The following is a 122,360-nucleotide window of genomic DNA, read 5'->3' as shown; positions in this document are numbered from 1 at the left end:
TAAATACAAATAGCACACATAACAAATATATAAGATTAAATTCAAATATTTAAAAAAGTGTAACAAACTCAATCTTTATTGCCCTCAGTATATCAATTTTCCCCCCTTATTTTTATCCTTTAAAAAAGATAATTGATGGGAGTGAGTTCAAAATCAGAATATATATAACAAACACAATATGAATATATGTCTAACCTTTTTTTTTCTTTTACCTTTAAAAAGTGTAACAAACTAGATCGAGTATATAAATACTATATAAATAAAATATAAGATGTTGGACTAACTTTTTCATTATCTCAATTATATCCTAAAACAATTTTTACTATAATAATGATTGTTGCTGATATCATTAAAAAGATAAGAATTTAGATTATATTTTTTTGTTATACTGTTGGTATCATTTAAATAGATAAACATCTTATTGTTGGTTTGTTATAATTTGAAAGTAACAAACCTTTAATATTTATACTTTTAATCAAAATCAAATTTTCATATAAAAAAATCTTATAACAAACCATTCCTTCAAAAAAAATCTTATAACAAACCATAAACGGTGTCTTTCTAGGAAATTTCCTGCTTCGGTCCTATATAAATAGAGGTTCACTTGCTTTCGAAGTTGTCACATAAAGAAAAAGAGCAAAACTTTGGTCTTTTGAAATCAAAATCAAAGGTACGTAACACTCTTTTTTTTTTTTTTTTAAGGAAGAGTTACGTAACACTCTTGTTATGATTGTTTTTCTTCAAATTGTATATGCTTATTATGTAATTATCATCATCACATAAAACTGAGTATTGACACGGGCTATTAGTTAAGCAGGGTTTCCTTAAAAAAATCTGAATAGGGTTTCCATGTTTTTAGTAAAGTAGGGTTTCCTTAAAACAAAGATAGTTAAGTAGGGTTTTCACCGAATTAATATTTAGGTTTTTTAGTTTGTGTTTTTTTGTTCAGAAATACTATATATATGAATATGATTATCTCGTCATGTTGGTATTTTATTTACATGTTTTTTTTTTTTTTAATGTTGTAGGTAAAAGATGAATCCTGCTGGTGTTAGAGTTCAATTTGATAGTCAGCCAAAGGAAAGGAAGAGAGTGAAACTTCTTTCTTTGGGGAGAAAAGATGACAATGCTAGCAAAGCCCGTCTTGCAAATGTAAGTATGGATTTCAAGTTTTTGTTTTAACAATTTTAGGTTGTATATTTCCTTTCTTCATAGTATAGATTAGTTTTTATTTTTATTTTGTGTATATGTGTTATTTCGATGGTTGTAACTGTTGATATTTATTTGTAGGTGCGGAAAGAAATTGACGACTTAAAAGACAAGCTTCTAAATGTGTGCAAAAGGATGAATATAGTAAATGTGTACAAAAAGATGTGTGCAAAAGGATGTGACAAAAACGTGAAGCAGGAACGCAAAGCTTTGGAAATTTATGGTCGAGATTTGGTTGAAGAGGCAGGGAAACTTGATCCTGTTGTCGGACGTGATGAAGAAATAATTAAGGTTTCGAGTATTTTGTCACAAAGTAACAATATTGTTCTTATAGGTGAGACGGGTGTTGGTAAAACAGCTGTTGTTAAAGGGTTGGCTCAGATGATAGGTAAGGGAAATGTTCCTTGTCTTGCTGAAGTTAAGTTAATTGCTTTGGATACGAGAGCATTAGTTTCCGGTGCTGAGTGGATAGGAATACTTATAGGGAGGTTGAACGCTGTTTTGAAAGAAGTGGAAGATGCTAAAGGGAAGGTTATTCTTTTCATTGATGAATTTCATCTTGTTCTTGATGCTGTTATTTTTTTGAAACCTATGTTTGATCGAGGTGAAATTAGATGCATCGGTGAAACAACACCTGATGAATATAGGAAATATGTGGAAAAGGATACAGCACTTGAAAGGAGGTTTCAACAGGTTTATGTTTCTGAACCTAGTGTGTCTGATACTATTAGTATACTTCGTGGACTACAAGAGAAATATGAGGTTCGTCATGGTGTTAGAATTCAAGACCGTTCAATTGTTGTTGCAGCCGAGTTGTCTAGTCAGTACATATCTGGTACGTGTGCTCATTGTACTCTCTTGTTTGATGTTTCTTTCTTTTATATTAACTATTTGTGGATGTATTGGATGTGGATGGTTTTGGTGACATGATATGTTTGTGTTTTTTGTTTGTCAAGGGCGTCATCTTCCTGACAAGGCAATTGATTTAGTTGATGAGGCTTGTGCAAGGGTTAAATTTCAACTTCATAGTCAGCCAGAGGAAATTGCTATCCTCAACAGGAAGAGAATGCAACTAGAAGTGCAACTTTATTCTTTGGAGAAAAGGGACGACAAAGATAGCAAAGCTCGTCTTGTTGATGTAAGTCTAGATGTTGAACTTTTGTTTTAACCAACGACCTCTTAATTCAAATTTGTCATCGTAACATCAAATTTGATGATGTATTTGACGATTGAAATTTAGTGACTGATCGATCTACACTACTAAATAACTTTGATTCATCAAATATTATTCATTTAACCTTAAGTTTATAATATCTTATTATTGTGCTTCTGCAATTGTAAGGTAGTGGTTTTAAACTATATTTTTTCATAGCATACTAGATTAGTTATGATTTTTTATTTATTTTGAGTTAGTTGGAAGGCTCTTATAGTTGATATTATTTATAGGTGCGGAAAGAACTTGACAACTTAGGAGACAAGCTGGAACATCTGAAGATGAAGTTTAGTAAAGAGAAAGAGAGGATTGATGAGATTCGAAGGCTGAAACAGATACGTGAAGAGCTTGTCTTATCTCTGGAGGAGGCTGACAGTCGGTATGATCTAGCAAGAGATTCAGACCTACGATATGGTGCAATTGATAAGGTGGAAAATGCAATAAAACAGCTTGAATGTAGCACTGATGGGGAGAACTTGATGTTGACAGACTCTGTCGGACCAAACCAAATAGCTGAGGTTGTTAGCCGATGGACTGGTATACGGGTGACCTGGCTTGGCCAAAATGATAAAGAAAGGTTGATTGGACTTGGTGACAGGTTGCACAATATAGTTGTGGGACAAGACCAAGCAATAAATGCTGTAGTGAGATCTATAGCTGGTTTTGGAAGACCTCGATATCCAATTGGTTCCTTCCTATTCCTTGGACCAACTGGTGTCGGTAAAACAAAACTTGCTGAGGCACTTGCTGAACAACTATTTGATGATGAAAATCAGTTGGTGACTATGTACATGTCGGACTACTGGGAACAACACTCTGTGTCAAGATTGATTGGTGCTGCACCAGGGTAAGTTATTAGGTTAGCAGCAGAATTTGATTATACTAAAAGATTAAACACACAAGTGTTTGGCCCATGTGAAATAAAAGTTACAAATTTTGTCTTTAAATATTTCAAATGTCGACGTTTGAATTTTGGTTTATCATACTTCGTTGATTTTTTTTTCCAATTCTAGTGTAGACTATAGTCTTTCACTTATCTCGTGTTTAAAATATGCATCATTGTGAATTGAATTGTTAGGTATGTTGGACATGAGGACGGTGGACGATTAACTGAAGCTGTAAGGAGAAGGCCACACAGTGTGATACTTTTTGAGCAAGTGGAGAAAGCACATATATCTGTATTAAACACTCTGCTTGAAGTCTTAAATTATGGGAGGCTAACTGATGGACAAGGCAGAACTGTGGATTTTAGGAACACAGTCATTATCATGACCTCAAACCTTGGATCCGAGCATCTCATAAGTGGACTTTCAGGAAAATGTACCATGGAAGTTGCTCGAGATAAAGTAATGCAGGAAGTGAGAAAGCATTTCAGGCCACAATTGTTGACTCTGCTGGACGAAGTTGTTGTATTCGATCCTCTTTCTCGCGAGCCATTGAGGAAGTTTGCAAGGTTGCATATGAAGGATGTAGCTAATCGTTTTGCTGAGAAAGGCATCGCTTTGGCGGTAACAGATGCAGCACTAGATTTTATACTTGCTGAGAGCTATGATCCTGTATGTGTATCTTATATATATCATCTTAATCATTTTCTTATAGAATAATGCTTTGGAAAAAACTATATTATATCATCATCTTAGTAACTTTCTTATCGAAAAAAGTGTTACTTACAACTAGTTTATATTTTTGTTGTATTGTAGGAGTATGGTGCTAGACCAACTAAAAAGTGGATTGAGAACAAGGTAGTGTCAAAGCTGGCTAGGATGCTTATAAGGAAAGAAATTGATGAGAATACAACGGTTTACGTTGATGCTGGTCCGAATGGAAGTGGTTTGGTATACCGTGTAGAAAATAATGAAGAGATTGTTAATGCTGAAACGGGGTGAAGTCGGATATTTTGATGCAGATAACAAATGGACCAGAAAGCTGACGATGTTTTAACGTACTATCTATCCAAACACCCTAAAGATAACATGTTTGAATAAATTTTATTAGTTTATGTTTTTCTTGAACTTTAGTTTTGTTAAAGTTGTGTGTGACAGGTGGATGAAAATTCCTCAATTTTTTCTCATCAGTAAATTTAGTTTTATGTTGTTTAATTTGTGGTTTCTCTCTAAGTTAGATTATGTGAACATTAAAATATTGGTAAAGCCACTTTTGACTTTTGTTCAAAATGGCAATATACTTTCGGTGCCAATATCAAATTGGTTGGCATAATTGTCTGCCATTCCATGAATAAAAAATGGTTGAGGCATGTATTTTGCAGGCTATAAATAGACGTCCCTTGCAACAAGCATAATCATCCCAAAACAACAATCAATAACTACACAAACAATAAACATAGTTTGTGAGAGAAAAAAATATAGAGAGAAAAATTAGTTTCTTCTGTGAGGTTTCTCCTAGTTTGTGTTAGTTAGTATTCTCCTATTTATAAGAGAGAGTGTTAATTGTACTCTCCTTGTATTTAGAAAGAATGATCCTGTAATTTCTTCCACTTAGTGAAAGTTCTCTACTCTTGCCCCGTGGTTTTTTCCCCTTATTTGTTGAGGGGTTTCCACGTAAAATATTGTGTGTTCAGTTCCTCTTTTCTCGTCTCTTATTTTAGCTGTGTGATAATATTTTGTTACTCTGGTACCCAACAGTGGTATCAGAGCTACTGGTTCGTAGTTGTTGTTCCGCTGTGATAAACTAGTGGTGTGATAAGAAAAATCTTAGTATGCTCTGTGGTTGCGGTGTAAACCGATCTTCCACATCAGAAAAGAATTCTTATTATTCCGGTCTAGTTTGAAGAAAAAAAAATATGTTTGGTGTAAAAACCATGGCAGCAAAATTTGAGATAGAGAAGTTCAACGGGAGAAATTTTTCCCTGTGGAAATTGAAGATAAGGGCAATTTTAAGAAAAGATAATTGCCTAGACGCAATAGGTGGCAGACCTGCAGATATCACTGACGAAAAGTGGAAAGAGATGGATGATAATGCCGTTGCCAATTTGCACCTAGCAATGGCAGACTCGGTATTGTCAAGTATTGCTGAAAAGGAAATAGCAAAGGAGATTTGGGATACTCTAATAAAATTGTACGAGGTCAAATCACTCCACAACAGAATATTCTTAAAGAGAAGGCTCTACACTCTTCGAATGGGTGAATCCACATCAGTAACGGATCACATCAACACCCTGAATACGCTATTTTCTCAACTCACGGATTCTGATTTCACAATAGCGGAAAATGAGCGTGCTGAACTTCTACTTCAGAGTTTACCAGATTCGTATGATCAACTCATCATCAACATTACAAATAATAACATAGCTGACACTCTTCACTTTGATGATGTCGCCGGTGCAATCCTTGAAGAAGAATCCAGGCGCAAGAATAAGGAAGAAAGGTCAGAGAGTTCAAAGCAAGCAGAGGCTTTGACGATGACGAGAGGCAGATCAACGGAACGTGGCCCCAGTGGGAGTCAAAATCATGGTAGGTCAAAATCTCGAAGAAGGAAGAATATCAAATGCTACGGTTGTGGCATGAAAGGGCACGTAAAGAAGGAGTGTTGGAATATCAAGAAGAATGGAGAGAAGAATTCTGAAGCTTCAACATCTCAGGGATGTGTTGCAAGTACCTCAGATGACGGGGAAATCCTGTACAGCGAAGCAGCAACCAGTTCTAAAGGCGGCAGACGACTCAACGATGTCTGGATAATGGATTCAGGTGCAACATGGCACATGACTCCACACCGAGAATGGTTTTACTCTTATGAGCCTATCTCAGAAGTATCAGTGTACATGGGAAATGACCATGCCTTAGAAATTGCTGGTGTCGGTACTATCAGATTAAAGATGCATGATGGTACTGTTCGAAAAATACAAGGAGTGCGTCATGTAAAGGGGTTGAAGAAGAATTTATTGTCTGTTGGACAATTGGATGATCTCGGGTGTAAGATCCACACTGAAAGTGGAATCTTGAAAGTAGTGAAAGGCAATCTTGTGGTGATGAAAGCAGAAAAAATCACAAGTAATCTATACATGCTTCTAGGAGATACATTGCAAGAGGCGGATGCATCAGTTGCAGCGGCAAGCCAAGAAGAGACAACGATGATGTGGCATCAAAGACTAGGCCATATGTCAGAACGTGGCTTGAAAGTTCTTGCGGAACGAAATCTTCTTCACGGGCTCAAGACAGTAAATTTACCATTCTGTGAGCACTGTGTGATAAGCAAGCAGCATAGATTGAAGTTTGCTAGAGTAACTACTAGAAGCAAACACATACTAGGCTTGATACATTCTGATGTGTGGGAGTCACCAGAATTATCTCTGGGAGGAGCAAGATACTTTGTGTCATTCATTGATGACTATTCCAGAAGATTATGGGTGTACCCGATCAAGAAGAAGTCAGATGTGTTTCCAGTATTCAAGACATTCAAAGCACAAATAGAGCTTGAAACTGGGAAGAAGATTAAGTGCTTAAGGACAGATAATGGAGGAGAATATGTAGATGGCGAGTTTCTAACATTTTGTAAACAAGAGGGTATTGTAAGGCAATTCACTGTTGCACATACACCTCAACAGAATGGTGTGGCAGAGCGGATGAATAGAACTCTCCTAGAAAGAACAAGAGCTATGCTGAAAACAGCGGGAATGGCCAAGTCGTTCTGGGCAGAAGCAGTGAAAACTGCTTGTTATGTAATAAATCGATCACCATCAACAGCGATTGATTTGAAGACACCGATGGAGATGTGGAAAGGAAAGCCAGCAGATTATTCTTCTCTACATGTGTTTGGTTGTCCTGTGTACGTAATGTACAACTCCCAAGAAAGAACGAAGTTGGACCCAAAGTCCAGGAAATGTATCTTCTTGGGTTATGCTGACAATGTTAAGGGGTATCACCTGTGGGATCCCACTGCCCGCAAGGTTGTTGTTAGCAGAGATGTTGTCTTTGCAGAAAATGAAATGCAAAGTGAGCAGAAAAATGACAGCACTTCAAAGGAGACTGTTATAGTGCAGTTGGAAGAAAAATCCAAAGAAAGTGATTCTTCTGAATCTGAACCGGTGCACGAAGAACAAGAACTAGATGAGGTCAATAATGGTGTTCGTCGATCAACGCGTCAGACGCAGAAACCAGTTTGGCAATCAGACTATGTTATGACAAGCCATGATGCATATTGTCTTATAACCGAAGAAGGTGAACCTTCAACTTTTCAAGAGGCGTTGAACGGTTCGGATGCTTCTCAATGGATGACAGCAATGCATGAAGAAATGGAGGCCTTACATAGGAACAAGACATGGGAACTTGTTGAACTTCCAAAGGGTCGGAAAGCCATTGGAAACAAATGGGTATACAAGATCAAACGTGATGGCAATGATCAAGTGGAATGGTATCGTGCAAGACTGGTGGTAAAAGGTTATGCTCAGAAAGAAGGTATTGACTTCAATGAGATATTTTCTCCGGTTGTCAGACTTACTACTATCAGAGTAGTGTTGGCAATGTGTGCTGCATTGGATTTACATCTTGAACAGCTGGATGTAAAGACTGCTTTTCTTCATGGGGAACTTGAAGAAGAAATTTATATGCTCCAACCGGAAGGATTTAAGGAACAAGGAAAAGAAAACTTGGTTTGCAGGTTGACCAAATCTCTGTACGGTCTAAAACAGGCGCCCAGATGTTGGTACAAGAGATTTGATTCTTTCATAATTAGCCTCAATTACAATCGGCTGAGTTCAGACCATTGTACGTACTACAAAAGGTTTGATGATAATGATTATATCATTTTGCTGTTGTATGTGGATGACATGTTGGTGGTAGGCCCCAACAAAGATCGAGTCCAGGAATTAAAGGCACAGTTGGCTAGGGAGTTCGATATGAAAGACTTGGGACCAGCAAACAAGATTTTAGGGATGCAAATTCACCGAGACAGAAAAGACAGGAAGATTTGGCTTTCTCAAAAGAATTATCTAAGGAAAGTCTTGCGCCGCTTCAACATGCAAGACTGTAAGCCAATCTCTACCCCACTTCCTCTGAATTTTAAATTATCCTCAGGTATGAGCCCTAGCAATGAAGCGGAGAGGATGGAAATGTCTCGAGTACCGTATACATCGGTGGTGGGAAGCCTTATGTATGCCATGATATGTACAAGACCAGACATTGCACAAGCAGTGGGAGTGGTTAGTTGGTTTATGGCGGATCCGGGTAAAGAGCATTGGAATGCTGTTAAAAGAATCATGAGGTACATTAAAGGAACCTCAGGTGTTGCGGTATGTTTCGGAGGATCAGAGTTAACTGTCAGGGGTTATGTTGATTCAGATTTTGCAGGTGATCTTGATAAAAGAAAATCTACTACTGGTTATGTGTTCACGCTTGCTGGAGGAGCAGTCAGTTGGTTGTCCAAGTTACAAACTGTTGTAGCTCTGTCAACAACAGAAGCTGAGTACATGGCAGCTACCCAGGCGTGTAAGGAAGCTATTTGGATGCGAAGGTTAATGGAGGAACTCGGGCACAAGCAGGAACAAATTACTGTGTATTGTGACAGTCAGAGTGCCTTGCACATTGCAAGGAATCCAGCTTTTCATTCAAGGACAAAACACATAGGCGTTCAATATCATTTTGTTCGAGAAGTAGTGGAGGAGGGAAGTGTGGACATGCAAAAGATTCACACCAATGATAACCTAGCAGATGTAATGACAAAGCCGATCAACGCTGACAAGTTTGTATGGTGTCGATCCTCATATGGCCTATTGGAAACGTAGCAACTGAAATTGGCAAGGTAGAGAGGTTTCGAGAGCTCACAAAAGGTGACTTTAAGTGGGAGATTGTGAACATTAAAATATTGGTAAAGCCACTTTTGACTTTTGTTCAAAATGGCAATATACTTTCGGTGCCAATATCAAATTGGTTGGCATAATTGTCTGCCATTCCATGAATAAAAAATGGTTGAGGCATGTATTTTGCAGGCTATAAATAGACGTCCCTTGCAACAAGCAGAATCATCCCAAAACAACAATCAATAACTACACAAACAATAAACATAGTTTGTGAGAGAAAAAAATATAGAGAGAAAAATTAGTTTCTTCTGTGAGGTTTCTCCTAGTTTGTGTTAGTTAGTATTCTCCTATTTATAAGAGAGAGTGTTAATTGTACTCTCCTTGTATTTAGAAAGAATGATCCTGTAATTTCTTCCACTTAGTGAAAGTTCTCTACTCTTGCCCCGTGGTTTTTTCCCCTTATTTGTTGAGGGGTTTCCACGTAAAATATTGTGTGTTCAGTTCCTCTTTTCTCGTCTCTTATTTTAGCTGTGTGATAATATTTTGTTACTCTGGTACCCAACAGATTATAGCTTGTTTAATTTGTTTTATGTTTTTCTTGTAGAAAGATGTTCTAAGTAAACTGTAAATTATTCAAGTATAAACTGATAAATGTTGCATCTCAGGGCTGCATAGTTCGTCACAACAATAATATAATCACTTAAAATAGATTTATAATCCATCCATGTCTTGTATCAACATTGGATTGGAAGAAGAAAAATGTCCTAACTTTCATTTATTTTTCAATAGATGATAAAGCTAACCAAGTTAATCTTTGTTAAGACATTGTCAATCTTAGATAAACTTTTATTAATTTTAATTTTGAAAAACTATGTTCCACACAAAAGTAACATTTACAGAAGTTTTTAACATTTTTGTATGCATTTGTAAAAGAATCAATTCTTTTTACATATGTCAATTTGTGTATCATTTTCTACTTATATATAAAAAGTCAATCACAAAATCAACACTTCTATGAAAACCAGAAACCTTAAAAAATTGCTGCTACTAGTTAAAAATTTAAAATGTGGAGCCTAAATACAAGGGTTTTAGACTTTTAGTGACCTAAAGAAATAGAGATATGACAGAAGGGAGATGTAAAATAAAAAGAAATATAATTTTCTTTTTATAGAAATTTCATGACAAGGGAAAAGACTTTTAAAAGCTAAAAACTTGTTAAAAAGTTCATCAAAATCCCATATTTTATTTTAAACAAAAGTGTGTATGCTTAGTTTAAAAGTTTAGAAAATCCTAATTGAATACCACTAAATTTTTTTAAATTGAACAAAAGTCTTAATTGAATATAAAAAATATTTTCATTGTAAAAAAAACTTTTAAATTTCTTTCAAATCCTAATTGAATACAACCCAAAGAAGAATGATCATTATTAAAAATTATTTACTATTTTCAGGGACTCAGTTGTCCCAAAGATTTGATGTAGGACCTAAATGCTCCCTTATTTTTTTTTAAATACTCGTAGACCATTAATTTTATGACACGTGGACTGTCATGATTTAAAAAAATGAAAAAAATCCTATTAGAAAATCTTTTTGATATAGGGATTATTTTAGAATTTGGTAATTTTTTTGTTTTGATTTGGTAGTTGGATTAGTGGAGTTTGGTAGTCTTCCGATTTTCAAGGAAGATGACCATAGTAACTCTAAAGTTTGATCGGAGAAGGTTAAGACTGGAAATGAGTCGAGTTGAGTTGAAGTTGTCTGAGCTCAACTTGACTCGATAAGAATTGGTTCGGCGTGAAATTCAACTCGAGTTCGATACGAACCATTTTCTTAACTCGAGTTCGGCTCGATTAAAGTTCACGAACAACTCGGTTCGACTCGATAGGTTCAACTCGTTTGCTTGAGGAACACAATTCAATTATTTTTTTCTTTCAAAAAGGTATAACTTGACCTTTTAATTCATTAAAAATAAAACTAAAATTTTTTTGAGGAAAAAAATAAAACTAAAATTAAACTAATAGTATAAAACTGTGGAACATGTTGGTCTTAAGACCACTAAGGGTCCGTTTGGTTCGAGAATCAGGAGGGGAGGGGAGGGGAGGGGAGGGGAGGGGAGGGATTTTAACGGAGGGGAGGGGAGGGGAGGGGAGATATTTTTAATTAAAATTGTGTTTGGTTCACGAGGGGAGGGGAGGGGAGGGATTTTAAAAGTATTTTACCGTTTTACCCTTAAACTTAATTAAATAAAAGAAACTGCTTGTTTTTACGATTTCTGAAACCGACAAAAGACAAGCACACATCTAAGCCGCTATTTTATCTCAAACTGGCTCATGTATTTTGCTCCATGCATCATATATTTTTTTTTGTCTTTTTTATAGGAGAAATTCTTTGTAATATATTTTTTTTATAAGAGCAATACTTTGTAATCCTTGCATTTTTTCCCAATTACTTTCGTAAAAAATAGCATAGCTCTTAAATATATGACATAAGAATTTTCAAAATCATGGATAGTGCTTATTAATTAACAATTTTAAGATAAATGAAATTTGTTGCATATTTTTTTTTTTGATAAGCCAAGAGCAAAGTGACATAGAAAAGAATAGTGTCCAACTTAGTTGGTACCCTACTCTAATCTATTGCCAATTACTCATATATATTATTAAAAAAAGGAAAAATTACAAAATAAAACTGGGGGGACATAAGACCTGACCCAGTCGACAACCCTAACGGGCAAAATAAAACAAAAAAAAAAAATCCACAAAGTGGATTCAACCCTAAACAGTTGTAACAATTAAGCACGGGTCTAAAGTTTGACAAGTGAATCGATCGTCAACACAAAATCGAATCACTTGCCATCAACTCCCTGCAACAACGACAGAGAGCATTGACGACTCTTTCCAGTCCAAACAGTCCCATGTGAAAAATGCTTGAAAGTGGGGGGTGAGTTCGACCGCCAACACGGTAATTAACGAATCCACGCGCACCAACTAAATTGCAGATTAAAAGCAAACAAACTATCGCGCACCAGTGTACAAATTTGTGATGTTTGCAAGCACGGAACATAGACTTTGAGGGTGGTGAGGTAACCTGACCGCCAACACGGATAACAAGTTTACTCACCGGCAACCCACTGCAACAAAAACAACGAGCATTCATGGCTATTTCGAGCCTAACAGTCCATTGTCAAATTAATATTGACTCGGATAAGACGACGACAATGTTGTGAATCCGTTGAGAAACAGAACCACCAACCAAACACAATCCATGACTACACCTTCGAAGGGTCTGAGAGAACAACGTGGAGGCAGAGATCTGAGATCTGATGTATCCTACCCGAAAGGGTCTGAGAGAACGACAGTGAACAAAAAGAACACCGTTGCAGCCATCGACGGTGACGGCAACCATAGAACAGCAAAACGACGAGATCTGCTACGGAACAGCAAGCATGTCGTGACAGAGGACGCCGACGACTGCTTGTGACGATGGTGGCGTCGCGGCAAAAGAGGAGCCGATCGCACCACCGTGAGAGTTAGGCTACATCTCGACGGAAAGTATGGGTAATCAAGGAGAAGTGGAAAGAAACGGTGGTGGTTTGTGGAAGGTCGGCGAGGATTGGGAGAGGAAGAGAAAACGGTGGTCTCAAGTCACCGAAAGTCAAAGGGGAATTCAAAGGAAATTTGTTGCATATGAACAAATAAGACACATGAAAGTGACTATCAGTAACTATTAACAATTTCTCCATAAAAAAATGATAATAAAAAACAAAATATTTAGTGTTCCAAATATTCAGAAACATTATAAAGTGCAAATAAAATACTCATAAACATCCCCTAAAAAAACTAATAAACATCATAACACCATCATAGTATGATTAATCAGAAGAGTCAAAGACAATTTCCATTATCACTGCTTTGCGTGCTTCGGGTGGACACTGAAGAATCGTTCTAAGTATGTCTACATCTTTCATGACAGTACGATATATCTTAGGCAATGAATTTGGGTCACATCCACACTCCTTTAATCAATTCCAAGTTTCTTCTCCTCAAATTGGAGGCAACTCGTATTTATGGCGTTCTCTCATTATTTCATTTCCTTCCCGTATTGCAGCATTTCCTTCTCTGAGTGCCTCTGCAACCACTTTCATTGACTCTTTAAGTTCAATAATATCATTGTATGTCTCTTTATTCTTAGCCACTTTCAATTTCTTCCTTTTTCTACCACTTGCCATGGTTGAAGGATCATATGATTGTGTTTCAGGTAAAGTAAAGTCATAATCAGGAGCATCAAAGCTCTCCAAAGTTACCTCATTCCGAACAACACGGTCATCAATATCTTGATTAGTTTCAACAAAATCTTCCTCGGTGATCGATGCCCCTCGTTTTCTGGTCTCTTTAAAAGTTCCAGATTCATCTCTATCAGCTCGGTTAGGCGCATGAAGTATTGACATCTTTTTATAGTTTGGAAATGAAACAACTTTCCAATGTGCTGCTTTTGGTTTCGACTGAAAAGTAAGTTTGACACAAGTTGTAAAAAAATTTATCAATCAAAAAATATTTCAAAATACAAGATTTACAAAATTTACCTCAATTAGAGCATCCCAAACTGGTTCTTCCGCATCCCATAACTGTGTAGTTGAATTCCAAGAAAACCCACTCATACCACCTTTAAAAATTTCGCTATACTCACTGTAGTTTCTTTTCAAAGTTTTCCAACGATTTTGTATCTTCACCTTATCAATTTTGTCACCAAACAATCTCACGAGTTCAACTGTAACATTGTTATATGCTATTGACGTAAAGGTACCGTTAACTTTGTTACCTTTTTCAAATTCTTGCATGAGAGCATCAACAAGAGCATCATCCATGGCTTTAGTCCACGTCAAAGCCCCAGAATTACCATTGTTGGTTGACAATTGCTTTTTCGATGTCATAATCTATGAAAATGGTCAATTATAACATAACTACATTAATAAATATAAATAACATGAAGTTCCAATATCATTCACTTGACATCAATTTGAAATAAACATTTAGTCCAAACACACACATATATAATAAACACCATAATTTAATAAATTCAGTACTACTTCATCAAAGAACAACCAAAATCAAAATAATAATATAAATTGCAATGTAATCCATTTAGGTTTGACCATTATTTTCATAATTTGACCACATTTGATGCGCTACACCATTTTTTATAATTCCACCTTGAGCGAATTCATCCATGATTGTCTCATGATTGTCATGGGATGCATTTTGATTTGCAAGTCCGGCATCTACTTCAGCTATAAGGTCTTCATTTGGTTCTGCGCCCATTAGATAATTGTGAAGAATGCAACATGCAAAAATGATTAATTTATGAGCTTTGACTCCATAAGCGGGTTCTGTTGAATTTGATAAAATCTCAAATCTTTTTTTTAATACACCAAAGGCTCTTTCAATTGCATTTCGTAAAGACGCATGCCGAAGATTAAACAATTCTTTATAATTCAGGGGTGGATTTCTTGCCGAAAATTCTTTCAAGTGATACCGAACTCCTCTATAAGGCGTAATAAGTCCACTTGTCAACATGAAACCAGCATCAACTAGATAATATTTTCCTATAGTAAAGGTAAATAATAAATGTAATAGTTTGAAGTATATAATATAAGTAATTATAACTTTATGTTGATTCTTATATTACCTTGAGGAATTTTAAGTTTATCTTCTCGTGTTAATGCATTCTTTATTATTCTTGAGTCAGAGGCGGAGCCTTCCCATCCCGCAAGCACATAAGTGAACTTTAAATCAAAAGTGCACGCTGCTAAAACATTTCGTGTTGGATACTCTTTCCTGCCACGATAACGCGGGGCGTCTTTTGCAGATACCTTGACTCGTATATGTGTTCCATCTATAGCACCAACACAATCCTGACACAATATAGTATTTTTCTATCAATATATATATATATATATATATATATATATATATATATATATATATATATATAATCTATTCAAGTCTTGCTAATATTTTATTAATATAAAAATGTACCTTAAAATATGGGTAGAATCTAGTGCTACTAGAAATTTCCAAGGGGATTGTTGATCCATCAGGTTGTACAATAAACTTTTCTTCCAATTCAAGAATAGCTTTCAACACTTGATGGAGATGACGGCTAATTGTCTCACCCGAACGACGAAACCAAAAGTTGACTTCACGATTTTTAGCATTATGGGTTAGTATGTAAAGTGATTTTGCAACTTGTTCTTCCACACTTGACCATCTTGTAGGTCATAAGCCCCCTTCTCTTTCTAACATATCGCATAACTTTAAAAAAGTTTGAGGACCCATTCTTATTATATTTCTACTAGTTTCACTATTTCTAAGTCGATACATTACTTCTTCACGCACCCTTTCTCTCTGAGAGCTCATACTATAACTTTTTTTTTTTTTACGAGAGATTCGAAAATAACAAAAGACAATAGCACACATAAGTTGAGCTACAACTCTTCGGCGCAAATCAAACCATTTATTGACAGCAATTTCCTGATCTTGATGATCCATCTAATCGCAAAAAATTAATTTCTTGATTATATAACTCTTATACTACAATTACATATAGACATGTAATAAACTACAACAAACATATATATATATATATATATATATATATATATATATATATATATATATATATATAACACTGCCATGATCAATATATGGAAGAAAAAAAGCATATAGAAAGACAAGCATAACGTAAAAAAAGAAAAACAAAATCATGATTAATGCATAGATATATGGAAGAAAAAAAATGAAACAAAGCATATAGAAAGAAAAGCAAAACGTCAAAAAAGGAAAGAAAAACAAAGCATGATAATGTATAGAAAAATAAAGCCAAGATTTTACACAACAAGACATGGATCGGTGAATTAACAGTGGAAAAAACAGCACTACTAGGTTGTGATTATCCTGTTTTAGCTAGCTTTTTAGCTATTAATGAAGTTATTAATAACTATCAGTTAGTTTATCAATTGGTTTACCAAACAGAGCCTAAACTGTACTCTTATTTTAATCACAGATTGTAAGCTTGGAGTTGGAGGTAGCAGCTTACTTCATCTCCATGTGCGGCCGTTTGGCTTTTCACAGGCATCAATTTGGTTCTCTGGTGTAAAAACTCAATGTCACCAAAGGGCTAGAAAGTTATAGGCCACTATCAAGATGCTAATTATTATAGAGGTAAGCACTAGTCGTATTGTATGGTTGTAATTCCTTACAAGTGAATCATGATTCATGATTATTTATTTTAGGTTTTCATAAGTTTCTAATTGTTTTTGTAAGTAAAATCTTGTAGTTTATTTCTGTAAACCCGATCATGGTAATATTTGTTATTGTTGGGGGGATATTCGTGCTGTAATATTTAATTTGTCATGTGTATCGAAGACATGGATCGGTGAATTAAAACAAGATAATAATAATAATAATAATAATAATAAAGCTTCAATGATTCCAAAAAGAAAAAAAAAACGTCAACGATTTGAGCAGTGAAACAAAAAAAACACTCTCGAAGGAATGAATCAATACCATAAGAAAAAACACACGTACGAAACAAGCCACCATAAGGATAAAACAACTATTTAAACAATAAAGCCCCAACAACGATAACGATAAAACAAGGATAATAAAGCAGCGAACCAATAACGATGTAATCAATAATAAAACGTTATAGACAATAAGATGATGAAATTACTCACAATTCACTTTGGAGAGTAGTAGTGAGAGTGGTTTGTACATGTAACAAATAAGAGTGATAAATATATAATAATAAAAGTTGTTACAAAGAAAATATAACAAAATAATAATAAAAATTGTTACAAGAATAAGATAACCTAATAATAATAATAATAATAATAATAATAAAATTGTTACAAAAATAATATAATAATAATAATAATAATAATAATAATAATAATAATAATAATAATAATAATAATAATAATAATAATAATAATAATAATAAAAGTTGTTACAAGGTTAATATTGAGATTTGAAATTAATTTAAGGATAATTACGGCAATACAATAAAATTTTAAAGAGATTTGCTCCCCTCCCCTCCCCTTCTAAAAATTGAACCAAACACTTCAAATTAAAAATCTCCCCTCCCCTCCCCTCCCCTCCAAAACTCTCGAACCAAACGGATCCTAAAGAAAAAAGTAGGAAAATTGTTGTTGACACATTGCATAAGGCTATGTCACACATGTAAAAGACGAAAATACCCCTGCGGCAGTTAACTACCGAAGTTTTGAACCGGCTGCAGTTAACTACCGAAATTACTTTGGCAGTTAACTGCCGATGAAAAAATGAAAAGAAAAAAACCTCGGCACTTAAGTGCCGAAGAACTCAGATATCTACACCACCAACATCCTTCAAAAACAATGGCATAATCATTCACGGTTCTTTTTCTAATCTTAAAACTTGACAGAAATTGCCGAGTTCTTCTTCGTGGATACAACTCCTTTTGTGGACAAGTGCTTTCTCAAGCCAAAGGATCACAAGTATGATTGGAGAGGTGTACTTCCCAGGAAGAAATATTTATCAAACCTCTTGAAGGTAGTTAATTCTCCTCATCACAAAAATTATTAAGATAAAAGATGATTTAATAGTTCTTTTTTGCATGTGTGTGATTCTAAACGAAGGATCTGGAAACAGCACTAAGAGATTCAACTGCCAAGTGGAAGATTGTTGTGGGACATCATCCAGTGAGAAGCATAGGTAACCACGGCGACACCAAAGAGCTCTTAACACACCTCCTGCCAATTCTTGAGGTCACTCATTATATATAACTAAGCACTCAAATTAAAAAAATATTGTCTTACTAGTTATAAAGATAAGGTGCATCGTCCTTTATACCATTGTTGGCAGTGTGATGAGTTCTTCGGCACTTAAGTGCCGAGGTTTTTTTCTTTTCATTTTTTCATCGGCAGTTAACTGCCGAAGTAATTTCGGTAGTTAACTGCAGCCAGTTCAAAACTTCGGTAGTTAACTGTCGCAGGGGTATTTTCGTCTTTTACATGTGTGACACAGCCATATGCAATGTGTCAACAGCAATTTTCAAAAAGTAGTAGCAACCTTATAATTACTACTGCAATGTTGTGCTATCCGTTACACACAAGCTTCTCTTTTATAATGACTCCTCCTCTCTAATGTTTTTAAACTCACCGATGTGGGATTAAGTTATACTTATGTTTGGTTAAAAGCTTGCACAAGTATATTATTAGCTTCTTTTTTTCTTTCTCTCTTTTATTATAATTATTGTTAATTCTTAATTAAATTAATAATTATTCCTCTAAAAACAAAAGTAATTAAATAAAGAGGAAGCTTGTAATAAATTAGATATTTTATCTTTTGATATTTAAGCTTGTACTTTATTAACTTATACAAAATTAGTATATTATCGAGTCAGCTCATGAACCAACCGAGTCGAGCTATATACAACTCAAGTTCAGCTCATTTATTTAATGAATTTAATTTTCAGCTCAAGTTCAGCTCATTTGGTTCATGAACCAAGTTCAACGAGCCAATTGTCGAATCGAGTTCCGAACTATTATCGAGTTGGTTCGGTTCATTGACAGCCCTAGAGAAGGTAAATAAAATGTGACAAAAAATTGTTTCGCCATTCGTAGTTGGTGGATCTCATTAATCATTTGAGCTTAATTAACTTGATTGTGGAATTTCCTTTTTAAATAAATTAAAACAAATATACTATTATTAAATGATAGATACATAGTCAATCAATTTTTCATTTTTTTTAGGAATCCAAGCAAACATCATCGTTCCTCATTTTGTCAAAAAATAAAATAAAATAATTAGTCAAGATCTCGCATGAGAATTCTCAGGGCTTTTAATTGCCTCAATCCTAACCTGTTCATGAATTGAATTTCCTTGTTCAATCACGCTGTCTCTTTCAACTCTTGCCTTAAAATAACAACAAAATTATAAAAAAAAAATGCATTTCATAGAACCATAATTTGAAAAGATTAAATATACATTTTAATCCTTCACAATTTTTGTATAAGTCAATTTAGTTTTCTATAACGATAAAACTCAAACTAATGATTTTTAATAACAAAGACAAATTATTCTATTGATTCGATGTAACAAAGAGACTAATTTGTGGTGGTTTTGATATAAAAATAGTATGGACTACCTTGAATTTAGTCAGGACATGTTACACTGAATCCCCTACACCTTGCATCCACTCTAATTTCTGATGCTAATGGTATATTTTTCCAAGCAATTTCCAATGTTGGTGGCCAAGAATCTGCACGTGCTGTCGAAAGACTTATAAATCAGTCCTTGAAGAAATTGTCTACTCAAACTCCTCCACCAGATGATATACCTGCAAGCTCTACCCTTATCAAAGTCATCAGGAGAGCACAGGCGGCGCAAAAGGCGCGCGGCGACACTCATTTAGCAGTTGATCAATTGATATTGGGAATTCTTGAGGATTCTCAAATTGAAGAATTTTTGAAAAAATCTAATGTGGATGTTTCTAAGGTTAAATCGGAGGTCGAAAAGCTTCGCGGTAATGAACGGAAGAAAGTTAATAGTGCTTCTGGCGACACAAATTATCAAGCTTTGAAAACTTATGGTAGAGACTTGGTTGAACATGCGGGGAAACTTGATCCTGTTATTGGTCGCGATGAAGAGATACGAAGGGTTGTGAGGATTTTGTCAAGAAGGACTAAGAACAATCTTGTTCTTATAGGTGAGCCAGGCGTTGGTAAAACAGCCGTTGTTGAAGGGTTGGCTCTGAGAATGGTTAAAGGAGATGTTCCTAGCAATCTTGCTGATGTTAAGTTAATTGCTTTGGATATGGGATTATTAGTTGCTGGTGCTAAGTATATGGGAGATTTTGAAGAGAGGTTGAAGGCTGTTTTGAAAGAAGTGGAAGATGCTGATGGGAAGGTTATTCTTTTCATCGATGAAATTCATCTTGTTCTCGGTGCTGGTCGAACTGATGGAGCAATGGATGCTGCTAATCTTTTCAAACCTATGCTTGCTCGTGGCCAACTTAGATGCATTGGTGCAACGACACTTGATGAATATAGGAAATATGTGGAAAAGGATGCAGCATTTGAAAGGAGGTTTCAACAGGTTTATGTTTCTGAACCTAGTGTGCCTGATACTATTAGTATACTTCGTGGACTAAAAGAGAAATATGAGGGTCATCATGGTGTTAGAATTCAAGACCGTGCAATAGTTGTTGCAGCTGAGTTATCTAGTCGGTACATATCTGGTATGTGTGCTCTTTGTACGCTCTTGACTGATATTTGTTTCTTTTGATATTAATTATTTGTGCATGTATTGAATGTGGATGGTTTTGCCGTTTTGGTAACATGATATGTTTGTGGTTTTTGTTTGTCAAGGGCGTCATCTTCCTGACAAGGCAATTGATTTAGTCGACGAGGCTTGTGCAAATGTTAAAGTTCAACTTGATAGCCAGCCAGAGGAAATTGATATCCTTGAAAGGAAGAGAATGCAACTGGAAGTGGAACTTCATGCTTTGGAGAAAGAGGACGACAAAGCTAGCAAAACTCGTCTTTTAGATGTAAGTCTAGATGTTGAGTATTTGTTTTAACCAACGACCTCTTAATTCAAATTTTCCATGGTAACATCAATTTTGATGATGTATTCGACGGTTGAAATTTAGCGGCTGATTGATCCACACTACTAAATAACTTTGGTTCATCAAATATTATTCCTTTAACCTTGAGTTTATAATATCTTATTATTGTGCTTCTGCAATTGTAAGATAGTGGTTTTAAACTATATTTTTTTTCATAGTATATTAGATTGATTAGTTATGATTTTTTATTTATTTTGAGTTGGTTGGATCATAGGTGCGTAAAGAACTTGACGACTTAAGAGACAAGCTTCAACCTCTGAAGATGAAGTATAGTAAAGAGAAAGAGAGGATTGATGAGATTCGAAGGCTGAAAAAGAAACGTGAAGAGCTTGTCTCATCTCTGGAAGAGGCTGAGAGGCGGTATGATCTACCAAGAGCTGCAGACCTACGATATGGTGCAATTGATGAAGTTGAAAATGCTATAAAACAGCTTGAAGGTAGCACTGATGGGGAGAACTTGATGTTGATAGAAACTGTTGGACCAGACCAAATAGCTGAGGTTGTTTGCCGATGGACTGGTATACCTGTGACCCGGCTTGGCCAAAATGATAAAGAAAGGTTGATCGGACTTGGTGACAAATTGCATAATAGAGTTGTGGGACAAGACCAAGCAGTTAATGCTGTTGCTGAGGCTGTATTGAGATCGAGAGCTGGTTTAGGAAGATCTCAACAACCAACCGGTTCCTTTGTATTCCTTGGTCCAACTGGTGTGGGTAAAACATAACTCGCTAAGGCTCTTGCTGAAGAACTCTTTGATAATGAAAATCTGATGGTGAGAATGGATATGTCGGAATACATGGAACAACACTCTGTATCAAGATTGATTGGTGCTCCACCAGGGTAAGTTATATGATTAGCAGCTGAATTTCATTATAGTGAAATCCTAAATTTATACTTGTAGATAAAGTACACAAGTGTTCAGTAAAATTAGTCATTTATTAAGTTTCTATTAATTTTAATTTAACCGACATTTGAAATTTTGTTTTTCAGACTTAACTAGTCGCAATGTTTTTCTTCTTGTTTTGTATTCTAGTTTAGACTATAGTCTTTCACTTATCTTGAGTTTTAAATAAACATCCTATGTCCCATTCACTTATTGTGAATTTAATATGCAGGTATGTTGGACATGAGGAAGGTGGACAATTGACTGAAGTTGTTAGGAGAAGGCCATACAGTGTGGTACTTTTTGATGAAGTGGAGAAAGCACATACATCAGTATTCAACACTCTGCTTCAAGTCTTAGATGATGGCAGATTGACTGATGGACAAGGCAGAACTGTGGATTTTAGGAACACAGTCATTATCATGACCTCAAACCTTGGTTCCGAACATCTCCTAAGTGGACTTTCAGGAAAATGTACCATGGAAGTTGCTCGCGATAAAGTAATGCAGGAAGTGAGAATGAATTTCAGGCCAGAATTGTTGAATCGGTTGGACGAAGTTGTTGTATTCGATCCTCTTTCTCACGAGCAATTGAGGAAGGTTGCAAATGAAGGATGTAGCTAACCGTCTTGCTGAGAAAGGCATCGCTTTGGTGGTAATGATAAGTGCCAAGAAGTGTTAATTTAATGATATATTTCATGCACTTTTTGTTACTTGTTTTACAAGTTATTGAAGGAAAAGCCGAGAAATAAGTGTTAAATGCCTTATTACGCTTTATATATCTTACTCTATCCTTTCATGCAGGAATTAGCCTCAAGACACTGATCAAAGACCAAAAATCATGAAAAAGTACTATTTGGGCAGAAGCTGATCCAGGAGGCATGCAACTCGCACTCAAATTCGTAACTGCGAGTGCCAATGCGAGCAGCTCGCAACTGCGAGCTCCCTTACTCGCAGCTGCGAGTTAGGGCGGTTTGACCTCCTCATTTATGACGTGGCAGCATCTCATTGGACTAGAAGAATCACTCGCATCTGCGAGTGATGCTGCTCACATCTGCGAGCTCAAGCCGAACAGAGACTATTAAATGCCCACTTGCTATTCCTTGAATTTATTATGTTCGGATCTTAGCTTGATATTTTTCTTAGTTTTTCTCTTAGGTTTTAGTCCTAGATATTTTATAGAGAGAAATAGGGTAGATCATATAGAGTGAGAGTGGTTTTGGAAGTTGGATCTTTATTCCTTTGCTGAGACATCACAAGTGTAATGGTTCCTTCCTTTTCAATCCAGCCTTGCAAGGCTTCCATGATGATGTGTAGCTAAATACCCTTTGTTGGGATGAGAGGTACTTGATCCTTGCTAAACATGTAATCTTTTGATCTTGCAATATATGGTTCTAGCAATTTATATTCAATATTGTTGTTATTCTTGTGTTAATGCTTTCAATGAGATTCAAGATGCTTTGGACACAAACTCTTGAATCTAGAGCTAGAGTAGCAATATATCTTAGGTTAACTTACTTGACATCTTTGTTAATCTTGTGATAATCACCATAATCAAGAGTTAAATGCTTTCGGATACTTAATCAGGCTGGACATGGTCGATTAGGTTATTTGATCGACTTTGTTATCGTTTAAGGGATTTGGACACGAATGTTTAAACGATATCTTAGAGTTAATTATATCACTTTGGACACGAAGGATAGTTTAGAATTGATTGTGATAATGTTGTTTATAAAGCAAGAATTGGTATGGATCATTAGGTTACGCGTGACGCTTGGTTAAGGAACGCTACTCCTAACAAGTTTCAATCCTTATTTATCTCAACTTTTACTTTGTGCAAATTAGTTTAGCTAATCACATTTCAAACAAACAAGTACTCTTAATACTTGGAATGATAATTGATGTTAAACTGTCCTTGATAACGCACTATTCCCTATGGAGACGATACACAAATACTTATCTTGTTTGATGCAAAACTACTTCATCAAAATGGCGCCGTTGCCGGGGAATGGTGTTTAGTTATCATAGATAGAACGATTGATTTATCATTTTAAGCATTCGTACATAATCCGTAAATAGTTTTCATTTCTTGATAGTTGTTTGTACTAACCCCTTGTTGATAAACAAAGAAAAGTTTATTGTTAGTTGTTTTCGTTTTAGGATCATCACCTAGCCACAATCATGGCTGATCATGGTTATAGCAACTTCTATACTCCACCCGAGTATGAATCCTATCAACAATATCCTCAACATTCTTATGAAGATGAAAGATATTCGGTGATAGAAAATACTTTGAATATCTTCATGCAACAATCCATGATAAACATGCAAGATACCAACCAAAGATTGAAGACTTTATCACTTCAAATTGGGTTGATTCAAGGACAAATCATGGATAACCAAGCCAACAATCAATCCACTCTTAGAGAACAAGAAAATAATCCAAACATGTTTGAGAGAGTCGGAGAGATTGTTGAAGAAGTTGTTGTTCAAAATGAGGAAGTTACAACTGTTGATATTGAAGAAGTCATGGTGGTTGAGAAAAAGGAACGGTTACTAACCAAGGAAGATTTAATGGAAGCAAGAGGGAAGAAAGTGAACAAGGTAGAAATCGATCGGGTAATTGATGAAATTTGCACCTTGTTCAATAAACCAAAGCTAGGGAGGTCATGGACTCCAAATCATTTGTTCCTAAAGTTCATGGAATTCCTACTAAAACGTAGGGTTTCGAAAAATGATGTGCTATCCGTTTCATTTTGGCCACCCTAACGGAAAAGGCGTCGAGCTAACGACGTTAAACAAGCGCTTGTTGGGAGGCAACCCAATTTTGTAAGTCCATTTAGTGTTTTAATGCATAATTAGATATTAGAGTCATGTGCATGCATCAAAACATCCAAAAACAGAAGCCAAACAGAGAGCAAAAGTCTGAACCATAAGTACTCGCAACTGCGAGTAAAACAGCTCGCAACTGCGAGCAGGTGGATTTTGACTGCGTTGACTGCCAAAACGCTCGCATCTGCGAGTAGCTCTGCTCGCACCTGCGAGTAGCTGCAGTTTTGGGCAGTTACGAAACCCAAGGCCACCAATTCTCATTAACTCACAATCAACCACCCATTATCATATCATTTTCGGTTTTAGTTTCTCTCTCATCAAAACAAATCAAAAAAATTTCTCTCAACTTTGTTTAACCAACGTGAAACAACAAACCCTTAGAAGCAAAATCAACTTGCATTCAAGTCAAGCTTTAGAGTTAGAGCATCAAATCTGCACTTGCATTTCTTCATTTCTAACTAACAGGTGTGTGTTGTGATTCCATGCCTTTGTCTTTCTTTTTATTGTATGCCTGAAACCCTAGGGTAGATGATTGTTCTGTTGATTCAAAAGCCATGCGAAATTGTTACCCATATGATGAAATTGAATCTTGCATAATTTGTAATGTTTGTCACTCTAAGCCACATTTGTTAAATAACCCTTTTGTAAATTTTGAAAATAAAATAAAATTAGGGGTTTTGTGGCACAAATTCGATTTTCTGAACCAATGCATGATTCATTTCATCTAAATTGTCAAACAAGGGTCGTAAATGCTTTGTGTAGGTTTAGAACATCATGGCACTGAGAAAAGTTTGAAAAAGATGCGTTTTTGCCAAATTCTGGGCAACTCGCATCTGCGAGTGAACCAACTCGCAACTGCGAGTGCATCTGCTCGCAACTGCGAGTTGCAGCAGAACTTGCTGCATGTGTCTGTGATTTTCAACTATTTGAACCTGCAATTGTTTTATTTTGTTCCATACTGATTTTAATTGTATATTCTATGTTGTATGGTATTTTTCTGGTTGTTTTGCAGGCACGGCACCTAAAAGAATTAATACGGGTAAGAGAAAGCAAGGCGAAACATCCGCAACCCAACCCCCACCCCAAAACCAGTCCTATGATCAGGAGAGATTTAGGTCTAGGTACCACCAGAACAGATACAATGCATTGCTTAAACAGTCCTTGTGGACTGAGAGAGTTGTTCAAATTAAACCGGATGGACCATATGGCAACTTTCACAAACTTTTCCTTGAGCAAGGGTGGGCCAGACTCCTAAACCCCATAACCAAAATCAACGAAGAGTTGGTGCGTGAGTTCTATGCCAATGCCCTTCCTCAAAACCCTCAAACCGACCCTTTCACTTTTGAAACCTTTGTGAGGGGTAGGACAATCAAGTTTGATCGTGATGCCATAAATACATTCCTAGGAAATCCCTTCGACCTAGATGTTGAGACTGAGGATGGGATTGATGATTTCCATAACAAGCAAAACCTAGGCCATTTTCTCCTTGATGAGCACCACAATGAGATTAAAAAGTTCATTATGCTAGAGGGGGAAACCTATGACAAAAGTGATGCAGGTAGAGAGCACATTGCCCAATATAAACTGATGAAACCACCGGCCAAACTTATCTTTCGGTTCATCTTACACAATGTGAAACCTAATAGTCATATGCTTGATTGCACCGTTGATGTTTGCCCCTTAATTTTTTACATTCTCAAAGGCATCAAGGTAGATATAGCCCGAACCATTGCTTGGCAGCTAAAAAAGGTTGTGCTTCAAGGCCTTGGTGAGCCAAAAACTCGTCTATCTTTTCCTGGTTTGATCATGGGTTTGATCAAAGACACCCACATGAGGATGCCCACTGATTATCATGAAATAATCAAAAACCCCATTGATGATGCCTTCATTACCCGTTACATCATGGGTGAATCTAAGAAGAGTAAGGGTAAGGGTAAGAAAGGTACCGGAGCTTCCTCATCACACCAACCTCAAGCTCCAACATCAGCTGATGATTTCTCACACATGGACCCAGCCCAGAGGCAGTGTTTTACTTACACTTGGGACTACCTCGATGCTAACACGAGGGCGATGACTTCATTGCATGATTCTTTGTACCGGATGCAGCTACATGCCGGTTACCCACAGGTAGCAGACCATCAGGTTCCTTTGCCAGAGGCTTTTCAGGCTTATTGTGCTTGGCCTGGGGACAGGCCATTTGTCTATGGAGGGGGTGGTTCTTCAGATATGCATGTTGATGATCTAGGTGGTGATGGTAATAAGCAGGATGATCCAGAGATGGTCCACAGTGCTACTTCAACCCCCCATGGGTCAGATGATGATGACATGCAGTCTTGAGGAGGAAAAAAAGATTTGAAAGCTAGTCCTTTTTGAGTGATATTTTATCAAGCTTTCAATCAATTCTTGCTGTCTTCCTTATTTTATTTTGCTTTCTCTTTTGTTGGCTTTGAACAATATTCTGTTGGTTATTTTTATTTTAGCACATGAACTCGTACTTTGTTACTTTATCAGTATTTTGTTTAAGTATTTTGGATATTGATGTATGGTGACTTTTGTTTCGTTTTAATTAATATTGTGATGTTCGTATCGTTTAATTAGTATTATGGTTATATGTTAGCACTTTTGGTTCACTTTTGGTTCCAATAAGTACTTCATTTAGTTTTAATTTAAAAATTGTGGAAGTTTCTTGCGTATCACTCTTGCTTAATTTTCAAATCTCAGATGATTGTTAATGATTCATAGTTGTGATCAAAAGCGCAAAGCCAAGGTACAAGTTTTCAGTTTTTCTAGGTTTTTACTCGAATATGGAACGAGTACTTGGTACAAATTTCATTTCATTTAGTTTTTCGCAATAATTTATTTATTTGTGAACCACTTAGTTCTAGCCTAAAAGTGAGGAAACCTCAAGTGTTTGTACATATGCAAGGAGACCGGAATTCATTGTTTAACTCAATTGTGTTATTTTAAATCCAATAATTGTTTTAAATTGTGTGAAGGCATGGAAGTGATCAAGGCACATTTTTGTTAATGAGTGAAACATACTTGACCACAAATAGCCTACCTTGTGAGAAGAGCGAGTACTTGCTAACCCACTTGAGCCAAATAAATCGGAGTCATCAATTATGAACTGTCAATTCATAAGCACAATGCTTGATGAAGTTGCCTTTAAATTTTTCAAAATTCAGTTCATCTTTGACGCACTTTAGGACTCTGATATGTTTTTAATTGTTGAACCCTAAAATTTCATTGTTTAATTGTCCCTTTTGCCTTAGAGTAAGGGAACATTCAAATAGGGTGTATTTTGATTCAAGTTGGGGAGAGAAGGTAGATGTAAATCTTATGTCAAGTATAATGGTGTAATTTTATCTTTGATCAAGACAACATGTTGTTGTAAATACAAAAAGAAAAGAAAAAAATGTGTACATGAAAAGAAAAAGAGAAAAGGAGAAAAAGAAAGAAAAATCCAAAAATAAAATAAGTTGTCAAGATCAAAGTGCTTCATGTTTAAGCACCAAGGGTTTGTAATGATTGGTAGATAAGATTGTGAATTTTAATGGTTAATACAAGGAATGTTCCTCTTTGATAGGCTTTTTGATTTCAATTGCCCCACATATGACATTTCTTTTGTAGCCAAGCCAAGTTATAACCCTCAAAGACCTTTTGATCCATGTTTTTATGCCTTTTGAAATGATATTTGGATGGACACATAACTTGATTGGAATGTTAACTTGATTTCCGGATGTGTGTTCATAACCCTCATTTATATGTTTTCAATTGTTTATCTACTTTCAAAGAAGTGTGTTAGGTGTGGTTCGTAAATAAATGTATTATTGTTTTGAAATATTTGACATGAACTTTGTACTTAGGACTCATCTCATGTTAGTAGTAGAATTTTAGATTAGTTGGAAACTTAGACTTGCCTGCGCATTCACTTTCAAATCACTCATCTGAAATAATTTTCAAAAGCCTTTTGTACTTGTGTCTTGTCTTGTTATTTTGTTTGATTTTCAATCTTTTGTTTGAGGACAAACAAAGAGTTAAGTTGGGGAGAGTTTGATAAGTGCCAAGAAGTGTTAATTTCATGTTATATTTCATGCACTTTTTGTTACTTGTTTTACAAGTTATTGAAGGAAAAGCCGAGAAATAAGTGTTAAATGCCTTATTACGCTTTATATATCTTACTCTATCCTTTTATGCAGGAATTAGCCTCAAGACACTGATCAAAGACCAAAAATCATGAAAAAGTACTATTTGGGCAGAAGCTGATCCAGGAGGCATGCAACTCGCACTCAAACTCGCAACTGCGAGTGCCAATGCGAGCAGCTCGTAACTGCGAGCTCCCTTACTCGCAGCTGCGAGTTAGGGCGGTTTGACCTCCTCATTTATGTCGTGGCAGCATCTCATTGGACTAGAAGAATCACTCGCATCTGCGAGTGATGCTGCTCACATCTGCGAGCTCAAGCCGAACAGAGACTATTAAATGCCCACTTGCTATTCCTTGAATTTATTATGTTCGGATCTTAGCTTGATATTTTTCTTATTTTTTCTCTTAGGTTTTAGTCCTAGATATTTTATAGAGAGAAATAGGGTAGATCATATAGAGTGAGAGTGGTTTTGGAAGTTGGATCTTTATTCCTTTGCTGAGACATCACAAGTGTAATGGTTCCTTCCTTTTCAATCCAGCCTTGCAAGGCTTCCATGATGATGTGTAGCTAAATACCCTTTGTTGGGATGAGAGGTACTTGATCCTTGCTAAACATGTAATCTTTTGATCTTGCAATATATGGTTCTAGCAATTTATATTCAATATTGTTGTTATTCTTGTGTTAATGCTTTCAATGAGATTCAAGATGCTTTGGACACAAACTCTTGAATCTAGAGCTAGAGTAGCAATATATCTTAGGTTAACTTACTTGACATCTTTGTTAATCTTGTGATAATCACCATAATCAAGAGTTAAATGCTTTCGGATACTTAATCAGGCTGGACATGGTCGATTAGGTTATTTGATCGACTTTGTTATCGTTTAAGGGATTTGGACACGAATGTTTAAACGATATCTTAGAGTTAATTATATCACTTTGGACACGAAGGATAGTTTAGAATTAATTGTGATAATGTTGTTTATAAAGCAAGAATTGGTATGGATCATTAGGTTACGCGTGACGCTTGGTTAAGGAACGCTACTCCTAACAAGTTTCAATCCTTATTTATCTCAACTTTTACTTTGTGCAAATTAGTTTAGCTAATCACATTTCAAACAAACAAGTACTCTTAATACTTGGAATGATAATTGATGTTAAACTGTCCTTGATAACGCACTATTCCCTGTGGAGACGATACACAAATACTTATCTTGTTTGATGCAAAACTACTTCATCAGGTAACAGATGCAGCACTGGATTATATACTTGCTGTGAGCTATGATCCTGTAAGTGTATCTTATATATCATCTTAATCATTTTCTTATAGAATAATGCTCCATAAAAAATGTTATCATATCATCATCCTAATAACTTTCTTATAAAAAGTGTTACTTATAACTAGTTTATATTATTGGTGTTGCATTGTAGGTGTATGGTGCTAGACCAATTAGAAGGTGGCTTGAGAAGAAGGTAGTGACAGAGCTGTCTAGGATGCTTATAAGGGAAGAAATTGATGAAAATACAACGGTTTACATCGATGCTGGTCCTAATGGAAGTGGTTTGGTATACCGTGCAGAAAATAATGAAGAGATTGTTCATGCTGAAACCAGGGTGAAGTCGGATATTTTGATTCAGATAACAAATGGACCAGAAAGTGATGATACTAGGCCTACGAAGAAAATGAAAAGTGACGATGTTTTAATGTTAGAGTACCCGGAAAAGAAAAAGAACATGTTTGAGTAAATTTTATTAGTTTATGTTCTTCTTGAATTTTAGTTTTGTTAAAGTTGTGGATGAAAGTTCCTCACTTTTTTCTCATCAGTAAATTTAGTTTTTGTTATTTAATTTGTGGTTTCTCTCTAAGTTAGATTATAGCTTGTTTGTTTTATGTTTTTAAAGCTAGAGATATGTTTCTCATGTAGAGTTTTTGTGTACCACAAATATACGAGAAACTTAGCTGAAAATAAAATGAATTATATATATATATATATTAATTTTGATGGGTCGGTCATACAATTTTCACAACATTCAATTTTACAATTGTTGTCCCTACTTAAACCATAAGACAACGGATATATTACAATGAATTTACTTAAAAAGACAACAATCTCCAAAGTTGTTGAGATCCCTTAAGCTTTGAACTTCCTTCCTTCAATATATGACATGGCTTTTGTCAACACGTTTTTCCCGTAGATATGACTCTGAAGCGCTAGATGATGGGATTTAACGAGACTAGAAAACTTTCGACGCATATGGCCCTGCAATAAATACAACAAGAAAAAATTTGATAACAAATTTAAACAAAAACAATATCTGAACCAAAACATCAATAGACCTGAGTGCATTTGAGTGCTCTTTGAGCAACATAATTCCCAAAGGGATCCTGAAGAACTTTCAAGAAATTACGGCTTCTCATTATCTCTTCAACAATAACTTTAATGGCACTCTTCCACTACATTGCTGGCATACTTGTTCATAGATAGTCTGTCAAATTTGTTCTGAAACTCTTCTATTATCCATTCCTTTGCTAATGGAAACTTCATTTTAATCACATACTGCAACAAATAGTTTCTGCAAACATAGAATAAATATATAAATTATCAAATAGTTTAACCTTTCTATTAATTAAGATTAAGGTCATGAATGCACTTGCTTAATCTATATGCAAATGATCAACATAAAATAGATCAAGAGTGTGGAATCATACCCGTATGGATCTTCTGCTAGGACCATAGCATTTGAGATGATTTGTGTCAGCAGTAAGTCTATGGCTGTTCCCTCGCCATGTTTAAGGCATCTTTTAACAGCCAAGCATCCAATTTTGTTAGTTGCGATATTACGACAGTTTCTTGCAACTTCATCCAAGATCATCTGCAAAAATTTCAAAACAAGACAAATTGGCCAAGATATATAATTAGTAAGACATTAATAGATGATAATAAAAAATAATGACAAATATTTATAGCATAACATCTGATTTGAATTTAATATCTCTCTTTGCAGAAAAATATTAACACATGATAAAAGATTAAAACAAAGAGAGTCTCACAATAGACTTGAACAATAGTTACTAGTATAAACAATGGTAATTCTCAAGTGTTGAGTTTGATTCAAACTTTTAATATTAAGAAACAAACTCTAGCAATCACTAAAAAAACAATCATATATACATAGTATCAGATGTCAGGATCATAAGCATTAAGCAATATAGTCAAAAGGAGAACGCAAAAGACTAGGATGCGCCATTAATTACCTTTTTGAGTATGGATGGGAAAAGCTTCACACATTGCACAATTACATGACTTCCATTAGTATTTTTCATTAATGCAGTAGTGTTACGCTTGATGGTATACGCAACCACGAATTTCGTGAATGGATGCCTAATATTCTGCAGAATCGTCTGCATAACCCGAGTTCTGTAACAAAAAGATTAGAATTTGATTAATTACCTATATATAAGAAAAATTTCAAGAGAATAAAATTTGAATCCAATAGTTTGTAGGACTTTGTAAAAATAACATGATCATAGTTTAAAACCTTATAAGATTTACATACCCATATATAATAATTGATGCACACATTCCAAAGCTTTCGATCATTCGAGAGGATCAAGTAAACGATAGAATCCATCTGCTCCATGGTCATACCCTTCTTTGCTTCAAAAATCTTTTTAATCAAAGTGCTTCCAGAACGATGAATCATGAGCTCATGTAAACAATCCTTCACTTCTGAGAGTATAATGGCAGCATTTGTCGGGTTACCCTCATCGATCATCGCGTGTAGATATTGACAATCACGCTCAGTAATAGCCATGGAAACGACGGACCCTCTCCACGGCGGTGAAGGGATGTTGTTACTATAATGACAACCACAAGTATGAAAACGAACTATGCTCTCAAGAGAAGCCCTATGCCTCATCAAATCAGGCATATAGTGAGCTAAAACATAAACATCCCCAGTACAAAGCCCTCCCATAGCATAGTTGATTTCTTGAATCTTATTTATAAAACCATATTGAAAGGGTTGAAGTTGTTGAAGAGTACGAAGTCGTTCCTTCGTACGTAGACAGGTGTCGATGTCGAAATCAACGATAGCAGAACATGAAGAAACGATGTTCTTGTCGTACCCCATACGTAAACTAGATGCGGCGAGTAGTTTAGGTTTAGGGCAAAATAGTTTTTTTTTTTTTTTTGGTAGCAAGTGGAAAATAGGTTTTTATAGTTAAAAAGTAAAGGATAATTCCATAAATAAAATAAATAATTTTTTTACGTGATTTATGGTGGGGTTGTTTCCAATTTTTCAGAAAAAAATATCTATTTAAAAAAAATATCTAAAACTAATATTTTATTTGACACAAATATCTCAACAAAATTCATATGTTACTTTGTTCTTATCAACTAAATATTTTATTAAGTTTTTAGTTTACTTTGTTCTTATCAACTAAATATTTTATTAAGTTTTTAGTTTATTTTTAATATTATGTAGCATAATTATCTCAACAAACTTTAAGTTTTTAATTTATTTTTAATATTATGTAGCATAAACATCTCAACAAACTACTCATCATCATCTATACTTCTATACTACGGCCCTATTTGGATTGAGCTTAGTTTGAGCTCATAAAAAATAGATTACGTAAATAAATAAGCTTTTATGTTAATTTATAAGTTCTCAATAACAAAAATTATATATCTTCATAGATTGTTTTTTCATAAACCACCTTAACAAGCTTATAAATAATACATAAAAGCTTTATTTGTTTGCACAAGTTGTTTTACATAAGCTCTAAATTAAGTCAATCCAAACAGACATAAAAAGAATAAGGGGTTTTGGGATGACTTTTTTTATTATTCCAATTATACCCACAAATAAATTTTTCTATAACGATGTTATATTGTTGATATCATTAAAAAAAATAAGAATTTACACAAAAAAAAATTATCATTTGTAATTTACACAAAAAATTTCTATGAAATATTGATAATCTACACGCGTTAGCGCAATAAATAAGGCAGAAAGACGGGCACGTGAGTATTAATGGATATTTAACAAAACTCATATTATGTCGTTGTCACATTCGTGTAAACAGGCGTTAGACGAGTGTTAATGGATATTAAAGTGTTTATAAATATTTGCAAATATTAACGAGTAAAATGATTTTTTATACAAAAAAAAAAAAACAAATGCATAATTATAAAATAATTGAAATTATGTAGAATTTATCCCTTAAGTTGCATGTGAGATTTGAACAATTTCTCTTGAAATTACGAAGTCACCGTTGATTTGACACCTCTTAGACTCGTTCCTTCTATTTTTATAAGACAAAAATATTATACCACACACTTTCACTTTGAAAATAAATAAAACAAAAATCGTCAAGTAGGAAATTTAGTTATATTTTATTTCTGGCCAAATATCACTTTTGGTCCTTTTAGTTTGACAGAATTCTCAAGTTAGTCCTTTAAGTTTCGAAAGTTTCAATTAGGTCCTTTTAGTTTGACAAAATTCTCAAGTTAGTCCTTTAAGTTTCAAAAGTTTCAAATAGGTCTTTTTAGTTGATAAACTATTTCACCGTTACTCCTGTTGTCAGTCTCTGTTTAACTGATGTTGATGTAGCCTTTAAGTTGTTGACTTGGATCAAAATGTTGTCTTTCAAAATGCTATGTTTAATGGTCACAAATGAGCATTTATAATATTATAAAGACAGCTATTTACAACAACAAATGTCTTTCTAACACTATTAAACGACATTTATAGTGCTAGAATGATCTTTTGTGACGATTAAACGTAATATGTTGACACCTTAGAGTTTTTAAAAGGCAGCGTTTTGATCTAAGTCAACCATTTATATGTTTTCATCATTCTCATTTTGTTTAACATAAACATCTATTTTGTTTGGAGCATTCAAATCTAATATATGATTTGTTTAACTATGCAAATGAATTACGTATTAGTCTTCAAATTCATATTAGTTTATACAAGGATGAGGATAAGATAATAGTAATTTATTTAAAATAATTCATTGAACTTTTGGAGCGAGTAGGGACCAAAACGACATATTTGAAGATATGAAAAATATCTAAGTAAAATTCAATGTCAGCTTCATCTTCTTCTTTCCAAGGTGCATCTCTCCACTGTATTCAACTTCACATATGATCTCGCTACACCGAAACTATGAATAGTGTTCAGGTTCAAGGCATACATGCATGTTGGTGTTTGTGCTAATAATAATGAAATTGGTACATACATACATATGAATAATCCAGGTTCAGGGCATGTTTGCATAGAATAATGAAATTGGTTAGTCAAGTTTTCTATATTGTGATAAATTAGGTCTTCAATATATGGCTATAGCTATCCCCATCCTAGCTACATTCTTTGTTTGTGAAAAACAAAAATGTCTTGTTTTTCTTATCTGGATTTTGGTCGTAATGATAAGTGATCGAACGTATAAGCGATTAACTTTTAGGAGCAATAAGCTTCGACTCAACGTTAAAACTGGAAAAATATAATAACGTCGTAGGAAATAGAAAAATACAACAAATAATGATGTCATGGGGATGCCTACAAAAAGCCTCAATATTGAATCAGAACAACAAATCAAACTTATAGAATGAATTTATGGCAGCTAGAATCCAAAGTCTTGCAAAGAGAACTTGAGTCCCACAATATAAAGAAACTGAGATAAGAACTGAACTAATATTACACAAAATGCTTGATTCAAACTAGAGCTTATTAAAGACTGTATGTTGATTAGATACAGGAGTGTTCCTCAAATAGAACCACACACAACCATACAATAGTCCACTGGATGTAGTGTAGGCTGTAGCAGCAAAATTTTCAAAGTTTAATTGAAAATAATATTTTGATGAGGTATAGCTGCATAAAAAAGAAGTTATTTATGAAAAGAAAAAACAATTTTTACCACATAGCTAGGAACATTCAATTTCCTAAGCAATATAGAAGAATTATTGTCTTCTTGTTGTCCCTACTTAAACAATAAACCAACAATTATTGTATAACAACATTGATGAATTAACAACAGTCACACTACAATTTCCTCAACAAACTAACAATCTTCACAATTCACACAAAACAAGCTCAAAAGTGATTGTGATCCCTTAAAAGTTGAACTCACTCGCTCCCTTCAATATATGCCATAGCCAATGTCAACACATTTTTTCCATAAATATGGCTTTGTAGCGCTAGGCGATGGGATTTAATGAGACTAGAAAGCCTTCTACGCACATGGCCCTGCAAATAAATAGAACCAAGCATCAAATTTGATAAGAATCAAAACATCAATAACCGTTAGGAATGCAATTCAAATTTTCGCGAAAAAACTATTTTAAACACCCCTGACAACAGATATAAAGCAAGTCAAACCTTAGTGCATCTCAGTGCTCTTTGAGCAACATAATTCCCATAGGGATCTTGAAGAACGTTCAAGAAATTAGGGCTTCTCATTATTTCCTCAGCTATAACTTTAACAGCATCCTGGTTAGAAAAGCTCAGTAGATATTCCACTACATTGCTGGCATACTTGTTCACAGAAAGTCTATCAAATTTGCTCCGAAGCTCTTGTATCATTTGTCCATTTGCTAATGGAATTTTCATTTGAATTACACGTTGCACCACATAGTTTCTTCAAACATACAAAAAATATATATATATATCAAATATCAAATGCTAACATTCAAGCCGAAGAAATATATCATATTTAAAATTTGAAAGTCAAACATTTATAGGAAACTATATCGAAGGATACTAATGTATTATACCAGATAAATTCAAATTCCCTAAGATGTCGTGTTTGTTATATATAAAAGCGAGCCTATAACATAATATTTCAATGGTACGTAATGACAAATGACTTATTTAAACTTACTATTTTTTACCGAAAATTGATGCTTGTTTTCTTACCAAAACATAAGTCTAAGGGCAACCCCTCTTCAATTAAGATTGTTACTAAGATTAAGTTTAACTTCAATTAATTAAGATCTAGTTTAAAGTAATAATGCACTTGCTTAGTCTATTTGAAAATCAGTAAAAATAACAGAAACATAAAAAATCATCATGAATCCACAATAGCTACTGGTAAGTTTAAGCAAGTGTAAAACATGCAACATATCAATGCATTTTCAAATATGGGATGCAATAAATTGCATACTAACAGCCAAATGTTACAATCACTTCATTAACTTAAAAAAAATATAAATATAAATATAATTCAAGAGCGTGGAATCAAACCCGTATGGATCCTCCGATAGGATCATAGCATTTGAGATGATTTGTGCAACCAATATGTCTATGGCTGATGTTCTCCCACCATGATCAAGGCATTTTTTAACAACCGAACATCCAATTTTATCAGTTGCAATATCAACACAGTTTCTTGCAACTTCATCCAAGATAATCTGAAAGAAAGTTATCAATTAATTGATGAATTTGTTTTGTATTATTCATGTTTACTTTTTCAAGCAACTCATCTTGCAGCTAGATGAAGGAAAATGTGAAACACAGATATTTCATCATATCCGGTGAAGAAAAGCAAAAAAATATCATTCTAGTTAAATCTAAGAATTTCAAAACATGACAAACCGATCAAGATATAGAAGTAGAAAGACATTAATAGTGATGATAAAAGATAATGGTAAATAACTGAGATGGAAAAACATTAACACATGACATGAGAAAAGATACTCTACACTTTAAAATGAGTGATCTAATTGATTGTTTCACATGAGTTAATTCATAATTTTGACCTTTAATATATTTAATTAACTATTAGCAAAAACTATAAAAAATTATATTTTGAAAATATTCATCGAGACAAATCCAATAACAACTTATATTATATATTAGGAGAAAAATATGATCAAAATATGTTATGGTGCACATAATCAAACTAGGGCACTTATCTTGTGACGGGTGAGTATTAACAATATGAGTCTGAGAGTAGACTATGATACGACTTGAGCCATAGTTATTAGTAGGGTAGTGTTAACTTGTGCCCTCAGGGCACATGTTAAGAATTTAAAAATGGAATTAAGTAATAAATTTTGTCTAGAAAAGATAAGATTTCAAATTTCAAGAATATTGAATGCACAATTTCCAACAAAATATTTCTATCTTTGGCTTCTTAACTTGTGCCTTGAGGGCACAAGATAACATTTTCCTTATTAGTATTAGTGATGGTAATTCTCACTCTAGAGTTATCTTTTAGAGTTAAGTTTGACTCAAACTTTTAAGTTTAAGAGACAAACTCCAGCAATCACAATTTAAACCATCGAACAATCACATATACATAGGATCAAATGCTTTTTAGAAAAAATAAGTAGGATCAAATGTCAACATCATTAGCATTAAGCAATATAGTCAAAAAGAGAATATCATTACCTTTTTGTGTTTGGGCGGGAAAAGCTTCACACTCTGCACAATTACATAACTACCATTAACGTTTTTCATCAATGGAATAGTGATACGCTGTAGCATATACACAACCACATATCCCGTGAATGGATGCCTAATATTCGCAATCATTGTCTGCATAGCCCTAGTTCTGCAACAAGAGAATTTGAATTACACAAATTATCAATAACAAGAATTTCAACAGAATAAAATTTGAATCTAATGGTTTGAGGGTTTGATAATAAAAAACCAAAAAAAAAAAAAAATTGTGACTGCAATTTAATTCGTGTGCCAAATCAATTTGGCGCGCAAATTAGATGTGGTCACAATCTATCTTTATTATATCGCTGCCACCTTGATTAAGATTGTATCAACTATATTTGAATTAAACTAATTAATCTCTAAAATATCAAAGATCATGACCACAATTTAAAACTTTGATAAAATTTACATACCCGTAATGGTCCATACACACATCCCTCAACTTTCGATCATTCGAGATGATCGAGAAAACAATTAAATCCAACTTTTGACAGGTCATACCCCTCCTTGCTTGAAAAATCTTTTGAATTAAATAGCTGCCAAAACGATGTGTCATGAGCTCATGTAAATAATCCTTCACTTCTGAGAGGATCATCGTAACATACACCGGGTTCCCCTCATCGATCACAGCTTGCAGATATTGACATTCACGGTGATTCATCGCCATGGAAACCACAAACCCTCTCCATGGCGGTGAAGGGAAGTGGTTACCATAATTATCAGTGTAAAGAAGTGGCAAGGCGGCCTCAACAGAAGCCCTAAGCCTCATTCTATTAACATCAAGATGAGTAAAAAGTCCTCCCATGGCAGAATAAATTTCTTCCATGGTAGGATTGTTATTTATAAAACCATAATCACCACGGTGGTGCTGGTGGTGAAGATTACCTTGAAAGGGTTGAAGTTGAAGAGCGCGTAATCGTTCCTCCACGTGGCGAACGTTGTCGTCAATACCAACATTAGAAGAACAAGAAGAAATGATGTTCCTGTTGTCCCCCATAGATAAACCAGATGCGGCTAGTAGTTTAGTATAGGGAACAAATATGTTTAAATATTTGATACACTTTTTTTTAGTTAAGAATTGATACACTTTATTCATAAGCAACTATTTCCATATTTATTCTACATGAATGCGCCATTACGATTTGAGTGAAGGACTCTGTTTGTTATTATTTAATGACTTAAATATGTTATTCGTCCCTGCAAATAAGGGTCGCTTAAAATTTCGTCCCTGCAATCGCTAATCCTTTTTTTTTGCCCCTGCAAAGTTTAATCAGTTAAAAATTCGTCTCTTGACCCAGTTAATGACTGCCACGTCATCAAAATTACCATAATGGCATGGGAATTGACGAAAATACCCCTGGGCTAATTTTTTTTTTCCTTCAAAAAAAAAAATTTCAAAATTTTGAAATTTTTTTTTTAAATTAAAAAAATCTGAAAAAATAATTAAAAGTCAAAAAAAAATTCGGAAAAAAACTGTTAAAATTAAAACTGAAAAATTTTTGGGAAAAAATCGTAAAAAAAATTCGGGAAAAAACTGAATTTTTTTTTGAAGGAAAAAAAAACAAAAAAAAAATAAGCCAGGGGTATTTTCGTCAATTCCCATGCCATTTTGTTAATTTGATGACGTGGCAGTCATTAACTTGGTCAAGGGACGAATTTTTAACTGATTAAACTTTGCAGGGGCAAAAAAAAAGGATTAACGATTGCAGGGACGAATAACATATTTAAGCCTTATTTAATTTGTTACAGGTTAGTTACTTGTGTGACAAATAGAAAAAGATAATCTGAGTGACAAAAAAAATAATATATTATTAAATTAAGTTGACCAGAAATTATGTAACAGAGACCGATATTTCCTCAATCTAAAAAAAAAAAGGAAGGATAGCTACAAACCTGAGGAAAAAAACAAAAAAAAAAAAAAAAGTGATGATATGCCCTCAAAGAAAAAGAGCCTTTAAAATAGGAACGGATGATCAATTTTTTTTATTGACAAAACTTAAAGTGAGTAATTTACTTAAGAGTGAAAAAAAAAACAATATTTTGATCGTTAATTACCGAATTAATTGCAGATATTTTTATTAAAAACATTGATTATAGATATTGTAGGTATATCATAACAAAATTATGATTTGGTTGAATATAAAAAAATATGAGTTTTTGTGGGTTATAACTAGGGATGGCAATTAGACCCAGGTCTGATGGATACCCGCAAAAAATACTCACAATGGGTAGTGTAAAACCCCGCTTTCATGGGTCCGGGTTTATGTCCGGGTATTACCCGCCAATTTAAATGGGTATGGGTACGGGTAAGGGTACTATACTACACAGCCCCGCAACCCGTATATACATATTTATATAATATGATAAATAATTTATTTATTTTTGGTGTATAATAAATTAATTTATTTAGCTATTTAAGCCTAAACATAAACCTAAAAACTACTTATTTGAAGAATGTTTTGGATGTTATTTATTTTGTTAAATACTACGATTCGTACTATTTTATTAGTTGATTTGAAATTTTTGGAAACATAATTTTATTTCAATTGTGATAGTTTTATTGTCTTTTCATAGTTAAAGTGCGGGTAATGAGTGCGGGTATGGGCACTAAGGTACCCATAGGGTATGGGGAAGTGTATTAAAGTTGTTGCCCACGAGGGTATGGGCTCGGGTACGAGTATTTATTACAAACGCGGGTATGGGGAAGGGCACTGTAGTACCCTACCCATAGGGTACCCATTGCCATCCCTAGTTATAACTCTGTTGATAAAGATATTGTATAATGTAGGGTCAAGGTTCAAACTCTGGACATATCATTTATTCACCTTAAAAATGAATAACTTGTTATTTTTAAAATTAGAATATTAATTTATTTTATCCATTTTAAAACTATTTTTTGATTTTTTAAAATTTAAATTTATAAAAAAACGCATTTGTGTTTTTAAAGATAAATTTGTAAAAAAGAAAATGTGTGAGCATAATTAATAGTTACTTTGAGCAGGGGCAAAGGGCTTCACAACCACGGGGTATTATTGGCTACCCCAAAAAAAAAAAAAATCTTGAATATTTAACTTAAGTGCATACGTAGCTACCCCATTATGATATTATTTGGTTACTCCAAATAATTTTGTTGGTTAAAACAAAGATGATATTATAAAAATATTGATAATCTATTTAGTTTAGTGTCAATGAATAAATGATATTATAAAAATATTGATAATCTATTTAGTTTAGTGTCAATGAATATATTTGACTTCTAAAAACTCCTTAAAGCTCAACTTTTATAAATAATTATTGTTAGCTTTTATTTTCTTTATTGCAGTTTTATTAATTATGAGTAAAATAGTGCTAGCTTCGCCATTGACTTTAAGGGTGTCTTTTGTATTATGATGATCATCATTTGACGTGTTTTTTATTTGAGAGGATCATTTGACGTGCTTGTTTCTTTGTATTTTTGTTGAGTGTTTTTGTTATATTACATTTATTGTGTAGTTAACATCTAAATTTAAGACCACCTCAAAAAAATTGTCATGTTACTATTTTACTAACATCTTAATTATAGTTTTTCTGTTCTCTTTTATCCCTTGTAACCAAAAAAACATCTTAATAATAGTGATTAAATTGACATTTTTATATACAGTAAAGACCTTTTATTTACATTTGTAAGGGGAAAAAAAGGCTATTTATGATATTTATATAGTTTATGAGATAAATTGATCATTTATTCTCTCAAAAAAAAATTGATCATTTATTTAAATTTAAATTAGGATTAGTTATTTTTGATTCGATTCAAATTTAACTATATTAATCAAAAAATTAAATAGTAGACTAGAAGAAACGATGTTCTTGTTGTCCCCCATTAGAGAAACATATGCAGTCAGTATTTTAATTAGTATATGAGAAAATATATATATGTTTAAATACTTTGATACACTTTTTTTTAGTAAAGAATTGATACACTTAATTTTTTTTTGAAGAGGCTAAAATGCAATATATTACCACAACAAAAATGGCCTTCCTAGCACAAGGTGTGCCACAGAAGAAACACCACAGTACAAAAAGTATTCGTAACAATATTTACAAAGGCAAAAGCCTACCACCAAAAAGCGAAGAAAGAAAAAAGAACAATTAGCCTATTCCGAGAATTGAAAAAGGACTTAGCCACCAGCCATGATAATTGAGGGGAAGACTGACATAATTCCCCTTCAACCACATGTAAGTTAGTGACTTGATTTTGTCCACCACCTGTGAAATAGAGCAATTCATGTTATTAAAAATCCGATTGTTTCTTTCTTTCCAAATCTCCCATACTGTTGCAAACCAAATAACCTGTATAATAGAACGGCGAGACAAAGCCACACCAGCGATATAACTAAATTGATAATAATGACTTTGCGCATCCAAAGGCAAAACCGCAATACAGCCCATCCACCTGAGAATATGATTCCAAACTGACCCAAAAAGCTTACAATGAAAAAGAAGATGCGAAGATGATTCCACTTCCCCACACCCTCCAATACACAACTGAGCATCAAAGTTAATAACACGGCGACGGAAAAGATTATCTTTAGTTGGTAACCTGTCTTGAAACAGACGCCACACAAATAACACTACCTTCAAAGGTACATGCTTCAACCAAAGAGATGAAACAGATAACACAGGATCAACATGAACAGAAGCAGAAGAATTAATAAAATTATAAGAGCTCCGGACAGTATAACCTAAAGATGGTTCCAAACGCCACATCCACCTATCACTCCTATCCACCTGCAAAGATACATTAAGAAGCAAAAGCCTAAGCTCTCCCTCTAACTCCTCTTCCCACGCAAACAACCTACGACGCCAACTCCAAGCCGCCCCATCCTCCCCCCAACCTCGCAAATGCATATTAAACACTGATTCTCCCTTGAACTCAGACAACTCATATAATCTAGTAAATCTATCTCTAAAACAAACTCCACCCAGCCAATTGTCCGTCCAAAACATTGTATTTTTACCATCACCCACTACCTGACTAATATTACCTTGGAACCACTCCTCCGACCGCAAGGCAGAGATAGCTCTCCACCATGCTGAAGCCTCACGGCCACCCTCCCTCACCCGGCCGTCCTCCACACCATATCTAGCCGACAACACTCTAAACCACATCCTATCGCAATCCACCAACAGTCTCCAACACCACTTCCCTAAAAGAGCTATGTTAAAGTCCCTAATTCTCCTTACCCCCAATCCACCAACCTCCTGACTCCGACAAATAGAATGCCAATCAATCCAAGAAATTTTCATGTGGTCTACACTCCCCCCCCCCCCCCCAAAAAAAATTATTAAAAATAGATTCGATAGAGGATACAATACCTGACGGAGCCTTGAAGAAGGAAAGGGCATAAACAGGCAACTATGACAGGACAGACTTCAACAGGACCAGCCGGCCTCCCAAAGATAAAAATTTCGAACCCCACACTGACAGTCTAGATTTGATGCTCTTAATAAGTGGTTCCCAAAAAGCTAAGCGACGTGCATCTCCACCAATAGGCATACCAAGATACACAAACGGAAAAGATCCAACCTTACAATTCAAAACCAATGCTGCTTCAGCTAACCAAGAACTATGAATATTCACCCCGACAAGCAGGCTCTTTGAAAAATTCACCTTTAACCCGGACAATTCTTGAAATAGGATAAGAACAGCCCGCAAAGCACGAATATTAGCCCACGATTTTTCACCCACTATAAGAGTGTCATCTGCAAACTGGAGATGCGACACCAAAACTGTATCCGTCTTGCCCACCTTGTAACCGTTGAATAGTTTATTAGCTGTCAAGGATTGCATTAAGACATTAAAACCTTCTGCAGCCAAAAGAAAGAGAAAAGGCGAAAGAGGGTCGCCCTGTCTCAATCCCCTTTGTAAAGAGAACTCATCTGTTGGAGACCTGTTCACCAGAACCGAAGCAGTGGCTGTCCCGATACACTCATTAATCCACTTACGCCACAAAGTCGGAAAGCCCATTTTAACCATCACCTCATCTAAATAATTCCAATCTATAGAATCAAATGCTTTTTCAAAGTCCACCTTGAATAGGAGCAGCTCCTTCTTGCATTTACGTGCTTCGTCAACAACCTCATTAGCAACCAAAATTCCATCAAGAATCTGACGACCTTTAATAAATGCCGACTGAGAATCAGAGATTACCGACCCCATGACCGAGCTGAGCCTATTTGCAAGAGTCTTCGCCAAAATTTTGTACAAGCTACCCACCAATGAAATAGGGCGAAAATCATTCAAACGCTGCGGATTAGAAACCTTAGGAATAAGAGCAATGAAGGTACTATTAATTCCTTTGGTCAATTTGCCATTCCTATGAAATTCCACAAGAAACCGCATCACTTCATCTTTCAACATATCCCAAAAATGTTTTATGAACCCAAAAGAGATACCATCAGGGCCCGGACTCTTGTTGCTATCACAGTCCCACACTGCTGCCTTTACCTCCTCCAACGAAAACGGCTTAATCAAATTATCCCCTTGACGACAAGATAACGACCGAAACACAAGACCATCCATAGACGGCCTACTCTCACGGATGGACTGAAAATGAGTAGCATAATGAGAGAAAACAGCCGCACGAACCCTCGAAACCCCTTCAATCAACTCCCCATCAATCATAAAAAACTGAATAGCATTTCTGCGGCTTCTACTAGACATGATACTATGGAAGAATTTTGAATTCGCATTTCCATCACGAAGCCACTGCATCCTCGATTGTTGCCAACATATACTAGAGTTAATGCGTGATAACGAAAACATTTCCGCAGTATACCCATGCAGTTCTTCTATTTCTTCATCCAACAACACCACTGATTCGGCCTTCAATTCAATATTAGAGATACGGTCCTTCAAGTTAGAGATTTTTTCCGGTAAATTGTTAGTGTGACGCTTATGCCACTCTTTTAAATCTGATTTGATGAGCTTGAGTTTCTCTTTTAAAACAAACCCACCCCATCCTTCCAACTGATAACTACTCCATTTTCCACGAACAAACTCATTGTAACCTGCAAAATTCTCCCAACATTTCAACATCCGCAAGGGTCTAGGTCCCCAATTTTCTTCATCAATACTAAGCTGAATCGGACAATGATCAGAGAGACCCCTCAATGAAGCTAATTGGAAACAATTTGGCCAAGAAATACACCAATCTTCAGATAACAAAAAACGATCGAGACGGCTCATAGACTTACCATCTCCCCGGTACCAAGTAAAGCAACGACCTCGTAACGGTAAATCAACCAAATGATTTGAGACGATAAACCTATTAAAGAAATCACTCCCTGCATGATAAGGGGCATTCCCCACACTTCTGCGTTCATCCATGCTTCTAACCGTGTTAAAGTCTCCACACACACAAAAATTACTACCCAATAAAGATGACAATCGAGTTGAAATATTATGCCAAAGAACCTGCTGACCAGTACTATCACACGGTGCGTAAACATTCATCAATGTGAACACCTCCCCAGACTTCAGAAACCTACCTTGAATCCCTAAAACATGAGCAAACTGAAAAGATGCCCAGACCTCAACCTGAGTAGAATCCCAAAGTGTAACCATCCCACCAGAGGCTCCCCTCGACGATTGAAAAGAAAAATCAACATTTATATCACTCCAAATTGATTTACAAGCCGACTTATCAAAAACAGCTAGCTTCGTTTCTTGTAAACATAGAATGTATGGATTACACTTTCTCACCAATTGGCTAACCTCTCTTCTTTTTTCACAGCCACCTAACCCTCGAACATTCCAAGAGATAATCTTCATCACTAACACCCACACCCCCACACCAACCCCCACCACCACCTCCAAACCCTCGGCCTAACACTATTTCCCTCCTCCATCGGATTTTTTCCTTCCCACCCCTGACAACACGTCAAACATATTATTTTTATCTCCTTTAAACTTCAACCCCATCGTTGTACCAATCCCCCTAACATCAGCACTTTTCTCTTTTTCACCACCTCGCAAAAGTAACCAATTGGACCAATCATTATTAACTGAATCTTGAGAACCATTTGAAGAAGAATTTTCAGCTTCCTTAACCGTATCCTTTGAAATCGTTGTACTCCGTTTACGCCTTATATGTGTCTTATGTAAAGCCCGGAGAACCTCTTTGCTGTCCTTCTCCGATAACCTTGCAATACGCTTCAAGTTTCGAGCACAATGTTGTATGTAACCATTTCCTTTCTTCTTACGAAAACGGTGCCCAGCAGTTGAATGTGAGTGATGTATCTGTGTTTCACGCTGCCAATCCGCTGAATTGACACCATTCTTGAACCTGTTAACCCACTCCAAACTCCACGGACCAGCAGTAACAGAGTTTACACGACCTGGAGGACAAGAATTTGTTCTTTTTCCTGTATCTTTATCGCAAACAGAAGTCTGATCAGACCTGCTACCACGTGGAACAAATTCTGCCGGGTATTTTGCTTTCGGAACCGCAACAGATTCTGCCTGGTTGATTGCCTTCGAGACAGCTTGCTGATGAGTAAAATTAACACCTGATTACACCTGTCCAGAACTGACATTCTCTGATACAGGCTGATTGTTCATCAATAAATTATTGTTTTCATCACTAGGAACCGAAATCCTTTCCTGTGTGTCCAGTTCAAGATTCTGTCCAGCTGCTGTGTAACGCCCTCCTTTTTATTTAATTATTTTAATTAGTTTTAGAATATATTTATATGATTGGTATGATTTACATGATTTATGTGATATTTTCTTATGTTATATGTTGGTATTTACTAGCATAATATAATTGTTATTTGGTGTAGAAATATATTTGTTATTTGTTATAGATATATTTGTTATTTGGTGTAGAAATATATTTGTTATTTGTTAGAGATATATTTGTTATTGGTGTATTATTATTATTAAGTGAGGGTGAGACTATCTTGCATTAATATTAAGTTGTTAAATCATTAGATTGCATCTAACAAGTTGGGGAAAGTTTGTGAGAATTTGAGAATTAGGGTTTTGAGAGAGATTTGATGATTAGATGATGAAAACTTGTTGAATTGATGTAGAAATTGTATACAGTCCTTAGATAACCCATATGACGATTATTGGATGTAGTTTTGAGGTTAGAACCATGGAATTGGATGAGATGTTGGTGAGTTTAAGAATTAGGGTTTAATAATTGTAATAGGTTGTTAATAGATTTGAGAACCCTTTGAATTTGCATACAGTAAGTTGATGAATAATTAGTGTTCTAATGATAGGGTAATCATAGGGTAATGATTAGGGTCAAGTTTGGAGAGTATTGGATCGAATAAGAAGTGGAAAAGATTTCCCCAAAGCGAAATCGCAGCTGAACTGCGATTTTGCTGTCAATGTGCAAAACGCGTTTTTATTGTCTCAGTTTGACAAGTTTAAGTTCCGAACTGGGTTTAGGTGTAAACACGAAAGTTGTAGGTATGGATGTTAGCTTTCTAATGCCGTTGGTCTAACATCAATAGGATTTATAGAATTTGAGTTATGGTCAAATTACTGCACGTAGGTCACAGTGAATTTTTATGGACTTTCAGCACAACTTTTCCGAATTTAAAATAAAAATTGGTACTGATCGGTACAGAATTGGTCTTAGGCGTAAACATGAAAGTTTTAGATAATTTTGTTAGCTTTCTAGTGGCTTTGGTTTGACGTGAAAATGATGTTTGGTCTTTGAGTTATGATTAAAATACTACAGGGAGGTCTTTGCAAAATTGTACGGTGACAGCATTCTCTGTTTCATGTTTTTGCGTTTTGTTCATATGTTTCTGTTTTGAATTGATCTTTGTTGTAAACATGAAAGTTGTTGATATTTGTGATATCTTTCCAGTAGCTTTGGTTTAACATAAAAATATGTTGTGGATAATTTATTATGTGTTTACAAAGATACATAGTGAATTATTGTTGATGTTTAAATACGATGTTATATGAAGTTGTTTATGATTGATGAATATGATGTTTTAAGATGTTGTTTATTATCATTTGATATTGTTATATTATGATATGACATGAATTATTTATGTGATCCATATGTTGTCAAAATGCTAAGATGTTAAGACGTTAAGATGATAAGAGTTGTATAAGTCGGTCTAAGTTGTCATGATTTAAGAAGTTGTCCATTTTAATGGAATTGTATAAGATGTTCACGTTGTTGTCCAAGCTGTAGGAAGATTGTGTTGTTGCATAGTCAGCGATGGGGGCTTAATGCCCGACAGGTTCTTGATGACCTTAGCGATGGGGGCTTAATGCCCGACAGGTCCAAATATGACCTTAGCGAAGGGGGCTTAATGCCCTGGTGGTACCACATGCATATTGAAGTTGTCGAAGTTGTCTAAGTTGTTGTCGAAGTGGTCTAAGTTGTTGTTGAAGTTGTTGTTGCATTGTAGAGTCGTCATAACTTATATTTAATGATGATTTGATAAGTGATGTTCGATGATGATGTTTTGTTTATGTTTTGATGATGATGGTTGTTTATGTTTGATGATGATGTTGTTTATGATTGACGATGATAATAATATGATATTAAATGAATATTAATGCTGATGTTATGATGTCTTGAATTATTGAATATATGATGATACTTGGTTATGATTTAATGATGATGTTTGTTTAAGAAGTTGATTATGAACTTAATTATGAAGTTGTTTTCGATAAATGATATGCTTTGATAATGATACTTATGTGAATTACATGTTGATGCTTATGATTGATATTGATGCTATGTGATGATTGTTGGTGACTATTATTTGATGTTATATAATAATGTTTAAGATTAGTAATTGATGATATATGAAGATGTTTATGATTAGTGTTATGATAGTTTATGACTAATGTAGGAAGATTAATGATACTAGTTAAGGAAGTTTAAGTTGTTAGATATGATTAATGAGTTATAAGATGTTTAAGTTGTTGAATGTACTTTATATGATTTATATGTTTAATATTTTTGTTTTGAGAAATCTCACCCCTCTGCTTGGAAATGTTGCTCTTCGTATGGGTAACTTGCAGGTAATCAAGATTAGAGGCGTCGTGAGTGGACTCCTCACATGTGTGTCTAGGTGCTCTGATACGTAACGGGATGCGATTATGTCTTTACTTTCTGTTCCTTACGTATTACTTTATGAATCTTTCAAGAATTGATGTTGAACTAAGTTTTATGAAATTTTATATTGAGGCCCTTGTGCCAAAGATTATTTAAGTTGTCAAACTATTCCGCTGCGAAGTTTTAAAGATTATGTTGTTATATTTTTGAAGGATAAATTATTATTCCATTTACGTCTTTTTTAGAAATGTGACATTCCGTTTTATGATGAAAAACTCTGATTTTATTTAAGAAATTTTTACGCTGGGAAAACGGGGTGTTACAATTGGTATCAGAGCAGTTCGGTCCGTTCGGCCAAGTAGAAGAGTCGTTGTGTCGTGTCGTCATGTTTTCTAGTTAGTAGTTATGTTTTATTATGCGATCATGTTTAACTGACTAACATTGATGTGGTTTTGTGATTTGTTTGAAGAAACAATAATTAAATTTATTTTTTCTTGTGCTTGAATTTCGAGGACGAAATTCTTTTAAGTTGGGGAGAGTTGTAACGCCCTCCTTTTTATTTAATTATTTTAATTAGTTTTAGAATATATTTATATGATTGGTATGATTTACATGATTTATGTGATATTTTCTTATGTTATATGTTGGTATTTACTAGCATAATATAATTGTTATTTGGTGTAGAAATATATTTGTTATTTGTTATAGATATATTTGTTATTTGGTGTAGAAATATATTTGTTATTTGTTAGAGATATATTTGTTATTGGTGTATTATTATTATTAAGTGAGGGTGAGACTATCTTGCATTAATATTAAGTTGTTAAATCATTAGATTGCATCTAACAAGTTGGGGAAAGTTTGTGAGAATTTGAGAATTAGGGTTTTGAGAGAGATTTGATGATTAGATGATGAAAACTTGTTGAATTGATGTAGAAATTGTATACAGTCCTTAGATAACCCATATGACGATTATTGGATGTAGTTTTGAGGTTAGAACCATGGAATTGGATGAGATGTTGGTGAGTTTAAGAATTAGGGTTTAATAATTGTAATAGGTTGTTAATAGATTTGAGAACCCTTTGAATTTGCATACAGTAAGTTGATGAATAATTAGTGTTCTAATGATAGGGTAATCATAGGGTAATGATTAGGGTCAAGTTTGGAGAGTATTGGATCGAATAAGAAGTGGAAAAGATTTCCCCAAAGCGAAATCGCAGCTGAACTGCGATTTTGCTGTCAATGTGCAAAACGCGTTTTTATTGTCTCAGTTTGACAAGTTTAAGTTCCGAACTGGGTTTAGGTGTAAACACGAAAGTTGTAGGTATGGATGTTAGCTTTCTAATGCCGTTGGTCTAACATCAATAGGATTTATAGAATTTGAGTTATGGTCAAATTACTGCACGTAGGTCACAGTGAATTTTTATGGACTTTCAGCACAACTTTTCCGAATTTAAAATAAAAATTGGTACTGATCGGTACAGAATTGGTCTTAGGCGTAAACATGAAAGTTTTAGATAATTTTGTTAGATTTCTAGTGGCTTTGGTTTGACGTGAAAATGATACAACTTTTCCGAATTTAAAATAAAAATTGGTACTGATCGGTACAGAATTGGTCTTAGGCGTAAACATGAAAGTTTTAGATAATTTTGTTAGATTTCTAGTGGCTTTGGTTTGACGTGAAAATGATGTTTGGTCTTTGAGTTATGATTAAAATACTACAGGGAGGTCTTTGCAAAATTGTACGGTGACAGCATTCTCTGTTTCATGTTTTTGCGTTTTGTTCATATGTTTCTGTTTTGAATTGATCTTTGTTGTAAACATGAAAGTTGTTGATATTTGTGATATCTTTCCAGTAGCTTTGGTTTAACATAAAAATATGTTGTGGATAATTTATTATGTGTTTACAAAGATACATAGTGAATTATTGTTGATGTTTAAATACGATGTTATATGAAGTTGTTTATGATTGATGAATATGATGTTTTAAGATGTTGTTTATTATCATTTGATATTGTTATATTATGATATGACATGAATTATTTATGTGATCCATATGTTGTCAAAATGCTAAGATGTTAAGACGTTAAGATGATAAGAGTTGTATAAGTCGGTCTAAGTTGTCATGATTTAAGAAGTTGTCCATTTTAATGGAATTGTATAAGATGTTCACGTTGTTGTCCAAGCTGTAGGAAGATTGTGTTGTTGCATAGTCAGCGATGGGGGCTTAATGCCCGACAGGTTCTTGATGACCTTAGCGATGGGGGCTTAATGCCCGACAGGTCCAAATATGACCTTAGCGAAGGGGGCTTAATGCCCTGGTGGTACCACATGCATATTGAAGTTGTCGAAGTTGTCTAAGTTGTTGTCGAAGTGGTCTAAGTTGTTGTTGAAGTTGTTGTTGCATTGTAGAGTCGTCATAACTTATATTTAATGATGATTTGATAAGTGATGTTCGATGATGATGTTTTGTTTATGTTTTGATGATGATGGTTGTTTATGTTTGATGATGATGTTTGATGATGATGTTGTTTATGATTGACGATGATAATAATATGATATTAAATGAATATTAATGCTGATGTTATGATGTCTTGAATTATTGAATATATGATGATACTTGGTTATGATTTAATGATGATGTTTGTTTAAGAAGTTGATTATGAACTTAATTATGAAGTTGTTTTCGATAAATGATATGCTTTGATAATGATACTTATGTGAATTACATGTTGATGCTTATGATTGATATTGATGCTATGTGATGATTGTTGGTGACTATTATTTGATGTTATATAATAATGTTTAAGATTAGTAATTGATGATATATGAAGATGTTTATGATTAGTGTTATGATAGTTTATGACTAATGTAGGAAGATTAATGATACTAGTTAAGGAAGTTTAAGTTGTTAGATATGATTAATGAGTTATAAGATGTTTAAGTTGTTGAATGTACTTTATATGATTTATATGTTTAATATTTTTGTTTTGAGAAATCTCACCCCTCTGCTTGGAAATGTTGCTCTTCGTATGGGTAACTTGCAGGTAATCAAGATTAGAGGCGTCGTGAGTGGACTCCTCACATGTGTGTCTAGGTGCTCTGATACGTAACGGGATGCGATTATGTCTTTACTTTCTGTTCCTTACGTATTACTTTATGAATCTTTCAAGAATTGATGTTGAACTAAGTTTTATGAAATTTTATATTGAGGCCCTTGTGCCAAAGATTATTTAAGTTGTCAAACTATTCCGCTGCGAAGTTTTAAAGATTATGTTGTTATATTTTTGAAGGATAAATTATTATTCCATTTACGTCTTTTTTAGAAATGTGACATTCCGTTTTATGATGAAAAACTCTGATTTTATTTAAGAAATTTTTACGCTGGGAAAACGGGGTGTTACAATTGGTATCAGAGCAGTTCGGTCCGTTCGGCCAAGTAGAAGAGTCGTTGTGTCGTGTCGTCATGTTTTCTAGTTAGTAGTTATGTTTTATTATGCGATCATGTTTAACTGACTAACATTGATGTGGTTTTGTGATTTGTTTGAAGAAACAATAATTAAATTTATTTTTTCTTGTGCTTGAATTTCGAGGACGAAATTCTTTTAAGTTGGGGAGAGTTGTAACGCCCTCCTTTTTATTTAATTATTTTAATTAGTTTTAGAATATATTTATATGATTGGTATGATTTACATGATTTATGTGATATTTTCTTATGTTATATGTTGGTATTTACTAGCATAATATAATTGTTATTTGGTGTAGAAATATATTTGTTATTTGTTATAGATATATTTGTTATTTGGTGTAGAAATATATTTGTTATTTGTTAGAGATATATTTGTTATTGGTGTATTATTATTATTAAGTGAGGGTGAGACTATCTTGCATTAATATTAAGTTGTTAAATCATTAGATTGCATCTAACAAGTTGGGGAAAGTTTGTGAGAATTTGAGAATTAGGGTTTTGAGAGAGATTTGATGATTAGATGATGAAAACTTGTTGAATTGATGTAGAAATTGTATACAGTCCTTAGATAACCCATATGACGATTATTGGATGTAGTTTTGAGGTTAGAACCATGGAATTGGATGAGATGTTGGTGAGTTTAAGAATTAGGGTTTAATAATTGTAATAGGTTGTTAATAGATTTGAGAACCCTTTGAATTTGCATACAGTAAGTTGATGAATAATTAGTGTTCTAATGATAGGGTAATCATAGGGTAATGATTAGGGTCAAGTTTGGAGAGTATTGGATCGAATAAGAAGTGGAAAAGATTTCCCCAAAGCGAAATCGCAGCTGAACTGCGATTTTGCTGTCAATGTGCAAAACGCGTTTTTATTGTCTCAGTTTGACAAGTTTAAGTTCCGAACTGGGTTTAGGTGTAAACACGAAAGTTGTAGGTATGGATGTTAGCTTTCTAATGCCGTTGGTCTAACATCAATAGGATTTATAGAATTTGAGTTATGGTCAAATTACTGCACGTAGGTCACAGTGAATTTTTATGGACTTTCAGCACAACTTTTCCGAATTTAAAATAAAAATTGGTACTGATCGGTACAGAATTGGTCTTAGGCGTAAACATGAAAGTTTTAGATAATTTTGTTAGATTTCTAGTGGCTTTGGTTTGACGTGAAAATGATGTTTGGTCTTTGAGTTATGATTAAAATACTACAGGGAGGTCTTTGCAAAATTGTACGGTGACAGCATTCTCTGTTTCATGTTTTTGCGTTTTGTTCATATGTTTCTGTTTTGAATTGATCTTTGTTGTAAACATGAAAGTTGTTGATATTTGTGATATCTTTCCAGTAGCTTTGGTTTAACATAAAAATATGTTGTGGATAATTTATTATGTGTTTACAAAGATACATAGTGAATTATTGTTGATGTTTAAATACGATGTTATATGAAGTTGTTTATGATTGATGAATATGATGTTTTAAGATGTTGTTTATTATCATTTGATATTGTTATATTATGATATGACATGAATTATTTATGTGATCCATATGTTGTCAAAATGCTAAGATGTTAAGACGTTAAGATGATAAGAGTTGTATAAGTCGGTCTAAGTTGTCATGATTTAAGAAGTTGTCCATTTTAATGGAATTGTATAAGATGTTCACGTTGTTGTCCAAGCTGTAGGAAGATTGTGTTGTTGCATAGTCAGCGATGGGGGCTTAATGCCCGACAGGTTCTTGATGACCTTAGCGATGGGGGCTTAATGCCCGACAGGTCCAAATATGACCTTAGCGAAGGGGGCTTAATGCCCTGGTGGTACCACATGCATATTGAAGTTGTCGAAGTTGTCTAAGTTGTTGTCGAAGTGGTCTAAGTTGTTGTTGAAGTTGTTGTTGCATTGTAGAGTCGTCATAACTTATATTTAATGATGATTTGATAAGTGATGTTCGATGATGATGTTTTGTTTATGTTTTGATGATGATGGTTGTTTATGTTTGATGATGATGTTTGATGATGATGTTGTTTATGATTGACGATGATAATAATATGATATTAAATGAATATTAATGCTGATGTTATGATGTCTTGAATTATTGAATATATGATGATACTTGGTTATGATTTAATGATGATGTTTGTTTAAGAAGTTGATTATGAACTTAATTATGAAGTTGTTTTCGATAAATGATATGCTTTGATAATGATACTTATGTGAATTACATGTTGATGCTTATGATTGATATTGATGCTATGTGATGATTGTTGGTGACTATTATTTGATGTTATATAATAATGTTTAAGATTAGTAATTGATGATATATGAAGATGTTTATGATTAGTGTTATGATAGTTTATGACTAATGTAGGAAGATTAATGATACTAGTTAAGGAAGTTTAAGTTGTTAGATATGATTAATGAGTTATAAGATGTTTAAGTTGTTGAATGTACTTTATATGATTTATATGTTTAATATTTTTGTTTTGAGAAATCTCACCCCTCTGCTTGGAAATGTTGCTCTTCGTATGGGTAACTTGCAGGTAATCAAGATTAGAGGCGTCGTGAGTGGACTCCTCACATGTGTGTCTAGGTGCTCTGATACGTAACGGGATGGGATTATGTCTTTACTTTCTGTTCCTTACGTATTACTTTATGAATCTTTCAAGAATTGATGTTGAACTAAGTTTTATGAAATTTTATATTGAGGCCCTTGTGCCAAAGATTATTTAAGTTGTCAAACTATTCCGCTGCGAAGTTTTAAAGATTATGTTGTTATATTTTTGAAGGATAAATTATTATTCCATTTACGTCTTTTTTAGAAATGTGACATTCCGTTTTATGATGAAAAACTCTGATTTTATTTAAGAAATTTTTACGCTGGGAAAACGGGGTGTTACATGCTGCACCTGTAACTTCCTTCTGCCAATCTTCAGCCATATGATTTAATAAAGTTTCGACTTCCCCGCTAACAGCCGCATCCTCAAGAGCACAATCCGGATGATCAGCATTGTCTACCTCTGAGTCAACATCAGTTCCCAAACAAGCGTCCTCTCCTAAAGCAAAACCCCACTCCTCAATGATTGAAACCTCAAGGAGCTCACCATCCACCAATAGCTTAGCCTCTGCCCTCAACACATCTAATGACGCGGTTGAAATTAAAACACGTGCATAATCAAAACGTGTTTTGTCCAAAGTAAAGTCATCGACTTTCAAGAGACGTCCACAGTCGTAGACACACAATTTAAAAAATTCAATGTTCCAAGCATGCAATGGGATACCATAAATCCGCACCCATGCACCTCTTTCACGGATCACCAAATCTTTTCTCCATTTGATGGGATTAACAAAGAAGTTCTCAAAAAATTCTGAAGCGTCATTAAAGAGCCTACTGACATCCCCATCGTCTTCCATACGCAAGAGAACCTTATCTGCCCCCATCGGAATAATGTCCAACTTTTCAAAGCCGGCATCGTATATCCTACGTTGAATCACTGGTATTTCCTCGCCATTTAACACCGTAACCACCAAACCACTAGATGCCCACACAACATCCTTCTCCAACAAGGTATACTTAGGAACATACATCTTTTCGTCGACCACCACTTCCAAATTCTCCAAACCACTACCAGAACTGTTAACACCCTTCCCCCCTCCAACCTTAGCACCACATACAGGCTGCTCATATCCTCCAACCTTCCTAAACCCTTCCTCAATACCTATCCTTTCCCCCACGTTACTCTTTTCTCCCTCATTACCACCATTCTTACTTTTACCTCCCTCAAAATTTATTATTTCTCCTTTCGTTATTAATCTTTTTTCTCCGTCTCCCCGCTCTCCAACTTCAGTCCTATTATTACCATACCGATCAAAAGTTGAAACTTTAGCTACCACCCGCCAATCTCCGAACCACACATTATTCACTGCTTTCAAAAGTTTATCTACGTCTTTCACATTGCGATACCGGACAAATCCAAAAGCTCCACCATTGACATTAAGTTTCCGTGCCAAATAGACGTCCTCCATAACACCACATACTTCAAAGCCTCTTCTCAATTCAACGTATGATATATTATGTGGGATATTTGTAAAGTAAAAGGAAACGAATTTAGAGGTCACCGTATCATGGTTATCACGTATAACCACATCCTTCTGACGAGATGCTGACTGCTTACGATTCTGGTGGATGCGCGCACTGCCTTCTGTGAGACGTCTGGATTCATGATTGCCATGTTGTTTCGATCGCGAACGCCTCTCCACCACATGTCTATCTTCGTACGTTAAAAAGTCATGATCACGAACCCTACTTGGTTGTGCGTAGTGAATAATTACCTTGCCATCGTTCATCAGTTCCTGATGGCCATAGTCAAGATCCTCCTCTGAATCAAAATGAGAAGCTGAAGTGTAACGAGCCCTAACCCTAGACTGCCCCTGCCGACGCTTCCTCGATCCTCCATGCCGCTGATCATCCCGAAGCCTGTCCCGCTGTCTGTCCACCTATTCCTGCGCTTTCCCCTTTCGCGGTCTCACGTCGGACCGCTCTCCCCTATCCCCCCCATATACTGGCACCCTGCTTGGCCCCCTTCCCCCCCTATGGTACCTTACTTCCGGCGAAGGTGACTGCCATCGCGGTTGTCCCCGGTGATAGTGGGGATGGCCGCCTCTCTCTCTCACAAGACCACGCCCTCTCTCTCTCTCTAGACATTATTTGGTAAAATTAAAATTAAAAATGGACTCTAATTGATACACTTAATTATTCATAAACAACTATTTCCATATTTACATATATATATTCTTCTTGCATGCGGCGATTAGAATTTGAGCAAGAGAAAGGACTCCACAATTTGTTATTTTTTTTTTCTTTTAGTAGTGGACTAACAACGGCGATGCGGCGGTGGGACGGCAAGATGTCGCACAATGATGCAGCGGAGGGCCGGGGACATCACGATGGTGGAAATGAGTGGTCGGTTAGCAGAGAAGGTATATAAATCCGCACTAGAACAACACTTAACGGAAAGAGTATTAAGTTATAGAATAGTACATAATAAAGTCTTAAAAACTTGCTATTAGATATGATTATGACTAGTGGAAATACTTGAGGGTCTCATCTTTTCGCTTTATTACGTGTTAACGCTTATCAATTATAGCGGTGTTTTTAGGGCATTTTGATTTTGATCAAAAGTATAGAGATCAGATGTTTGTGAATTTCAATTATTAATAAATCTTTTTTTTTTTTGTCAAGTAATCTAGTGGCTAGAACTCACACAATTTAATTATTAATAAATCTATCAAGTCATTTTTTTTGAGGGAAATAAATCTATCAAATCATGTTTATCTTGTTCAATGTCACCAAAAATATCACAAATACAATATCGATTCTTATCTTTTTTAATGACATCAACAATATAGTATTATCATAGAAAAAAAAAATCAAAGATACAAATTCGTACAAAGTTTTATAATTGAAATAATAAAATAGACGGGCCAAAATCTCGTATTCATTTTATATATTGTATTGATATAAATGAAGCTATTGTACACTTTCAAGTAAAACTTATTAATTTAGTAAGCATTTTATTTTATAGTGATTTTTTTGACAAGTGTATTATAGACATTGTTTCGTTTGTGTTTCAAAAATAATTATAATTATTTTTGTTTATAAGATAGCAAAATATAATAAATTTACTTATTGATCAAGGAAAAACATTTGTCCCGTGTGTGATTTTTTATAAATTATTTTAGTTAGAAGATAATAAAATATAATAAATTTACTTATTGATCAATGAAAAACATTTGTCCCCATAGTTTTTTAAAAATCATGTTAATTTGTATCCTAACGGCAAAAGTTAAAAAGCTAAAATAGTTAAAAAGCTAAAATAAAATTAAAAAATTAATCATTGTATTAAAAAGATAAAAGTTTGAACTATATATTTTTTTTAAAACAACATATATTAAAAACAGGTTTTTTTTTTGAAGGATATTAAAAACAGGTTTGTCGCTCAAGACGGGTGAGGAAAACCACTAAAGAGATACATATGATGGCGTATATATCTCCAAAAATTCACATTCTAAACAATCCTCGAAATATTTGATTCGTCTACAAAAGTTTTTTTGGAGGAGTTATGTCTACAAACATTGTAAAAGGAAATAGCAAATAGGGATGAGAATAGGCTAGGCCGAGTTAGGCTTTGCAAGACTTAAGCCTGCCCTGCCATATTTTTTTAAAGTCTAAGCCTGGCCTGAGCCTGACTTTGTGAAAATCCGATGCGACTTGCTAGCCTGTTTAAAAGACTATATCTTATGAATATCTATAAGTAAGCAATGTGATCTAAGTTTAAATGGACTAGCGAACTAATAGTTCAATTAGATTAAACTCTCTTTTGATAATCAACACAAGGTTTTAGGGAATTCGACTATATATTGTATCATATTTCTATTATAGTTTATAATAATACATTTATATATGCAAAAAAATTAATGTATACTAATAAAACTTAAATTATTGAAATAAAAAAAAACTTAAATTATTGAAAAAGTTTACAAATTTATATTTTAATTCAAAGTACAAAATATAACATAATAATAAATAATATTATTCAAATTACATAAATAGGCCGGCCTAATAGGCTTAAGAGGTTTTTTGAAAGACTTATGGTCTGGCCTTTTAAGCTAAATAGGCGAAAAGCTTATGCCTTCTCTATTTAAGAAAAAAGTCTGGCCTGACCTAGCCTGTCGTAGACTAGGCTGTAACCCCCTATAGGTCGGTCTGGCCTATTCCCATCCCTAATAGCAAATGAAACATAGAACCCATATTTTTATTATGGAATATAGAACCATATTTATTAGTTGAGGTGAAAATGAAAACAAGTAATAAGCTTAAATTGTTCAAATGAAGTCTCCGTAAACGTAGCCTATTTATTGTACACATTGTGGTATATAAATGTTGGAGTCCGGACCAAAATTAGCCATTTGTTTATCTTAAATGTTGAAATTTTAATCATTCAACTACTTGACCAACAAATGGTAAAATTTTAGTTTTACCACTACTTGACCAAAAAAATATTGTTAAATAAAAAAGAATTAGGCCAATTAATTTTTTGGAGGATTTTTTTTTTGGGATAATTTTTTAGAGTTGAAAAGAATATTCAAATAAATATAACTCACAAGTTCACAACCACATGAGAATCAACTTCGTCTTCGAACATAACATATACTCCCTCCGTCCCGGAATATCTGAGCCAGTTTGGTTTTTCACACAGATTAAGAAAAATGTTTAAATAAAGGAGAAAGTGGAATATATTGAATTGTGAATGATGAAAGTAGTATTAATTAGAGTTATACTGTATTGGAAATGATGAAAGTTGTATTGAAAATTATTAGAAATCATGGTTGAGCCTAACACAACCCCACAAAACCGGCTTGTGAGGTGAGGATTACCCTCACTTATAAACAAATTGTCAGGAATCATGGTTGGGCCTAACACAACCCCACAAAACCGGCTTGTGAGGTGAGGATTACCCCCACTTATAAACAAATTGTCAGGTCAACTCCTAACCGATGTGGGACTCTTAACACACCCCCTCACGCTCAGGATTGCACATCTGAAGCGTGAACATAAATGACGGGTGGCCCGATAACGGAAACCTGATAACAGGTGGCCCAAAGAATCGTGAAGAGGCTCTGATACCATATTAGAAATCGTGGTTGGGCCTAACACAACCCCACAAAACCGGCTTGTGAGGTGAGGATTACCCCCACTTATAAACAAATTGTCAGGCCAACTCCTAACCGATGTGGGACTCTTAACACACACCCTCACGCTCAGGATTGCACATCTGAAGCGTGAACATAAATGACGGGTGGCCCGATAACGGAAACCTGATAACAGGAGGCCCAAAGAATCGTGTGAAGAGGCTCTGATACCATATTAGAAATCGTGGTTGGGTCTAACACAACCCCACAAAACCGGCTTGTGGGCCAACTCCTAACCGATGTGGGACTCTTAACAAAAATTGAAATGACTCAATTATTTTGGGACACTTTTTTTAATAAATGGGTCAGATATTTCGGGACGGTAGGAGTATAGGACAAGCTAAGCTAACAAGTTAGCTTGACATCGAGAAAGAAACCGTACACACAGTACAATCCAAACAATGAAAACATGCAATCATCAAATTCTCATGTATGTCGTTTGTTGTTTTACACGTCCAAATTATACATACATACAAATAATTGTTATTTTTTTTAAGGAAAAAAAAATTGTTATTAATTATTATCAATGTGCTTTTTATGTTATATATGAAGCTAATATACTCTAAAGCTCAATATAATTGTATAGTTGGCCACTTTATTTTTGAACTGTGTGATTTTAACTCTAGTCTCTAGTGTTTTAGTCTCTTTAATTTCCGATTCGTAGTCCACACAATACTCTAAAGCTCAATATAATTGTATTGTTGGCCACTTTATTTTTGAACTGTGTGATTTTAACTCTAGTCTCTAGTATTTTAGTCTCTTTAATTTCCGATTCGTAGTCCACACAAATTTTGATTAAATTATACTAACGTGGCAAAAAAAAAAGTGAGAACTCACGTGTACGGAATTTTTTTTTTTATTACTAAAATTAATCATTATTAAGCGACGATAGATACTTTATACCTACATCCTCTATGACAAAATATAAGGTGGATACGAGATTTTGAATTGAATTTTTCATTGTTACAGTGATATTCTTCATTTAAACCATATTATTTACCATTTTATCGTTTTATAATATTATTTAAAAATGGGTTATGTTAACCGGTGTCCTCGGGACACTGGTTAAACATACCAAAAAAGAAAATTATTACCAAAAATGAAACTATTTTGACTTTTTTATGGATTAATTACACAATTTTTCAATGCAATAATTACTATATAATTTCTTTTTTAGTATTTAATAAAAAAAAGTTAAATCTCATTGCAACATGAACAATCTAGAATAATATCTTATTCACGAAAAGAGGAATGATGAGAGAGATTGTTTTGATTTATTAACGAAAATTATTCGAGTGTGTTGTATGCTAAATATTTACAACGGGGTGCACTGGTGTAATAATAGAGTGTTTGTTAGCAACATTCATCATATCAAAAATTAGGAGATGTGTACAATAGGATAGGAGATAAACTAAATATTTACAACGGGGTGCACTGGTGTAATAATAGAGTGTTTGTTAGCAACATTCATCATATCAAAAATTAGGAGATGTGTACAATAGGATAGGAGATAAACATTAGGATATATGTATCATTATTATTAGACACTTATGATTGAAATTAGAGAATGATTGAACTAGCGGTGTCATAAGCTAACTTTTTTTTTTTTTTGGTACAAGGTGTCATAAGCTAACTTATAATGGTTGTCTTATAAGTTGCTTTATAATTAATACTCCATCCGTCCCGAAATAGATAATCCATTTGAAAATTTGCAATTTTGACTTAACTTAGTTTGACCATATTTTTCTACTAATATACAAAGATAAATAATATCATATAAGATGTCGTTAGATTCGTCTCGATGAGTATTTTCAAAATATCAAATTTTCATAATTTTTTCTAACATATTATTCAAGAAATTTACGCTCAAAATTATGCATTGAATTGCGTAATATGGTCAACTGTGTCATGTATTATGGGACTGAGGGAGTAGCAAATAAGTTAGGTAATTGAATTTGTAATGTTTGTTAAAGTTAGTGCTTGAACTAGCTAATGAAGAGAAATGCTAGGGTCACATCCACTAACACTCTCTTTTAACACACCCAATAAAAATTAACCATGTGTCCATTTTTTTAATTCAATTTACTTGTAACCTGCTCATCCTGTTTCTAAATTTTGGAGAGAGAAAGAGAAAAAAGAAGAGAGAAAAAGAAGGCTTCCGTCTCATGATCAATCACATACTACTTGAATGATTTTAATTTTGGTAAATCAAAATTTCACCTGAATATATAATTAGTGGGGTTGGTGAAACATCCTATGAATCAATATGTGCATCGTAAGTAGTTATTAGGGGAAGATTATAATTAGGGCTAATTTTCTCACCAAGGATATTTAATTTGAAGATAGACGTCGGCAGATTTGGGGTTTTTCAAATTGAGAAATTCCAATTTGTTGTCCTGGGAAAGAAAATAGATGTTTGACAGTGGGAGTAGAAGTTTTGGAGAATAGGAGAAGAGGGTGAACAAACTCACGCTTTGTTTCTCTCTTCTTTTTCTTTTTTCTCTCTCCAAAATTTAGAAACAGGATGAACAGGTTACAAGTAAATTGAATTAAAAAAATGGAACGCATGGCTAATTTTTATTGGGTGTGTTAAAAAAGAGTGTTAGTTGGTGTGACCCTAACATTTCTCATCTAATGAATATTCATTTATCTTTTTCAATTAAGGTTACACAGATAAAATTGAGAGAAACAATGATATGTTATAGGTTACTTGAATGAATTTATTAAAAACAGTATAAACTCGTGAGTAAATCACTATTACCAAACGGTTTGTCAAACTAACCTTAGCATGTCGTAGTTTTCTAAGATTGCTCAATATTGTAACGTTGAAATCAGAAATGGAATAAATTAGATGTGTCAAAGTTGCACAATTGAGAAACTACGAAGACCAAAATCGCTCAATTGATGTTAGAGGGTTTACAAAATCGTGCAATTGAGAAACTAGGTGATATATAAAAAAAATAAAAAATTTGAGGGATAGGTGATATAAAATTGGTGACATTGGCCAACCACAATGTCACAATCCTTGTAAAAGAGAGAGAAAAAAAGTCACTTGTGACATTATGGTTGACCAATGTCATCAATTCTATGTCACCCGAGTGCTACCGAGTAACTAGGCAGTCATAATTGCAGCTAGTCTCTACCATATTTTAATCTTTAAAATACTTCTCTATACACAATCCTCTTGGTAATATTTGGTAATTTGGAAAAGCTCAGCATAAGCGAAAATCATTTTCGTTGAAACCTTAAAATCAAAAGGAAATATAAGCATGCACGGTTTGAGTACAATTTTTTTTGGCGTTCTTACCTTGTAATATTCAATCATCTTACTAATAATTGAATTTGTGTCCTTGCAACTTACGGTATAAAAGAACAAGGATTGAATCTAAAGATCTCATGTATGCTAACACTTCTTCTTTCAATACTGTTTTTTTTCTTTTGAAAACTCGATATCCGACTCAAAGACCGACTAATTCGAGGGGTCTAATCTCACCGTTCGTTTGCAGAGCCCCACTTAAACAAGAGCAGTGACATGTTATACCATGTTGAATTATTAGCATAGAAACCATAACCATATACACATGTTATACAGAAACTTTGCCAACCTACAAAGCTATCTAAAGTCTAAACTACTTACAAGTACTAAGTATGTCAAAACTATTTAAAAAGGGCACAGGCAAAAAGAAAACTAAGGGCAAAAAAATCATTTCCTTTTGATCCACTTTAATGGTCTGCATATGAACAAAAAATAAGCTAGATCGTTGACTTGAAGATCCCTTTGAGAGCTAGCTCATCTCTCACAAATGGACCTGTTTTAAGCATAATAAAAAGGTATATATCATTTACTTAATTCCAATATACACATGACAAATTAAGACCAAACATTATAAAACAGGATAAACTTGTAAAACCATCAATAACACTAACTTTCCATCAAACAAAACATTTTCCTTTATATACAAGTTTATTTGTGCATGCCTTGTTTTACAAGAAAATTACTGAAAGCATTAATGCAACCTTCTTACAAGATAATTTTCTAAATATCCTAAACTATTACATCTACTTCTAGCTGCTAAGTTTCTTCATGGTTGACATTATAAGTACGCTACATACAATTTCTTGATGCACAACTGTGACTGCAAGCTTTCAGTCTTGAGATCTGATCTTGAGAACAGATTGTGGGGTGGAAGTAAATTCACTTGTAACATGATACTGATCTGTTTATTAACCTCGATTTGACTATATTCGGGGCAGAACATAGATCGAAAACAACTTCCACCTTTCCACATTTTATTAAGAGATGCAAAGGATTAAGGTAACTTCTTAATTCATTACCTGAGCATGTCGCCGGCGGGTAATTTGAGGCCGCTTAATGCCGGAGATATGCTAAAAGTGTTGCCGTTGCCATCGTTATTATAAAATGCAGGATGGCCAAGAGGCATAGGCCTATCTGGAATTTGAGGAACTTCAATATCCCCTTCCAACATCTTCAAAGCATCAGAAATTGTTGGCCTCAAAGCAACCATTACATGAGAACATAGAATTCCAACAAGCAAAAACCTTTCCATTATGCTCTTAGGATTTGCACTAGCAGTGTTATCATCTTTCAGAAGAGAAGCATCCAAAGCCTCGTTTATTTTCCCCGATTTCACCAACGACCAAGCCCAATCCGTGATCAAGAACGCTCGCGGAGAGCCCGATGAGGACAAATCAAGAGCCTTCCTACCACACATTATCTCCAAAACAACCACACCAAAGCTGTATACATCACTCTTCTCAGTCAGCTGACCATAGAGCGCATATTCCGGCGCTAGGTATCCGTGAGTTCCGGCCACTCTAGTAGTGAGATGAGACTGACCCTCCCTACTTTGTTTAGCAAGACCAAAATCAGCAACTCTTGCCCTCATATCTTCATCAAGTAGTATATTGGTAGCTTTGATATCCCTATGATAAATTGCAGGCTTAACTCCATAGTGTAAATAAGCCAACCCTTTTCCGACATCCAAGATTATGTTTTTTCGAAGAGGCCAAGACAATGATTTGTTTGCTTTTTTAGGATCCTTTGATACAAAAAGATGATCTTCCAAGTTTCCATTTGGCATGTAATCATAAACAAGGTATCTTTGACTTCCTTTATCACCATAATTCTCATTTTCATCAACCACACAACAACCTCTAAGAGGTAACAGATTCCTGTGCTTCAAATTACTAATTATCTCAACCTCATTACAAAACTCAACATCCCCTTGAAAATCAGATTCTAAAACCCTCTTAACAGCAACAACAGATCCATCAGCCAAAGTTCCTTTGAAAACCAAACCAAACCCACCTCTCCCTATGAAATTCTTGGATGAAAAATTATCAGTAGCTTTCTCAAGTTCCTGAATTTTGTACCAAATTGACCCTGTATTAGGCCTCAACCTACGCCTAGAACCTTGTTCCTCAGGATCAAAATCAAATTGAAAAGTTTCAAGCTTTCTCTTCCTCATACGTTTCCTATCACACCAAACGTATAAACCCAACAAAGAACACATAACAAACAAAGCAACACCAGCTCCTGTTAACCCAAACACAAGACCCTGATGACCCTTTGAACCAGAACCAACTTGTGAATAAACAGGTAAACTAAAAGCACAAGTAACAGCACCATTACTTTCAGGTCCAAACTCATTCACAATTCCAGCAGCATAAAGAATTGCAAAGTAAAAACAACTCAATGACTGAGAAGAATTACCACTAATTGAAACAAGCTTCTGCTTAACCTGTAATCCAGCAGAAACACAGACATCACACAGAGAAAGATCAGTGAGATCTGGTTTGCAAGCAGTATTCAAAGATGAATTCTGACCCACTTTCTCATTCCAATCATGAACAGTTTCAATACCTGCACATATGTTACGAGAGATAACAAATTGAAGAGGGTCAAAACAAGAGTTGACCAAGTTGTTGTAAAGTGATAAAGAGTTAAGCTTTGATTGAAAATCTTGCATGCATGACTTTGAAGTTTGAAGGTCTTGAAGATTGAACTGTGAAGTTTCTTTTAGATGTTGTGCAAATCCTATTCCAAAAAGAGACAAAACTGATGCACAACATGTGCTAGTTTCTTTGGATGATAAAGACTTGAAATTTTGACAAGCTGAAGAGTTCCAATGAATTCTTAGGACATAGTTGAGGTCCATAGGACATGTAGATGAAGGAGAAGGAGTAGGAGCTGCTGAAATAGTCCTTAAACTCATCATCAACATGTTCATGCTTAGAAACAAAAACAAAAACATCGTAAAAATCTTCATCCTAGGATTGTGTTGTGTTGTGTTGGTTTTTTTGTTTTGTTTGAGAACTTTCTGTTTAGGAAAGGAAACTATGGTGATGATTGATGAGTCAAAAGAGGAAAGTGAAGAAAAAAAATGAAGAATCTAGAAAACAAGAAAGCGAGAGAGAAGAGAAGTGAGAAGAGAAGAGAATCAAATCAATGAGGGAGCTTTGCTTAGTCAAACAAAAGCATCATATTTCGTTTCTGTCATTTTTCTGGCTGCTGGTTGGGTTAGGTGTCGTGTATGTTATGTTGAGGTTGTTTAACTGAGTTTTCAGCATAAGAGAGTGTACACCACGCGTTACATCAACTTGGTTTCTAATCATGTGTTTCTAGAAAGGCACAATAATACAAACTATGTTGAGTCACGATATCATCTACATTGAGTTCACAGTAACCATCCAAATGAAATGAACAATACGATTTAAATCAAAATCTTAATACAATTAAGTTTATAGGTCCTCGTTCATGAAACAATTTTAATTCACATTTGTTGCATAACAAACTGTTCATCACAAAATTTAATAAATTGTGTCGGAACAGTATTGTGTTCCAACAGATCATGTCTACAACCTTTCATGGTAACATGTTGGTTAGTCTGGGAGCGTCGAGAGCGATAGTGTGCTAAATGTCTAAGACCACAATCTTTTATGGTAACCTATTTGGGAGTGGCAATGGATTAAACGTCTAAAACTACTAAGAGACTTAAACACTACATCTCCATCCAAAACTCTAAGGTATCAGGTATAGGTGTCTCCTTCTCTCTTACATATTCAACGTTTCCTCTATTTCTAGTTCATGTAGTACATAATTACTCACAATTAATTTCCAACATAACCAAACTAAATTGTTACAACAGTTTGGTAGGATTAAATCAAGATTAAATTAAATCGGCATAAAAGTTATATCTATATTGTATAAATATGGCAATTTTCACTTGATTTGTTCGACTAAGCTTGAAGGAATATCCACTAATCATAGAGTATTTTTTTCTCCTAATCACATTTTTCATATGTAAGTAAGAATGGAATCAATAATAAGATGTTGGTTCAAGTTGGAGATGATGATGATGAGTTGAAAATAAGCATTAATTAATTTACAATATTATTTATTTAGTGTCGTGACATGCAATTTATACACGCGCTTTTGCAATTGGAGGTATGTGGGCGGCTGAAAATATTGTTGCTATTTGATAAAGCAAGAAAGGTGTTCTGACTTTGGCACTTTAATTGCACAGTGCAACGATTTGGATTATTACAAGTACTAACAAATGTGTCATGCTATTATTATGGACTTAAATCAATGATAGACATGAGTCGTAATAAGATATTTCATTTCATGGTATAGAGATAGTCCATATCAGATAAATACTTTGTATAGGTGATGATGTAATTGTCTTTAAATTTATTCGGGGCCTGTTTGGTTCCACTTCTGAGAAGCAATTCTAGCCCAAAATCAATTCTCTACAGTGCCAAAAACAATTCTAGCCAAAAACAACGTGTTTGGTTCAGCTTTTCAGAATTGCTTTTGTCCTCCAAAAGCAATTCTCCATGAAGCTACAAATCCTAGCTTCTAGCTTTTCTAGAATCAATTCTCCTTGAACAACGTGTATAGGTTTGTATATTTTATTATTACAACACGTTATTTTACTTTATTGCCCTTTATCAATTCTCATTCTTTATCAATTCTCCTTTAGCTATGTCTATTTTAGTAATTATACATTCAAAAGCAATTCTACATAATTGCATCCAAACATAAATCATTTTGTTTAATCAATTCTACATAATTGTATCCAAACATAAATCAATTCTCTCAGAATCAATTCTGTCAGAATCAATTCTATCAGAATCAATTCTCTCAGAATCAATTATATTCAAAGCTGAACCAGACGGGCACTCAGCATACAATGGAAAGACAAAACAATCAATTTTATGTATTTCTTTTTTGACAGGGTACTATTAAATTAAATGTAGCAACAAATTAAATAGTTGATGAAATCTGGATTGAAAAGTAAGGGTGACATGTGCTTAAAAGAAATAATCATAGGTGATTGTCTCTAACCTATATTATTTCGTTTAGAGGGTATTTCTAAGAAGGTCAAGCCATCAAACTTAAAAATGCTCCTTCTAGGGAGGAAATATAGATAAAACTAGTGGCATGTGTAATAAATTATTATATCACAAATTGTATTCGATAATGATTAATCAGTATTTGAAAGAATTGGCATTTGCCGACATAACATACCTAAGAAATTTGTACGACTATTTTAATACAACAATGATATTTAAAAGACAATCATATTTATACGACTAGTTGAAAATAACATTTGTGACAATCTTTTTTCTCTTTTTATCATTCAAAAACAATAAAAGAGAGAATAAAAATATTATGTGAGTAAGAGAGAAAATTATCTAAATTATCGCAAAATGGATATACAAATATCATTTCTCATATTTATACACATTTTATTTTTCTACACATATTCAACATCATATTACACATATTCAGCTTCGTATTTAATAATTAATATGTATATCTCTTTTTCATTTTTGATTATATAGAGGGACTAAATATCTCATTTTCTATCGCATCATTAATCTAATCTAATACATATACTTTATCATTTTCTTTTTCTCTTTATTTAAATGTGTATATACCCCAATGGTACACCCGACACCAAACATTTTAAGTGAATTAACAGTTGCTTTGATAGTAGTGTACATCTTCCTCCACAACAATATAGTAGTAGAGTAATGATATTTTGACATCCATTTGATGACAACTTTGTTGACAACCTTGTTTTTCTCACTTCTTATTGGTCAAAAACAATGGAGAGAGAAAAAGGAAGAGAGAAGATAACAATATCATGTGAGTATGAGAGAGAAAGTTGTCCAAAAGTTGTTAAAAAGTGGTTGTCAAAATATCATTTCTCATAGTAGTAAAGTGTTAGCAAAGAAAAAAAGAAGTGCGCACAATGGTTAGAGTCTACGACGGTCCTTTTTATTTTGCAATTTTAATTTTGTATTACCCTCTCTATTATTTGGACCGTTAACATTACATTGTAAGTTGTAATAGACACATTATCCATGTCATTTAGTAACACGCATTCACGGAAAAATAAACTTGAAAATATTCATATTTTCGATCATTAAATAGAGTGTTCTACATTACTTAATGGACAAGTCATCAACATTCATGGAATATTTCATAGATGTGGCATACAACAAAGTAGTTAATGGAGTATTCAGAAGTACATGAGTTTCATAATCTTCTTCCATTACTTTCCATAAACCCAAAGCATCCAAATATGTCTCCATACGCTTTGCCAAAAGATGGTAGTTACTTCGGTTGAACACCGTCGGAGCGACGATTCCAGCAGTACTTGCTTTTGATACCAATTGTTGTTAATTGAACGTGAATAAAAAAGAGAAATGGTATTTGTACATCATTTTGTGATAATTTTTATGACTGAACCACGTTATATTTTTCACTACTACAGAAAGGAGTTTTCACATCATGTGGCAACTGATGTAAGGTGACATGATGTGGTATGTCCATGTCATTTCACATCGGGTACCAACTGATGTGAAAACAAACTTTCCACATCAGGCCTTCTACCCAATGTCGTGATACGTTTTCTTTAAAGTCTAACATCGGGGTTTTTACATCAGTTGTATGATAGACACTGAAGTTAAATAAGCATATGTCACATTAGTCCTCTAATCTACTGATGTGAAATCAACTTTTTTTGAAGAAAAAAAAGTATGCTTTTTCTAAAACTGCTTACCAAATCAGCTTGAGACCATGTTCTTTTCTTTTATATTAAAAATATGAAAACAAATATGGATATTTTAATGCCAAGAAGGAAGTTAATAAGCAAAGAAATACATAATTTCTTTTATATCCCTCATAAGTGAAGTGAAGTTAATACTCACAAAATAACATTAAACACACAAGTGAAAACAAAAGAAGAGGCCTGATTCAGTAGCCTGGGTCTTGTCAACTAATCAGCAACATGGATCTCTGACAACAAATATACTATCGTGAGTTAACTCACGCGGGATGTAACACCTGCGTGAGTTAACTCATGTGGCGTGACTTAAGTCACGCATGTGTAAAACTAAGTCACGTTTGATTTACACTTGCGTTATTTAACTCGTGCAGTGGTATTTTGGGCATGGCTGCAGGGAGCGAGTGTTTTATGATGGGGGAAGAGCAGAAATCATTTCATTATGGTATCAGAGTTTGTCGAATTCAAGGGTCACTTACCGATTCACGCACCAAAGCCCAAAGAGTGCTGGGCGTGACGAGGGTCTATTGGGAAAAACCTATGTCTCACATCGGATAGATAACACTCTTAGTAAGAGTTTATATAGAGGAGGCAATCCTCACCTTATAAACCGATTTTTAAGGATGAGTTAGGTCTCCAATTACATTACTTTGTATGTTAAACGGGTCAAAGACTGGTATCTCCTACTTGCTAAAGCAAGAAAGGTGGCTAAAGCAAGAAAGGTGTTTTGACTTTTGCAATTACTCATTGCAACGACGTGCTACTTGCTAAAGCAAGAAAGGTGTTTTGACTTTTGCAATTACTCATTGCAACGAAGTGGATTATTACAAGACTAACAAATGTGGCATACTATTATTATGGACTTATCATGAATGATAGACATGAGTCGTAATAAGATATTTCATTTCATGGTTTTCTTCAAAAAACTAGTTACAAACCCGTGCTTCGCACGGGGTGGATTGCTTTTTTCGGATAATTTTGTTGGCAAACGCATATTTGTTAATACGCTTAAAAGTAAACTGATTCGAAATTTAGATATTACATGCATATAAATATAAAAAACCATGATCCATAACATATCAAATCTTAGATAGGTCTACCAAAAACGAAACCATTGCAACAAAAAAAAATTGTTCCAAAGAAAAAATGAGCAAATGAACGAATATTGCACAAATATTATAAACCTTTATCAAAATATTAATGAAAGTTTGGTTTTCATTGGAACTATTTCACTACAATTTACTCCAGTTACAGTAGCCATTATGAGGGTGTAACATATTCAGGAAGTAGGTCAGATTGTGGCAAACATTGAATAACTTAATTATTAGTACAATATGTGTCTCCCACAATCGAGTTTCTGCCACTATTGTGAGTAGGAGATGATTCAACTTCAATTTCACATCGAGGATTAGAAATTGATTCCACAATCTCTTGGTTTTGGTTGTCAAAGATTCAGCTAGCTCTTTGCGACTTTACCATCATTACTGAATAAGGTAATGTTATGACAGAAGTAAGTTCATAGGAAAACATGGTAGATGTGGTGCTGGAAGGAGAGTCGATCCTTCTTCCCTCTTCATTTTATGTTCTTAGCTTCTTGTGCATGAGTATTAGTATTGATTAAAACATAAACAATGCCTTAAACAGACCAGAATGTAAATCACTGGAATAAATTTAGTCCTATTTGTTGATTTTATCAGCACAGTCTCCTTTCTTGGTCCTAATTGTTGCAACAACCAATTCTATTTATTTTTCAATGCATCATTTTACCAAATTTTTAATATCTCTGCCCTATATGTTTGTCACTTTACCAACCAAAGACACACTTCATATTTTAAGTTGTGGTATTGCTACACATATTCTTGACAAATTGATTTTGCATGATTTGTTTTCAGTTTCTTCATTTAAGTTCAAATTGATTTCTTTAAATTCATTGCTATCAACTTATAATTGTTCCATTATTTTTTTTCAGATTAGCCAAACTTGTTATAGAACTTAGACAATCTCCCTAGGGATAAATATTAGAAATTCAGCAAATGAAATGATCCATTCACAGAAAAAATTGAACACTTACAGTTTAAAACTAATTGACCTTAGAAGATTTATTGTTTCAGCATCCTGGGATGTGAATGTGTTGTGTGTTGATATATGCTGGTAAAATGTGAATGTGTTCTATGCTAAACATTTTGGGATGACAGAAGCTGTTGAATGTTACTTTAAAAAACTACTTCTCGACAATTTATTTCACAAGCATCTCTTTTCAACTCACGCTGGGAACCTTTTTTTTATTTTTTAATATTATATTTCAATATGTTTTTTCTTCCATTTAACTTTATTTTTTTTAACTCTTCCATTTAATTTTTTAAGGAGGTTCCATTTAATTTTATCTTTTTTTCAAAGAAATTTTATTATCTTTTTATCACTTATATATTTAATTTCAATATCGTTTAATCATCACAACCTCACAAGTATTTTTATTCACGCTGTCATTTAATGATCGCATATATTTTTATTTCCTTTCTTAAACCTCGCGAACATATACACACACATTAACGTTTAGAGTAATATTTTATGTCCGTCTATCTGTTTTTTTGTTACGCTAATGCATATAATTTTTTTAGTGTTGCTTGGTTGAGTGCTACCTCACCAATTTATTTTAACTATTTTCCAATTTTATATATTTTTAAAATTTTTTAACTATTTTTCAATTTTTTCTCCCAAATCCAGTTGCTTCTACACTGCCGTTGTGGGCGAGTAAGATACTGTTTGACCCGGGTTTTTTTCTTTCAATTTCTCTACATTTTTAAGGAGAAGTTAGGCCAAATACAATATCAATTAAGTACTTACTAAAAAAAGTACTTTTTTTAATGCATAAAATTGAATGGAATGAGCTTTGGCCAAAAGTTGTTGAATGTTACTTCAGAAAACTACTTCTCGATAATTTATTTCACAAGTATCTCTCTTCAATTCACGTTGGGAACCTTTTCTTTTATTTGTTAATATTATATTTCAATATTTTTTTTCTTTCATTTAATTTTTTTTTTGAAACGTTCCATTTAATTTTATTTAAGGAGGTCCCATTTAATTTTATTACCTTCTTTTCAAAGGAATTTTATTATCTTTTTATCACTTATATATTTAATTTCAATATCGTTTAATCATCACAACCTCACAAATATTTTTATTCACGCTGTCATTTAATGATACCAAATATTTTTATTTTCTTTCTTCAACCTCACACACACACACACACACACACACACACACACATTAGCGTTTAGAGTAATACTTTATGTGTGTCTGTTTTTATGTTACGCTACTGCGTATAATTTTTTTTGGCGTTGCATAATGCGTATGATTATTTTTATAAAATTTTGATTTTAATTAAAAGTAAAAATGTAGATGTCTTTTCTTCAAAAAAGATCTAGATGCCTAAAAAAATTATACTTAAAAAAAAAAAAAATATATATATATATATATATATATATATATATATATATATCATATCAAATGAGAGGAGTGTTATTATGAGAGATGAGAGGACTTAATAATAACCATTGGATCTTAATTAACGGTTGTGATTTAATTTTTCTTTAAATATTTATGGTGCGCCCTGAATCAGCACAACCCTCCTTGTGTGGCTTTCTCCATTTCCCTTATCCCGTTCTCTTTCTATTGCATAAGCCATAAGTGACTGCTCTTTTTACTTCTTCTATGTATTGTTCTTCCTTGATTTTTCTCTCTATAGAAAGGATCTCTTCAACGTTCTTCTGTTCCTTTCTTTCCTCTCCCTTAATTTAGGTTCAATAGAAAGAAAACGTAATAAGATTTTGTCAAAGAAAAGAAATATTATGATAGCTTTGGGAGAGAAATTCCAATTAGTTAGAGTAATTTTGTAGAAGACTAACAAATAATCACAAGCTGATAAGAAACAGGTCACGAAAATGGCAAGGGCAACCCGGTGCACTGAAGCTCCCGCATACGCAGGGTCCGGGAAGGGGTCCCACCATTTGGTGTATTGTATGCAGCCTTACCCTGTTTTTACACAAGAGGTTGTTTCCAGGACTTGAACCTGTGACCTTACAGTCACATGACAACAACTTTACCAGTTGCGCCAAGGTTACCCCTCAAACGGGTCACGAAAATGGAAAATAGAAAAAAAACATTCAATTGGGGTATGTATGATTTAGGTGGCCATAGAAATCTTCTAACAAAAGCAGTAAGCATTGCCATCGCCATCGCCAGCTAAAGGGTTCTGTACAAGTTGCATTGAGAAGCGTGTGCAGAGGAAAGATGAAGAGCTGTGTTTTTTGTTTTAATTGACTGCATAGCTATTGATGAAGTAACATGATTAGTTTAGATTCAATGGTTATTATTAAGTCCTCTCATCTCTCATAATAACCACTCCTCTCACTTGAAATGCCCTATATATATATATATTGTTTTTTTTTAAAACCAATTGCCTACGAATTTCCATTTTTGCCCCTAACCAATTATTTTAATTATTTTCTAATTTTTATATTTTTAATAACTTTTAATTATTTTCCAATTTTTATATTTTTAACTATTTTTCAATTTTTTCTCCCAAATTTAGTTGCTTCTACATTGCCGTTGTGGGAGATTAAGGTATCGTTTGACCCGACTTTTTCAAACTTCTCTACATTTTTAAGGAGAAGTTAGGCCAAACACAATATTAATTAAGTACTTACTAAAAAAAGTACTTTTTTTGAAGGCATAAAATTGAATGGAATGAACTTTGACCAGAAGCTGTTGAATAACGTATCTTGTAAAAAATTGTTCCAAAAGAAAAATGACCAAATTAATGGATATTGCACAAGATTTCGAAATACTTTGTTATATACGAATAATGATGCAACTCTATTTGTTCAAGTACTATAAAAAATGGCATAAAATAAAGAGTCAAGTACACTGTGCACATGCGAAAGGGAAAACTAATAACATTAACACGCACAAGATCGATAGAGATTCTAATGCAACATTGTCTACTTTACTTTTAGATTTGATGATGAGTCCCATTTCACTTCATGTATGCTTCTACTTCCTCTAATAGCTTCATGTGTTCCATTTTCATTATCCAATGAAATTGACAATCTCTATTTTATATTTAACGTTTTTTTGCTAATTTATTTTGTGGGATCAATGATATAGCACCAAACCAAACTCTACTAATTTGAAGAAAAAAAACTCTTAACACAATTCACTGCATTGTACTAATTTGGTTCTCTATATTTCATCGTGATCAATTTTTCTGCTATGAAATCAACCTGATGTATCAATTCTCTAGACATGAACAATAAACTTTCAGAATAGATCAATTATATAGCGTACTAATTTGAAAGAAGTTGTAACACAATTGAAATACTCAAAAATATTGGCTCAACTGACATGGTAAATTCTATTGGTAACAGATAAAATATAGACTTGAATTTTAGTATAAGCCATCTTTCTTCAAAAGATTATGTTCAAACATGCATATGTGCAACATGATCAGACTCATTATGAGTTCAGTAAATTCATGAATGAATGCAATGTAACTGTAGATAGAAACTACGCACAATTGCCTAATTTCAGAAATATGCAGATCAATCCCCTTAAACTATTAACTCAGCAAATTCTTAGTGTCATCTTTGTCATTTGTCATCTGTAATGAGATCATTAGATAGGCGCAAAACATAGATGAAACTATGCAATTGTACTATAGGCGCAAAACATAGATGAAACTATGCAATTGTACTATGTCCCAAACCTTAATTTTCATCCAAAAATAATGTAAAGAGATGCATATTACTCATGTGACTTTATAAATGGAGTTCTCTATTTCGTTTAAGAAATGGAGAGGATTCTAATTTGCTATTATTGAATAAACAACAGGTTTGTTGCTAGTTAAAATATAATAATGTTTGAAACCTCCTAGGCCAAAATTAAAAAGGTCTTCATATAATGTTTGCCACTATTTAAGAATAATTCATTATGCAGCTAACAAATCTTCCCAAGATGTGAACTCCTGCCATTCTCCATACTTAGAGCTGAATGTTCCTCCACCAAATTGTTGTGCATACTCGGAAATAACACCGCGAGCAGTAGGATCACAAGTCTTTGCTATATCCTTAAGGGACATAGGTTGTGAGAAATTACATAAGGACATGCTAAGCTTCACTTTTGCTTTCTCTGAAAGATCCTCATTCCCCTTACTGCCATAACGTATATAATAACACTATGCATTAGAAACAATTCGCAGCAAAATTTAAAGATAAGGGTGAAAAGTGATACATGCATTGTGTAGACTGCCACTATTTGGAAGAGAAAATACAAAACATTTCAGATCCGAAATTAGCAAAATTAAAGCATGTGGGGGCTAAAATGTTCCATTATCTCACCGGGATTCAACTGGAAACTTGTCTATGAATATGGGAGAAGAATTAGGATAGTTTGGAGGAACCAGCAAGCGCAGAGGCTGAATAGGTGACTGTAAGGTGATAAAACACAATTAAGGCTAATAAAAGCTATAAAAAAAAAATCAGTTGCAAAATCTGGGAGTCCATACCTGTAGTGAAGCATATTGAGATTTTAAAGATGGGCTGAGAGACACAGGAATGAAAGAACATTTGACAATGGTCCCATGAACCCACTCAGCAGCAGCAGCGGCTGTAGTTGAATCAACATCTTCATTACTTATGTCTACTACTGTGTCAATAATTCGGCGATTAATTTGCTGTATTTCTTCCAAAAGGGCATGATTAACCTGCCACAGTACACAAACTCTATATCAGAACCAAAGACCAAAACATCAGATCGGTTATTGAACACAAATTTAAGAGAAAATGTAGAGCTACATAGTAGTGTCATAGCAATGACAGAAGTGTATTAAAAAAATTTACAGTGGCTTAATGGGAGAGAAAAAAATAACTGTAAACTAATCAAACATGGGCATAGCATGTGTTGTTAAATTTATTTGACCAAATCAAACATATTCCAAATGCCACCAAGTTAATGACAGTAGCATATCCCTCTAATAGCTTTTATGAGTTTACTTACTCAAAACAATACACTTCAATTTGTCCCTTTTTAGAAAAGCAAATCAACATTGAAGCAAGTACTTCAAAGACGGTTTAGAGAAATATGGAATATGGGCCTACATCTATGCTAGAATAATTTATAAACATTAAGAAATACCAGATAAGAGTTTAACATGTTTTCCATCAATATAAAACAACTGACCTCTATTGGCCACATTGCTTCAGTGAGTTCACCAACAGTGGCACAAGGGTTGAAAACAATTTCGGCGCCATTCATGCCAAAAGTTTAACAGTTTAAAGGATGGTGCCTACCATAACATATATTAATGTCAATCTTTCCAAATTCTGTTTCAAATACAGGGTGACCTATATTTCCTTCCATATAATATGCACTCTCAGTGAAGTCTCCGACTCTTGTTACATGGTTGTGCAAAATTTTGTATGTTTATTAGATAGCTGAAAGACGGTCTATTCCAGTAGAAGTGGAAGTAGAAAGTTTAGAGAATTTACCTTCCTGTGTATCCCAATTATATTGCTGTGATTCCCAATCACAACGGCAGTGTTCCAAATAACCTCTCCGTGGTTCATATCCCTCTCAAGAAATGGGCTTATAATCACCATGTTATACTTCAGTGCAAAGATTCGCAAAAATTCAGTTGATTCCCCGTCAACAGGTTCTGCAAATTCACACCACTTCTTCTCTCGTGTAGAGAAACCAAATGGCATCATCCAAAATTCCTACAATCAAATTTTGAATTTTATATAAACAAACATCGAAGGTTTTACTTTCTCAAAGATAGCCTTTTCTTGGTCGATAAAGTGTTATTTGCAAAATTGTAAAACAATACTACAAAATTTTTATAAATAGTTAGTAGATAATTCCTTTTTCCCTTTCTTTGTCATGATGGAAAATTTATGCTTATTGAACAAAAACAGTTTTTAACAAATTGTGTATTCAATTGTTTGCAGGTTTTAGTGAGTATAAAGCATTAAAGGGGAACCCCCAGAATTGCCAAAAATAAGTGTGAATGGGTTATAGGATAGTAATGATTACTTATTTATGACAGACACCTTTTCTTCTTGTTGTTCCAGCAAAGAAAGACCCTCTTCAAGCTTTCCTAGGTGAAAGTAGGCTTTAAGCAGCATTGAACACCTCCATAGTCTGAAGTAGACAACTTTTGAGAGTTCTGAAATATCCATATATGTCACTTGGCAACCAGCAGCAATTGGACAATCATTCTTCTCAGCAGAACTCAGCTGATATTTGAAACAAAAGTTAACCAACTCGAATCAATTGGCATAAATTACTACACTAAAAGGCTTATGCTGACGCTTAAGTTTTTTTTTTTATATTAATAGATTCAGAGAATTTGAGAGAAAATACAGAAACTGTAACTTGAAAATGAAACATGCTCTATCATACATAATATAAACTTTAACGAAATTGCAGCATAATATAAGAAGAGGCACCAACCATTAAAGAGCTTCTGCTTCATTTCAAGCAATTTTTCAGAGTGCATATTGATCATCAACGCCTCATTAATATGTTCCAATGCCCTCTCTGCATCAGAGGATGTTCTTCTTTGCAAAAGCTCAGCAGAATTATAAATAGAATCTGATACTTTCTGTCATCCAGTGAAAATACTAATCAGTTAGGAAGAGGGGGTGGACATCAACACCATAGCCAATTTATAAATTGTAAATTCAAAAACCTCTAGATTTTGTGAAGAGGAATGAAGAAGAAAATGCAAAATTAACACACATCCATCAAGCAGTAGACTGTTTTTCGCACAAGATAGCGACATACAATCTCTCTCTCTCTCTCTCTCTCTCTCTCTCTCTCTCTCTCTCTCTCTCTCATCTTTACCTATCTATATTTGTATGGCCCCACTTTGACAAAATACTTCAATTCAACACTTTCATTATTAAAATATATCCAATTTCAAATAATTTTATAAACCTAAGGCAGAGCCATGTTTGCAGATATAATATCAGAAAACCTTACAATTCAAACAACCGTGTAGAATATCAACTGAGGTTCTGTTGCGTGTGATGTTCTTCTTGAACCTCTTTGTGTTTTCCTATGAATAAAGATAGAAATCTGAATACATTGAATTCAAAGAATATGCTAGCTATTGTTCTAAGTTTCTTTTTTGAAAAAGTTATAGTTGTTGCTCATAAATTTGAAGACTTCGATTTCAATAAGTTTTCAACATATAAAACTTCAATATTTAAAATGATAATTTCTACATAAAAAAATAAAAGACATTAGGGTAGAGTAACTGAGTAAATACCTGAAGACGATGACAATGCGGATAATCTGAAACTCATGCAGACATGTAAAGGCTCTGTGAAAGTCGAAATGGTTTCCGAAATTCAATGGAAAAGTTGAATCTAACTCATATGAGTTAATTCTGGAAGAAATAAGATTGGAAAAATTGAAGCATTAACTCATATTAGAACCAAAAATTAACATACGACCACCATAAGTAACACCAGACTCAAATCATATTAGAACAACAAATTAACATACAACCACCATAAGTAACACCAGACTCAAATCATTAGCCATTATTAGAACCAAAACCAAAACAACCACCATAAGTAACAAAGACAAGGTAAAATACAATGCTAAACATCATGAGCAAACACAATAAAAGGCATCATCTCATATTAGTCTTTCTATAAAACAGAAACTCACAACCGCCATTTAGTTCTTCAACTATTTTATCTAAAGCTCAAACTTTTCAAAACAAAAGTTAAGGAATCAGCACCTTGTAACAATAACTTCAGGTTCTGCAGGCTTCTGAGCATGTTTTCCACCCTTGTTGCAGGAACAAAGTTCTACAACAACAAAAAGAGTTCCATCAAAACAAATTTAGTGATACAATGTCTTAAGGAAACACAACCTTTAAAAATGGAACAAAGTAAACATGATAACAGCAACAACAAATGTACCTTGTTCTTCTCGGCTACTATAACGTTATGACACCTACTATGGTGATATCCACCTGCGAAAATAAATTAATGTAGCCAGGTCGTGAGCAGAACATTTGGCAGATCTGAAGCAGTCAAATACTCCTTGATTGTTGTTGTGTATTCATATATTTTGTTGGTAATTCCCTCTGGTGCAGGTCCACTATTTTCCATGTTATATTTAATCCCAAAATCCTGCATAATGGAAACCAGTTGACAGTAACAATCATTTAGAGTTGGTTTTCAATGCATCAAGATCTCACTATAATATTATACAAAAATTTCTATAGCATGAATTCCTGAGACATTACCATTTATCATTGGGAGAATTTTTGAGGGACAGAAATTAATCACTTTTCATAATTGTTAAATGAGATGATTTGAATTGCTTCAGAGAAATTACTCTCAGTCTCAGCCAAGTTATATAAAACCAAGTGATTGCAATCAAATCTAAAGTTAAATCCCTTGGTTACAGGGAGAAAAGTCAACAAACATAATCAAGAGATATTTTCTCAACATAATTTAAATCTAATACATATTTTAACAACAAAATCAGAGTGCCCATGGATAAAGATAAACGATTGAAAGTTTTCAGGCAATGAGTAGATCATACCCATTATCAACTTGAAGCCTTGGAGTTGTGTTTCCTGTCATCAAATAGCACCCATCTGGAGACCATTCACTTGACACAGGCCATTTAAGTTGTTTCCTTTCTACATAATCCCAAAAATACCTAGAACAGCATAATGAAAAATGCATGAATTCTTCATTAGCGTATCATAAACAAATCATAAATAACAAATGGTACCTTCTCTTGGATACAAAATGTCCACTCCAACCTATCAATCATAAACATAACCAAATCACATAACATTACCAATATCAGCAAAAACACATTATTATGAAAGGACCTTAACCAAGACAACAAAATTCCATTTTTTTTTCAAGAATCTGAGAAAGACCCAAAATTCAAGCATACCCTAATTCAGAAAACAACAACAAACTCAGTCAATCACCATTCTCAAATCTCAGCAACAAACCCACAAAAAATTAAAATTTCCAGAACTCGTAAAAACCAATCCAAACTGCCATCAAACATTAGCAAATTACCTCTTTTTTATTCAAATTAAATTCATATCAAACATAACCCTAATAATTAAAACCGAAATTAACCCAGAAAAGAAGAAAAAAAATGCGATACACAAACCCTTAACATCAGATTGAAAGAAAAAACATAAATTCACATCTAAATTAACAAAAACTGATTCAATAAAGCATTTTTAGAGACATGCATGATCTCAGATGAACAAAAGAGGAAGAAACAATACCTCCCATGAAGATCCGTGTGTTCAACGGCAGAGACAGCGAGGACTTTTCCGATCATCTTCAATCCAATCCCACCGCCGGAGAATTCTTCTCCGGTACTCCCTCCCACCGCCGGCGACTTCTTCTCAGGTACTCCCTCCCACCGCCGACAACTTCTTCTCCGGAACTCCCTCCCTCTCTCTCTCTCCCTCGACCCCGTCTCTCTCTCGTTCCCGTTTCTCTCTCTCTTTTCTCTCTCGTCCTCGACGGCGTCGACCCTTCTCCCGTTTTCCTTCTCTCGTCCCCCCTTCTTTCTCCCGTTCCCATTTCTCTCTCCCCTTTTTTTTCTTTTTCTTTTCACATATATATAGGCAAGGGGAAGCCCATTTTGTAATTTACCAAAATACCCCTCATAAGGGCAAAATGGTAATTTCCACGGCCATTTATTTTCTAATTTAGTTTAGTAGAAGATATTTCATTTCATCGTATAGTCCGTATCAGATAAATACTTTGATATATACTCCCTCCGGTCACTATTATAAGCAAATTTCTACTTTTTAGATTCATTCAATAAATGATGTATGTGGTTTACAATATAGACCATATACATCATTTATTGAATGAACCTAAAAAGTCAAAATTTGCTTATAATAGTGACCGGATGGAGTATTGTATAGGTGATGATGTAATTGTCTTTGAATTTATTCAGCATACAAGTGAAAGACAAAACAAACTATTTTATATTTATTTTTTTGACAGGGTACTACTATTAAATTAAATGTGGCAAGAAATTAAATTGTTAATGAAATCTGGATTGAAAAGTGAGGGTGACACAGCGGCGAAGCTAGCAACTTTTTACGAGGGGGCAAATATAAAAATATTATTTTTATTTTTTATTGTAAGCAACTAAGTTTGCAAGAAATTTTTTCTTTATTTTATGTTTGAATCTTGTATTGACAAATTTCATTGCTAACAAAACTCTCTTTGTAGTTGTTAAAAAGACCTAAACTATACAAAAAATAAGATGAAATAAATCTATCAAGCTAACTTATGATAAATAAACTTATTTGAGGTAGCTAAATATATATTATTGGGGTAGCTAAATATAAATTATGCTTATTTATTCAAATAAAACAAAAAAAATTGGGGTAGCCAATGCTACCCCATAGGTTTAACTTAGCTTCGCCCCTGGTGACACATATTTTGTGCTTGAAAGAATTAATCATAGGTGATTGTCTCTAATCTATAGCACTTTATATTTTGTTTAGAGGGCATTTCTAAGAAGGTCAAGCCATCAAAATTAAAAATACTCCTTTTAGGGAGGAAATATAGATAAAACTAATAGACCGTGGAATTCCACTACTGCACTACATGTGTAAAAACTATTATATCACAATTTGCACCCCGATAATGCAAATCCTTTATTATAAAAGCTACACTTGCCAAGCTGGCATGTTAGCCCTAATCCATCCTCATTTTCCCTCCCTAATACGTAATTAATGTTAATCATCTCAGTCAACCACTCCCTACATCTCAGCCGTAGATCTCATACCTTTCATGTACATTATCGATTGGTTCCATTTTGATGTTTTTGAATTATCTTTTCATTTTAATGCAATTTATGGTATTATCTTTCTAGTTTAATGTACTATCTTTTAATTTTAATGCAATTTATGATATTGAAAATGTTTCTTCGTTTGACTATTAAACTAAATGCAATTTATGGATGATTGTTTACCAGTAATATAAATTGTGAATAAAAACTCTTATGCCGCCATGAAAATGAACTATTAAACTAAAAGTATTTGATCAAATCTCGACGTTAAAATTAACAGTACAGTGCATAAGACAACATAATTCATATTGATAATTAAATTCTTATATAAAAATATGAGTTCAGAATTTTGATAACTCACGCATATCATCTTAAAATGTGATCGCAAGACACAATACAATATATAATGCTCAAATCAATCGAAAACTAAGCATCTGCACAAAATCATAATTCTCAGATTAATTATAGACAGCAAGTCCAGATCGTGTGGATGATGTTACTACATAACATTTTATGAAACATACATGTTATTTTATAAGACACTTTTCATTCTAACACTCCTTCAGCAATGCATATTGTATAGATATGAAAATCATATTATGAAGGTAATTTCAAATAAGTAACTTTGTTTAACAAAATAATGACCAAGATCTTTATTTTGTATTTTTCGTTTTCCGTAGAAAATTATGATGTCACTTTTTTTAATTCTCTCCATTTGTCTTATGTAGTAATTTAGTATCAAATAACATGAAAGGATTTGTGCAGATCTTCTTCCACGTAGTGAATATCATTTTGATGTTGGTGGACGTGCTTGCACGTCTTTTGAAGAGTCACATAAATTGTATTCGTATGAGTATTTAGTATATACAAAGTCACCTCAATTAATATCCCATTTGGTGCAGGTGTTTTGTGAATTTATTGCTCGGTTGTTATAATCTAAAAGGTCGCCAGACAAGCTTTGATGATTGTGTGGCCCAATATAAGGTCAGTAATGCGTGTGCATTGGCTGAGAAACCAAAACTAAATTTTGTAGCGTGCAGACAATTTACACAGTTACTTACACAGTCATAAATGCTTCAGGTTTTCCAATTAATCATTTATCAAATGTGCCACAATCCCATATGCTTTAATAGTGAGTTCAGATATCAATTGTATTGCCTTTTCACTTACCACCAATCAATTAACTAGTGTGCTAATATTGTTAAATGTCCATGCACGTTATTTTGGATTTTTCAAAACCAAAACCAGACAAGTGTTATCTTCCTTTAAGTACAAATCATGAAGCCAACAACACATTTAACTCTTAACTATATAAGTGGGACTAGTTGTGAGAATACAACTATTTTGTTCTTTTAGCACATTACTGTTTCTTTCAGTTGATAAGATGGCAAACATTTTCACCTCCATCTCAGCCGTGACAGGTGGGAAGAAGGATTTGAAGTTGATTGTACGTGTGACCCATATATGGCTCATCCGTGATAAGGAAAATCCAGACGAGATGGAGAGAATACTAATACGACCTCAAATGTTATTTATCACGAAGTCTTTCGTAACATATCTTGATAGTTAAAGTTAAACCTTTTTGTTATGTATGCTACCATTTCATTTTGTTGATATCATTGTCGTAGAAGGGAACATATTTTTAATTTTTTATAAAACTTCTATTAACTATATATGTTTACATCGTTGCGACTTATTCGATTAACTTCTACGAGGTAGGACCCGTGAGGTAGCACGGGTCAAGAGTCTTGTTTTATGTATTTTAATATTGTGATCATAGTGTTCATCATCTCTTTTTTTTTTTTGATATAAATTGGATAGTGTGCATCATTTTAACATTATTTGCATGATTTGGATATACCTACTAGCCAATTGTATCAACCATTCCATTATACCGTTTATATTTATATTGACAAAATATTAATTTTTTCCCTATGGTTGGATTATTAGTTGGATTTGTCATTGTGTAACAGATTTTTTTATCATCTTCGCATAATTTAAGAAAATTTTGATTCATTTCTAGGTAAATTTGTTTTATTTTCATTAATCCGTTATAAATATGCGCTTACAAACATTTTTTTTTTTCTTGTCATGTACTTTTATTGGATAACGTTATTGACTCTTTTAAAATTATAAGAATATCCCTAAACAGTGATGCTATTTAAAGCGAAAAAACACATCAAGAATTTTTCACGATTAAATGGCAACCGTTGGATTTGAAAATAATTGGAATACATGGGCAGTTGAGAGATGAGGAAGTGATTATGTGGTTACCTTTTGAACTATCGTGATGCTCTGGTGAGTATTATTTTCGGGACAACAAGCATTTGCCATCCCTAAAAAAAATTATAAGAATATCACAATTTTACGGATTTGGATTGATTACGGTCAAATCATATGCATTCAACACATCTAGATTGTTTGACCAAGATCGAACAATTCAATTAGTTCATAGTTTATTTGTTTTTAAATATAAAATTCTATCCTAAAATTTAAGTTGGTTAATCGGATGATCCATATGCTATTGACTAAAGTGCAAACTCACTCTTCCGACTACACACAAACCCTAACCGATTTTTACAATTATTGTTTCAATAATTGCAACTAACTCATCTAGTTATTTATTGTTTGACAATATATGGATTGTCAATTATTTTGACAACGAATCTCACACATACTAAGCACGGAGAAGAGATTTTTATCACAACAAATCTCACACATATTAGATTTTCATAAAAATATTTTGCAGGAATTAGATCCATCAAGTCACTGTTTTCAAGAATGGACTTTGACTTAAACATGCCATATTTTGAGGAGGAGGACGTGAATTCAGACACTGAAAGTCAGGTTTCATCACTCATTCAGAGCAATACTGAAAATATCCCTAAAGTAAGTTTTTTTTTCTCTTTCTATAATAATGAATGTCACATACATAATAGTAGTACATATAATGACTGTTAAAAAAAGTTAACATTGTCGATTTTTGTATCATCTAAGAGATGAAAATTGACATGGCTGTTAAAAAAACTAGAACTTTTTCCTTAAAAAAAATTATATTAGACTTAATTCATTTGTACAAAATCGACTTGTAAGACAAATTAATTTAATTAGGATATTTTGTTATTATGCAATTATTTTATACGTGAATCTAATTATGTGTTGTCACTTTTTTTTATATAAAATTATTATTTACCACTTATATTTGATGTATTTTTATAAATATTCATCATAGCATAGAAGTATGTCCCCGCTAATCAAAACTTTTGAGTCTAACTTATAAGATCTTGTGTGTCACTCTTCTATGAATTTTACCATAAATTTATCTCTCGACATGTGATTTGGGGATTTTCCTTTATTTTTCTTCAATTTTTTATGTGATGATGCAATTTAATCATCATTATAAGATCTTGTGTGTCACTCTTCTATGAATTTTACCATAAATTTATCTCTCGACATGTGATTTGGGGATTTTCCTTTATTTTTCTTCAATTTTTTATGTGATGATGCAATTTAATCATCATGTGAGTAAAAATTAGACGTTTCTTGACTTTGGTATTTAGTCGCATACCAAGTCTAATGCACCAAATAAATGGTGGGAAATTTGAGGATGCCTACCAAACGTCAGAGACTTAATTACGGTAGAATAATTAACATACAAAAAGTGAACAACTAGTGTTATTATGTGATTTTAAATAATTAAATAAAATGATTGTGTATTTATTTTTATTGAAATAATAAAATGGCGACACCTCAAATACACTCAAAACTAACGTTTGTGAACAGGATCCAATTGCAAACAATGTCCAACCAATTGCTACTGCTCCAATTGCTGCTGTCTCAATTTTGGTTGATGCTCAACCGATGTATTGTACTGATTCTTTCCATGTCCGTGCCCATCAAGAAATGCCATTGGGCGTGGGACGGCGCCGTTACATCCGCCGCGGACGAGCTCGTCCATCTGATCCGACCACCTTCTGCACAAATTTTCATTGCAAGACAAGAAACACTCCTATGTGGCGCTCTGGACCTATGGTTCCAAAGGTAAATTTACAACACCAACTGATTATTAGTTAAAAAAAATTATGTCAAATAGTCTAGTGTGGAGAATAACACATCGATCTTATATATAAAAAGTAAGGAATTAAGGATTGAAACTCACGCTCCAACATACCAAAATGTTCATGCAGTTAGCCCACCAATTTAGTTGAATTTTTGAGACATTATTTATACAATCTAATAATTAATTAAAAAAGAAATTAGGAAACACACTATTTATTAATAATAGTAATATTAATAACTATTTTACGATCGTCATTATTCTTATCTTTATGTTTCCATAACAATAGTCTTCTATGTTATATATGTGCAGACTTTGTGCAATGCGTGTGGCATTTACTACAAGAAACATATGGTTCGTCGAGATGTCCCTGCTGCCTCAGGTTCTGTCCCACCACCTGGAATCATGGGAGGAGATCCTTCTTCTTCAACTTCCTAATGGGTTGGGGGCCTATAGCTCATTTTTCTATTTTTGAATAAAAAGGTTGCTCATAAGTTCTCTCAATTGTTCAAAATTTTACGAAAATAACGATCGGAAGTTCGTTTTTCGATACACTTTTAAGCAAAAAAAAATATCTATCAAAAGTCATTTCCTAATGGGTTGGGGGCCTATAGCTCATTTTTCTATTTTTGAATAAAAAGGTTGCTCATAAGTTCTCTCAATTGTTCAAAATTTTACGAAAATAACGATCGGAAGTTCGTTTTTCGATACACTTTTAAGCAAAAAAAATATCTATCAAAAGTCATTTCCTAATGGGTTGGGGGCCTATAGCTCATTTTTCTATTTTTGAATAAAAAGGTTGCTCATAAATTCTCTCAATTGTTCAAAATTTTACGAAAATAACGATCGGAAGTTCGTTTTTCGATACACTTTTAAGCAAAAAAAATATCTATCAAAAGTCATGTTCTGATATGTTGAGCAATATGAGGGATCTGTTGAGCAATCACCTTTGAATAATAGGGATGATTTCATATCATTCTCATCACATTATTATGTTTGGTTGTTTTTCCATTTTGTTTGGATTGGGTTGTTTTTCCGGATATAACTTTAATATTGTTTTTGTGGGCAATCTTATATGATGGTGATAGTTGGAGATTAAATAAGTTACTACAGAAAAACGTTTCAATAATGCCAAAACATTGATTGGTGTATGCTTGGTTATATTTGATATAATTCATCCTTACAACATTGGTTTAATATTAGAGTAACATATTTATAAATTAGAATCATATCTTATCTTTATTCTAAGTAGAATTCGAGTTTTTCCTAATATTAATATACACATGTCCACCACTGTTGATTTTGGTGCATGAATATAAATGATTAATGACTAGTGATGTCTTATTTTTGCAGTGAAAATTTTCATCCTTATATAATCAGTTTGTTAGATTTTTTTTTTTTGAGGGGAATCAGTTTGTTAGATGATGGGTGTTACTTCTTTATAAAATAATCAATCATATTGATAGAATTTTTATCTTCATGGACGAATAAAAAATTTCAGCCAGTGGTGTCAATATAATCACATGGGATAAATTTGTATAACTGCTTTTAACACATTGTCATATTTTCAAAGTATTTGTTAAAAAAAAAAAAAAATTCAACACTATGTGTGTGAAGTAATTCATGATATTGCTTTTGATTAATCAGAAAATTTATAGGAGGAAATTTCATATCATAGAGTGAATTTATATTTAGTGGCGTAATGTAGTATTTTTAGTGAAGACAAAAGGTTTATTAAAAAAAGTGAAGACAAAAAGCTGAAGTATTCAATAGTATAAGCAACAAAAAAATATTTATAAAATTTGGTAAAAATAATAATATTATAAAAAAAAAAAAAAAAAAAGCTAGGGCAGCACCCCAAATTACTTAGTTGTGGATTGACCTAGCACAGTTAGTCTCGAATATATTATTCAATCATCTTTTACATGAATATATTCATACATGACTAACTGTAAATTCAATTTATTTTTAACTTCAAATCAAATTTAAAAAATTAAATCATCCAAAATCAATTTTTATCGCCACAAAAACAAACCCATACATTATTTTGTGCATGATTGTTTGAATATATAAATATGTGTATATATAAGTTTACTAGCCTAAAAAAAATGAGTAAATAAGCAATTACCCCCCTGAAATTGTAAGTTTCGTCAATTACCCTCTTGAAATTAATAAAACTTCAATTACCCCCTGAAATTGCGCAACATTAATCAATTTACTCCCTCCGTCAAATTCTTCTGTTAGTCAACATGACTTTTTGCAAATACCCCCCTGAAGTTTTGCACTTATGTGCAAAATGCCCCTCGAACTTGAAAATTTATATATTTTTTCCTTATACTTGACTCAAAAGATATTAAAGGTAAACAATTAACCGTTAGCTTTAAGAAAGATTGCAAATTGGAGATTGGAGACACTTATTGCTTTGAGTTGATTGATGAGAAAAAAATTGTTGCTAAAGTATCATTAAAAGAAAGAACTCGTGAGCTTTTGAAATGTTATGTTTAGCTGTGCTGTGTTATTTTGATACTTTGTAATTTTGTTAATGCCAGCATCTATGTCATATGAATTCTCAATACTATCATGTCAAACTTTGGACACTTGTAATGTTTAGTTTGATATTATATGTGATTCTCTTTTCAATGCATATGCATTAATTATACATGATGAGAGATAATTTGCATATGGATGAGAACATTGACCATTGTGTTTAGCTCTGCTTTCAAGCAATTTTTTGAGTGAAGAAAATTATTGGAAGTGCTTTTTCCCTAATAATGTTTGGCTCTGTTTTCAAATATGGAGGTTTCATTCACTTCCATAACCTTCAATCGAAGGATTTTGTACATATGGATCCATCCCAAGGTTTCTTGTTGATAAGTGTAGGAAGCCTTATGCTTTATAGTGTGCTGCTTAATGTAGGAATTCTTTAAACTTGACTTTGGGACCAAATATTTGAATTCTGTAAAATTAAAATGACATGTTGATTGTTGATGAAGGATCACATGAAAAAAATTAAAAGGTAAACAACATCAAGTTATAAATGAATAGCCAAGTACAACAAAAAAATATATAAATTTTTAAGTTCAAGGGTTATTTTGCACATAAGTGTAAAACTTTAGGGGGGGTAATTGCAAAACGTCATATTGACTAACAGAAAAATTTGACGGAGGGGGTAAATTGATTAACGTTGCGCAATTTCATGGGGGTAATTGAAGTTTTGTTAATTTCAGGAGGGTAATTGACGAAACTTACAATTTCAGGGGGGTAATTGCCTATTTACTAGCCTAAAAAAAATTATATGCAGCCAATAGAAGATAAGACTAAAATGATGGGTTTGGGGTTTGTTGATGGCAACCGTAACAAAAAGTTCTAGTTACAACTTCATTCGTTAGCAAAAGTAGTGTTTACTAAACATAGGATAAAATACACGTAATAATATGAAAAACAAAAACACAATCAATCAAACGTAACCTGTTCATACGTTTTTTCACCTGAATTTGTTTTCCATCATCCTCTTTTCTTTCTCTGGACATTGTTACCTTCCTTCATCGTTATTTCTCTTCTCTTAATATTGGCACCTCCTCTTTCTCCAATGCAATGGGAGATAATCCACGCTCCCCAACATTGGATTTGCACAATTTCTTTAAGATGCCAAAAACTAAATCATTGAAAGATGTTAGCAAGGTTTGCAAAACGTTTGTACACAAACGACATCATGACAAGAAACACAATGAGGTAATCTTAATGAATATTTACATGCATGCTTCTATACTTCATCCTCAAATGTTCATTTTGGAAGAACACACATTTAATTAATCTCCATTGAAAAATGTTACCTACTTTTGATGTGATAAATCCTATCATTCAATCTAAAGAAGAAAAAAAAATTTATTAACATTTCATATAAATTAATAAACTTATCACAATATTTTACTAGAAAATGTTGAATCGCCCAACAAAAATAAAATATATCTATAGTTTCATTTGTGAGTATTATAGAAACATCAAAACAAGAGTCATGCAAGTGCAAATGGTAAAAGTTTGCAGAGACATTTGATGTGCTGAGATGTGGATTTGAAGCGTGATACCCCTCTTTTCCGCACTCAATGTATGTGAATTTCACTGCTGGTCTTGCAACAAAATAAGACATCAATTTGATTTTTTTTTTTTTTTTGTCTTGAATTGTCATTGGTGGTTCAAATTTTCCTAGTATATGAGTTTTAAATCATTGCCATGTTGTGATAAGTTGTGGTGATGATCATTTGGTGCATGTAGGAACCAACATCACCCTTAGGATTTGATCACAATGAAAATAGAAGAGTGGATGAAGACATTTGGAGCCCTAAATTAATTACAAGAATTGAAAGTAGAAGATCAAAAACTCCAAATCCAAGAACAAGGCCTCTATCAAGACAAGGAAGCAGAAGATGCACAACACCAACCTCATTATCGCGGAGTACAAGTCGAAAAGGTGCAGCAGAAATGGCATCATCTCTCAAAAGGATTATGAGCAGAAGGAGTAGTTCATCAACTTCTATATCAAGAAACAGTAGCAAATTTGATATCTCTGAACCTGAGCTATTGCCTAACTGTGCATCCTCACCAGCAAATGATTTTGTAATAAGAAATCCTAGAGAAAAGGAACATTTTCATTCAGTGTCTCTCTCAAGCAATCTCAACCGTAGATCCACAACACCTATCATCTTTTCACAAACAACAGTAAGAAGAAAACCACCAGTAGTTGAGAAAAACCTTCAATTCACACTTGAGGAGTTGTGTTTTGGATGTGTCAAAAAGATTAAAGTTACTAGAGATGCTATCAAACACCCCGGGTATGTGTTTTTTCATGTGATCTATATCAGTAATTTGTTTCGGTATCGTTGAAATTAGACCCTTAGGATTAGTCGGTATTTGGGTCGGATATAGAGTTTTTTTTTTGTTTTTTTTTATTTTTTTAAAGTATAGAGAAATGATATTTTGACATGAAATTTTGATTCAAATTGACATATCGATAAATATAACAAGGTGTATTCACTCATTAACCATTTAATTAACACAATTAATCACACTTTTAAATGGTCACTAACCAAAATTTTCAATTGTATATGTTTGAACACAAGTTGTGGTTAAGAATATCATGTATATTTGAAAACCTAAAAATTCATGTATATTTGAACACAATTTGGATGGTTATTAACAAACCTTTTAGATTAGAACATCTAAATATTGTGGTTAATGACGTTCAAAATCGTGGTTAATTGTGTTTAGTAGATGGTCAATGAATTGGACACTCTGTTATATTCATTAACCATCCACTTGACATAATCAACATGTTTAACTGTATTAACCTAATGAATAATTCTAGCAGCACACTTTTTAACACAGGCTTTCCAACATACTTTTATTGATTGGTTAAAATTTAAACGAGTTCCACCTAATTTATATGAGAGTCATGATTTAGTGGGACACATATGAATTTTAACCATTTAAAAAGAACGTGTTAGAAAGTGAGTGTTAGAGAGTGTGATGTTAGCACTCCTCTAATCTAATTTGTAGACAAAATTTGATATCAAATTTCTGGGTCAAAATAAGACAACTCTAACGTATATGATACTATCCAATGCAACATGGGGTGTAGAAAGTTTCAAATTTTGAAGTGAAATGCGATGGTAACCATTGTTCTTTGAAATGACACCTGCTTAGAATGACATGACTAACTAAATTTTGCAACAGGGTGATTATCCAGGAAGAGGAAATTTTAAAAATTGAAGTGAAGCCAGGATGGAGAAAAGGAACAAAGATTACATTTGAGGGAGTAGGTGATGAGAAACCTGGTTACCTCCCTGCTGATATAGTATTCTTAATTGATGAAAAGGAACACCATTTGTTTAGCAGAAATGGAAATGATTTGGAAATTTGTGTTAGGATTCCTCTAGTAGATGCACTTGCAGGCTGCTCCATGCCAATTCCTCTGTTAGGAGGTGAAAAAATGAATTTAGCATTTGAGAATACTGTCATATATCCTGGTTTTGAGAAGGTTATTCAAGGTCAAGGAATGCCAAACCCCAAAAATAACAGCACAAGAGGTGACCTTCATGTCAAATTCCTCATTGACTTCCCCACAGAATTAAGTGATGAACAAAGGGAAGAAGTTGTTAGTATTCTACAAGATTGTTGCTAATATTGACCATAGTTGTATATGTGTTGTGTTACAAAAATTAACATGATAGAGGACAAAAAATATTAAACTATCAGTTCTAAAAAGATTCTGGTATAATATCATGCATGCATGCATGGTCTGATGACTTCTTACAACCTTGTACTTCTATTCAACAACACCAATAACAGGCTACAACTAACTGAAGCACATCGATAATGCACGCGTTTCACGCCCAAAGAATGAAACATTGGTTTACGCTTTCATATGAAGTGTTGTAGGGGTACCAATGTAAAAGAAAAGGAACTTCCACCATTTTCCAACTAATGTTGTCTCCAATAGTTTCAGTTATAATGTCTCCTTCAAGAACAGTTTGCTCCATCCAATGCAAAGTGGAGATTACAGAATGCAACTCAACATTATTAGCACTAACCACTAGGTTACTGATTCATATAGGACATTAATTCGAGTTTACCTATCCAATTATTTGAGGAGATAGATTTCTCCAAATATAAGAGTCATCTATCTTAAACAATGGTTAACAAATGTAACAATAGTTTCGAACTAGCCTCTGTTACTTCAGCTTCAGCTGGGAATCAGCTCATGCAAATGTCCATTTTAGCCAAACAAGACATGAGATGGATCTAAAATATAAATGAAATGAAAAATTTAGTAACCTTCGTACATTGAAAAAGGTATACCAAACCTCTGCCTAGCCCTCTACACCTACATAAGCTTTTGCAGGGAATTCATTTTGGCCAGAATATCATCAGCAAAAAGACATAATATGATATGGTTAACAAAATTGCAAAGCATGCAACAAAAATAAGGGGAGGACCATAACGCTTCCAACATATTAACAAGCAACCAAAATAGATATAGATTGGAAAAAAGAAAAAAAGTGAAGAAAAAACGTAAGTCAGAAATGAGAGGGGGAAACGAAGATCTATGAATTATTTTTACATAAATTAAACTGAAGCATGCGAGAATATGCACTGCAACTACCGTTTTAGAATAATAATAATAATACGATCTTATTATGTACCAAATTTCTCTTTATGCCATTTCTATGTTCCTTTTTTTGGTTAAAATATTTTGCCAATCTTATCTACTGAATGAAATTTACAATTTTACATTGATTGTTCTATTTAGCCCGGAACTATCAGAGGGTCAAAACTTGCATAAATTTCAGCATATATAAAGGAAAAAATAAAAATAATATACATGATTTCTGTTCTATTTTCATTTGGAAAAATGAGAAAGCAGTCTAATCACCTATATATGATATCAAGCACATAATTCCTATATTAACAAGTTCTCCGCTAAACCAAATCTTTTCACCGTTGTCTGTCACTCTCCTGATTCTGAGGGTTATCATGCCTAGGAGCTTCAGTATAAACTTGTCCTTGGTCCCTCGCATCTCTGAACATGGAAAAAAACGAGTTTAGGCCCTCAGACGAAGCACCTCCTAATATCCATAATAACATGGAACTGATCGGATTCATGGATCCAGGGTTGGGTCCCCTTTCAGCTTGTCGAGTGTCGGCTTGCCCAGGAATTTGTGTAGGGTTGGCAACCCCGTCAGGATTAATTTCAGACCGCCCTTGTGGGGCAGTAACTCCTGGTCCATTTTGAGGCATTGGTTGATCAAAACCAGGTCTGAACCCTGTCCCTGAAGGTAAATTTGTGGCACTTAAGCCCGGGTTCCTTGTGTTCAATCTTGTGATGTGTAACGTTGATGCAAGAATAGTGGATGAAGTGATGTGGAAGTCTGGGTGTTGTTGAAGTTGTGAACGTCGATTTTGCACGAACCGTTGCAATGCTGGTATCTACATAGCAGTTAACATATAAGAGGTCGAAATTCAAATGAGTATACATAACGAAACCTATATTGAAATAAACAGAAAGAAAGCTTTATAAAAAAAGTAATAATTATAGTAATTGATTTCTCAAATATAATAAACATGCTCCTTATCCTATAACCCCAGTATGAACTTGTTTGCTAGTTGTATATAGAACATATGTTAATGAAAGATGAAAATAAAAAAACAAATGCAAATGAATGTGTAAATCAATTCAGCTAATATTGTCAATTCGAGCATATATGTACACCCCCTATATAGGAAAGAACGATCATAATTTCAAACAAACTGAGATGATAAGCATCAAGTTTAACACTACTACCTAAAGGAGAATTTAATAGAGGGCAATGATTTCAGCCCTTTCTTGAACAATCCCCCTCACAAAAAAAAGAAAAGAAAAAAAAAAAAAGAAACAGGGGACAGAAAATATTGGGCTTTTAATATGCCAATTACTATCATTACCTCGAACCGGTTCCAAAAATACAGGATAAGGTGTTGCATAAAAGCTGCAGTTGCAGAGAGAGCCAAATATGAAAAACCTGAAAATTTTAAAAAGTTCATCATTTCCAAATAAGATTAATGCAATCCTACTACACCAAGAAAAAAAGAAACAGTATCAACATACCATAAGCATAAGAGAAGAAATATATGTGAAAGACCAGAAAATACAGCAGAAAGAAGCGAGGGAAGAACTTCATTGATATTGGTGTTCGGACACTGCAAGTTACAGTAAAGACACTCATTAGCTGATCATAGAATAACAATATAGATGTGCAGGAAAGTGTAACCTGCCAGACTAATCATACACCAGGTAGATACAATTGTGACAATGATCCATTACTGAACTGGCACATAAACACCACTACACGTCTACCTCTGAAGCATGGATAATCCAAAAGTGAAGTACCCTTACCGGGTACATGTATGGTACTCGTACCATACGTACCAAACCGTACCCATTTTTACTTAATTGATTTGCCATAGTGGGTACAGCAAAAATGTATCGGAGGTGGAAAAATATAAGAAATTATTTTGCTTTTTTATTGTATTTCAATTCTGTCTTGTGTTTGATCAAAATAGTGGAAGAGATGAACAAAAAGTAAATCTCTGAAGCAACATGATGATAGAAGTGTGGTCAAACACATTATTAAAATACGAATAGTATTATACTATTTTCTATTATAATTGATTTTTTTTCTAACCATGTTTTTACAACAACAATGTAATTAATCCACTAGAAAAATAATTTTTTTTGATGTTTTATGAAAACGTACCCGTACATTCATTTTTAAAAATTTGCTGTATTACGTACGTACCGGTCAAAGACGTCTACACCAGTCAAAGGCTATTTGGTTTATTGCTGAAAAATTAAAAGGCGCCTGTGCACTAGTTAATGACCCACTAACATGACTTTAGCACACACAACACAACCAAGCCCCAACTGGTTATAAAATTAAAAGGCGCCTGTGCCCAACTGGTTATAAAACCGAAAATAGTTTTTGTGCAACAAAGACACAAACATGCTGTCTCAGCAGTGATTTCAATTTCAACAACCTTTATGACTCATAAAACACACACACACACACACACACACACACACACACACACACACACACACACACACACAGAGAGAGAGAGAGAGAGAGAGAGAGAGAGAGAGAGAGAGATACCTAATAAGAGTAAATAGCTCACACAACCAGACAAGAATCAAGACCATGAAAGCAAGAAGTTGATCGTCATAAAACTCAAAGAGGAAAAACAGAATACCAATCATAATCTGCAGAAATAAATAAGCAATTTATCAGCAAAAGCAAGAAATAGCACAAATCACAGAAAATTCATAAGAATAATTTTGACGAATAAGCACTTACAGGAACGAAGACCAGTGATTCAATGACATGCACAAAGATCAACTGAAATGTTGGAAGGTGATGCCGAGCGTGGTGTTGAAGTTGCACTGTAAAGAGTAAAGACAGATGTGAAAAGCTAAACCCGCATATGCAAAAAGTACGGCAAAACCATGAACCGTTATGCCATATGACTCTATTCTTATAGTTATGCAATGATTTAGTGAACAAAGGACCTTGGACAATCATGACTATCTAACAATTCCCAATAAATTTATTTTAATTGAATTTGAAAGTACCCAACACTATTAGTTAGTTACCAACAGTTTGTTGTGAATTGTTAGGATGAGTCAGTTAGATAGAAGTTATGAAGTATGTAAATAATAAGAGGGGTTGAGAGGGAAAATATCTTGTCATTTAATAGAGAATTGAGGCATTTGGCTAGGGAGGAGCAGACCATCGATAAACCGCCAGAGCTTAAAAAAAAATGAATAAGTTAGCCAAGCTCCCATTGAAAAACCAGCTGTTAAAAACTTTAACAAGCTAACCAAGCTGCAAGAAGTGCAGCAGAACTTACTGTGGTAGTTCAAGGCACTTTTGAGCCTACAGGCGTTTTACACAGCCCACAACCCTTCACCATGAGGACAGAGTAAAAAAAATTGGGTTTGGGATACTTGGCCATTAGTTTGTTTGGAATTATCAGGAATAGAATTGAGGGAAAATATCTTGTCATTTGAGATAGAATTGAGGCCTTTGGCTGAGGATGTGCAAATACTCGAAGTTTTGCAAAAATTTTGTAATTGGGGAGTTTATCCATATATCTTAGAAGAAGATACCATAATAGCAAGTGATTAATACATGGAGCAATGGGCTGAATAACATAACAGATGCAATGCAAGCAAAGCTCACTAAACCAGTTTAAATATAACGAAACATCTGTGTATACAGAGCAGGTAATGCCTACCTGTAAACTTCAGCATGCGAGTCTGTGTTTCTCTCAATGTAAATGACACAGACATTGTGGTAGTAAAAAACACAAACAAGGACATCATAAGCACACCACACTTCATTACAAGGTAGTCTGCACATGAAAAATAACACATAAGTTACATAGTAACTTTGGCTTCCTATTTTTCCTTTCCTGAGAGATTCTCTCTTATATATAAATCTGTACAAGTCATTCCCTCTAATTTATTCAAGTAAGACCAACAGGAGATCAGCAGGTAAAAAGAAAGAAATACATTAACAAAAGAAGACCCTCAGAACAATCTCTTCAAATGAGGAGTGCTACACAAAGAAGATCAAAGGACAAATTAACAAACCTCCAAACTTAGCAGGGACTTCAGGAACTTCTTGTGCAAAACTAAGGTTATAGAATTCCTTTGATTGATAATTATAAAGATAACCTGCCATCACCTCACAAAATAATTTGAGCTATAATTAAATACTGGATAGTAAAATATGTGGACGACAAATGTTTAAAGTAGCTTTCAGTGAAACAATTATATACATTAGTTTATCCATTCCAGGAAGCAGGTAGTTACCTTGACCAGGAGAACTCAATAAACTGTTGATTAAAATTGTATCATATCCTACAAATCTGTTTATGAGTAATTGTTGCCACCTGGAAATGAAAACATATTCAATTGAAAAATACAAGATCAAATCTTGGGAACAATTTAAAACCATCAGTAAGAAAAGTAAATAAGTAGGTCTCCGATGGAGATAACCTGTCACTTTTGGGACCAAAACCAAATCATCATGCTATAGACTTTACCTGTTTCCAAAGCAGGAGTGCCAGGCTGATATGCTAACATTCACAGTACGTATATTATGACGAGACTTGGCACTTTCAGGTAACAAGAAATAACCCTGCAGAATAATATTCCATGATCAACAATAGAGAATAGCAATCTTCAACAAAACAGGGAATCGACATAAAAGGAAGCTTTATCAGACGTAATCTACTTCAGATATTAAGTATATACTATATCTTGCAGAGAGTCAGCCTTAAACAACTTATATATTGAATAAATATAGAAGAATGATATACCTTTTCCATAGTGTACAAGTATGTGGGTTCAGACAGCTTGGTTTTCTTTTTAAGCCATTGCACTGAAATTGCAAACACAGCATGTTGGACAATAACAAAAACAAAATGAGCACGTGAGAAAGATAGAGAAAAGAGGAAGAGAGACAAAAATCACGTATTGATTCACATGGAAAAAAACACATAATGCAAGGCTCAAAAATTTATCATCTGAAGCTCCTAGACTCAAGTATCTAACCTGACAACAATAAAACATCTACACACTTTTATATTTCATAGTGAAATTTCTATGCAAATTGTTTCTACGAATCCAAGAATTCAATGTTAAAGGAAACCATTTTTGCACAACACAAACATAATCAGCATGTCAGTTTTCCCAAGTGAGCAACATTGAAAGGGTGAAGGTCATTTACATCTAGGTCTCTCACATAGGAATAAAAAGCAAAGACAAATAACTTGATAAGACAGTCTTTAACAGCATTATAAAGGCAACATTCTTCCTCATGCCTTGGGTGATTTGTATTTCATATTATATGTTTTATTCCAGTGAACACGTAAAATTCAAAACTACCAAAAAAGAATCTCAACTTTTTATGGAACAATACCAGCTATGATAATCCATATTCTATTGGGGGAAAAACACACTCACACGGAGTCAATGAAGAATCGAACAAAAGTGAACACAGCATATACTTGTTTCTCTTCATATAAAAAGATCTAATACAAATCATAAAATATTTTCATATTTAAAATTGCCACTTTGGCACGCACTATGATTCAAACTCAAGAGGGAAATACTTTAATTACCTGCATTAGAGTTAACCTTGTCCAAATGTAGGATATGCATCCATTTGGGAATATCTAGATTCAGGTGTACACCAGCAAAGTCCTACACTTGAATATTCAAGTTTAGAAGAAATTTGAGTAAATTTGATGATAAGCTTTCAATTTTATAAATTCAGGCAACAACAAGAATGCATCATAATAATCGGTATATGGCTAATCAAGGTCCAGTAAACAACATATGTCTACTTACCCACAGCTTCTGAAAACTTGCAATTATTTGCAATGTGTGTCTCCAAATAAATGAGATTCGCCTATACCACTTTTTACCAAAATGTGTAATTCCCGCTTTTAGTGTCTCTTTGACTGATGAGGTAAAACTACTTGGTTGCTCCTCTTGATCAATTTGGATGACAGTATCTTCAACCACTGGCCTGGAGTTTTGGTTGGTTGTAGAGGTCTCAGCTTGATGTTGACGAAATTCAGTGTCAGCCTTCCAAAACTTGAATGCCAAATTTCCCCTTCTAGGACCTGAACCAATCAAGTTCCACAAGAAGTTGGAACCTAAAAATGTGGATGATTCATCTTGATTGACATGAGAAAGCTCCATTTTATCTTTTACAGGTTTGGTATCAGGAGGATCTATTATTATGTTTGGTTCAGAATCATTGTGATACCACAAGCCGGCACTTGTTATCTTGATCTGAATAAGTTGGGCATCTGACGTTAGCACTCCAGATAGCTCACTTGAACACCCAGGCTTCACATAGAGAAACATAAAATTATCAAACCTAACTCTATCAGGTTCCAAGCCAACGCAACGCCACTATATCATTTTCCACCATTAAACAAGCGAAACCTAACTAACTCTATCTACTTTCAATTCAAAAAATCAATAAAAACAGGTGAATTATTTCAATCAATTCAGTAAATAATCGACTAATTCAGTAAAAAAAAAAAAAAAACAGAGAGAGAGACCTGTTGAACGTAATTAGCGTGCATAACAACGAGAATACAGAAGAAAGTGATGGCGACGAATAGGTATAGATATTCCAAAGTAACTCTGACTTTTGGAGTTAGCATCTGCGAAAACCTCTCCTGAACACGAATGAAGGTCTGTTCTTGATCCATCGCAGCAAATTCAAAATGGAAACAAAATTAAGGGTTTTGTTTTTAATTTATAACCGTGTTCGCGTTTAAAACGAGGGACGACGACGATGCACTTTACAGTTTACTACCATTTTTTTTATTTTTTTTTATATTTAATAATAATAGAAACTCGATTTAATTCTTTTATTATTTTCTTGTGCCACAATTCACTTCCTACAAAAATTACTCTAAATAATTTCTCACAATTTTCTTGTACCACAATTAACTCTATAAAAATCTTTCAAAAAAAAAAAATTAACTCTAAACAATTTCTCGTGATACAACGCTAAATAATTCTAACATTTGTGTTCATGGACAAATTAGTTCTCTAAAAAATGTCATTTTTTTATATGATCAAAAACAAAATTTGATGTATTTATAGGAATTTTTTTAATGTTAAAATAATAGAAATGAAAATGTAAATACACAGACAAGTCTTTCTGCTAATGTCATATAATTTTTTCACACGGATTTGAATAAAAACGATATAAGAAAAGGGGTGTGGGTTAACCAATGAAATTTTAAGGAGATATTATAAAGAAAATATAATTGATTAATTTGGTATTTTAAAATAACTTAGCGTGTGTTTGATTTTACTTTTAAAGAGTTAATAGTTGTAAGATTAATTGGGTATCACAAATAAATGTGACTATACGTTACTTGTAGTGTCGGCTCAACACATTTTTTTTTAAAGAAGTCGGCTCAACACATATTAAGTTGTAAGATAATTTATTTTTTAAAATTATTTTCTTAATAGTCATGTCGAATGCAAAATTACTTTTTAAATTATTGCAATTGATTTTGTTTTTTTCAATAGATAATAAAAATTGTGCATTTAATCTTTGTTGAAACAATGTTTATTTTGGATAAATTCTTATCAAAATATATTTTGCAAATAGTATAATATAGAGGGTCGTGACTAGTGTGACATGACTATATGAGATCTTTTATTCGTGTAAATTTTTTTCACAAAGTGTTTTTGTTGTGGTCTTACATTTGAGTCAGCTCGGATCACTTGTTATAATATTATCATTGCAATATGTAACGCCCCATTTTTGTTCTAATATTTTAGTAGATGTGTGAGTATTTTTATATAATTTTATTTGTTATATCTATATGTGATTTTATGTGAAATATATGATTTATGTGGTTGTATATTATTTAAATGAATATGACTTTATTATTTGTGGAAATATTAGGAGAAATAGAAATAGGTAGAATTAATATTTATTTTTGGTTAATGGGAATTAAGTAGAAATTAAATAGAAATTAAGGGAGTTAAGTGAGAAAAGAAAAGAGTTATATTTTTGGGAGTAAAAGAAAGAAAAAGAGATAGAAACATTTTCACGTACAAACATTAGAAAAACTGGTTTTTGGAGAGAAAGTGGAGAAGAACCAAGAGAAAGCTAGGAGAAGAGCTAGGAAGAGAGAATCCAACCGTTTTTGCTGTAGAATTTGCTGAGATAAGGTAAGGGTGGGATTCCTTTCACTAATAATATGTATAATTCTGATTTTTGATGATTGTGGTGTTTTGGTATTAGGGTTAGAAAGTTTTAGGTTAATTGCTATAATATGATGAATTGTGTTGTTGATGCATGCTTCTATGTTATTTGATTGCTGTATTGCCTAATTGAACCTGAAAACTTCTGTTGAAATGTATTTTGGGTAATTAGGGCTTGAAAATTGGGATTTTCGATTGAAAACGTCGGTGTCTGAATGTTCTACAGACAAGTGATTATGGGAGGTTGGGAAATCGATTTTTTTGAGTGGTGGAAAATTGAATGTTTCTGTAGATTATGATAGAGGGAAATGTCAGGAGCGTGTAGGCGAAAACGGCACTGAAATCCGCTTAACGGTTTGAATTTTATGCGCGAAATGGTGAAAACGGAAAGAACGAAGGAAAAAGCTGTGCTGTCAATCGAGCACGGCCGTGCCGTGCATGGCACGGGCCGTGCCAACGTTCTGTTTCCTTCGTGCTGACAGAACTTCGGTTTCTGCGTTTTTTGTGCTTTTTCACCCATTTCTGTTTTGAATTGGCTTTTGATGTAAACATGAAAGTTGTAGACAATTAAGTTAGCTTTATAATGGCCTTGGGTTGGAGTGGAAAAGATTTGTAGATTTTGAGTTATGATAAAAATAGTCCAGGTGGGTCTTCAGAAAACTTTAAGAAAACTTAGCATAACTATTCCCAAGTTAGTCCAAAACTTATGGTTGGTTTCCCAACTTCAAACTTAAGTGTTAGGGACTTAGTTGAGATGTTTTATGAGTATTTGGATTATGTGATATTGATCAAAACTTAATTGCTTTTGAAGGATGTTTTGAACCTTGAGATGAATGTAATTGATCTTATATATATGCTATGTTGTTGTCCTCCGTTGTTGACGTTGTTGTATCATCTAATGTCTAAGTTGGGGAGTGTGTCATAATTGTTGTAGGCACATATGTTGTTGTTCTCCGTTGTTGACGTTGTTGTATCATCTAATGTCGAAGTTGGGGAGTGTGTCATAATTGTTGTAGGCACATATGTTGTTGTTGTAGTCGTTGTTGGAGTTGTATGTTGATATACACAAGTTGAGTCCATTTGCATACTCACATCTGTTGGGGGCTCATGCCCTGGAATGTTTATCATTCACCCGTTGGGGGCTTATGCCCTGGAATGTTTATCATTCACCCGTTGGGGGCTTATGCCCTGGGATGCTTTAACCATCCAATTTGTTGGGGGCTTATGCCCTGGAATGCTTAGCATTCAACGCGCGTAGATTGGTACCACCTGCATGATGCATTAGTTGTTGTTGTCGTTGTAGCATTGTCGAGTTGTTGTCGTTGTAGCATTGTCGAGTTGTTGTCGTTGTCGCATTGTCGAGTTGTCGGTGTCGTTGTGGATAACGTTGTTGTTGTTGTTGTTGTTGCTGTACCTTGTTGCTGAAAATAATTATGTCGTTGCTTATGTGTTTATTTATATACATTATTAATGATGTCTATTGTGATATGCTTGTTGTTTTCATTAATTTGATGAATTATATATTATTATTATTGGATAAGTTTCTCACCCCTTCTGCGTATATGTTGCCTCGACCGTGGGTAATGTGCAGGTACTGATGACTTGTAGGTTTGGTCGGCTCAAGTGTCTAGGGCTCTGATACATACTAGGATGGGGAAATCGTTGCGAATGTCTTCTCATTTCTTTTATGTATCACATATTTTGGAAAAGACTTGCTATTAGAGTTTATCGTTGTTGAAAATAAAGTTGATTTATGTTGGGGCCTATGTGCCAAGATTTTCATTGATGTTGAATTTTGGTTGAAATTATATTTTTAAAGAATTATTCCGCTGCGGTTTATTAAGATTCTTTATGTTGGTCTTAAATAAATAGATATTTTCTATTTATGAATTTTTGAAAAGTAGTGTGACACTCCGTTGTGTGATTACTCTGATTATAATAATTAATATTACGTTGTTGGAAGAACGGGGTGTTACACAATACACAAACAAAAACAAAAAAAGATTGAAAACATGTTGAATAATGTACGAAATTTCTTTTTAACCCATTAGCACTCGGTTATTTTATTCCTTATAAATTGAATAATGTACGAATTTTTTCACAAAAGTGTTTGTGTTGTGATCTTACATTTGAGTCAGCTCGGATCACTTGTTATAATATTATCATTGCAATACACAAACAAAAAGGAAAAAAAATTGAAAACATGTTGAATAATGTACGAAATTTCTTTTTAACCCATTAGCATTCGGTTATTTTATTTCTTATAAATTGATTATCAGTGTAAAGTTTAATAAATGGAAAATGATTATTAGCATTTAGCAGTCGCACACCTCTCAAATAAAATTGATTTTGCATCTAAAATTGATTCTATTTAAAAGTTTTTTTTATTATAAAATGGATTTTAACACTCCAATTTTTGTTAGACTAACTTCTTTCAATCATTTCTAGCCAAAATCAGTTCACTAAAAATCAATTTTTGTGAACACAAAACCAAACACACACTTAAATTCAAATTATTGGTATTCTCTAACTTGAATCCATGCGAGTGTACATATTATGATTTGCATAATATATTGTTGCTTATTTACCAAGCAAATGAGTGGATTCTCTAATAATGCGTCCTTACTCATTGAATGTTATATAAAAGTAGTGAAAAACACAATAGATAAACAAATAATCTACCAAGGGTGGAGCAATAGCAATGTTAGAATAATCCCTCAACATAGCAGACAAAGATCAAACCTTAACTCAACATAGCAGACATTATACTCATTCAGCAATGGTTCTCATATGCAGACATTACCGTTAGAACAAGCAAACATAAACATAAATTGTACAATTTATATGTTACCATTGGCCCCAAACAAACGTTTGAATCTCTAACATCAATGATGGAAGATAGAATGTTTATGAAAAACTAAAATTAAAATGAAGGCACAACTTATGGAGCAGAACATTTTTCACAGCTTATGACTACCATTTATAATTTCTGGTTACTCCTTGTACAAATTAACCACCTTTTAATCTATCTCAATAATAAACCGAATCTTCAAAAGGATCATTTACATCTAAGCCATATTTAATGTTTAATGGGAGAGTCAAAACATCAATGCTATCAACAAATAAGGATTCCACTAACTTGATTAATTTTCCCTATAACCAAAATTTCTCACTAAGAATTATATTTTTGTTGGCAAATCATAGGCAAGTTCGAACCCATACCCATCTAAAGTCAACCATCATCAGTTATTTCAGCAGCACCAGTTATTTCAGCAGCACGTTCCAACAAGTTCAGCCAGAACAAATGCTTCTTAGTATTAGCTAGCATCATTTCCATTGTGGTAATGGTGGTTGATTCGAAGTTAGAAAAATAGTTCTAAAAAACTATTGGACCAGGGTCGCTGCAGAAATATATAGAATAAATTAGAATACATTTTAAAACCATAATAGTAACGATCAATACATTTTAAAAATGAAAAAATTACCTATGTTTTCTTGAAATCATCGCTAGGATAATCATTTTTCAGACTTTCAAGGGCTTCAATCAAACTTATGTTATATATTTCTAGGGTGAGCATGTCGTCAACATTACCCAAAGCTTCCCCGATATCCTGGTAAGCTCTTATCACCCTTCTAACACTATCATCAACTTGACAAATACTCCGAGCTATTCCCGATTGCAAATCACTAACGATGGTGTTTAACCTTTCATTTTCCAGTGCTTCTCGTCGTACTCGTTGTTGATGTCGTTCTTTTCGTTCTTGTTCAGCACGGTTGATTTGTTCTTCTTCAAGATGACTCGACGACATTACTGTAGCTGCAAAAGAACATATATTAGAAGAAAGAAAATGGAAAATGGAAGTAAAGAGAAGTAAAGAGAAAGAGCAATGAAAAGAAAAAGAGAAGGAAAATGGAATTAGAAAAAAAGATTGAAAACATGTTGAATAATGTACGAAATTTCTTTTTAACCCATTATCACTCGGTTATTTTATTCCTTATAAATTGAATAATATACAAAAATTTTCACAAAGTGTTTTTGTTGTGATCTTACATTTGAGTCAGCTCGGATCACTTATTATAATATTATCATTGCAATACACAAACAAAAAGAAAAAAAAGATTGAAAACATGTTGAATAATGTACGCAATTTCTTTTTAACTCATTAGCACTCGGTTATTTTATTCCTTATAAATTAAATAATGTACGGAATTTTTCACAAAGTGTTTGTGTTGTGATCTTACATTTGAGTCAGCTCGGATCACTTGTTATAATATTATCATTGCAATACACAAACAAAAAGAAAAAAAGATTGAAAACATGTTGAATAATGTACGAAATTTCTTTTTAACCCATTAGCACTCGGTTATTTTATTCCTTATAAATTGAATAATGTACGAAATTTCTTTACTGAAACATTATGAATAAGATTGATTTCGTAACTACAAAAAAAACTGCATATTTTATGATTTCCAATCACATTCTCATTCTCTTTGATTAATAAAACAATTTTTTTTTAAAGGTTAATAAACCAATTGTTAATTTGCTTCTGGATTAGCTCTGTTGATTTGGCGAGTTCAACCTTATCAGCTTCCTGGATATTATAATCATGCAAAACATTTTTCTTTGTTACTACTTTTTGAATGATTGATTATTAGTGTAAAGTTTAATAAATGGGAAAAGATTATTAGCATTTAGCAGTCGCACACCTCTCAAATAAAATTGATTTTGCATCTAAAATTGATTCTATTTAAAAGTTTTTTTTTATTATAAAATGGATTTTAACACTCCAATTTTTGTTGGACTAACTTCTTTCAATCATTTTTAGCCAAAATCAGTTCACTAAAAATCAATTTTTGTGAACACAAAACCAAACACACACTTAGATTCAAATTATTTGTATTCTCTAACTTGAATCCATGCGAGTGTACATATTATGATTTGCATAATATATTGTTGCTTATTTACCAAGCAAATGAGTGGATTCTCTAATAATGTGTCCTTACTCAATGAATGTTATATAAAAGTAGTGAAAAACACAATAGATAAACAAATAATCCCTCAGCATAGCAGACAAATATCAAACCTTAACTCAGCATGGCAGACATTATACTCATTCAACAATGGTTCTCATATGCAGACATTACCGTTGGAGCAAGCAAACATAAACAAAATTTGTACAATTTATATGTTACCATTGGCCCCAAACAAACGTTTGAATCTCTAACATCAATGATGGAAGATAGAATGTTTATAAAAACTGAAATTAAAATGAAGGCACAACTTATGGAGCAAAACATTTTTCACAGCTTATGACTACCATTTATAATTTCTGATTACTCCTTGTACAAATTAACCACCTTTTAATCTATCTCAATAATAAACTGAATCTTCAAAAAGATCATTTACATCTAAGCCATATTTAATGTTTAATAGGAGAGTCAAAACATCAATGCTATCAACAAATGAGGATTCTACAGACTTGATTAATTTTCCCTATAACTAAAATTTCTCACTAAGAGTTATATTTTTGTTGGCAAATCAGAGGCAAGTTCGAACCCATACCCATCTAAAGTCAACCAGCATCAGTTATTTCAGCAGCACCAGTTATTTCAGCAGCACGTTCCAACAAGTTCAGCCAGAACAAATGCTTCTTAGTATTAGCTAGCATCCTTTCCATTGTGGTAATGGTGGTTGATTCGAAGTTAGAAAAATAGTTCTAAAAATCTATTGGACTAGGGTCACTGCAGAAATATATAGAATACATCAGAATACATTTTAAAACCATAATATAGTAACGATAAATACATTTTAAAAATGAAAAAATTACCTATGTTTTCTTGAAATCATCGCTAGGATAATCATTTTTCAGACTTTCAAGGGCTTCAATCAAACTTATGTTATATATTTCTAGGGTGAGCATGTCATCAACATTACCCAAAGCTTCCCCGATATCCTGGTAAGCTCTTATCACCCTTCTAACACTATCATCAACTTGACAAATACTCCGAGCTGTTCCCGATTGCAAATCACTAATGATGGTGTTTAACCTTTCATTTTCCAGTGCTTGTCGTCGTACTCGTTGTTGATGTCGTTCTCTTCGTTCTTGTTCAGCACGATTGATTTGTTCTTCTTCAAGATAACTCAACGACATTACTGTAGATGCAAAAGAACATATATTAGAAGAAAGAAAATGGAAAATGGAATTAAAGAGAAGTAAAGAGAAAGAGCAATGAAAAGAAAAGGAGAAGGAAAATGGAATTAGAAAAAAAGATTGAAAACATGTTGAATAATGTACGAAATTTCTTTTTAACCCATTATCACTCGATTATTTTATTCCTTATAAATTGAATAATGCACAAACTTTTTCACAAAGTGTTTGTGTTGTGATCTTACATTTGAGTCAGCTTGGATCACTTGTTATAATATTATCATTGCAATACACAAACAAAAAGAAAGAAAAGATTGAAAACATGTTGAATAATGTACGCAATTTCTTTTTAACCCATTAGCACTCGGTTATTTTATTCCTTATAAATTGAATAATGTACGGATTTTTTCACAAAGTGTTTGTGTTGTGATCTTACATTTGAGTCAACTCGGATCACTTGTTATAATATTATCATTGCAATACACAAACAAAAAGAAAAAAAGATTGAAAACATGTTGAATAATGTACGAAATTTCTTTTGAACCCATTAGCACTCGGTTATTTTATTCCTTATAAATTGAATAATGTACGGATTTTTTTACAAAGTGTTTGTGTTGTGATCTTACATTTGAGTCAGCTCGGATCATTTGTTATAATATTATCATTGCAATACACAGACAAAAAGGAAAAAAGATTGAAAACACGTTGAATAATGTACGGAATTTCTTTTTAACCCATTAACACTCGGTTATTTTATTCCTTATAAATTGAATAATGTACGAATTTTTTCACAAAGTGTTTGTGTTGTGATCTTACATTTGAGTTAGCTCGGATCACTTGTTATAATATTATCATTGCAATACATAAACAAAAAGAAAAAAAGATTGAAAACATGTTGAATAATGTACGAAATTTCTTTTTAACCCATTAGCACTCGGTTATTTTATTCCTTATAAATTGAATAATGTACGAATTTTTTCACAAAGTGATTGTGTTGTGATCTTGCATTTGAGTTAACTCGGATCACTTGTTATAATATTATCATTGCAATACACAAACAAAAAGAAAAAAAGATGATCATTATTCTTGGGAACCATTAATTATCCGACATGTTATATTCGTCGTCACAATTTAAAATCTACGTACTAGTATTCTCTTGGGTGACCTTTAAAAAAAAAAAAAGAGTATTCTCTTGGGTGTCTCAACCTCCAACTCAATTACTTGAGCTTCCTTAAAAAAAAAAATTAAAAAAAAAACTCAATTACTTGAGCTACCATTTTATAACACTTGATTTGAAAATTGTCTTTTTACCCACTAGCCAACAAAAGAACAAGAACGGTGTTCCATAAAAAAAAATAACGAAAACAACATATCTACTAGAGTCGTATATTTTAATGTAGTTGATATATGACCATCCATGTTTCTAAGGATGCTGAAATTTGGGATATCTCGTTGAGTGTTTTCTCTAAAACAACGAATAATTGTAGACCAGGACAGGGAGTTATATTATAAGGAATCTCCTTTCGTTCGATAGAAGTCATTTTCGTGCATTTTAGTCTCTTTAATTTACTCCATGCTCGTTTGCTAGTTAAATTACTCATTAAATAATTAGGTAGATATCGGATAGATTATTCGTAAATATATTTATTTAATATTCAATGGTAAGTTTTCTGGATTTAATTTGTATTAAGTAAAAAGTTTCTTTACATATGCATACAACCATTTCTATATACTCCATTAATACTAACACGTGCAAAACATCATTAATTAGAAAAAGTCACAAGCAACTCGGCCATTCTTTCCACACACATGATCAAATATTTGGGAAATGCTAACCGGTGTCCCGGGCACTGGTTAAAGATATGAAAAAGAAAATTATATAGTAGTTAATGCATTGAAATTGTGTAATTAATTCATAATAAAGTCAAAAGCAGTTTCCTTTTATGGTAATAATTCCCTTTTATGGTATGCTTAACCAGTGCCCCGGAGGCACCGGTTAGCAGGACCCAATACTTAAATACTTCGTCAATCTCAAATTATAAGTCATTTTAAAAAGATAAAAATGATCTTAAACTTTAAATCGTTTTACAATATCAATTAAGTATTAATGTAACTTCTTTTTTTTTCTTCATGTTATACCGTTAATGGTTTATTAATACTCTTTTTTATTTCAATTATTTAATTTATCTTTCGCATATCAATAATGAAGGATAATCATGTAAAATAACTCACAATTTTTATTTCTCATACATAGTAAATTAAGTTTTTTTTGGGGGTCAAAATTAATTAAGTTCTTTAATTCATCTTAAATGTCAGAGAACTTATAATTTATGAAGCAGGTGGAAGTATTATTTTATTATTTTGACCAAAATATTAATTATATTTTGAAGAGATATTAACTATTATTATTAAGGTCTCGTAAACGAGTATTTTCAGGATATTCTTTAAATATTTTAACATTATTACTCTCTTTTTTGATAGAGTAACTCTCTTGCAGGTTGGAATGAGAGATACTCACCGGTCTTACTGCATCCTCCCAAATTTTCACATCATTACTCTCCTTTTTGTCGGTAAATAGTGATAAATACAACTGGATCCCATATTCGAACCTTTACGAAGGTGTGTAGTCTAATGAATGATATTGGCATGGTCAGTTGAATATATAAAAATAGATAACTAGCATTTGTACAACTATTTTGTAACAATTTTTGAACAATTTTATCTTTCATACTCACATGATATTGCTATCATCTCTCTTCCTTTTTCTCTCTCAAGTCTCAATTGTTTTTTTATCAATAAGAGAGAAATACAATGTTGTCACCAAAGTTGTCATTAAATGGATGCACACATATCATTGCTCATAAAAATAATTAGACGAAATTCATCTTTATACTTGCTATAGAATATTTTACATCTTTATACTTGCTATAGAATATTTTATAGTACATTTTAAAAATTACATATTTTTTATATGTATTAGAGATTAAATTGGAGAGAGAATAATACTTCAAAACAAAATTGACGATTTGTCAGTTGTTTTTGTTGTGTCAACATGTTACTTTAGTTTTTCCTAAATGTTCTCTATCTTCCATCATTGGCATTTGACCTTAGAGGTTCCATTTCTTTGTCCTTTTATTTTCCCATGTCAGTACCAGGATGAATTGGTAATATCTACATCTGATAACCATTGTTGAATGAGATGTATACATTGCCCTATGTTAGCATTTTTAAACCATGTGGAAGGAACAATTTGAGTAAACTAAACCGTAAATTTGTTCAAAAATTGTTGCAATATCACTAAAACTATAAATCTTTACAAGAAAATTGGAATCAATTTTAAAGGTAATCAATTCTATTTGAGACCAACTAAAGATGTTAATTTATTACATCCAACAAAATCAATTCTGACTACTCCAAATGTGGAACCAAATATAAGCCAAATCTAACATAAATCGATTCTGCAAAATATTTTCATTTTTCACTTACAAGCTCCTCGATGCCCTTCTAATTTTGTGGAGGCTAAGGGGAAATGTGATGCTCTACGTCGCACATGACGCCAACAATAGCATGTCTTTGTGCGAAGAGATTTTTAATGTAAAGTTAGGAAGGAAATTTTGTTTGCATTCATATTTAGTGGAGAATCTCAAGTCTTTTTTTTTTCCTCTATCCACCACCTCTTCCGAAGAACTCGGTAGGAAGAGGATATCTCTTAGATTCTGGTGGTTTCAAAAGTCTTAAGATTGTTACAACGGAGATAAAGTCTTACGATGTTGGAGTTTCCTTTAACAAAACCTCTATTATTGAATATTTTTGGGATTCTTGAGCAAAAAAACTGCTAGGCACGTATTTGCTTTTGATTCTCACAATTATATGGATGAAATTATAATAAATCATGAATATGGCTTTTGTCTGAATTAGATAGAATAAAATCCCTTAAAAATTAGAAATGGACTTAGATGGAGAAGGATACTATCGTTAATGGTGAATTTAAGAGATGAAATATGGCATGGAATGACTGTGGAGTTGTTGACTGTTATTAGTGTTTAGGTTACATTTGTGACTTTGAACAGATAATTTAAGGGTGGGCGAAACAATGTTACTGCTCAACCCAACCATTCAAAAAAAATCGAGGATGGTGCAACACTTTCGTAATATGTTCACCTTAAAAAGAGCCATACTTTTTCCAGTCAATTGCAGTGAATTATGTCTGAAAACAGACAGCAAATGAAGACAATAGTATGCACAAAACTGGATAATATATCACATATAACTTGGTTAAAACGTTCAAATTCTCCACATAAACCTCGAGGATACAACTTTCACCCCTCCAAACTGGTGAAAACAAAAACATCAAAAATTCATAATGTGGAGGAAAAGAAAAGGAATTACTTTAAAAAACAAAATAATACACAAGAAATAATCAAAATCAAGAAAAAGAAGAGAATCCTGGACTCCAAAATAAAAATCTAGAAGGCACTGAAAGGAACAGCAGCAACCTGCAAGAATAAAAGTAATAGCCATCATACGTAAGATGTTTGATTGAACACAAGTTATATTTGAATAAAAAGCAACAATTTAGACAAGGTTGTTGGGAATCGTCCTACCAACCTGATAATGGCGGTAATCATCTGCCATGCCAAACATCTCCACATAAACTATATAACGTGACATTTCTTCAAAAAATACTTGATAGGTAAAACAAAGAATTGGATAAAATTTTCAATTTGTTCTTTCATTGCATGGTCAGCTCATTGTAGAAAATGCTGATAATGCATGTGCGTGTGCTGGTGAAAGGTTGCTCAGAAGGGGTTGCATTTGTTGTCCGTATAATGAAATTAGATGACAAAAAGCTCTGCCTACTAGAGCTTTGACTTCAGATGTCTCAATAGGTGATGCCGCCACTTGAGCAAAAATATTAACTAATTCAGGGATAAGAGAATGGATCTGCAATACATTTAAAAATGGACAAACATAATTAGGTAGGATAATATTACTGCAGAGGGAACAACAAAACAAAGAAAGAATCTCAATTTCGAAAAAGAAACAATTACCAGTGGATTGGATGAGAATACAAGAGTAGAGACGCAACTATAGACAGCCATAGACTCCTCGTGGTCTTCTTTCAATGGAAGAACTCTCATGAAAACAGGAAGAACCTGTAAAACGGAACCAAGATATATGTAGACAACATCCAATGAGAAAACATTTAGCCATAAGTATAAACAACAAAATTAGAAGTGCAACATGTTATAAGTTCATAAATTCATATTTAATTGAGCAAGAAGTGTTACAAATTAAGCAGGAAATCACCTGATTTAAAGGAATAGACTCCGGGTGCACCATAATCATCCTTGCCACAGCACCAGCTGCATTATCCCTCACCGCATCATCAGGCTCAGACTCACCAAATAGGGGATGAAGCCCACGTAATATATTGTCATAATATCTAGTATTGGATTGAAGAAAATACAAGATATACTAGTACAGGATTCAACCATAAAAACTGCATACATCAACTAATATTGATTGACATAAATTATCATATAAGCACACTCCATCCATTCAAAAAATATAAGCACGCTCCATAAGCTAACCTAAAATAATAGAAAGATTAGTGTATATCAATCAAATGGATAGCACGAAAAGGATACTTCAAAGCTGAATCGCCACCATTTTTGCAAAACTCTCCAACACAAAATGCAGCATTTCTTCTATTGGTTGCCTCAGGTGACGCTAATTCTTTAAGCACCAAAGGCATCACACGCTGAGAAAATAATATCAGATTTTACAAAACAATTACAATTCTCAAAATGCTAATACTGATAAAATAAATTTAGAAATCCAAAATAAGAAACAGAATTACATCCACATAGACTGCAATTGGAAAACCCATGTTCTGAGCAATTTCCGCAAGGCAGGCAACAACCATGGTCTTATCTTCAGGGGGACGGAAAGCTTTCTGCATTTCAAAGTAAAAACATTAGTTTATGATTTAACTTTATGTTCTATCTTCTAACTGTAAAACATTTTGGTTGCCAACTTACTGCAAATTTCATCAAATGATCAAATAGTTGTTCAAAAATTGGAGCAAATTGAGCACCCATGGACTTTGCAAATGCAGGGAGAAGATCAGAAACTGCATCCATAAGTACTTCATCGTGTGCACTATCATCTTCATCAATTTCACTGTCCGATTCTTGCAGCTGACAAGCAGATTGCTCCTGGAGCAACAATGAAGTTGCATGAACAAGCTTGGGCAAGTCTGGTATCAGAAAATCTCACGTTAGCATTAGCTCAGCAAAAATAACATTAGACGGTATAGGTCAAATAATTCTATGCTTACATGGCTCAAGAGTTGCATAGCCATAATCTCGAATGATGTCAGCCACATTAGTGCAAGCCTGAGCAACCACTTCCTTGTCATCATCATCAACCATAGTCTTGATGAAAATATTCATCACAGTATCTGTTGAATCAATCATACTCGATCGCTAAAATCATGACAATAACACAACAACATAAATATTTTTCCAGACTCGGTTAATGTTCTCACCAAGAATTTCTTTTGCTTTGGCAGCCCCGTCCTGAAAAGTAAGGGCGGTGTCAATTTTGACTTTAGTAAGAAAAAGGCTTGAAACCAAAGAGCAAACATTTAAATTCAGAGAAACACATATTGTCGTATACTATTATGTGGTAGCCCTCTAAACGAGAGGTGTGTTTATGATAACATATCACAACTTTTTCTAGATTTCTAGTTGGCATTTAGCTGTACAGTAGTCCAGTTGCTTCCAAAAGCTTCTACACTTGCTAGTCAGCTCCCAGAAGCTTCTACAATTGCTAGTCAGCTATTCTGGTATAGTTAGTTAGCTTCCAGAAGCTTCTACAATTGCTAGTCAGCTATACTGGCATAGTTAGCATTAGTTAATTATTTGCATTTATTTATTAAAATCATCAATTTCAGATCAAATTTACAACAAGCAACTCTTAGATTCTGTCTAAACTTCTCTCTTACTTTCTATCATTTTCTTTTACTTTCTCACATGCTGTATCTGTAATATAATGTTAAAACTCTATACCTAAGTATGGAAAAATAAATAAAATAAAATCAAAGGGACCAAGAAACAATGGTAATTAACAAATGTTCATTTTTTAAAAAGGAAAAGGTGAAATGATAAAAGAAGGAAGGGAGCAGTGATTTACATTTTGGCTTTGGAAGATTGCATGGGCTGCAGTTAAAGCATCTGCAGTTAAAATCAAACACACGTCAGCATTCAGTGATTATATTATAAATAAAACTGAGGTATTTGAGAACACATATAACATAGAAATATGTGAATATATGAATCGTCATGAATTAAAAGGTAAAGTATAATGTAGAATGGACAGTTTGCTTCAACTGATTATCTTTTTCCTTCTTTTCCTCGTTGATTTTGAATGGATATAAGATATGGCATGGTTTGAATGCAAGGTGTAATGTGTTTGTATGGGATTCTTGGGTCTGCATTACTAATAAGAACAATTTTAAACATGGTAAAATGCACTTTATGCTGAAACAACCACAAACAATTACTTTTGAAAAGTTCAAGATTCCTGCCATGCATTAAAAGCATGAAACAGACTAAGAAACAAGAGTAGGTAAAACAAATAAACGCAATTTTGAAAAATAAACAAAATTAAGAAAGTAATTTTCACCGACGTTTTAAAGCAGTGATTGCCTGAAGTCTGACATCTCCATGAAAATAACCAGAGTGTTTGACCAAGATTCTTAGTGTCTCCTCCAAATAGCTTAACATGATTTAAGAAATCAAATATACCTTCTAGTGCTGATTATATGTCATGAAATGAATGACTAGAAAAGAAAGCAAAAAGTAATCCAGGCAAAGGATACGGAGCATAAGAGATGGTTGTATGCTGTGCAAATAAGCCAAGGGCTTGGGTTGCAGCTGCCTTTTCATCCAACACTCCAGTTCTAATACTTATATTACGAACCCTTGGCTCGTCGTGAGCTTCATCGTCTGATGAAACTCCTTCAAATCCATTGGCAATATCATCATCACACTCATCAATGTCAATCGCAGAACCATCATCAAGATTGCAGGAAGAAAATGCAAGAGGCGCGACATGAGGAAGATACTGTTTACCAAAACAAAATTTCACTTGTAAGAGTAAGCGTGATTTTGTAAGTACATTAAGTCAATAAAAACAGACCTGTGCAAAACTGTCACCCAAAATCTCGGCAACGTTGCTGAAGAATCCATGTGTGTACTCCCGAAGCTCACTGTACTCCAAACCAAACCCCTAAAAATAACAGGAAAAAAAAAACAAATTATTCCAGGAAGAAGGTCAAATGCAAAATCAGCAACAGTGTTAAGTGTGAAGGTAATTACAGAAATCGCAGCTTCTATATAAGGAGGTAATATTGGTTCCATTCTCGTTTTCCCTACAGACATTGCAACCATTCCTACTAGTTCCGTTGCTCTTGCACGTGAACGGAGATCCTCATCATTAGTTAGCACCATGAAGTTTTTCATCAACTCTAAAACCCTTTCAGCATAAGGAATGAAAGCTTGCTCTGCAGCAGAAGCAATAGAACCAATGGCAGACTGCAAGAATGTTCAGGAGGAAAGTACAGATTTAAATATCAAATTAATTACCCGATAGATGTTTCATCATGATTATAACAATCTTTATAGGATACAGAATCCTACCATGCATGTTTCTTTTAAAATACGAGAACTGTTTTGGAGAGCTGCTAACAGCCTTCCCATCAAAGGATCTAGAAAAGGAAGGATTTCTTCACCCATGTTCTCACAAAAAGCAGCCAAAGCATAGTATGACTTTTCCTGCACAAATTAAATGACATGATCATACAGCATGCAGACATTTTTTTTTTTTTATATAGTAGCAGATAATCTATTATTGTATTGATAAACCATTCTCTTCTCCAATGTATACCTTTACTTCATCAGATGCATCCTCAAGAGCATTTAAAATGCAGGGAAGGACGCTCTCATAATGGGACACAATTTCAGGCTGTAAGTACTCAGCAAATTGACCCAAAGCAAAGGAAGCCGCTCCTCTAACCATTTGTTCTGGATCCCTGAGAGCTCCCAGGACAATTTGGAGAATAGGCTCCAGCTTTTTTTTCATTTGTTCCAAACAACCTTCAGAAATGACACCCAATGCAGTAACAGATGCTTCTCGAAACTTTGGGTTTGCATTTTGACAGCTTACAGAAGCAAATTCAAAAACCGGTGGGAAAACATGTTTTGGGATGTTCAAAGCCATTGTATCGATAACTTCTGCAGCAGCTCGATCAGGTGCAAGATCATCATCTTCGTTTTCATTGGTTGATTCAGCAAGTAAAGGGCATAAAACATGTAAGATAGGGATGATCAGCTTATGCTTTTTCAAAATACTGGACTTGTACTTTGCCAGCCATGAAATAATCTGAATTGCCTGTTAGATAAAGCCAGTAACAACAAACTAGTGAGCAAAACAAATATGAAAGCAGGAGTATAAAAAGTCAAGGCGATATACTTTATGACCCAAACCAACCTGATGGCGTGTGTTAGGCTCCAAACTTTGAGTTGAGCAAACCTCAAGAGAGAACTGTACTATGGATTTGACTGAATCTCCAAGAAGAGGAGCAGGAGATTCAATCAACTCATCGAAAATTTCAAAAGCAATTATGGCAACATCTTCTTCTCCTGAGGCAAGGCACTGTCTTGATACATTTAAGATGCTTGGAATAAACTCACGAAACTTAATCTGTGTATTTATGATAAAATTTAAGTTAGTAAAACTTGAATAAAATACACAAATATGCAGCAGAGAAGTAAACATAATATAAGCAATACACTGAAAAGTTGATAACAAGCCTCTAATTGGTTTCATTGGAACTTTGCATGAATGCAATGTACATCAGAACATCAATATTAAATTATTAATAGTACCTATGATGTATAACATCATGAGGAAAATATTATTGCTGGGTGAAAATTCATTTCAGACAACATCTGTTCTTCTTTTGAAAAATCACTAAAGCTCACACAAGCACCCAAAAAAAAAGAAGCAAAATACCGAGCAGTGAGCACAACATTTTGTCACTATGGCCCTGTATTGACACCAATGAAGTAACTTAAATTCCTAAAAATGATGATAAACATTGTCATCAAAACCCTGTCTTGGCACCAATGAAGTAACTTAAATTCCTAAAAATGCTGATTATCCAAGAAATCACTCATAATGAGAAAATTTCCTACTATACTTCTTATGTCAGCATATTTCTAGGCGCCCTATGATAATTCCACAGCTAGCATGAGCTTAACAAAAAAGAAACTTTTAGAAGACCTATGAAAGATGAAGGAGTATTTGATGCTTTAAATTTAATGCAAACTTGTCTGGTATAGTTGAAATTATTATACATTGTTTATTTTTCTTACTCTCCTTCCTATTACCTTTTTACAATGGTTCTGTTAGAGTAAAAGATATTTTTTATATTCTAACAGTTCTACAGAGGGAATTGATTGCAGTAAATTAATTAATTCAATTTTACCAATACGATAGATTCAGATAGGACAAGGACAACTGTTCATTCTGTCAGTTAGCCCGTTGGTAGGTCAGTTAGAGGTGTTTGGTTAGATAGAAAAGGGGAAATCAGATAAGGGAGACTCATTCAGTACATTTGACAGTTTTAAAATGAAAGAAGAGATCCTTTGTGAAGGGGAAACCCTAGTGGGACATTCCTTCGCATTTTTTACTCAGTTTTCAATAACACAGCTCTAATGGTTTGGTTCTTCCTATATGGTTTTCCATCTCTTTTTTCTGAGTTCCCAATAATCACATATTGAAATCTCTTGATGGTGAACTAATTACGGCCAACATGATAATCTCTCACTAAATACCGTCTGCCAATGAAACACACCAAGTCCGCTAACATGAAGAAAATAAATACGAAAATTAACAGAAACAATAAATATTTAAGCTTTTTGTTATTATAGTCGCAATCACACAAATAACACAGACATGCATACCACTTCATCCCCATCATGAGTGAATTCCATAAATGATCCCACTGCCCTGGCAAAATTTGGAAAAGATCTCCGTAAGCGAAAACAGGACACTGTAATAAATAGTTGCTTTGAAGCTTGTACACACACAATTAAACCAATATTTGATTCCAACTTACTTGAGAGCAGCAACTCGAACTCGGTTGCTAGTCTCATCCTGCAAACACTTAAGTAAAAGAGCTTGCAGAGCTGCGAAATGCGGTCGAAAAGCATTCCCAATTGTTTCGGTTAAAGAACTGAAGAGAATCAATGCCACCTAATAAAATTCCAAAATCAACAAAAGCTTGGTCAAACAAACATTGTCTTTTCAAAGATCTAAATCATTCTCAAATTCCATTATAAACATCACATAACAACACCAAATAATGAAATGCAATACAACTAGAGAATAAGATTTACAGGCATGATTGAGTTAGCTTATTTGAGCTTACTACGAGAATAAATTCCTGAGAACTTATGAAAACAGCTTATGACATGTTTATAAATTGTTTTCAGCTTAGTTTCACAACTTCTTCAAGATAGCTTATGAAAATAGTGTATAGCTTATACGAAAACAATTTAGTGTATATTTGGTTCCACTTTTGGAGGAGCTAAAATTGATTCTAGAGGTGTAGATTTTTTTTTTTTTTTACATGTTTAGTTGCTTTCGAGTAGAACTGATTTTGCCTCCATAATTGATTCTACCTGAAGCTAGGATTTGTAGCTATCGATTATACAATCAATTTTTACACTCAAATTTATAATTCAACTCGCTTTTACATGAATGTATCCAAACACAAATTACTTTACCTTCAACTCAATTTTAGACAGACTTAACTTTACATAATCAATTCACTCAAAATCAATTTCTCTCACAACAGAACCAAACAAACACTTAACTTTATTATCTTTTGCTATAGAAATAGCTTATACATGATAAGCACTTAGGCTATAAACCGCAAATTAGCTGTTCATCCAAACAGACCCAATTAGAACATACTTAGTTATATCCTATAATTATTCTCATCTGCCTACATATATACATGCAAAATTTACAATTGAAAATTGAGCATAAAAGTACAGTAGAATTAAAATGAAAGCATAACAGAAAATTGTAACTAACTTCGCGATGATCTTCTTGTGGACTCTGACTACATTGAAAAAGAAACGGAAACAAATCCGGCCACTCGCCAGACGGAACAGCATACTTTGCAACAATGCTAACAACATTCGCACTTGCTTTTCTTACAGGAGGACTGCACAATAGAATTAGATTAATCAACTAATCAATTAATTAATTAATTAAGCAAAATTGTGTTAATTAATAATGAAGTGAGTATCACTGACCTGTGTTCCATGGTGATGCTATCAATGAGAGATTGTTTAACGAGTTGTTTGATTTGAGGAGAGAGTTTAGACCAATGACCGGTGATTTTCTTACGGAGGAGGACGGCAGAGAGTTGACGGACGTTAGGGGTTTTAGCGGTGCGGAGGTGATGAATCAAAGCGGGGACCACTTGAGGATCTTTGGCGAGACGTTTGATTTGATCTTCAGCTTGACGGCGTGCGTCGTTGTCTGGCATCAAGAATTGTATCAGCAGAAGCTCCAAAGACTGCGCCATCGATAAGCCTCTTTCTGCTTCTGCCTGCGTCTGCCTGTTTGAGGGTTTTGCTTTGATTGCACACTTTGGTGGAAAGGTTTTATATTCACTTTATATATGGGTACCTGCCGCAAAACAGGGTTTTGGTTCTGCTAAAGTAAAATATAATTATACTTGTGTTACCGATACTAATCTACTGTTATTATTATTCACGCTCGCTCGTGCCGTCTGTGTGGCATGTATGTGGGTGATGCTCAATTCTGTCCTTTTTTTGTTTGCAAACTGTTGGTACCACTTAGTACACTACTATGTACATACCAACAAAAAAAGTGTACAATACTAAACTAGCAAGATCATATCCACGATGGTGGTATCTAACTCCACAAGATTTTATGCATACTATTAGGGGGGAAATAGTCACTTTAGTCCCTGAATGGGAAGCGATTCGTCAATTTAGTCCCTGAATGCAGAGAAACTTCAAAATAGTCCCTGAATGTAAACTCTGTTAGTCAATTTCGTCCCTGACGTTAAATAGGTCTGTTAACGATGACGTGGCGGCTGATGTGGCAATATGATAACTGCCACGTAAGATTGGGGAATTAGTCACTTTAGTCCCTGAATCGGAAGAGATTCGTCACTTTAGTCCCTGAATGCAGATAAATTGCAAAATAGTCCCTGAATGTAGACTTTGTTAGTCAATTTAATCCCTGAATGCAAACTTCGTTAGTCAATTTAGTCCC

At 33.7% G+C, this 122,360-nt stretch overlaps 10 protein-coding genes and 3 pseudogenes across 20 annotated transcripts; 5 read left to right on the top strand and 8 right to left on the bottom strand.

Annotated features, from left to right (window-relative positions):
• The first annotated feature begins 618 nt into the window (after positions 1-618).
• Positions 619-4,521, top strand: LOC146943398 (chaperone protein ClpB1-like). Its single transcript, XM_085741665.1, has 7 exons — positions 619-670; positions 1,029-1,152; positions 1,291-2,044; positions 2,166-2,347; positions 2,656-3,269; positions 3,501-3,978; positions 4,123-4,521. The coding sequence occupies exons 2-7, from the start codon at positions 1,036-1,038 to the stop codon at positions 4,306-4,308; spliced, it is 2,331 nt and encodes a 776-aa protein (XP_085597791.1). The 5' UTR covers positions 619-670; positions 1,029-1,035; the 3' UTR covers positions 4,309-4,521.
• Positions 4,522-13,043: 8,522 nt separating this feature from the next.
• LOC146943397 (uncharacterized) lies at positions 13,044-14,102 on the bottom strand. Its single transcript, XM_085748762.1, is given in 2 exon segments — positions 13,044-13,673; positions 13,755-14,102. Coding segments are annotated over 2 exon segments (978 nt in total).
• A 3,411-nt stretch (positions 14,103-17,513) lies between these two features.
• On the top strand, positions 17,514-17,996 carry LOC146943396 (purple acid phosphatase 3 pseudogene; annotated as a pseudogene).
• A 715-nt stretch (positions 17,997-18,711) lies between these two features.
• Positions 18,712-30,444, top strand: LOC146943395 (chaperone protein ClpB1-like; annotated as a pseudogene).
• Positions 30,445-30,830: 386 nt separating this feature from the next.
• LOC146943394 (putative pumilio homolog 7, chloroplastic) lies at positions 30,831-32,885 on the bottom strand (annotated as a pseudogene).
• A 2,714-nt stretch (positions 32,886-35,599) lies between these two features.
• On the bottom strand, positions 35,600-39,323 carry LOC146943393 (pumilio homolog 12-like). The gene is made up of 5 exons (XM_085741664.1): positions 38,568-39,323; positions 38,101-38,263; positions 36,952-37,118; positions 36,088-36,346; positions 35,600-35,955 (listed from the first exon to the last, which is right to left on the bottom strand). Exons 1-5 carry the CDS (start codon positions 39,248-39,250, stop codon positions 35,836-35,838), a joined length of 1,392 nt encoding a protein of 463 aa, XP_085597790.1. The 5' UTR covers positions 39,251-39,323; the 3' UTR covers positions 35,600-35,835.
• Positions 39,324-46,027: 6,704 nt separating this feature from the next.
• LOC146943392 (uncharacterized) lies at positions 46,028-57,321 on the bottom strand. Its single transcript, XM_085747704.1, has 3 exons — positions 57,295-57,321; positions 55,604-57,191; positions 46,028-46,704 (listed from the first exon to the last, which is right to left on the bottom strand). The coding sequence occupies exons 1-3, from the start codon at positions 57,319-57,321 to the stop codon at positions 46,028-46,030; spliced, it is 2,292 nt and encodes a 763-aa protein (XP_085603830.1).
• A 6,653-nt stretch (positions 57,322-63,974) lies between these two features.
• Positions 63,975-66,993, bottom strand: LOC146943391 (Protein kinase superfamily protein). Of its 2 annotated transcripts, none has more exons than XM_085741661.1 (2): positions 64,782-66,993; positions 63,975-64,255 (listed from the first exon to the last, which is right to left on the bottom strand). In XM_085741661.1, exons 1-2 carry the CDS (start codon positions 66,734-66,736, stop codon positions 64,237-64,239), a joined length of 1,974 nt encoding a protein of 657 aa, XP_085597787.1. In that variant the 5' UTR covers positions 66,737-66,993; the 3' UTR covers positions 63,975-64,236. The 2 variants fall into 2 exon arrangements, with proteins under 2 accessions (XP_085597787.1, XP_085597788.1); XM_085741662.1 differs by lacking the exon at positions 63,975-64,255 and adding an exon at positions 64,410-64,730 and having other exon boundaries at positions 64,783-66,993.
• Positions 66,994-76,361: 9,368 nt separating this feature from the next.
• LOC146943390 (mediator of RNA polymerase II transcription subunit 15a-like) lies at positions 76,362-82,200 on the bottom strand. Of its 10 annotated transcripts, none has more exons than XM_085741649.1 (13): positions 81,885-82,200; positions 81,365-81,395; positions 80,868-81,289; positions 80,539-80,751; positions 80,355-80,424; positions 79,875-79,994; positions 79,586-79,661; positions 79,055-79,205; positions 78,652-78,837; positions 78,091-78,318; positions 77,109-77,306; positions 76,942-77,030; positions 76,362-76,755 (listed from the first exon to the last, which is right to left on the bottom strand). In XM_085741649.1, exons 8-13 carry the CDS (start codon positions 79,055-79,057, stop codon positions 76,533-76,535), a joined length of 927 nt encoding a protein of 308 aa, XP_085597775.1. In that variant the 5' UTR covers positions 79,058-79,205; positions 79,586-79,661; positions 79,875-79,994; positions 80,355-80,424; positions 80,539-80,751; positions 80,868-81,289; positions 81,365-81,395; positions 81,885-82,200; the 3' UTR covers positions 76,362-76,532. The 10 variants fall into 10 exon arrangements, with proteins under 10 accessions (XP_085597775.1, XP_085597773.1, XP_085597781.1 ...); XM_085741647.1 differs by having other exon boundaries at positions 81,170-81,289; XM_085741655.1 differs by having other exon boundaries at positions 79,875-79,928; positions 81,170-81,289.
• A 3,906-nt stretch (positions 82,201-86,106) lies between these two features.
• Positions 86,107-88,650, top strand: LOC146943389 (uncharacterized). The gene is made up of 3 exons (XM_085748761.1): positions 86,107-86,305; positions 87,200-87,457; positions 87,786-88,650. The coding sequence occupies exons 1-3, from the start codon at positions 86,198-86,200 to the stop codon at positions 87,909-87,911; spliced, it is 492 nt and encodes a 163-aa protein (XP_085604887.1). The 5' UTR covers positions 86,107-86,197; the 3' UTR covers positions 87,912-88,650.
• Positions 88,651-90,872: 2,222 nt separating this feature from the next.
• LOC146943388 (uncharacterized) lies at positions 90,873-93,785 on the top strand. Its single transcript, XM_085741646.1, has 3 exons — positions 90,873-91,205; positions 91,746-92,302; positions 93,204-93,785. The coding sequence occupies exons 1-3, from the start codon at positions 91,068-91,070 to the stop codon at positions 93,649-93,651; spliced, it is 1,143 nt and encodes a 380-aa protein (XP_085597772.1). The 5' UTR covers positions 90,873-91,067; the 3' UTR covers positions 93,652-93,785.
• A 789-nt stretch (positions 93,786-94,574) lies between these two features.
• On the bottom strand, positions 94,575-101,317 carry LOC146943387 (S3 self-incompatibility locus-linked pollen protein). The gene is made up of 13 exons (XM_085741645.1): positions 101,148-101,317; positions 100,423-100,929; positions 100,194-100,275; positions 99,390-99,451; positions 99,114-99,208; positions 98,881-98,960; positions 98,659-98,742; positions 98,301-98,417; positions 97,361-97,446; positions 97,160-97,266; positions 96,115-96,206; positions 95,952-96,028; positions 94,575-95,456 (listed from the first exon to the last, which is right to left on the bottom strand). The coding sequence occupies exons 1-13, from the start codon at positions 101,298-101,300 to the stop codon at positions 94,965-94,967; spliced, it is 2,034 nt and encodes a 677-aa protein (XP_085597771.1). The 5' UTR covers positions 101,301-101,317; the 3' UTR covers positions 94,575-94,964.
• An 11,890-nt stretch (positions 101,318-113,207) lies between these two features.
• On the bottom strand, positions 113,208-121,708 carry LOC146943386 (ARM repeat superfamily protein). Its single transcript, XM_085741644.1, has 21 exons — positions 121,367-121,708; positions 121,143-121,275; positions 120,160-120,296; positions 120,005-120,050; positions 118,527-118,739; positions 117,924-118,427; positions 117,677-117,811; positions 117,356-117,571; positions 117,177-117,266; positions 116,857-117,101; positions 116,665-116,753; positions 116,169-116,209; positions 115,522-115,552; positions 115,312-115,434; positions 115,013-115,230; positions 114,832-114,927; positions 114,620-114,732; positions 114,279-114,414; positions 114,020-114,124; positions 113,577-113,912; positions 113,208-113,464 (listed from the first exon to the last, which is right to left on the bottom strand). The coding sequence occupies exons 1-20, from the start codon at positions 121,639-121,641 to the stop codon at positions 113,712-113,714; spliced, it is 3,147 nt and encodes a 1,048-aa protein (XP_085597770.1). The 5' UTR covers positions 121,642-121,708; the 3' UTR covers positions 113,208-113,464; positions 113,577-113,711.
• Between the last annotated feature and the right edge of the window lie 652 nt (positions 121,709-122,360).

The sequence above is a fragment of the Medicago sativa genome, chromosome 2 (genome assembly GCF_051527215.1).
Source record: "Medicago sativa cultivar Bolivia chromosome 2, Bolivia_mono, whole genome shotgun sequence".
Taxonomy (NCBI): domain Eukaryota; kingdom Viridiplantae; phylum Streptophyta; class Magnoliopsida; order Fabales; family Fabaceae; genus Medicago; species Medicago sativa.
The sequence above is the reverse complement of the archived record's forward strand: the minus strand, read 5'-3'. Positions and strand labels throughout refer to the sequence as shown.

Bases quoted from the DNA above. Each gene is read 5' to 3' on its own strand.
- LOC146943398 (XM_085741665.1), top strand. From the start codon at position 1,036: ATGAATCCTGCTGGTGTTAGAGTTCAATTTGATAGTCAGCCAAAGGAA. The intron at 2,045-2,165 runs GTACGTGTGCTC...TTGTTTGTCAAG, and splicing joins GTCTAGTCAGTACATATCTG to GGCGTCATCTTCCTGACAAG. The intron at 3,979-4,122 runs GTATGTGTATCT...GTTGTATTGTAG, and splicing joins TTGCTGAGAGCTATGATCCT to GAGTATGGTGCTAGACCAAC.
- LOC146943389 (XM_085748761.1), top strand. From the start codon at position 86,198: ATGGACTTTGACTTAAACATGCCATATTTTGAGGAGGAGGACGTGAAT. The intron at 86,306-87,199 runs GTAAGTTTTTTT...GTTTGTGAACAG, and splicing joins ATACTGAAAATATCCCTAAA to GATCCAATTGCAAACAATGT. The intron at 87,458-87,785 runs GTAAATTTACAA...ATATATGTGCAG, and splicing joins CTGGACCTATGGTTCCAAAG to ACTTTGTGCAATGCGTGTGG.
- LOC146943393 (XM_085741664.1), bottom strand. From the start codon at position 39,250: ATGAATAAAGTGTATCAATTCTTAACTAAAAAAAAGTGTATCAAATAT. The intron at 38,264-38,567 runs GTATGTAAATTT...CTCTTGTTGCAG, and splicing joins GTGTGTATGGACCATTACGG to AACTAGGGCTATGCAGACAA. The intron at 35,956-36,087 runs GTTTGACTTGCT...ATTTATTTGCAG, and splicing joins GAGCACTGAGATGCACTAAG to GGCCATGTGCGTAGAAGGCT.
- LOC146943388 (XM_085741646.1), top strand. From the start codon at position 91,068: ATGGGAGATAATCCACGCTCCCCAACATTGGATTTGCACAATTTCTTT. The intron at 91,206-91,745 runs GTAATCTTAATG...TGGTGCATGTAG, and splicing joins ATGACAAGAAACACAATGAG to GAACCAACATCACCCTTAGG. The intron at 92,303-93,203 runs GTATGTGTTTTT...ATTTTGCAACAG, and splicing joins GATGCTATCAAACACCCCGG to GGTGATTATCCAGGAAGAGG.
- LOC146943387 (XM_085741645.1), bottom strand. From the start codon at position 101,300: ATGGATCAAGAACAGACCTTCATTCGTGTTCAGGAGAGGTTTTCGCAG. The intron at 98,961-99,113 runs GTAAAGTCTATA...TTTCATTTCCAG, and splicing joins CACTCCTGCTTTGGAAACAG to GTGGCAACAATTACTCATAA. The intron at 98,743-98,880 runs GTAACTACCTGC...AGGTGATGGCAG, and splicing joins ATTGAGTTCTCCTGGTCAAG to GTTATCTTTATAATTATCAA.
- LOC146943390 (XM_085741649.1), bottom strand. The intron at 77,307-78,090 runs GTAAATTCTCTA...GTACTGTGGCAG, and splicing joins TAATTGGGATACACAGGAAG to GTTAATCATGCCCTTTTGGA. The intron at 77,031-77,108 runs GTATGGACTCCC...ATCACCTTACAG, and splicing joins CTCAATATGCTTCACTACAG to TCACCTATTCAGCCTCTGCG.
- LOC146943386 (XM_085741644.1), bottom strand. From the start codon at position 121,641: ATGGCGCAGTCTTTGGAGCTTCTGCTGATACAATTCTTGATGCCAGAC. The intron at 118,740-120,004 runs GTATGCATGTCT...ATAAATACACAG, and splicing joins CTCATGATGGGGATGAAGTG to ATTAAGTTTCGTGAGTTTAT. The intron at 116,754-116,856 runs GTATCCTTTGCC...AATCATGTTAAG, and splicing joins ACAACCATCTCTTATGCTCC to CTATTTGGAGGAGACACTAA.
- LOC146943391 (XM_085741662.1), bottom strand. From the start codon at position 66,736: ATGAAGATTTTTACGATGTTTTTGTTTTTGTTTCTAAGCATGAACATG. The intron at 64,731-64,782 runs GGTAATGAATTA...TAATAAAATGTG, and splicing joins ACCCGCCGGCGACATGCTCA to GAAAGGTGGAAGTTGTTTTC.
- LOC146943392 (XM_085747704.1), bottom strand. From the start codon at position 57,321: ATGGCAGTCACCTTCGCCGGAAGTAAG. The intron at 57,192-57,294 runs GTACCATAGGGG...GCGCAGGAATAG, and splicing joins TCACCTTCGCCGGAAGTAAG to GTGGACAGACAGCGGGACAG. The intron at 46,705-55,603 runs GTGCAGCATGTA...AGGTGTAATCAG, and splicing joins TTGGCAGAAGGAAGTTACAG to GTGTTAATTTTACTCATCAG.